This window comes from Suncus etruscus, chromosome 6 (genome assembly GCF_024139225.1).
Source record: "Suncus etruscus isolate mSunEtr1 chromosome 6, mSunEtr1.pri.cur, whole genome shotgun sequence".
NCBI lineage: Eukaryota > Metazoa > Chordata > Mammalia > Eulipotyphla > Soricidae > Suncus > Suncus etruscus.
The window spans coordinates 96,244,570-96,388,748 of record NC_064853.1 but is presented as its reverse complement, the minus strand read 5'-3'; the positions used below and the strand labels follow the sequence as shown (position 1 = coordinate 96,388,748).

The window sequence follows — 144,179 nt, the reverse complement described above, 5'->3', positions numbered from 1 at the left end:
ATTCTGGCCCTGTAGCATGATAGATTTTTTGGGGGGATGTTGGGGGGACACACTCGGTGGCACTCAAGGGTTACTCCTGGCTATGTGCTCAGAAATCACTTCTGGCTTGGAGGAGCATATTGAATGCTGGGGACCAAACCCAGGTCCGTCCTAGGTCAGCCACATGCAAGGCAAATGCCCTACCGCTGTGCTATCGCTCCGGCCCCCACATGATAGTTTTATTGAACAAAATTTACTTAGAATGATGTGGGGGATATCTATTCAAGAGAGAACATAAACTTGAAAGTGTAAGTAGAGAAACAAATATACAAGCACTAAGGCTTTATTAAATGCCTTCTTGTTTAATAAGAGATTCAATCAGGCAGCTTTTCCAAAAACTACCTTCAACATAGACCCATCTTCCAAAATCTCACAGTTCTAGTTGGTGAAAAACAAAACTTTCAAGTTGAATGCCCCACCTTGAAACATACAACTATTTGTATAATTCAAGTTGCCATACAAGTAGGTTCTCTGCCACTGAGCATACTACACTAGAAGAAAGCTTGATGATGAAATATAATTGTGAGAAAGTCTCAATGTGGGGCCAGAGCACAGAGCCAGAAGCAACTCTTGAGCACCACTGGGTGTGACAAAAAAAGAAGGAAGGAAGGAAGGAAGGAAGGAAGGAAGGAAGGAAGGAAGGAAGGAAGGAAGGAAGGAAGGAAGGAAGGAAGGAAGGAAGGAAGGAAGGAAGGAAGTCTTAATGTGGAAGTCAAATTATCACATATAACCTCTAACCTCTAACCAGCCCCTAACTTCTAACACCCTCACATACAGACATCATATGCTTCTGTCTTCATTGTCATTTGTTTCCAGGAATGTTCATATTTCCTCTTAGATTTTATCTCTGACCCACTGGTTGTTCAACAGTGTGTTGTTTAATTTCCAGGTTTTAAAAGTTTTTCTTCTGTGTCCCTCTGTAGTTCATTTCTAATTTTAGTGCCTTGTGATCTGAGAAGGTAGTCTGTACAATTTATATCTTCTTGTCTTTATGAAGATATGTTTTATGGGCCAGCCTGTAGTCTTATTGATATCTTCTTTCAGGTTTCTCAACAATTGTATTAAATATTTTGCTGTTCCCTCATTGGGTGCTTATATGTTTAGGAGAGTGATTTGTTCCTGTTGTATATATCCTTTGATTAGTACAAAATAACTATCTTTGCCCTTTATAACTTTTCTAAGTCTAAAGTTTGTGTCATTTGATATTAATATGGCTACTCCAGCTTTTATAAGGGAGTTGATAACTTGGATGATTTTCCTCCAGCCTTATATTTTGATTCTGTTTGTTTTGACTATTCAGATGTGTTTCTTGTAGGCAGCAGAATATTGAATTCAGCTTTTTGATCCACTTTGCCACTCTGTGTCTCTTAACAGGTGCATTTAGTCCATTGAAATTAAGAGAGACAATTATGATGGGATTAAGTGTCCTCTGTGTAGAAGTTTAGTATGTCTGTTGGTCTGTCTGTCTTAAAGTAGACCTTTCTATTTTTCTTTTAAGGCTGGTTTTGAGTCTATAAAGTTTCTGAGCTGCTGTTTATCCATGAAGCTATGTATACTTCCTTCAAATCTGAAAGTGAGTCTAGCTGGGTGCAGTATTCTAAGCAAAGACTTCATTTCATTGAGTTTTATCACTATATCCCACCACTGCCTTCTGGTCTTGAGGGTTTCTTGTGGCAGGTCTGCTGTAAATCTTTTTTTTTTTTTTTTTTTTTTTTTTTTTTTTTGGTTTTTGGGCCACACCCAGTAACGCTCAGGGGTTACTCCTGGCTATGTGCTCAGAAGTTGCTCCCGGCTTGGGGGACCATATGGGACACCGGGGGATCGAACCGCGGTCCGTCCAAGGCTAGCGCAGGCAAGGCAGGCACCTTACCTTTAGCGCCACCGCCCGGCCCAGGTCTGCTGTAAATCTTAAGTATGCTCCTTTGGGTGTCATTTCCTTTTTTAATCTTGCTGCTTTCAGTATTCTATCCCTATCTTTGGGATTTGTCATTATGACTCGGCTGTGTCTTGGGGTGCTTTTCTTCAGGCCTCTTTTAGCTGGTACTCTTCAGGCATCCAGGATTTGGTTGTATGCAATCTTTAGCTCTGGAAGTTTCTCTGTAATGTCCTTGACTGTTGATTCTACCTGGGATCTTCTTTCTGGGTCTCTGGGACTCCAATGATTCTTTTATTGTTTCTGTTGAATTTATCAAGGACTTCTATTTTCATTTGTTCACATTCTTTTTTTTTAATTTTTTATTATATCAATGTTCAGGGTGTAAGGTCCCATTTCACTACAAGATTTGTGTGTTCCAATTGCTATTAGATAAGAATTTATTTGTATGTATAGTATTTTCCCATTTTAATGTGCCTATGCAAACAAGGAACGATGCCACGTGGCGTTATCAGCACATATGGGGGCCTAAGTCGTTCACATTCTTTGAGTATTTTTTCATTGTCTGATTATTTGCTTTAAGGTTCTTTTTCAGTATCTTCTACTGTATGGAGTTGCTCTGCATCTCATCTTTCTGACTTCAGTTGCTGTTACTCTGTTGGAGAGGCTTTCCATTGAGTCTTTCATTTCATCTACTGAGTTTTTCAGTCATGTTATTTCAGTTTGGAGTTTTTTTTTTATTTCTATCCTTGTGGTCTATTCAGCTCAATCTTTGCTTTCTTTGAGTTCTCTGAACATCCTCCATATTAGTACTCTAAACTCCTTGTCTAAGAGGCTAACTATGTGGTTGGTACTTTCTGGGTCATCAGAGCTGTCATCTTTATTCTCTATGCATGCTGTTGTCCTGCATTGTTTCACCACTGACACACTTATAGTGTGGTTTTTACTGCATGTTGTGTTAGGATTCATGGCTAGAAGATGCACAGGGCCGTGCTCCTCTGGCTCCTCCCTCCTTGGTCATTTCTGGCTCACCTCCACTTACACAGCTTCAGCAAGGGCAGGATTGGTCTTCTGTAGCCCCATGGAATGGTGTTTGGTGGTGACCACCAGGTTCCTCCCTGCTTGGCATTTCTGGCTTACCACCATGTGCTTCTGGAGAGAACTCGACACAAGCTCCTTAATACAGGTGTTCCACCACCCGGGGATCTAGCTAAAAATGTTGTGAACAGGTAACTGTTCTCTTGACCAGTCTTATTTATAATAAGCCTTCTCACCCAGCTTCTAATACTGTGCCAGTTGGTTATAGTTGCATAGTCATCTTTGTTGAACAAATAAGGGGATGAACAAGGAAACAAAACTAAGAACATTCCTTACTTCCCATTCCTGTTTTAACTCTTCTTTTGTTAGGTCTTCCAAAGTCGTGTGTTCTTTTATCTTGGTTTATTCTCAATGAAAACCTCAGTTACACAATCTATGGAGAAGACGGTTTCCATTGGAATCTCATTGGAAGACTACACCGTAGTCCTGAAGTTCAAAGCACAGGACCTACCAGTAGCAAGCACATCCTCAATACTATCATGAAGTTCAGATCTCAAAAGAGGAAAGTTGAGCTTCCTCACTCTAGTGAAGCATTCTAAAGCCTCAATAGTCTATTTTGAGCCCATCAGAATACTAGGGGCTTTTTCCTATTCAAGAAAGGGTTTTCTTACTAAGCCTGAACAGTAGGTTCATTTCTAGAACCCTTTGTTCCACATCACTTTTACAAATGATAAAGTGCTCCCTCCCTAGAGGTAGAGACTCCGGAGATAGCATCTTCTATAAAGTTAACCAAGATTGATAAGATGCAAAAATTGCTCTAAAAAACTTTACATTAATCTTCTGATTTCTTTTTTTTTTTTTTTTTTGTGGTTTTTGGGTCACACCCGGCAGTGCTCAGGGGTTACTCCTGGCTCCATGCTCAGAAATTGCTCCTGGCAGGCACGGGGGACCATATGGGACGCTGGGATTCGAACCGATGACCTCTTGCATGAAAGGCAAACGCCTTACCTCCATGCTATCTCTCCAGCCCCAATCTTCTGATTTCTATAAGAGTACAAAATAAATGATGAAAACACACCACAGCAACAACTAATAACAGATTAACACCTTTTAGAATTAGGGAGGAAGAAGAAATGTCTTCTGATTATAGTTTTGATGGTGCTAATTTGAGAAAATATACCCAAATTTAACTGTCTCCTAAATCCCTAAAAAGCTGAAAAATGGGATGTGTCTCAGTGGCAGAACCTCTATCTTGCATGGCTGAGGACAGAAGTTCCCAGGAGTGCTCCCATCATCCAATGTTGTCTCTAAAGTGCCTTGTGATCCCTTGTGCCACAAGTGCAATGCTTTGCACATCACAACAAGTATGTGACACACTTGCATCCCAAATACCACCCAAAAACACTCCAACAACAAAAGGTAAGGGAAATGGAAAATAAATAAAATAATTTAAAGCTGGGTCCAGGGAGCTAGCTCAAAGGGGTTGGATTCATGCATTGCAAACAACCAAGCTAGATCTCTTGCACAGAATAATCCCTAAAGCAATATAGACATAACCCTGGTGGCCTGGTGGTACTACTGAAGAAGCCCTTATTTTTTTTTATTGGGAGTAAGTATATCTAGTGACGCTCAGGGCTTATTTCTGGCTCTATGCTCAGGGATCACTCCTGTAAAGGATCAGGAAACTGTATGGGTTGTCTGGGATGGAACATATCAGCCACATACAAAGTAAGCATCCTACCAACAATACTATTACTCTGAGGGCCAGAGACATAGCATGGAGGCAAGGCATTTTCCTTGCATGCAGAAGGATGGTGGTTTGAATCCTGGCATCCCATATGGTCCCCTGAGTCTGCCAGGAGCGATTTCTGAGTGTAGAGCCAGGAGTAAGCCCTGAACGGCACTGGGTGTGACCCAAAAACCAAAAAAAAAAAAAAAAAATACTATTACTTTAGTCCTATTTTTTTCTTTTCTAAAAAAAATTAAGGCTAAACTAAATCAAACCCTTCCCCACATGGTTCAGTGATATCTGATATTTGAATTGCCAATTCCTTAAATCCCATCTCTGGCTTCTGAAATAGCTATTAACTACCTTATCCACACTTTCACCCTTTCTCCAAAGCCACACTTCAGAGAATACAACTCACTGTGAAAAATTGTGTAACCTAAGGATTTTATTATGGCGCACAGTTCTCAGAAATCTCTATGTGAAAATGAGTTAGTCTACTCAGGTTGTCATAACAAAATAACACAGACCAGGTGACTTAAAGAACAGAAATCTGAAATAGCATGGAGGTAGTGTGTTTGCCTTGCATGCAGAAGGACAGTGGTTCAAATCCTGACATCCCATATGGTCCCCTGAACCTCCTAGGAGCAATTTCTGAGCATAGAGCCAGGAGTAACCCCTAAGCACTGCCAGGTATGACCCAAAAGCAAAAACAAATAAACAAAAAAGAACAGAAATCCGTTTTCCCATAGTGGAAATTGGAAGTTGAGATATTAGCAGACTTGGTTTCCAGTGAGATCTTCCTAATAGAGAGTGACTTTCCTCTCTCTTCTCAAAGACACCAACTCTCTTGTAGTACGGCTACCCCCTTATGATATCTTTTAACTTTAATTTCCTCCTCAAAAGACCCATCTCCAAATATAAGTACATTGGAGGGAAAAGTTTTAACATTTAAATCTGGAGGGGACACAGTTCGTAAGGGAATATAACAGGAAGTCACTCTTGCCAGAACTAAAACAAAACTACCCTTGTTGAAACATGTCCCTATTTTCCTATAAACACAAATGAACTGAAAAGTGATTCAAATTTAAGGTTCAGTAACATCAAGGACAAAATAATGTTTGGTAAAAATAAAAACCAGTTAGAGGCTGTAATGATAGTACAGTTGTACCTGCCATGAGTACTGATGGGTGTACCCCCTCCCCCACCCCCAAGTTGAAATTAGAATGACAACAAATGAGTTAAATACAGATATGCAAAACTATACAATAGCAAAAGTCACTCTGAAAGATAGGCTATATAATGTAAATATTAATTTGTACTCCAAAACTAAGATTATATTAACCAAGGCTTAAAGTAAATGGGAGATAAGATTAAAAGAATAGTGAAAAATAGGCTAAATTTTTTTATTGTCACTCTTCACTTTGACAATTTAAAAGCATAAGTCAGAAGAAGCTTTTAGGTGAATAATCACTAAGAAACTGAAAAACCTGGTACACACCTTTTAAACACATGGGAGAATTTTAAACTTATGAACCCTATCAATGTAACACAAGACAAAAAAGCAAATTAAAAAATTCTTAATTTTTGAAGCAAAATATAAAAATCAAGACTAAATATATCACTTTCTAATAAAAATACATTCTATTATGGAATATAGTGCTCATAACTTTTTAGATATCTAATAAAAGAAACAAAACATACTGTTAAGAACCTTATCGGGGCCAGAGAAATAGCAGGGAGGTAGGGCGTTTGTCTACCTTGCAAATGGTGGTTTGAATCCTGGCATTCCATATGGTCCCCTGAGCCTACCAGGAGTGATTTCTGAGCATAGAGCCAGGAGTAACCACTGAGCGCTGCCGGGTGTGACCCTCCCCCCCCAAAAAAAGAACATTATCAATATATTCTTTAAGCAAAAAGTTATTTAAGAAATTGCCAAAAACACAGGTGTCCAAAATCTTTAAAATAATTGTTTCTGTCTTTGTTGAAGTGGCAAAAAAAATAATGTAATAAGAATTGAAGGAAATAACTCTATATATATATATAAACAAAGTAAATATTGTATATTTTCTTGAATCCACAGAGTATTTACTAAAATAAATCAATTTCACAAAGAAGAGAAAAATGTATATATGGTTATGTATATTTCTCTTCTTTACATATATATTATCCAGGAATAGATTAAGCATGAATTCTAAAGATTATTTCATAAGATAAAAAAATAAATTAGAAATTAATAATGAAATTAAGTGAACAAACAATCCAATGAGATATTTCTAAAGAGTGAGACTTAAGAGATCAAATCATCATTATTAATTATTTAAAATAATAAAAAGGGAAGGTTCTCATTTAAAACTTTAGAGTATAGCCTAAACAATATCTAGAATTAAATAAACAATTTAGAATTAAATTTAAAGTCTCAACTATTTCCATCAGGTTTAAGAAAGAAAATCTAATGAATATTCCCCAAATTAGAAGAATGAAATAAAGTTAAATGAAATAGAGAAAGAAATTATGAGGCTAAAAATAGAAAGTAATTTAAAAACAGAAAAATCTAAAACTAATTCCTTAAATATGTCAACTGTTTGAAATCTTAGTTTTAAAAAGAGAAAAACAGGCCAGAGATATTGAAATGTATAATATAATAAATGTGGCAATGACTATGTTGATTATAGGATGATAGGATGTGTACAATTATATATAGTCATCTTGATTTTAATAAACTCGAAACCTTTAAGAAAATAAATAAAAATTCTAGGTAACCACTAATGGTTTTCATTAATGAAATGCAAAATGCCTTCAAATAATTGCATCAAGATGATCATAAAGCAGATGGTCTTACTGATGAGTAATGGTAATGAGATCATTTATTAGAAAATACTTATATAACTTTTTCATATTGTAAATTAAAATTGAAAACTACCCAATCAATGTTAGGAAATGTAAACATATGCAACTCCTAAAATATTATACTTAAAAATGGAAAATATAGATCAGTATCAAATATGAATATGAGACAAAAGTTCTAATTAAAGTTTTGGTAGATGGAATCGAGAAATATGTTAAAAGAAAAATTCACTCCTCAAGAAGTGTATATCAGGGCCCGGAGAAATAGCACAGCGGTGTTTGCCTTGCAAGCAGCTGATCCAGGACCTAAGGTGGTTGGTTCGAATCCCAGTGTCCCATATGGTCCCCCATGCCTGCCAGGAGCTATTTCTGAGCAGACAGCCAGGAGTAACCCTTGAGCACTGCCGGGTGTGGCCCAAAAACCAAAAAAAAAAAAGAAGTGTATATCAGAAGTGCCTGGTATCCACCCCACAACCCTGAAGAGAACAAACTGGAGGACTGTCCAGTGACTTGGTAAACTCCCCCAGTCTCTTGGAGGCTGCAAGCACCTGGAGCCTGTGCCAGGGCCCAGCCAAGAGAACCAGCAAGAGGACTAATCGACAGTGTCCTGCACACATATCTTCTAGTTAAGGAACCATAGTATAACACATAGAAGACACCAAACTGCAAAGGACACAATAGGGAAAAAAAAAAAAACACAGAACACCACCATGCTTAGAGAATGATGATGGTAGCTCGGCAGACACAGTACCAGCCACCTACCTAGCCTCTCTGATAAAGATTTTATAGAAGAAATGTGGAGAATATTCAAAGAACTCAAAGAAACCAAAACAACAATGAAGTACCATCTCACACCACAGAGCTCAGCACACATCACAAAGAACAAGAACAACCAGTGCTGTCATGGATACAGGGTGAAAGGAACTCTCATTCACTGCTGGTGAGACTGTCACTTAGTCCAGCCTTTCTGGAAAACAATACGGATATTCCTCAAAAAGCTGGAAATTGAGCTCCCATATGATCCAGCAATACCACTCCTAGGAATATACCTAGAAACACAAAAACACAATACAAAAATGCTCTCTGTGGGTCAGAGAGATAGCATGGAGGTAAGGCGTTTGCCTTGCATGCAGAAGGACGGTGGTTTGAATTCCGGCATTCCATATGGTTCCCTGAGCCTGCCGAGAGCGATTTCTGAGTATAGTGCCAGGAGTAAGCCCTGAGCAGCACTGGGTGTGACCCAAAAAACAAACAAACAAACAAACAAATGCTCTCTGCGAGCCTTTGTTAATTGCAGTTCTATTTACAATAGCCAGAATGTAGAAACAACCTTGATACCCAACAACAGATGAGTGGCTAAAGAAACTGTGGTGTGTGTACACACACACACACACACACACACACACACACACATACACACACACAGTGGAATACTATGCAGCTGTCAGGAAAAATGAAGTCATGAAATTTTTCAACACATGGATGGAAATAGAAACTATTATGCTGAGTGAAATCAGTCAGAGGGAGAGAGGTAGATACAATAGTCTCACTTATCTGTGGGATTTAAGAAAAATAAAAGACAGCATGGTAATAATACCCAGAGACAATAGAGATGAGGGCTGGAAGGACCAGTCCTTGATATGAAGCTTAGCACAAAGAGTGGTGAGCGCAGTTAGAGAAATAGCTGCACTGACAATTACCATGACAATGATATTGAAAGAGATAAATAGAATGCCTGTCCCAAAGACAGGCAGGGGTGTGAGAGGACGAAACTGGGGGACATTGGTGGCAAGAAAGTTGCACTGGTGACAGGGAATATACATTCTATGACTGAAACCCAACTATGAACATTTGTAACCAATATGTTTAAATATATTTTTTGTTTTTTGTGTTTTTTGGGGGGGGTCACACTCGGCAGCACTCAGGGGTTACTTCTGGCTCTATGCTCAGAAATCGCTCCTGGCAGGCTCGGGGGACCATATGGGATGCTGGGATTCGAACCAATGACCTTCAGCATGAAAGGCAAATGCCTTACCTTCATTCTATCTCTCCAGCCCTAAATATATTATTTTTAAAATAATAATAAAATTACAAAAAGAGTATCAAGGGAGAGCAAAGAAGTCCTCTAGTATTAGTTTAGATAGAAAATTATATAAAATATGAATAGATGACCTAATATACTTAATTAGGTTAAATTTTTCTTTTTTTTTTTTTTTTTTTTTTTTTTTTGTGGTTTTTGGGTCACACCCGGCAGTGCTCAGGGGTTATTCCTGGCTCCAGGCTCAGAAATTGCTCCTGGCAGGCACAGGGGACCATATGGGACGCTGGGATTCGAACCGATGACCTTCTGCATGAAAGGCAAACGCCTTACCTCCATGCTATCTCTCCAGCCCCAGGTTAAATTTTTCTTATTCTTTTTTGTTTGTTAGGTTTTTTGGGGGTTTTTGTTTTTTGTTTTTGTTTTGGTTTTTGGTTTTGGTTTTTGGTTTTTGGGTCACACCTGGTGGTGCTCAGAAGTTACTCCTGGCTCTGCACTCAGAAATCGCTCCTGGCAGGCTCAGGGGACCATATGGGATACTGGGGTTCGAACCGGGGGTCTGTCCTGTGTTGACCGTGTGCAAGGCAAACGCCTTACCTCTGTGCTATCACTCCGGCCCCATATTTTTCTTATTCTTAAAGATAAAACCTATTTAAAATTGTGATTAAACTGATCATTAAAAAATTAACTGGGGACCGGAGCAATAGCATGGCAATAGTAGAGAGTTTGCCTTACACGTTGCTGAACCAGGGCGGATATGTTTTACTTAATAATACTTTCAGAATTTTCATTAATTGTGATAAATATGCTAATATTGCTTGTTAGTTCTTGTCAATGGAATATATATGACACATAAAAGAAAGATCACCATTTAGCAAACTGTTATTGTTTGCCTGTACAGTTATGTATATAGGACTATATAGATAGCATACATTAGATGCAGCTGAGCCCAGTTCAAGTCCCCAGTCCCATATATGATCCCTAAGCACTGCCAGAGACCAACGCTGAGCACAGAGCTAGGAATAGCCGCTAAGTGCACAGCCAGGTACAGTCCCCAGAAGACAAAATATATAAAAGAGAAAATTAATTTAATAAAAAACAAAACATAGAATTGACAAAAGAAATCTTACAGTAATTATTTCAGTTAAGATCTGCAGATATGGGCCCGGAGAGATAGCACAGCGGTGTTTGCCTTGCAAGCAGCCGATCCAGGACCAAAGGTGGTTGGTTCGAATCCCAGTGTCCCATATGGTCCCCCGTGCCTGCCAGGAGCTATTTCTGAGCAGACAGCCAGGAGTAACCCCTGAGCACCGCCGGGTGTGGCCCAAAAACCAAAAAAAAAAAAAAAAAAGATCTGCAGATAGACCAATATAACTAGTTTTTTATATGTATCAGTCATAAGCAATAAAAAAATTAACAGAAAAAATTTAAACTATCCCAATAGCAACAACCAAAAGGCATAAAACACAAAACTGAATTGTGAAATATAGGTGAAAACTGCAATACTCAAACAATGTTATTTTTTAATAATTTGAATTTTAGGAACAGCCATGTATCTCAAAATTCCATTATAAATGGTTCTTGTTGTTCTTCACTTGACAAAACAATGCAATAACCCAGGAATTTCATAAAGAAATTCTGAATAAGGACCTCCCACAAGATATTTAAATAGTTATAAAACCATAGAATTGGCCCAAAATTGGATAGATAAATCAGTAGTATGGAAGAAAGCCCTTTAAAAAAATCTAGTGCACATTAAAGATAGTGAATAAGAAGGATAAATATTATAAACTAATTTGAAAGAAATGTGTTGTGTTACTTATGGTATATAAGTAATAGCCTTGTGAGGAAAAAAATTATTTAAACTATTTACTGCAAACTATACCACGAAAATAAGGTGACACATTTAATTATTAAATTTTTATTCTGCAAGTCAAGAATCAATCAGTGTTTTTAAAAGGCTGGCAAGATTTTTCAATAATCACTTGAAAGAGCAGATTAATAATCAGATTGTATAAAGAGTTCCTGGAAACTGTCAGGAGAAAAAGCTAATGATGCAGTAGTGAACAGAAAATTTATAGAATGCTACAGGCTAGTAAGGTTATGAAATCATATTTCTTATCAAAATTGAAAAAGATGAAGGGGAAGAATTTCAAATAAGAAATAGTGAAAAGTTTATATGTGGTATATAGAATAACTGGATGAGGGAATGCAATATTTGAAAGGAGGGGTGCGTAGACCACTCTTGAGCCTAGGAAGAAGAGACTCTTGGGTCAGAGTCTAGGGAGGAGAAGGGCAGAGAAGGAAAGAAATTGAGGGGAGGAGAGATAGACTAGAAGTAGCAGGTGCGGGGGGCCAGGGGATCCAAGCACATATGATCACACCCAGAGTCTCAAGAATAGAAGGTACGCTCTCTACTACTGAATCACATCCCTGGCATAGAACAACTTCCTTTCTTTTGCTGATAATATGTGTTGCTATCCAAAGTAAGATGAAGCCAGCTCATTCAATGAGGCAAATGTGTAAACTAGTCCAGCTGTTCTGGGAAGCACTTAGAACCATATATCAACACCTTTACAAATATTCATACACATTGATTCAGTTCATTTGCCATATCTCTTCAGATGGTTCATGTGGTCTTAGAAATTTATTCTTTAAGAACTAAATACCTAAGACAAAGTCAACAATAATAGAATCAAGAGACCTAAACTATTAACAATCTAAACTTAAAATGGACCTGTTACACTGTAGGCTAGGGGGCTAAGGGTAAAGATATGGGGTGCCTGCTGGCAACTTTGGTGGCAGGAAGTCAACACTGGTGGTGGGAATGACACTAATTCACTATCACTGTATGCCTGAAATCCAGCTATGAAGGATTTGTAATTTACAATTGTCTCAATAAAAAAAAAAATTTTAAAGAAAAAAATACTATTCTTAAAAAAAGAAAAGAAAAGAAAAGAAAGAAAGAAATTGGGACTGGAGTGATACCTGGTAGGTTATTTGTCTTGCACATGACTGGCCCAGGTTCCTTCCCTGGCATCCCATTTGGTCCTATAAGCCAGTCAGAAGTGATTTTTGAGTTCAGAGCCAAGAGTAACTCCTGAGCATCGCCAGGTATGGCCCCAAAACCAATATATAGTCTAAGAAAAATACAAGTTACTGAATACAAACTGTTACATAAGAATGCCATTATTTTTTTATCATTAATACAGCAAAAGCAAAAGGAAAATTACCTAAAAGCCCAATGTTTATAGAAAGAGTTTAAGATGTTCTCTGAACTCATCAAATATAAGTTTAAGTTATTGGAAATTATATCTAATGAATATTTAATAATACTGAAAATGCCTACAAAATAATGTCAAATGAAAAAGCACATTAGGAAGCCAATTTCAATTTTATTAAAAGCATATTTGCATAAAAACATATTGAAAAATACATATACATGAAAATTAATAGCAGTTACCTCTAGGTAATTTTTTTTGTTTGGTTTTTGGGTCACACCCGGCAGCGCTCAGGGGTTCTTCCTGGCTCTACGCTCAGAAATCGCTCCTGGCAGGCTTGGGGGACCATATGAGATGCCAGGATTTGAACCACCATCCTTCTGCATGCAAGGCAAATGCCTTACCTCCATACTATCTCTCTGGTCCACCTCTAGGTGATTTTTGTTTGTTTTCTTTTGGGGCAACCCCTGGCTGTGATCAGGGCTTATTCTTGGCTCTGCACTAAGGGTTCAATCTTGGTGCAGCTCTGGGAGACCATATGTAGTGCCAAAGGTTGACACCAGGGTAGATGCTGGAGTCCAGTCCCAGGTGAACAAGCCTGGAGCAGGGGCACCATGAGGATTACGAAAACATGACAGACATAATATAGAAAAGCATGGGGTAAGAAGGCTCTCAGTCCTGATTGTCCTTCTTGTACAATATTTATTGTTCAGTGTCAATCAACATGGGAGGAAGAGCAGATGTTGTTAATAGATAAGAATTTCCAACCATCACACAAGAGTCAGCAATATGAGTTCTCTCTGTTAAGAAGTACAAAACTAAAACTATGCAACTGCTTCCCTTAGTGCTCACCAGATGTTATAAATGTTAAGAAATGTTTTAAGCAAATCCTGGAGACTTAATTAATTGCCTGATCAATTATTTTAAAAAAGTGTGGGTTTTAACTATAGAAATGTGAAGTGCTCTCTTTACATTCATGGTTGAAAAGGCAAGTTTAAGCAAATCCAACAACCCACTAAAATGAGATCTCAACTATTAAATCCACTAGTCCCTCCTACTTGTGGGGTAAAGAGGTAAGAGACTGACATTTGTTTGTCTCAAAAGAAGGATATGACCTCATAACATAGTGCCTTTAGTTTATACATAGAGTGAGCTCTCAGTAATTGTGGTATTATAGTCCACAAACCACTTCAGAATCTCCACATTACCCAAGCTCTCTGAACTCCTACCCCACCAAAACTTTTGTCAGAATTGCAAAAAAAAAAAAAAAATGAGAGGGAGCTGTGTTTCGCTTCCTCTTCTTTACCATGAAGGCACTAACAAGCAAATAATTATCTCAGTTCTAGGCATAAAAAGAAGAAGCACAGGTCTTCTATTGTGCCAAGAAAATGGACTTCATCAGCAGGATATGCAGGCAGTGTACCAGCTGCCACTCTTCACCCAAATACAGCCATCCCCAAAGCCAAAGCAATAGTACAGTCAGTAGGGCACTTGCTTTGCATGTGGCCAACCCTGAGTGGATCCATGGCACTGCTAGGAGTATTCCCTGAGTGAAGAGCAGAAGTAAGCCCTGAGCACTGACAGCTTTCTCTCTCTCTCTCTCTCTCTCTCTCTCTCTCTCTCTCTCTCTCTCTCTCTCTCTCTCTCTCTCTCTCTCTCTCTCACACACACACACACACACACACACACACACACACACACACACAAATACATGATGTCAAGCAAATAAATTATTTGGGGCTAGAGTGATAATACAGCAGGAAGGGCACTTACCTTGCATGTGGCCAACTTGGATTTGATCCCTAGCATCCCATATGGTCCCCAAGCTTGCCATAAGTAATCCCTGAGCACAGAGCCAGGAATACCCTTGAGCATGGTCAGGTGTGTTCCCAAAACAACCACAGCTAGCCTACTGCAAGGACATCCCTCCTTGGTGGTACTGATAAATTGAAATTCCCACTCTGAGTGAGCACTGCTCTGGTTCAGGGAATACCAGAGTGAATAATAAAAAGCTCAAGTGCTCTCAGGATTGAGAGGCTTATCCCAAGGAAATGAAGCACCAATTACTGTGCTGATGTCACCATGCTTGATAACCTGGTAAAGATAAGTACTTTTAGGGACCCAGTCTGTGCTCCACTTCCATGAATTCTGAAAAAAACAGTAAAGCTATCAGAGACTTAATACAGAATGGCGCATGATACCCTCCTAGCTTGCTTCTCTGTGTTTACCACAGAACAGATTGGCTCTCTTCCTAGATCTCCAGGCTGGTGGAAACTAACATAATAGTTGTTTTCAGCTCCCACTCACTACACAGGCTACACTAATTCTCTATCAAGTCTTTTCTTTCCATATCCTGGGTCTTACGCATTTAAACCTGGCTTATAGTAGTGCCCTCTTAGTCAGCCTCTCCCCCCCCCTCCCCCCGATCCCATTCTAGCTTGCTTGACAAAGCTTTTGAATAATAAAACATTTTTTCTGAAACTCTTTCATCAGGTCATTTGCCGACTTATAAAGTTATCCTGGTTCTCCATTAACTCATATAAAACCTAGTCCAGCTGCCACCTGTATCCTTGACCTTGTTTCTTTTTTCCTTGCCATACAAACAACATGTTCAAATGTGACCCCTCTCCCCCAGACTTCTCTTTTTCTTTTCAGCAATATATTTCTTTCTGTCCTTTCAAATCTTAGAAGTCCTTCTTATAACTCCCATCAGATTTATCTCATCTTATATTACCTTATATATTTGTAGGGTTTTTTTTGTTTTGTTTTGTTTTGCGGTGATATCAAATCCTGGGCCTTTATATATATAAGGCTTGTACTTTCCCAACGTACCATATCCCTGATATCCTAATGGTTTTTTTAATAGCACTTGATATATACTAATGGTTTTCAACTACCAATTTCTTTTTGGTTTTGGGGTCACACCCAGTAGCACTCAGGGGTTTCTCCTAGCTCTATGCTCAGAAATTGCTCCTGGCAGGCTTGGGGGACCATTTGGAATGCCGGGATTTGAACCACCATCCTTCTGCATGCAAGGAAAATGCCCTGCTTCCATGCTATCTCTCCAGCCCCTCAATTACCAATTTCAAGATCAGTACTGTATTCCAGAAATGTTTGCCTATCCAGAAAAAAAGGCTTTGCCAGTACCTGTGTGATAATTAATGGCCAGTCCTCAGACTACTGCTGGTTCACAGAGAAGCAAAAGTTGAAATCACTGGCTTATTGATTAAGTTTTATTGACAGAGTTCTTCAAGGGTCACTTGTTCTCTGTCATTTCCAATGAGAAATGAATGCTTTCTCCTCCAATGTGAAATGATAATTACTTAGGAAGTATTACATTTTATTTGATAGCTTATACTGGGCTTTCATGGGCATGCTTTCATTTGCTCTTTACAACTTTGTGAAAAATATAGGACAACTGTTATCCTCTTCATTTTACAGTTAAACAAGCACTGGTTTTGAAGGTTAAATAGGGCCCGGAGAGATAGCACAGCGGCGTTTGCCTGGCAAGCAGTCGATCCAGAACCAAAGGTGGTTGGTTCGAATCCCGGTGTCCCATATGGTCCCCCATGCCTGCCAGGAGCTAGTTCTGAGCAGACAGCCAGGAGTAACCCCTGAGCACCACAGAGTGTGGCCCAAAAACAAAAACAAAAAAAAGATGTTGAAGGTTAAATAATTGTTAGGGGTTCACAGCAAAAAAGAAGTTATGAGTTATAAAATTCAACACAAGGTCCTTCAATCCTAATGGCTCTTATTTGATGCAGAGGAAAGTTTTCCAAACAGTGCTTAGAGTGCCTGCAATTCTTACATAGGCTTCTGGTAACATACTCTGGAGGTATAATGTCAGTGAGTTCCAGGGCCACACCCAGCTGGGCTGGAAGTGAGGGACCTCCAAGACTTCACCCAGTGATGATTGGGGCCCATGTGGTGTGAGAATCAAACCAGGTGGGCTGTATGGAAGGCATGTACTTTACCCTGTCTTGTCTCCTGGATCTGCTAAATGCCTCTTGTTCCACATCATCTTCCTTCTCTGAACATGTATCAGATTTGATAAATGTTGTTGAAAGACTGATAATGCAGATTATTAAAGTGAGTGTCATCAGGCCACATTCAACTAGAGATGAAGTAAACTGAAGCCAGAGCTGAAGAGATAGCATGGAGGCGGGGCATTTGCCTTGCATGCAGAAGGACTGTGGTTCGAATCCCTGCATCCCATATGGTCCCCCAAGCCTGCTAGGAGCAATTTCTGAGTGTAGAGCCAGGAGTAACCCCTGAGCGCTGCCGGGTGTGACTAAAAAAACATACAACAACAACAACAAAAACAACAACAACAAAAGTAAACTGAAGCCAAGCTCTAAGGATAAGGTTGAAAAAAATTATAATTGAGAGGATAGAGATGTAACACAAAATGCTTACTGACCTATTGTAAGTGTCTTTCATTCTAGTTAAAGTTTTCAGGAAAAAATCAGAAAACCAAACTTTTTTTAAAATCTGATTGGGGTGGGGGGTTGGGCCACACCTGATAACGCTCAGGAGTTACTCATGGCTGTGTGCTCAGAAATCACTTCTGGCTAGGGGGACCATATGAGACGCTGGAGATCGAACCAGGTCCGTCCTGGATCAGCCGCGTGCAAGGCAAACGCCCTATAGCTGTGCTATCGCTTCTGCCCCCTAAAATGTGATTTTAAAAGAAAATTAGTTTATTCTGGAAGGCTAAGCAAAGAGGAACCAACTAATGGACTCATTTGGAAATTCTTCACATAGTGTTGCTTGGGTCAGAGGTCATACTAAAGCCTCTAGGTCAACTTTGAGATCTGGTTGACATTTCTGTACTCTCTGGACAGGGATGGCTGGATGTACTCAAGCACAGGTCACTGAAAAACTGGACTCTAGTTGTTCTGCCCCTTTCCCTGTGACCTTGAGCTAATCTAAGGCCCCACAGAGCCCTGGGCCCCCATTCCTTTCTCCCACAGAGGAGCTGAATGGGATGGTCCCTGAGGTCTTCTCCGGGTGTGACATTCTGAAAGGCTATAAATAGCAAGGACACAAGACAGGTGCGAGCTGATCACCCTGTGGGAAGTTTACACCTGTCTCTCCCTAGTGTTTCCGCCCCTGACATCCAGTTGCCAAACTCCAGTCCCAGTCAGGATCCAGTTGCCAAGTTTAAAGCTGTTCAAGGTCAGTCATCCTTCTGCATAGGGATCTTTCCAAGCTGAAGCTGACCTCTCGTTCTCTCACTGAGATTTCCTCTCCCATGGGCTACTAGCATTTGCATCCCACTAATTCAATTCTGCCTCTTTCCTTTTAGATTAAAATTACGCATAAGAACCAAGCGCCCATGATGATGGGGCCTCCCCAGAAGAGCAGCTTCTTCTCTCTGAGAAGGAAGAGTCGTTCAAAAGACTAAGCAATATGCCAAGCAATGGAAAAGCCAAGAAAGAAGTTAAGAAACTGTCACAAACACACAAACACAAACACACACACGCGTGCATGCACACACACGCACGCATACACAAATGCACACACACACACACACACACACACACACACACACACACACAGACACACCATGTTTCTCTAGCCAGTGGGAGTAAACACACCATTTAGGAAGTAACCTTCACCTTGCCATATATTCTCTTTCAACAATGTGTACATCCCCAATGAACCAATGCCAACAGAACTTTGTAAATGGATATAGTACCCACCAGGGCCTGAAGGTCTTACAGCAATGTCTACATTCCCAGAAGGCCTTTGCAGAGTGGGATTTTCTGAGACTGAAGGAGAAATCCTCCTCTTTCCCCCAACTCTGCAAGTTGTGTCTTTTCTTCACGGACCCTCGCAAGGAACAGGCTTCAGGTTTCCTGCCAATGGTGAGATCGGATGTGGCTAAGGGAAAGAGCTCCTGTTCCAGTGAGCTTGCACAAAGCTCCCTCTGTGCTGTGACAAGACACCTTGGACACTCTTAGAGTGCTTGGTGGCACTTCTTGAGGACAAGATGTTGGTGTTTTGCTTGTCTTTCAAGTAGCTTGCTGAGAAGGCAGAAAGGCAGCAGAGAGCTGTGTTTCCCTTCTTGGTTCTCTTTGCTATCAGTGGGCACTACTGGTTCAGCTCCCAAAGCCTTCTCCCAAGGGCCATGTGTTTGTTTAGCAAAGGTTCCTGCAAGGCGCACTGTAGATAGAGTTCTGCAAAAATCTGGGAGGGAAAGCAATGACACTGGGATTTATTTTTCAAATTTATGTCATAATATTGTGTAAAAGGGGAAGAAAAAACCACACCCCGCTTCTTTCTTTTTCAAGCCAAAGTTTAAGTTCTATGTCCTAATGACAGACTATTCCTCTTGGCAGAGAAGATGGGAGAAAAGGGCCTTTCACTTAGGAGACAAGGAGGCAAATCTTCAGGTAGTTCTCACCTGCCCCTTTGTATCTCCCTTTCCCATAGTATGGCCTGCAGGCCCTTCTGGTGGTCTGTGTATATATATTTGTAGCATATATATTTATGTATATAAATATTTATTTACTGATAACTATTCCTTGTTGAAAAAAAAAAGTATATGTAGTCTAGGAACAGAAAGTGAAAAAAGGAAAAGAAAGTTCTTGGATTTCCTTACTCCCTTTCCACCATTTTAATGTCAGGACTCATTTCCTATAGCAATCATAAGATCGGGGGAAACAAACATGGTTCTTTATCTAAAGAGATTGAGAATTTCTATTCTGGATTTTAAAAGAAAAATAAACATGAAAGATGTTCTGGGCAAGATATCAGATCTGATGCTCCCATTTGTCAGAGAAGAAAACTATTTCAGCACAGTTAACAGACTTGTGCTTGGTATTTTGGCTAATATAGTTTGAGAATAGGTACCACTAAAAAGAAAATTGAGTGAGAAAGGAAACCACACATCTTGGAACAGATTTTCCAGTTCCTGATAAATGAGCCCACTTGGATTCTGGCTTTCAGGGAAAAAGAATGGACAGCATATGGATAGATAAGACAAATCCTCTTAAGAAAAACGAGGGCTCCCCAGTGCTTCCCAGAGGGTATCTTTGGCCTCAATGGGTGAGATGTTGCTCTGAGACTGAAGGTATTAGATAGATGATCAAATGTAACTCTCTACATGTTCTTCATGATCATCATAGTCTTAGCCTAAAACTATCCTGACTGTAAGGATAACCTCAGCGGAAGAGAAAGTTACCTTTGCAAGTCACTTCTAGTCAAGACTTAACAGTGGTCTGGACAAAGTTCAGAGGGCTTCAGTCAGCAGGGGGCAGCCAGCATGATCCTCTTGTCCCAGAGGTGTTTGCCTCTGTCTTTGCTCTCTTGGTCCTACATCCCCCTCTAAGATTTCTCAAGGAATCCTGGCTACACTGAGCTGTCTCTAATTTCATTGCACTGGGTCAAGAGCTATGAATTTGGAAGGGCAAATTCAGATTGCATGTACAAATTGATCCTAAGACTGAAGGAAGCAGTCACCAAGGACCATCTGGGATGAAAATCTAGAATATCCTATGGGCCTCACAGTGCAGCCCACCGGGCATGGGAAGAACCAGGCCACCTGAAGAACTTTCCTCAGTGATGTGATCCTTGGTGATGAGACCAGCGAGCTCCAGACTGGCAACAGGTACTGTCTTGGAAGCCATTTGATTCTCAAATTAAGACCGGTCCACATGTAGGGTCACTGATTCTAAGACATTTATTAGGAGTTCTTGACAAGTTTCTACCCTGATTACTCAAGATTGAGAATGTTGAGATATATCACTATCAATAGGTGAGACTGATTCTCAGAGATTTTCAAGCATCTCATCAGTACCAAGTGAAGAGACAGTTCTGCCTACTTTTGAGCATAGGACTTACAGGGTTGCTAAAGAGACCTGTCCAAAGCCCTCTTTAGGGTCTCAGAATGTAACAAACTTGAGCAGAATTGCACTCATAACTTAGTATCCGCTAGTTTTACTTAACTTGGCAAATTGTCACTTAACTACCAGGCCAGTGGTTTCTTCCTGCAAAGAACCTCATCATAAGGCTCCTACAGCAATTTCTAAAGCTGGCAGAGAAGCTCATACAATACCCCATAATGAGTCAAACAAGCCTTCATAATGGTTAGTGGTATCTCAAAGTCACACAAGTAAGCAGCCAAGGGAGTCTCTAGTCCCCAATTCCTTGCCTCTTTTTGACCCAGCACAGCCATGTTCTAACCTGCCCCTACACTTCTAGCATTAAAAGGAAGGAAACAGGAAGTTTTCAAATATGTTATATTGTCCTTGAACTAAAGGGCTAGGAGTTACATCTCATTAAGGAATGGGTTTTGTGGGTTTTCTCCACTGAATTGAGAATAAAGACAATCTTAGTAGGATGACTGAATATATTTCAGGTCAGAGACCAGCTCCTCTCAAGATAATTCTTTTCACAGATGGAAAAGATATGTTGAAATTGCCAAATAAATTAGGAAATACTTGGCAGGTCCTCGAAGAGCCTCCAGACTGGCATTACATAACATGCATATACATTATACATATGCACATTATATAAGGTGACATAGTACTTAATGTGCTGTATATATTATGTAAATTACATATTTGTGAGTAATCATGATAAATATAGAGACCCACTAATCACTTTTTTACACATACTCAGTGACAGATTAGGAAGTTACTTTGCCAGGGAGTCTTAAAACTTACTCTCTCCTGCTGCTTTGGTTCTAACTCCTGCCAAAAAATAATGACATCAACTTTTCCTATCTCTAAACTCCCCCCCCCCCCACCTCTTGGCCATATACTCTGTTACCTCCTGTCCCACTTAGGCTATACCTTCCTTAGAGCACTAATTACCACAGTTTTAATCCGTTAAAAAATAGAATCATGGAGAGGGAAAGGAACAGACACATAGATCCCCTTTGTCAAGGTCTGCACCTCAAACTCCAAACAGGAATGTGCCAGAGGCTAATGAAAAGGGAAGAGAAGGTGGAGAGAAGGAAGAAAGCTCTATCAAAACTCCAAGGAAGGAGACCTTGTAGTATTTGTGAACCAGCAGTTTTAAGACTCAACAATAATCAGCCTGAATATTGAGTTCCTTCAGCATATCTGATACACTTTCTAAAATTGGTTTCACAATATACTAGAATCCTTAAAATGTTCCATGACAAAAGAGTTCTGTGGCCATGTACTGGATCCCCATTTTGAGGATACCTAAAAAGTCTTAAAAATAAAAGACTATAGACACTTTTATTCACATGTCAACATTTATAAGCCAGGAATACTGCCTTGAACCCACCATTTCTTCTTTTTATTCTCGGTGAAAATGAGAATATGCAAGTAACCATCCTCTGTAATACTATAAGAAGTACTACAAATATTATAAAAAGTACTCCTTTTCTAGGACAAAGAGACTTTAGCCACTCCTTATAATATTCAACCATGTTATGTAGGACCAACATGCTGAGAGCTACCCATGGTGACCCTGGTGATGTTTAGGGATCCATAGGGTGCCAGAAGTTGAGGCCTTTGCATGTATTCATGTGCTCAAGTACTTTGTGCTGTCTTTCAGCAGAGCCCTGATTCCTAAGGTGCTCTTTCTAGCTGCTTCTGTATGATTGCTTTATTTCTTTTCTTTTTCCCTTCTACAAGTATTCAGGTAAGAATCAAGGACCTAGACTTCCATAAGAGGGGATGGGACTAGAGTTAGGGAAAACATAAGGTTAGACTGTATCTGTAAAGTTCCAGAGAACAGACATATGTGAAAAAGGCTTCCTTGTGGGAAAATTGAATGAACGACCACTTGCTCTCATAAAAAGAGCCTTGACTCTTTTATGTAGGAAAAAAACAGTGATTGACCAGTTTTATCCAAAAGGCCATTAAAGTGTTTTTTTAAGCATCCATGTTAAATCAGTGGTTCTGTAACATCCTTTAGTATAGCTTTTGCTTCTCTTTTGTTTTGAAAGGATAGAATATGTCCCAGAGAGATTTTTGGATGAGTAGGTACTGACCATTAAGACCACACTTATTTATAGCAGGATTGAGCAGATTCATCAGCGTCAAGTAGGAATCTATTCTTGGTTGCTTTAGAATAAAAGGAATGAGTTACGATATTAAAAATAGGAGATTTTTTGTTTCGATTGGATTCCATATTAGCAACGTAGAACTATTCTACTCATCACACTTACCAGACCTGCAAGGAGCAAGGAAAAAAAGACACTTGTCCATTTGGCAAATAAAAAACAAGTTTTAGTTCATTTTAGTGCAGAATTATATAAAATTTCACAAGTCTATTGTTGTTGGTTCTATTGTAGTGTATCTCTCAACATTATAATAAAAAGAAAGTAGGAGGAGGAGATAAGAAAGAGAAGATAAGAAATTCCCATTTATTTCTTACTTGTACAAGGAGCTGTCAAGGATTTTTCATGTACTATCTTTTTAATGCTCATAATAGCCCATGATGTGGGTGTTGTGTTTATTTTAAAATTGAAGGGGTTAGTGCATTAAATGGTGATATCCTTTGTCCAAGGCCAAACAACAAATGTTAGAGCAAAGACTTTTCCTGGATCAAAATTTATGCATTTTCTCCTATAACATTCTCATCAATTTTAAACCCTGTTATTATTCTGGGTAAGATTAAATGGCCTTGGTGAATTCATCTCATATCTGGTCAGTGTCAGTATAGCCATTTCATCACTCTACTTATACTGGAAATCCTCAATACTTGCTCATGTTTAAACTCAACAGCCTCCATGAACAGCTGCTGGAACTCAAGACTTCATGCTTGCAATCAATATTGGCAGTCATCCTTTCACCCCCCAATGTTTTAAATTCAACCTGTACAGGTTTCATTCCCCATGATCTATACACTAGATTTCCTGATCAACTTTGGACATGGAGGAAAAGCAGCAAGTATCCTTCTCAGATTTAAGTGCCATGATCAGGAGCCGGAGCGGTGGCACAAGCAGTAGGGCATTTGCCTTACTACTTGCTAACCTAGGATAGACCGTGGTTTAATCCACCAGTGTCCCATATGGTTCCCCAAGCCAGGAGCGATTTCTGAGTGCATAGCCAGGAGTAACCCCTGAGCATCACTGGGTGTGACCAAAAAAACAAACAAAAAAAATGCCATGGTCAACAGTGATTGGACTATGAAGGGAAGGGAAGGGAAGTGGGGGAAAGAAGGGAAAGGGAGGAAAGGAAATACAGAGAAGAGAAAGGAAGGTAAGGGAAAACATGAGAAGGGAAGAGGAAGAAAGGAAGGGAAGAGAAAGGATGGGAAGGGATAGGGTTGTGGAAGGGAACCTCCAATAAGAAGACATGTGATCCTCATTACTGGTAGACGTGGGCTGGTCCATCTGTTATTCAGGAGAACAGAATGGCATGCTGTTTTTCGGGTGCCAAGAGACACTATCTAATAGCAAGATCCAGAGAGCTCAAACAGCAAAAAAGCATCCTTCTGAGTATTTCTGAAAAATCAGGGACATAGAGAAAACCAAGGGGCTGGAGATTAGTCAATTGCTTTTAATAAGTGTGTACCACTGCTACAATCCAATACTTTATGTCCACGGTTCAGGACAGCATGTAGAACCTACAGTCTCATTTGCCAATGACATTTCCTTAGATGGAGACCTTGACAGTGCCTGAAATCTCTGGATGCAATGACAAGGGCATTATAGCAAGGCACCAGAGTTGGCTATTAAGCCTCCAAGTCTCTCAGAGGTTAAGAAACACAGATAGGGGGCCAGCGAGATAGCATGGAGGTAAGGTGTTTGTCTTCCATGCAGAAGGATGGTGGTTCGAATCCCGGCATCCCATATGGTCCTCCGTGCCTGCCAGGGGTGATTTCTGAGTGTAGAGCCAGGAGTAACCCCTGAGCACTGCCATGTGTGACCCAAAAACCAAAAAAAGAAAGAAAGAAAGAAAGAAAGAAAGAAAGAAAGAAAGAAAGAAAGAAAGAAAGAAAGAAAGAAAGAAAGAAAGAAAGAAAGAAAGAAAGAAAGAAAGAAAGAAAGAAAGAAAGAAAGAAAGAAAGAAAGAAAGAAAGAAAGAAAGAAAGAAAGAAAGAAAGAAAGAAAGAAAGAAAGAAAGAAAGAAAGAAAGAAAGAAAGAAAAGAAACAGATAGAAGAGCCCATTTGATTAGAGGCTCAATGCAGATTCTAAGAAAATAGAAAAAAAAAAAATAAAGCCAATGAGTTCAAATGGATTAAGTGATTAAGTTAGAAAAAAGTAATATGGAAGCAAAAACAGCAATATCTAATCCAGCAACAGACATGTAATAGGTAGATAATATGTTCAGTGAGTGAATAACTAGAGGGTATCTATTCTAGCCGGGAATAGGTAGGGGCACATTGAGGGTATGGGCAGTAGAGGGGATGAAAGCTTTTTAACTAACAACTCAGGAACTTGAAACCATAGGATGTAAAGGGAACTCATGGAGGCCTTTAAAGACAGACATCTGTTGAGTGATGGATATAGCTAAATATGGATCATCAAAGGGCTTTCTGGGTCACATGGAGGGCAGTTTTCATGACTTAGAAAATATGAAATTCAACTGGGACTGAAAGATAGGAATAATTGCAATCGACTGCTCAGATATTAGGTCAAAATTGACAACAAAGGTAAAAGCAGCACAAAAATAAAGTGACAAGTCAGAAAGAAATCAGCACAATCAGATACAGGTTCTTGAGCTAGAAAGAGACAAAGAACTAGAAATATTAGCAGATTGATTTGAGCAAGAGAGATGAGTGTGAAAATGGTAGTCTAAAACAGAAGAAAGGACTGAGAGATCTTTCTTTTTTTCTGAAAGTCATAATTGAGTACATGATAAAATAAGAATGTGTTCAAGTGTCCATGAAAGCTGATGCTCATATGACCACTTTTTTTGTTTTTGTTTTGTTTTTGTTTTTGGGTCATACCCGGCAGCGCTCAGGGGGTTACTCCTGGCTCTACGCTCAGAAATCACTCCTGGCAGGCTCGGGGCATCATATGGGATGCTGAGATTCGAACCACCATCCTTCTGCATGCAAGGCTTATATCCTACCTCCATGCTATCTCTCCGACCCTCGTATGATCACTTTTTTTTTTTTTTTTTGGTTTTTGGGCCACACCCAGCTGTGCTCAGGGGTTACTCCTGGCTGTCTGCTCAGAAATAGCTCCTGGCAGGCACGGGGTACCATATGGGACACCGGGATTCGAATCAACCACCTTTGGTCCTGGATCGGCTACTTGCAAGGCAAACGCCGCTGTGCTATCTCTCCGGGCCCTCGTATGATCACTTTTAAACTTCACAGGAGCCTTCTGAAGTTGGTGTTCTGGAACTCCCAGTCTGGAAAAGCAGGAAACTGAGAAGCAGTGTACCTTTTAGGGGCAAATCCAGGATTCATATGTGCCAGCAGCTGTCTTTAATGACTGTGTTTGCATTTATAGGGCTTGCACCAGTTCCTCTGAGCTGCAACCTGGTGATGAGATTTATTACCTCAAAGCCAATCAACTGTGCACAGTTTACTTTTTTCATAAACTGAAAATCTGAGTCTTTCTCCTCCTTCATCTATAGAGCTGGAGTAGAAGATGCCTTTGTCTTGCCTTGTCTGAGCACAGAGTATCCAGAGAGAGAGCAAATGTGGACATTCGACATCTGATCCACCTCCTTTCTTCTTAGGATCCTTCTCCAAGATACTTTTCCCCTAAGACACTCCTCAGAAAAATGATAGCCAGCAACCCAACCTGAATATTTAACATTTGTTAAAGATGGTAATAAAAAGATATACAGATCACAAGCGAATGAAAAAAATAGGATAGTCACCATCAGAATTTAATAATTGATAAGGTAAAAAGGAGTGTTGAAGAGTCTTTTTGAACATCTGTTGGAAGGAGCCTGGGATTAAGGCTCAAATTGAAGAGCAGGCCACCTGACAAGTGCAAGGTCTTCAGCTGTGTCCAGCATTAAAAACCCACTCTGAGCATGTCAATGTCTCTGCTGATTGCTAGTTCATCAGAACATTCCTCTATCACTTGTAGGAGTTTTGGGTAGAGTTCAAGAAAGATCTTAGCTGCTTTTGAAACATTCCTGAATGATTTAGAGGAAGGAAGGAAGGAAGGAAGGAAGGAAGGAAGGAAGGAAGGAAGGAAGGAAGGAAGGAAGGAAGGAAGGAAGGAAGGAAGGAAGGAAGGGAGGGAGGGAGGGAGGGAGGGAGGGAGGGAGGGAGGGAGGGAGGGAGGGAGGGAGGGAGGGAGGGAGGGAGGGGGAGACCAAGAGATAGTACAGCAGGTAGAGCTCTGGCCTTACACTCAGCTGACCTGCATTTGATCTCCAGGATTCCTAATGGGCCCCTAAGCACCACTAGAAATAATTTATGAGCACAGACCCAGGAATAATCTCTGAGCACTGGAAAATGTGGATCCTAAACAAACAAACAAAAAGTAAGAATAAGAAGATAAAAAGTACACAGTCTAAATACCCCAAAGAAACAAAATAGAGGCATGTTATAAACACAAATGATGCCACAAAGAAAAATAGAAAGTACTTGAACAAGCTAAAATTTTACTTGAGTAAAATTGAGAGCCAGTACAGTGAGTAGGTCACTTATCTTGCAGTCAGTTTATCTAGGTTTGATCCCCAGCATCCCATATTGTCTTCTGTCTGAACCTGATCAGGAGTAATCCCTGAGTTGAGAACCAGGAGTAAGTCCTGAGCACAGCTAGGTGGGACCCAAAGACAAACAAGCAAAATTTACTGGAACTGAGACCCAGTGAAAATAGTTCATTGGTCAGAGGGTTCAAACGCTTTGCTGAGTCTGAACCTTCTATTCTCCACCCCACAAACACCAGCATAGCCCTTGTGGCTCCTAGACCACAGGCTCCAGCAGCCTACACACTAACCTGCCTTATCGAATAACTATCACCAGGTATGGTTCCCGGGTCTCCTTTGGGACATTCCTTTCAGACTCCTACAAAGAATAATACATGTCCTTACATTGGAAATAAAAAAAAAAAATTGTGTAAAGCAAAAGTGGCTACAGAAAGACTGAACACAGTCTTGTTTTGGACAGGTGAAACATGGCAGAGTTATTCATTTATATAAAATCAGATTAATTATTGTCCCACCACATGAATTCTAGGAAGCTCACTAGGGAAGGGATCATCTGCTGAGACCCAACCCCCACCACCATTCACTAGGGTATCACTGAACTAAAAATGCATCAACCCCTTGAGAGTGTGCGAGGGAACGCTGGGAAGGTGCTTCTTACCTGAGCAGGATGCCTTGGCAAATTCTGCAGGCAGGAGTGTTGTGGTCATGGTGCCATTTTACTCTCTGTAGAGCTGGATTCTGGCAGGATGACCACAGAGAATCTAGACAATCTGTGGACGCACTGGTTGCTCGGCTTGCTTGAAAAATCTGCCAACTTTTAATAAAAGAGCAGATGTGAAACGAGTGGCGCAGGTACCAGAATATTCAGCCTGACTATTCGATTCATAAATAAATGGAGTTTCTTATTTAAGGACAGCCTCGGTTGGCAGTAAACACTAGAAGCCAAGGCCTCCTTCCCTATGTATAACCCAGGGTCCTACCTTAGGACCCAAATTTCCTTTTACTACATCAGGAGGACAAACTTCATTCTCTGTGTCCCCAACATACCACTAAATGCCTTTGACTTGTGGAAAGCATTTTCTAATCCCTCTCCCTTCCCCTACACACCAGGTTCGTCAAACTGCCTCACTGTCTCTATTCCTGGCATGGCCATCATGGGGCCTGCCAGTTGATGGAGCCTGCCTGGGAGATGGGAGTTGTTTTCATCATCCTGAGATCAGGAACATGTTTTCTTTCCAGAGCACCCCCTCTCTGGAAGAACACAATCTCTTCTGAGCTCCCTCCTCCAGCCTCACCCCTGGCCCTGAAGCCCAGGATCTGCTGATGATCGCATGAAAACACATGAGCTCACTGATGCTTATATAAGAGCTCTTGGCAGGCCTTCCTGGGAGACGGATGGCAGCCCAGGTCTCAGTACACTCACACTGGCTGTGTGATTTTCTTTCCTCTATCTCCTCTGAACAGAGAGGCCTATTTCTCCTGCTGTTCAGTTCTCATTTTGTAACAAGGAAAATGTGGCCAATGTTCCCTCCTAGAATCCAATGACTAACATGACACTAAAATGACTAAAATCTTGAGGTGGGACAACAATTATTCAGAAGACCAAGTTCACTTGCATGTAGGAAGCACCTTTTAGGGGGTACTGCTCCTTTCCTCTGCTCTCTTCCATGAGAAAGTATGTGTTCAGGATACCTGCAAAGGGAATTCAAACAGGACTTGAACACCAAAGCACCATCTCAGCCCAAATGTGCTTTCATCGATGTTTGGAGGGGGAGAAAGAGAAACAAAATAGATGCAATTTTCTGTCTTCCCCCCAAGAGGAAATCAAGGACATTTAGGGAGATCCATCAGTTTTTGAACGGCAGGTACAGACAGGAAATCAATCCTGCCTTCAATTGGTGAGAACTCCTTTCTCTGACTTAAGATGAGGGAGGAAGAAAAAATTGGGAATTACACTCAGGAACTTCAAAAAGAAATGGAATAGTATGTGGCTGATCTCAAAAAGCCAGAGAGAGGGGCCGAAGAGATAGCATGGAGGTAGGGCATTTGCCTTGCATGCAGAAGGACGGTGGTTCAAATCCCAGCATCCCATATGGTCCCCCAAGCCTGTCAGGAGCGATTTCTGAGCGTAGAGCCAGGAGTAACCCCTGAGTGCTGCCGGGTGTGACCCAAAAACCAAAATAATAATAATAATAATAAATAAAATAAAGGCCAGAGAGAAAGTTCAATGGACTGAGCTCATGATTTACATGCAAGAAATCTGGGTTTGATCCCTGGCACCACATGATTCTCCAAGCACCACCAGGAAAGACCACCAAGCACAAAATCAGGAGTTACCCTGAGAACCAAGGGTGTGTGGCCCCAAACCAAACAAGAACAAAAGAAGCAGCCTGCAAATTCTGTATATATATCTTACACAGCTCCCAAGTAGAAAAGGGATGATTTAGTGTGAGTTGAGGTTCTTGTCCTTCCACTGAAGAAAGACAAGAAAGGGAAGGTCTTTGAGACCCTTGGCAATGAAATATCACTGCTCATTCTGCATCTTGAGATCTTCAAGCCTGAACATACACTCTTCCTCCTTACAGGATATGGGGGTACAGGGAACACAATCTTCCCACTTCCCAGCACTCACAGATCTACTCTACCTTCTACCCTGGCACAACTGAACAATGGGAATTGTGCAAATTACAGTATATCTGACGCCTCCACTTCAGTGCTATTGGATAGGATGCTTTAGGCATTAAATAATTTAGATAATTAGATAATTTTCTAGGCCCTAGGTCCCTTACAAGTCTTCATGTGTTTCTCTTACTCTTTCCCAGTCTTCCCCATCACCTTCTGCTTTTCTTATTTCTTAATATCTTTATTTAAGCATTATGATTACAAACATGGTTGTAGTTAGGCTTTAGTTATTAAAAAAAAAACACACCCCCTTCATCAGTGCAACATTCCCACCACTAATGCTCCCCTCTTCCCTCCTCCCTTTTTAACTGCATCTCAACGAGAAAAAACACCTTTTTAGGTATTAAACTATTGGGAAGCTTAATCCAAAATGACACTGTTGACCATCCATGACGATAAGAATATTAGCTGAAGTTTGAAAACACCATCATCAAGAATAAAACAGGGGCCGGAGAGATAGCATGGAGGTAAGGCGTTTGCCTCTCATGCAGGAGGTCATCGGTTCGAATCCCGGCGTCCCATATATGGTCCTCCCGTGCCTGCCAGGAGCAATTTCTGAGCCTGGAGCCAGGAATAACCCCTGAGCACTGCCAGGTGTGACCCAAAAACCACAAAAAAAAAAAAAAAAAGAATAAAACAGGACCTACAGACCATGACAGTTACTAAGAAGGCTAGGTGTCTGTCAAAGCAACAAAACAGAACAAAGCAAAAATCCACAAGCCTACAAGACTTCTAATTTCCAATATGCTATCTTGATCAACAGAAAAGCCTATTGCACAGGGATAAGGTCTCTTTCATTCAAAAGGCATTTCTTTATATATCATCAATCTAACCTTTAATGCTGAATTGGTAACCAACCCAGCATAATGCTGGTCATTGTTGTCGATATATGAATAGTGCCATTCATCCTTGGTTCTTATACCAACATAGAATTTCTGCCCCAAACCACTGGCCTTAACTAAGCAAGAGACAAGATGAGTCTCACCTGAGCAGGCCTGACACTCCCGGCATTGTCCCCATTGAGTGGTATGACCTGTCTATGAGGTTTTAGGGTATTAACAGGCATTGGTCTATGATTAGGTCACCCAGCAAGAAGGTAGCTCCCAAAATCTGTAATCTTTGTGTTCTTTCTTTATTTCTTCTCCAGATGGCAAAAGGTAGGACATTCAACTCAAAGGAAGAGGAGCTTATGGTTGGTTGCTAATTCAGCTTAGAGGACAGTTGCCCTTTTCCTAGAATGGGAAGAAGTACCCATCTATGCCTCTTCACACATCATTCTCAGCAATAGGTAGGTAGATAGCTCAAAGAAAGGGTTATTATTAGCAGGTCACCATCTTCCCTGTGAAAAAGGGTCTAATCATATGGCTGTGTTTCTCTCTCTCTCTCTCTCTGCAGAAAACAAGTAAGACCCTTCCTTCCATCTTGGCACCATCTTGGCAAAGTGTTCCCTAGAGCTGCTGTGAAGGAAGCTGTTCCTCATCCCATAATGGTAGGAAGGATGCAAGCTACCTGGAAAACAAGTGGGAAGTGGACTACAGTCCTGTCTCAGCCTAGTAGCCTTGGACCTCTTTTTCCCCATCTTTCAAACAGGGAACTTGAAGGGCACGTCCCTCTATGACAATCTGGCTTTCTCTGGACCAATGCCATGGCCATAGAGTGGGGCTGGGATTTTTGTTGTGTCGTGGGTGTTCCACCAGGAAACCTTAGGCATCTTCCAGATCCACTAATCCAGGGGCTACCTCTAGTCCCTCTAGGCAGAGAATCTATCTTCCTTCCCCTTAAGGATTGCTCTTACTCAGAAATCAACTGGGGGTGGGAGGGAGAAAAGTGAAAAACCCAAACATCACAAAATAATTCTTTGATAAGCCCATCACCTTTCCATGCACACACAAACACACACACACACTCAATCTCTAACTTACTGTAAGCATTTCTCTTCTGTATTTTGAACCTATTTTCCCCTTTCCAACTGCCAGTGGACTGAGGAGAAACCTAAGACTCATCATAGAAAATCTCAGTGTTGGAAGCAGAGGTAAATACCTGAGCACAGGTCGAAGCTTAAAGTTCCAAATTTCACAGAGCCTGTGAAGTCAGATTATCCCAATCAAGTGTGATCTAGTCAGCACATGGCGGGATCCATACCCACCCCAGTCCATGCTCCTCCTCTGGCCTTCCCACTGGCGGTGTGTAGGTCTGTGACGGTAGTGGTCGCCTGAACCCGCTTGCCTATCTGCCTGCACCGTGTGCTGTGACCTCATTCCATATGTTCAGTGTCTGTGTGTGTCCTGACTCTGTGGTTAACTGTAAATAAAAATGGCAGTACATGACCTCTCACTACTGCTGCTTTCTTTTCCGGCCGTTATTTGAAGAATGAGAATTGTCTGGGCTGCCTCAGAACACAGGGCTAGGAACCCAGGACTTCACATTCTTGGGCCTGCATTCTGCCACTAAAAGCTACATGGCTGACCCCTTCTACATTATTTTCTGAACTTTCCACAGCTGATCACTGACAGGGAATACTACTGTGACACCAGCACTCAGAAGAAATTTTCCTAGTGTTAAAGGAAGGGGAAAGAAAGCCAAAAACCTCTTTAAAGGAGGAACCATCTGATTAAAATCTGGAAATTCCCCTGTGAAGTGATTAGCATTTTATTGACAAGAAACTGGGTTCTGAAAGGGTAATTAACTGGCTCTCCAAATAGCATAGAAATCACCAGACCTAGCTCTGTCTCTCACATATCCCAAATTCTTGCTTCTTCCTCTCAGATTGTGTTTCCCCCAATGTAGCTCAAGGATAGTTTATCTCAGAAACACCAGTGGCCCTGACTTTCTAATATTTGTCCTCTAAGAATGGGATACTGGATTCTGATCTTTCACAAGCTATAGATAGAGCCTTGTGACAATGAACCTATGTTTCCATACCCTACTGAGAGAGTAGGGGCCCTCGGGCACTCCAGAAAATGGAGCCTTGAGAAGAATAGCCTCACACGGAAAACACTCAGAGTGGGATCTGCCCTAAAATGTGAGCAGGTGGGAAACCAGAACAAGGTTGGAGTTCACTATGGAACTGGCTGCCCCCTCCTTATCACTTATCAAGAATGAGTCTGTCGACTTGCTGATCTCTAGGTTGAAGCAGTCCAGAGTCAGAGATTTAAGAACACAGATTTAAGAACACAAAGATTTAAGAGTTGGGGATCCAGCACACCAGCCTTAGAGGATGAAGTCTGCAAGGTGATGGCAGCCTTTGAAAAAGAGGCATTGGGTACTAGAGCTATTTGAGGGCTCCTGTGACTTTATCAGTTCCCACCTAGCCAGGCTAGTGTGGCTGGACAGTGCCTATGATCTGCTGTAACAGGTACAGTTTAAAAAGGCCGGAGCAGGGGCCGGAACGGTGGCACAAGCCATAAGGCGTCTGCCTTGCGTTCATTAGCCTAGGACGAAAGGCGGTTCCTCCGGCGTCTTTTATGGTCTCCCAAGCCAGGAGCGATTTCTGAGCACATAGCCAGGAGTAACCCCTGAGCATCACTGAGTGTGACCCCCCCCCCAAAATAAAAGCCAGAGGAGTTCCCAAAACTCACACCCTAAGAAGTCTTTTCCACATTCTTGTTACCCTCAGGGCTGGGCAGACACCAGCTTCAAGAAACCTCATGAAAATGCTACTCACTCTTAACCATTCTTTCTCCTCCACCTGAATCTGCCAAATGCTATTTGTGCCTCAGAGTCTAGATGTAGGTTTCTAGAGTGACGATGGTTGGATGTGTTTGAGGTGGGGCCCTCTGGGACAGATATATAATTGCTACTTCAGAAGAAAATACTGGAAACAGCTCACTGTCCATTGAATGAGAAGGTTCAGCTATCCTCCCCCTTCCCAGCTACACAACACGAAGTGTGCATAAAAAAATATTTTCCTCAAGAAAATGATTTTTGAAACCAGAATGATAGTATACTACATTATGGTGTTAGCCTCGTACCTGCCAGAAATGATCCCTGATTACAGATTCAGGAGTAAGCCCTGAAAACCACACCAAAAAAAAAAAAAAAGAGAGGAAAGGAAGGAGAAAAAAGGAAATGAAATAAGGAAATGAAATAAGGAAAAAGAATGGCCTGGAGAAATAGCACAGCGGCGTTTGCCTTGCAAGCAGCCGATCCAGGACCAAAGGTGGTTGGTTCAAATCCCGGTGTCCTATATGGTCCCCTGTGCCTGCCAAGAGCTATTTCTGAGCAGACAGCCAGGAGTAACCCCTGACCATCGCCGGGTGTGGCCCAAAAACAAAAACAAAAACAAAAAAGAAGGAGAAAGAAGAGAGAAATAAAGAGGGAAGCTATAATAGTCAAAAAAATCAAGAAAATGATTCCTATGCAGTTTGATATAACCAAATCAACAAAACACTTCTATGAAAATAGTTTATGATATAGTCCTTTATACTACAGCAGGATTTTTGTGAATCTCTATAGGGAACTGAAGCATTAGGTAAACAAGGAAAGTGTTGGTCTGTCCCAAAACAAAAAAGATCTTTCAACTATCATGTTTGCGTTTTAAGCAATGGTGAAGAATAGGTCTTTTTCTGTAGCATTTACAGGACCCTCGAACAGGTAGTTCTGTGTTCCCATTTCTTCTCATTCTTAGCAGATTACTGTGTGCCCTGATGAGTGACAACACTGCCTTGTTTATTAATGTTCTTCCTGCCTACTTTCCCTTAACCTGACTATTAAAAATTATAGAAATATTTCTGAATTGAAAATTCTGAAGCCATTTACTAAGGGATCAAAAGCATCCGAAATGATGATGGAAGTAGATCAAAAAGAATGATCAGAGATATTCTTTTTTTTTTTTTTTTTTGGTTTTTGGGCCACATCCGTTTGACGCTCAGGGGTTACTCCTGGCTATGAGCTCAGAAATCGCCCCTGGCTTGGGGAGACCATATGGGACGCCGGGGATCGAACCGCGGTCCGTCCTACGCTAGCGCTTGTAAGGCAGACACCTTACCTCTAGCGCCACCTTCCCGGCCCCGATCAGAGATATTCAAAGGTAATTGTGTTCCCAGAAATGGAGCAATGGATATTAGAAAGTACTTGGCCTGATGAACTCCAGCCAGATCAGGACCTTCCCAGCATAGCACCTGCCCTGTCACAGCTGCCTCCATCTGCTTATCGGCTCCCCAGAAACTTTCAACAAGTTTGGAAGCAGCTCTCAGAGCCTTGTCTTGGTCCCTACTGCTCCCCAACCTGCCTCCCACTATATCCATCATTCATTCTGGCTTGGTCCCCAGCAAATACAAAATAAATCTCACCTCTTTCCTACAGGACAACTTTAGATATTTGGAAACAGTTAACCTCATTCTAAATACTGTTGGTTTTTTTTTTTTTCCCCTCCAGACTAAACATCCTCTAAATCCTTAAATCATCCCTTACATGTCACAGCTCTGAGAGCCTTAGCTATTCTTGCAACTTTCTCTGAAAAAATAACAGTTTGTCAAAGGCCCTCCTCAAGTATAATTTCCAGAACTGAACACAGTACAGTGCCCCAACGACAGACAGTTGGTATACTCTGGATATCTTGTTGGCTTTCTTTGGCAATGGTCTCAGCTTGCTAATTTATCCTGTTCTCGGAGCTGACAAAATCTGCTCACCTCTAATAAAAGCTATTAACTGCCTAACCATCACTATAGTGCTTCACCCATCACAAATTCCTCCCAGAAACATGGTCTTATTTACCCCTCAAAACAACCTACTGAGTTGATCAGATGAAGAGACCAGGGCCAAAGAGATAGTATAGCAAATAGGGCACTTACTTCAGATGAGGCCAACCTGGGTTTAATCTCCTGTACCTCATATGGACTCCTGAGCTTCACTAGCATGATCCCTGAGCATAGTCAGTAGTAAGTCCTAAGCAACAATGGGTGTGGCACCAAAACAAACAAAAGTAGATGATGAGGCAAGGGTTTTTCCAGTGCCATTCGGCCTGACCTCAAACCTGAGTTTATTATTCCTATTTTATGATCCTCCAAATTCACCCATGTGTTTTTTTTTTCCCCTTGAACCTCTGTTAATTAAGGTCAAAAAGTCTCTCCACCTTCATCACTTAATGCCTGTCCCAAATCTTACTTTATTTTTCTGTTCTCGGCTTGTTGTTGTTATTGTTGTTATTTATAGTTTTAGGGGCCACACCCATCAATGTTCATGAGTTACTCCTGGCTCTGCACTCAGGAATCATCCTGGAGAGCTCAAGGAATCATATGAAATGCCAGCAATCAAACCTTGGCCAGCTGCGTGCAAGGCACACATTACCTGATGTACTATCACTTTGCTCCTTTCTTTTATTGTTTATCTTGCTAATTTCTATCCATTGTTTAAATGGCATATATCTTTTTGGACTCCAGTTTTGCTGCCTATAACTGAAAGTGAAGACGATTCAAGAAAGTGTCCGAGAAAGAAGGCAGAAGAAGAGAATTAAGTCCTAAATGGAACAGTGTTTCAGAGGAAGATCCTGGGAAAGAGACCTCAGAAAAGAACCTGCAGTGTAGGTGGGAAGATATGTGGAAAGAGGGCCAGGAAATTGAGTCCTATGTCTCATCCCTAACATGCTGGTCCTATTTCCCTGGACAAGTCCCCAGCCACAGAGTTCACTTTATCTGAAGGAACATCAGGGTAGAACATCAGTTCCCAAGACCTTTCTCAATTTCAAAAGTCTAATAGGTAAAAATGACCTTACTGATACTCCAGCGATTCTTCCTCTCTTTCAATCCAGTGGAGATACTGAAAATCATTTTTATGACTTTCTTTTTTTATTTTTTTATTTTCATTTAGTAATTTATTTTGTCAAAATAGGGATGTGTTCTAATGGAAATCAAATGGAGGATGGAGATATTAGTGCTGGCACTTTTCCACTACATATTTATTTAATGAGATCCAAGACTATTTCCAAAAATATTTCTTTGGTATATGCACATCATATATATGTGTAAGATTTGTATAACATTGTGCTAAAAAATTACATTAAAATGATGAAGCGGTGGGGCTGGAGAGATAGCATGGAGGTAAGGCATTTGCCTTTCATGCAGGAGGTCATTGGTTCGAATTCCAGCGTCCCATATGGTCCCCCCCTGCCAAGAAGCAATTTCTGAGCCTGGAGCCAGGAATAACCCTTGAGCACTGCCGGGTGTAACCCAAAAACCAAAAAAAAAAAAAAAAAAATGATGAAGCAGGACCGGAGAGATGGCATGGAGGTAAGGCGTTTGCCTTGCATGCAGAAGGACAGTGGTTTGAATCCCGGCATCCCATATGGTCCCCCAAGCCTGCTGGGAACCATTTCTGAGCATAGAGCCAAGAGTAATCCCTGAGCGCTGCTGGGTGTGACCCAAAAACCAAAATAAAATAAAATAAAATAAAATGATAAAGCATTATGCATGACTTTCTTTTTTTGCTAAAATAAAGAACTGCCTAAAACATCAGAGGTTATTGCAGTTGACATTCATTTAATCTGAGTACTTGTACTGGGCTTTGGTTTGGTTTGGTTTTAAGAGGGGGGTGAAAATTTAAGGAAGCTACATGCTGTGATACAGCCAATCAATCATTAGTTTGAGGCTAGGGCCTGAAAATGCAGCATTGCTGGTGCTTGGGGGCCTACCTTGGCCCTGAGTAGTTGGAGGTGAGGAGGGTGATTTTTCAGGATTCTACCCAACAGGAGGCCCTGAGGAACATGTAGATAGGAGAGAACCTAGGTTAGGTGCATAGGAAGTATGCACCCTTCACCCCTGTGCTGTCTTCCTGCATTATTCCATTTTTTTTTTAAAGTGGAAAGGGGGAGAGTTTACAACAGCTGCCTCTAGAGTTGTAGAATCCAAAGACTAAAGAATCCACATGGTAATAGAAAGTTCTGCGACTATAATCTGACATGTTCTTCGAGTTCTTTGAGGACCCTGTGCCCCAGTGAACAGGCCTTCCTACAGTGCTCACTGAAATCACATGAGAAGGTCCTTCTTGTTAAGGATCTCTTGCATACCATCCTAAAGAGGCTATAGGCTAAATTTTTGTGGCTCCTTGTGTTATGTTAGAAAATATCCCAAATTTCATTCTCTAGAGCAGAGCTATTCAACAGAAATAAGAGTTATTTATGTGACTCTTTTTTTTTTGTTTTTTTTGGTTTTTGGGCCACACCCATTTGATGCTCAGGGGTTACTCCTGGCTAAGCACTCAGAAATTGTCCCTGGCTTGGGGGGACCATGTGGGACGCCGGGGGATCAAACCGCAGTCCTTCCTTGGCTAGCGCTTGCAAGATAGACACCTTGCCTCTAGCGCCACCTCGCCGGCCCCTTATGTGACTCTTATAATTTTAAACTTATGTAAGTTTATGTAAGTTTTTTTTTTCATGTAGTCACATGAAAAGGATAAAGGGAAACATGAGATATTAACTTTAATAAAATACTTTATTTAGGAGTCAGAGAGACGTGTTGAGCACTTGCTTTGCATGCATTTGAGCCAGGTTCCAATCCCCTGTATTGCATCTGGCCCTCCAAACATCAATAGGGGTTGTGGTGCACAGAAAACTGAGTGAGCCTGTGAGTATTGCCAAGTATGGCACAAAAGCAAAATATTTTATTTAACTTAGCATATCCCAAGTACTGTCATTTATATATATATATATATAATATATATATATATATATATATAAACAATATAAAAATGATGACCAATATACTTAATGTTATTTTTTTGTTCTAAGCCTTTGGAATGCAGTCTTAGTTTTACATGACTGCACATGGCTGGGGTGAGATGCTCCTACCTGGTGCTCTCCCCCCCCCCTCTTTGTGAGCACTTCTCAAACCATATCAGAATAGTCTGCTTTTCATCTGCATTTTCACACTAGATTGGTGCTCTGAGAGAGCTGGAACTATAGCTTTAATGGATATGTTCCCAGCTGTCAGCATCGAGCTGGACAAGTATATAATAGGCCCTTGAAGGACATTTCACATGGAAACAAGAATGGAGAAATATCTAACTGGTACAGGAAAGAATTTGGGCTTCAGACTGTCTGACAATATTTCACTGTTTCATGCTGCCTCCATGTTTCAAAAACTATTTTCTAGTGTATAATAGAGTTGAGTTCAAATATCACCTGGGTGACCATTGAGGGCCAAATCAACAGTGAGGATTTCGAGTATTTTGCATTACTTCCCTTTCCTCTCTCAGTCTTGAATTCCTTATCTATAATGCAAGTTGATAAAATTTACCTCTCAGGTAACATGGACGATAAGATGCCCTTTGCAAGCATTAATTTCTGTAAAAGGTTAGAGGTTAGTTTCCTTTCCCTGTCTAATAAAATAAAAATATATCATTCTTATCTGGCCAACTTTCAATATGCAGTAGCTTTGACCCTAGCTACAGAGAGAAAGTAATGAAAGACAAACCAAAATTTGAGACAGGGAGCCAGTTCCTACCATCTGCCTCCCTGTTTGTCCTTTTAAAAACTCCATGCAGCTTAGAGAGATAGTACAAAGGTTAAGGCACTTGCTAGCATGTGACTGTGTCCATCACAACCCAGGTTTGAAGCCCAGCACCAAACATGTTCTTCTGAGTGCTGCTAGGAGTGATTCCTAAACACAGAGTAAGGTGTAATCCCTGAACACCACCAGATGTGCCTCCCCCATCAAAAATAAAACCTTCCCCAATATGAGATCTGGTCAGGGAAGCCCAGAAATGATGAGGAAACCTGTGGTCCCTTTGTGTTACCAGCAGGTAGCTAGCTACTACATTTTCCTTTGATATTTGCTTCAGAAATTCTAACTATAAGCCTTCACCTCACATCTAAGATCAGGGGAATCCTTTGCTATTGCTGAGAACACTAGAGACACCCAAAAATCATTTCCAGGAGACTGAGAGATGGAACAGCAAGGTAGGGCAGGGCCCCTGACTTGCACATGGTGACTTGGGTTCGATCCCAAGACACCACTTATGCTTCCCTGGGCCTCACAAAGAGTACTCCCTGACCTCAAAAGCAGAAGTAAACCATGAACACAGGTCCAAAAATCAAAACCAAATCAAACAAACAAACAAAAAACCAATTCTATGTTTCTTGCCCCTTTATCAAAGATTAATTGATTCTATATCTGGGGATCATTCTCTGAATATTCAAGTCTATTCCATTGATCTGAGGGTCTGTCTTTAGTCCAATACTATGCTGCTTTAATGACTTTGTTTTGTTGTACAATTTAAAGTTGGGGAAAGCGATGCCTCCCATCTTCTGTTTCCTAAGGGTTGCTTTAGCTATTCGTGGGTATTTATTATTCCAAATGAATTTCAGGAGTGTTTGAGCCACTTCTTTGAAGAATGTCATGGGTATCCTTAGAGGAATTGCATTAAATCTCTACAATGCTTTGGGGAGTATTGCCATTTTAATGATGTTAATCCTCCCAATCCATGAGCAGGGTATATGTTTCCATTTCTGTGTGTCCTCTCATTGCAGTGCTATTTACAATAGCCAGACTCTGGAAACAATCCAGATGCCCAGCAATAAGATGAGTGGCTAAAGAAACTGTGGTACATATACACAATGGAATGCTATGCAGCTATCAGAAAAAAATGAAGTCATGAAATTTTCCTACACATGGATGAACATGGAAACTATTATGCTGAGTGAAATGAGTCAGAGGGAGAGAGATAGATACAGAATATTCTAACTCATCTGTGGGATTTAAGAAAAATAAAAGACGGCACAGTAATAATACTCAGAGATAATAGAGATAAGGGCTGGAAGGACTGGCCCACAATGTGAAGCTTACCACAAAGAATGGTGACTGCCGGGGCCGGAGAGATAGCATGGAGGTAAGGCGTTTGCCTTTCATGCAGGAGGTCATCGGTTTGAATCCCGGCGTCCCATATGGTCCCCCGTGCCTGCCAGGAACAATTTCTGAGCCTGGAGCCAGGAATAATCCCAGGTGTGACCCAAAAACCACAAAAAAAAAAAAAAAAAAAAAAAAAAAGAATGGTGACTGCCATTAGAGAAATAACTACACTAACAACTATCATGACAATAGTAACGAGTGAAAGAAATAAATTGCCTGTCTCGAATACAGGCAGGGGGTGGGGAGAAGGAAGAATGGAGGGCATTGGTGGTGGGAAGGTTGCACTGGTGAACGGGGGGTGTTCCTTTTTATAACTGAAAGCCAACTACAAACATGTTTGTAATCACGGCACCTAAATAAAGATATTATTTTCAAAAATTCTAGAGCAATGGCCCTGTAAAAAGATGCTCCATAAACCCCACAGTTCACTGGGATTTGAATCAGAAAAGTAAGTCTTTTAATCTGAGATCTCACAAGGTTCTAGAAGGAGAGAAAGCTGAGGCAATGCAACCGCCACTGTCTTCATCAGAAGGTATTTTATCAAAATTAAGCACTCCCTCCTAGCTTATTTTCTGCCTCACTGTTTCCCCCTAGCACATACCTTCTGGGGAGTTCTCCATGCCTTTACCTGTCACAGGTGCCTCCTTCTACCCTGTCAATTCCAGTCTGACTCCTTCCTCCTCTCAGTTCTACCACCATCTTGACTAAAATATAAATGCATATACACATATGCACACCACCATTAAACATAGGTATGCCACCAATTCTACTCAAAGCCATCTTTTTGCCTGTCTTCCCTACATCCTATCATTACCAGGTTCCATACACACATATGAACATTCACACTACACAAACAGATATTGTCACTTACTACATACACAAAGCTGCCTATCATACAGGCACATGATGCCCCACACTACATACATGCTGCAGAAACACACATACCGTTTACACGTGCTCTGCACACATACACTTCTGACCTCCCCCCACATCCTCTCTAGAACCACTCACCCTTATACACATCCAAAACAATCAAAATAATTACCCACTTCAGAACATTTGATCTCCTGAGTTCTAAGGACTTATCGTTTTCACCAGGGTTAGCGTCATTCATATACAAACATCTCTTATCTCCCCTACTTGACTATGAGCCCCTGAAGGATAGAATCTCTTTTTATTTCTATAGCCTGCACAGTGCTTGGTACCAGGTTGAGGCTCAAAACCTCTTTCTGAAAGAATAAATGGCTCCCTTGGGCCCATCAATACAGGCCTAAAGGGCAGAATGAAGTGACAGAAAAGTCCTGTGCTGAGGGCCTGAGCCCTCAAGTGGGGACCCTTTGGTGTCTGCTCCAGCCTGTTCCTGTTCTATTGCTTCGGTTTCATTCCAAGGGAAATATTTGTTCTGTGAGCAAATAAAACGTGAATAAGTTCTAATCTGTTGCAAAGATACACAGAGCTGCCTTCAGCCTGATGCTTAGATCTCTGAGGGCACTTCAAAAGAACTGAAAGGAAGAAAAAGTCCATGGTGAGGGCAAGAAAGGCATTAACTCATTCCTTCCCAGAGAGCAAGGCAAGTGAAGAAAAACATGTCTCCCAGGGATATTTCTAAAGTAAACTTCCTATGGGACTGTATCTGTCATTCTGCAGATACACAAGAGACACCATGAGTCCGATTTCATGCCCCAAAGCCTTCCCTTAATGTCCAGGGTTAGGGAATGGCCAAGTCTCCTTCCTACCCACTGTGGTTACCTGCCTTCCCCCCCCCCCCCTTCTGTCTTGGCTGTTGCAGGTCTCCATTTTAACAAACAAACTGGAGAAGTCGTGAAGAAAAACAATTCCAGGTGGCAGAAAGCTAGGAAGAGATCTCCATAGTTTGCTTGTTTCCTACTAAGGAATTCTTAAGAGTTCAGAACCTTCCATAATGAGCTGTCATCGGATACAGTTGTTTCCGAATACAGCCTCAAGTTTGATTGCAGGGTTTTCAGGCGTCTGACTGAGGAAAGCAATGTTTGAGTTTTCTTGCCCTCCACTCAGTCCTGACCCTCCTCACAGGCGGGTGGAGGGGGGTGGGGGCCGAGGGCAGAGCAAGGAGCCATCTGTGATGAAACCTCAGTGACTCTCAGTCCTGCAAGCAGTCTTTTGGCCTGAGCTCTCCTGAGATGAGACACACTGAATGGGAACTGGAATCCAAGCCAAGGCTCCAATACGCTCAGGCACAATCCTTGCTGCCGTGGACTGGCTCTTATCTGTTGTCTGAATCCTTCCAAGAAGCTGCAGGAAAAAATAATGGTGCTATCTTCTGCCTCATTTTACAAGTGTGGAATCTGGGTCTCAGAGAGGCCAAGGTAGCCCTTGCTACAGGCAAGATTCTGATATACTGCTCCCAAAGTTTTCTCACCTCCAAAATGCTTGGCCAAAGAAGTCCATCTAAGCAAAAGCCTGTGCCTGCTCATTCCGACTGGGTTGTTGTTGTTGTTGTTGTTGTTGTTGTTGTTGTTGTTGTTGTTTTGGGCCACACTTGTTGATGCTCAGGGGTTACTCCTGGCTATGCACTCAGAAATCGCTCCTGGCTTGGGGGGACCATGGGGAGGGGGGTAATCGAACTGCTATCTGTCCTAGGCTAGCATTTCCAAGGCAGATGCTTTACCTCTAGCACCACCACTCCAGCCCCTTTCCTACTGCTTTTTACTGCAAAGTAACTGCTATTCTCTTAATTCTGCTTAATTAGATGTCCTTTTCTTTGTAGGGAGGAAAGGAATGAAGGAATATCACCACTATGATATAATCGTGTTGAAACCACACCTGGTGGTATTTACTTTTGGCTCTGTACTCAGGAATCACTCCTGGGGATGTTCAGGGGACCATATGCAGTGCCTAGGTTCAAACTGGGTTTGGCTGCATGCAAGGCAAGTTCCCTGCAGTTCTATCTCCAGTCTGAACCTCTAATTTTTCACACAGGTAATTTAATTAAAAGCTAACTAAAAATTAATTAATTAAAAGCTAAATAAATTTTCTTTTTTATGTGCTTCCCCCCCCCCCCCCCGCAAAGAAGTACAAGACTTCTCTGATGTAGGGAAATTTTCTCCACATTTTGAGTCTTACTGCCTTTTGCCAAAGCCAGTGGATGAATTGTTTGGGGGGCAGCCAATACCCATCAGAAATAGGTCCCATAGACTAAATCTCCAACAGTTGTACTATATTAAAACATACACACACGTGTGCGCTTATGTGAAATCCTGATTATAACCTCAAAAAAAAAAAAAAGTCTAATACCCAACAGCATGAAAACAATTAAGTAAATGATTTTTAGGCCATAAGAAGGCATATTAGAAAAACCTTGGAATGGAGTTTATCCAGTGTTCAGTGTCCTGAGGACATGCTTATGATATAATGGTATAAAAAAGCAAAGATATATTAAAAAAACACATCTCCATTATGTAAAACAGCAAAAAAAAAAAAAAAAGACAGGCAAAAATATGTTTAAATGTTAACAGCATTCATTTCTGGAATTGTGGGTGCCTGTTAACTTACTTTCAATCTTTATATACATATATATATATATATATATATATAAAGATTGAATATATATATACTAACTATACACAATGGATATATAATGATTTTGTCATTTGAAATGTTTCTAAATTTTTTTAAAGACCAAATTCTAAGGTTTGGGGAATTTCAAAGATACATTTTTTTGTTCTGTTTTTTGTTTTTGGGTCACACCCGACAGTGCTCAGGGGTTCCTCCTGGCTCTATGCTCAGAAATCACTCCTGGCAGGCTCAGGGGACCATATGGGATGCCGGGATTCGAACCATCGACCTTCTGCATGCAAGGCAAACAAACGCCTTACCTCTATGCTATCTCTCCAACCCCTCAAAGATAAATTTTTAATAATTAACAAAAATAAATAATTTTAAGGAAACTACATTTTTCAAGAAGACTATCAAATATCGAAAACCTCTATGGTTGGAATTAGGCCATAAATTTTATGTTTCATGATAGATATGTATGCCTGCCAGTTGAAAGAACAAATTCTACTTCCGACCCTACTCCCTTAATAATAATGAACCAAGTCTTTGAAAATAACAAATGTAACAGCCTCAGGATTCTGTTACTTATCAGCCCTACACAAGGGCTCAGAATGACTTGACCATTCATGGTCAGGCTCACTCAAGGGAACTCTGGTGTGAGGGGGAAGGAAAGCAGAGTGAGGAGGATGAGCAAATATTAACCTCCTCCCAAGGTTGGTGCGAGCTTCGTCACTCACTAGAGGAATTTAGAACTCTGCTCACTCATCTCTCTGTGCAGACTAGCAAGCAGGAGCAGAAGGCTAGGCTTGGCTGGCTCCAATCAATTTGAGAATTGATGCCAGAATGCCAGTTGTCCATAGGAAGACCCCACCCCCCACCCTTTCTTCCTAAGGAGCGGGTCCTTCATTTGCACTTTGGGGTGTTGTAAGCCAGGGCAGGGAGATATTTAAGAAGTCTTTTCGGGGCCGGAGAGATAGCATGGAGGTAAGGCGTTTGCCTTTCATGCAGAAGGTCATCAGTTCAAATCCCGGTGTCTCATATGGTCCCCCGTGCCTGCCAGGAGCAATTTCTGAGCATGAAGCCAGGAGTAACCCCTGAGCACTGCCGGGTGTGGCCCAAAAACCACACACACACACACACACACACACACACACACACACACACACACACAGAAATGTCTCTTCTGTCTGTTTTTTGTTTGTTGTTATTTGGATCACACCTGGCTGCGATCAGGGGTTACTCCAGGCTCTACACTCAGAAATCGTTCCTGGCAGGCTTGGGGGACCATATGGGGTGCTGGGAATCAAACCCAGATCCGTCCCAAGTTGGTCTCATGCAAGGCAAATGCCCTAAGGTTGTGCTATCTCTTTGACCCAAGAAATGCTTTTTCTGATCTCTCCCCTCTCAGCTCTGAGCCCTTCTCAGTTTTATATATTCACTAGGTTATCCTTCCCAAATATCCCTTTCCGACTTGTCACCCTCTACCTCCAGAACTTTCCTTGGGTAGTATCACTCAAGGCATTTGATGCACATTCCTCATGTTTCCAACACACAGTCCCTACCTTCTTCTCTCCAAATTTACTTTTTTCTGCCCTCCAGCCCACTCATATTCCTCCACTGCAAGCCCCCCATCCCACTTCTCACTCCATCCAATCCAGCTCTCTAGCCTACAGACTATTTCCATCTGTTGGAAAGAAACGTTCTTTCATCATAGTAGAATAATGGAGTCCTATCCAAATTATGCTCAAAGATACAATTTTGTCAATGTGAAGTTTTCTCCCATCAACTTTCTTTAAACCTTTGGCACCAGCAACTCTGCCTATCTCTAGTGAGAGCCCACAGATGGCAAAGCAGAACAAAACAAGTCCCTGGTGAAAAAGCATGGAGAAGACTCAGGAACAACCCATCACATGTCTTTGACAGCTTGTTTATTTCACAGACATGTGCTCATGTAGTCTTATATATTACACATAAAATAAATTCCCATTTTCTACTAATAAAATGGTTCTTGTTTTGTGTGACAAAATTATATATCATATTATTTTATCAGTCTTTTTTTTTTTTTTTTTTTGGTTTTTGGGTCACATCCAGTGATGCTCAGGGGTTACTCTTGGCTATGCACTCATAAATTGCTCCTGACCTATGGGACCATATGTAACTCTGGGGATTGAACCGCATCTGTCCTAGGTTGGCCACATGCAAGGCAAAAGCCCTACTGCTGCACTACCACTCCAGCCCCGTTTTATCAGTCTTTTATTTATTTTTGGTTTTGGATACACCCAACAATGCTCAGGGGTTACTCTTGGCTCTGCACTTAGGAATTACTCCTGGAAGTACTTAGAGGATCATATCGGATGCTGGGGTTTGAAACCAGATAGGTCGAGTCCATGCAGGACAAGCACCTTACCAATTGTACACATCTATAGCCCCATATGATAGTCTTTTTTGTTTTTTAACGTGGGGGTTGGGGACTGAAGAGACAGTATAGTATTTATGACTCTTGCCTTGCATATTACCAACTCAGGTGAATTGGCAATCCATTTGTTTCTCCAAGATCACGGCCAAGAGTGATTCCTGAGCACAGAGCCAGGAATAACCCCTGAGCATTGACAGGTGTGGCCCAAAATAAATAAATAATACAAATCAAAAATAGGGATCTACTGAGAGAATTAAGACTGTTATAAAATTTGGGTGACTTTCTAACCTTCACTTTCGACACATTATACTCATCTTCCCCAAACATGTCACATACTCATGACCATCTGTGTCTTCATCTTGTTGGCATGTCTGGATCTTCACACCTCCTCCTCTAGTAATAAATAATTTGGCATTTGGGGGCCAGAGAGATAGCATGGAGGTAGGGTGTTTGCCTTACATGCAGAAGAGCGGTGGTTCAAATCCCAGCATTCCATGTTGTCCCCCGAGCCTGCCAGAAGCGATTTCTGGGGCATAGAGCCATGAATAACCCCTGAGTGCTGCCGGGTGTGACCCAAAAACAAACAAACAAACAAAAGCCATTTGGCCAAGTTTTCATTCAAATGGCATATTCTACACAAAAGCTTTCTGCCTTTTGCCTTAGATCCAACAAAATACCTATAGCTTCTTTGGAGTCAATGGAGAAATAAACACCAAACAGAGAAAGTAGTTAAGAAGAAGTTGATGAAATTGATGAGAGAAAGCACTACACTGAGAGCTCTTTAATATAACTCCAGGTATGCAGAAAAGATAAGCAGAAGTCAGAGAAGGTTCTATGTAACACAGAGAGAGCATTATGTTCCTATTCTGGCCTATAGACTCTGGTAGATATTTTTCAACTTTTTCTATTTATTCTTCCTCATAAATTTAAAGAGCATTAGCATCTATGTACTATAACAAGACAGGCAGTTTAAATTTACTCAGATTCAACCACTTAGCAAGGGGTAAATCCTTATAAAGACCTTATTTCACTGTTCTCACTATAATCAAAGGACTCAGGAATTACTGAGTCCTTATACAATACTAATACACAGGTCTCATTCATTTTACAGTTAGGAGACTGAAGTGCAGAGAATCAAGTAATCTGTCACCCCAGTCGCATGGTAGTGATGGGGCTGAATGGTTGTCCTCCATACATAATAAAAGAAGATACAATAATAATTTGGTCCTTTCAGGATTCAGCAATGAATCTGAGAGCAAGAAGAGGAAGTAGTTTAACCTACTCAAGGTCTCCGATAAATAAAAAAAAATCTTCTAAATCTATAGATTTATTATCATAATCCATATGGATTTCCTTGCTACCATTTCCATTTTTAAAGCATACAGAGTTGTAAATGAGCGCGACCTCATTGCTACTTCTGTTTGCAAGACATATACAGAACTATAAACAAATACTACCTGCATTCCAGCCAGGACTGTGTAGGTTGGAGAGGATAAAAATGTGGACCCAGTAATGAAAAATTACATCTTACCTTTAAAATCTATTTAACACAGAGAGGAAGAGGAAGACCATATTTAGCTTTTCTGTTTTATTATAGTTTAGACGACCCTGTCAGAACAGGCTCTGAGGTCAGTTTCCAATGTTCAAGATGAACATTCCTAAGGGGAAAGGCCCAGATGAAACCCAGATAATATACAAAGCAATTAGGTGATGGAGAAATGAGCAACAAGAGTGAGGAAAGATTTCATAGGTATGTGAAATTCTACCAACCAAGATGCTACCTGTGGGGGGTGGGGGAATTTCCCAGTGATTAGACAAAAGGAAAGCCTTAAAATGCTCAGCTTTCTGGGCCCGGAGAGATAGCACAGCGGTGTTTGCCTGCAAGCAGCCGATCCAGGACCAAAGGTGGTTGGTTCGAGTCCCGTGTCCCATATGGCCCCCCCATGCCTGCCAGGAGCTATTTCTGAGCACACAGCCAGGAGTAACCCCTGAGCACTGCCGGGTGTGGCCCAAAAACCAAAAAAAAAAAAAAAATGATCAGCTTTCTGGGGCCAGAGTGATAGTACAGCGCATAGGGTGTTTGCCTTGAATATGGCCAATCTGGGTTCAATCCTTGGCATCCAAAACCCTGGAGCCTGCCAGGAGTAATTTCTGAGCACAGAGTCAGGAGTAACCCCTGTGTACTGCTGGGTGTGTCCCTGCTCAAAATTAAAAGCTGAGCTTTCTCTACTGCCCAAGAGAGACACACCTGTATGTATTAGAGAAACTGGCCACTAATTTAGGGGTAAATCACGCAAGCTCTGAGGAGAAAAGGAAATTGGTTCTTTCAACTTACTCAAGATAGAACCTATGGAAAAGGACCTTGACTGGAAGAACCAGTGAGGAAATAGCCTTTTGAACCAGGCTAAGATTTCAGAAGCAGAAAGGGGGGATTTGCTCACAAAATGAATCCCCCTGGTTGTGAAAGACTCAGATAAAGTGACAGGTTTCTACCACGTTCTATGGCGTCCAAAATCCTGTTGAGATGAAGACTCTGTGATCAAGGGCCCCTAAACACTTCCTTCAGCATGCACATAGCCTGAACTACACACAGAAACCCAATTACCAGCCCCTCATTCCTCTCCTACCACGTGGGCCCGCAGAACTACTCAGTGTATATAAACACAAATCCATAAAGAGAAACTCGCCAAGCCACTCCGTGTTTAAACCACATTGCTGGGCAGTACAGAAGAAATCACTTCCTCATTCACATATTCATGTATTCTTTAGTGACTTCTTACTGTGTATCTGGGTTGTGTTTGGAGACCACATAATTAGAAGAGATTGCTTCTTGAATATAGCAAACTCCTAAACAATATATATTTACTAAGGATATCATAAAAGATATGGTATTGGAAGAAGTCTTTTCATGGATGGTTTGAAGCGCCTATCCATATAGGCTACAATTCTAAAATGTGAATGAAGGGTCAGAAAGATAGTATAGGGGTTAAGGTACTTGCTTTGTATTCAGCCAACCTGGGTTCAAATTCTGGCACCATATCTGATGTCCTGAGTTTCACCAGCAGTGATCTCTGAGTACAGAGCATGGAGTAAGTTAGGAGCATTGCCAAATGAGACCCCAAAATAGCCCCTCCAAAAAGTAATTGATTGCTCCTCTAGTTATTCTAGAAAGCCCCTGATAACAAATTCTCTAAGTACTCTTTCCAGAGGCCTTTCTCTATTATCACCTCTAAGCTCTTCTGTACTCTACTTTAGACACATATACAAATCAGCTGGCATGGGAGTTTGCAAGTGCACACGCACTTTTCCCTCTGCCTGGGCGGTCGTTCCCCTTTTGTCTGCCCAGCAAAACTCTAGCTATGAATTATTAGAGGGCTGCCCCAAATGTCATCTCTCATTGGTGCCTTTCTTGACCCTAATAGGAAGTACTCACTGCTCCTTCATTTGTACTCCCAGAATCCATTTCCAGGCTCAGTTACCTGTAAACACTGTTTAACAGCTATTTGTTCCTGTGCTTTTCACCCACCTCTCACCAGCCTGGGAGCTCTTCTTGGACAAGTCCCACATGGAGGACACCAGCCACTTATCAATGTTTATGGAAGTAGAGCTGAGATTTACTGCTGTGTAAACTTCCATGCATCTTATTTTAGTCAGGATCTATTAAAGACGATAGCTCAGCCTCATTTAATGGGAGGAAAGGGTCATTCCCCTTCCATGGACTCTTTCATTCACTTACTGCAAGGACTCAACAGGGGAGAGTGGGAGCAGGGGAGAGGCATAAAATACACAATATAATAAAATCACAAGTCAAGAAAAGAATATAATAAAATTTGACCGTGGCTTCCATAAAAGCTATAATGCATACACTTAAATTTGAACATCTGCACAATAGAAACTACACTGATTTACAAAAACCTTGACTGGTGGTCATGATTCTGAAAAATGGGTACAGGCTGGGGGGAATGTAGGAGCTTTTATTTATTTTTCTGCACCTTTCTGTATGGTTGACATTTTTGTCAGGACTCTTCTTCCTTTTACAAAGAAATAAGACATCAAAATTTATCCTGTGACTACATCTTGAATGAATCAATTAAAATTAGATTTATGTTTACCTAAAGGCATAAACTAGAGTCTCCTTGGAATAGACATAGTAGAGTATTTAGGAATAACAGATAGTGGAAACTGTCCAAAGAGCCATTAATCACCGCTAGATTCATATCCCTTAATAAGTTTATAAATACACTAGCATCCTATAGAGAGCAAAGAGAAAAAACAAAATGCAATTACATGGGGCAGGAGAAATAGTAAAACGAGCAGGTGGCTATCTTAAGTTGGCCTAATTCAAGTTTGATCCCCAGTACTGTATATGGTCTCCTGAGCAGCAGCAGCATGATCTCTGCACAAAGAGCCAGGAGTAAGCCCAGAATGGAAGGAAGGAAGGAAGGAAGGAAGGAAGGAAGGAAGGAAGGAAGGAAGGAAGGAAGGAAGGAAGGAAGGAAGGAAGGAAGGAAGGAAGGAAGGAAGGAAGGAAGGAAGGAAGGAAGGAAGGAAGGAAGGAAGGAGAGAGGGAGGGAGGGAGGGAGGGAGGGAGGGAGGGAAGGAGAAAGGAGGGAAGGAAGAGAGGAAGGGAGGGAGGAAACAATCTCCTTCATAACATGAAGGAGTCTTCCAAACATCCCGTTGAAGAAAGAAGATAAGAAAGAATATGAGGGCCCGGAGAGATAGCACAGTGGCGTTTGCCTTGCAAGCAACCGATCCAGGACCAAAGGTGGTTGGTTCGAATCCCGGTGTCCCATATGGTCCCCCGTGCCTGCCAGGACCTATTTCTGAGCAGACAGCCAGGAGTAACCCCTGAGCACCGCCGGGTGTGGCCCAAAAACCAAAACCAAAAACAAACAAAAAAGAATATGAGCTATAAACTCAATCATATAAAGGAGAGAAAATCTCCATTTTAAAGTGTTAAAAGTCAGGATGACAGCAATCCTTGCAAGAGGGGTGAGTGGGGTAGGTAACAAGAGAAAAGGATTTGCAGCTGTAACCAACAGGGCTCTGGTCCTAGTCTAGAAGCACGAAAAAAATTGCTTTGTAAAAGTTCCTCCTAAGGATTAATAAAGGATTCATACATTTTTTATGAATATTGCACTCGAATAAAAGTAAACAAAGAAGCTACAGCCGAGATGTTGAACTTTCCCTCTATCAGATACTCTTTAGAGTCAGATACTGACCTTTGATGCTTTTAGAGAGCTAGAGAGAAGCAGGGAGCTGGGAGCTCATCTGTAGCCTCCAATCCTTTTCCAATGCTCTTCAGGGTCCCTGTGTTACACCCAAGGCCTCACTGCAGGAAGGAACTGAGTACCTGTGCACCCTCCTGACACATCCAGGTCAGGGCTGTCGGGATGAGACATGAAGCTCATACTTGGCTATTTTAGGGCTGGGGTTTGATATATCAGTGGGATGGAGGGAGCTGTCACTAAGAATGAGGATAGATTTTCTAGTCAACTATGGTACAATGACAGCTGTGTTAGGTCCCCAGGGGTAACAGAAACAGCAAAGGACTTTGAGAAGAATCACAGGGTTGTGAGAAGCAGCAGAAGGAAATGACATTGTTATTGCTTGGTTATTTTCAATAGTTTCTTTGTTTGGAAGAGAGGGGGCTACACCTAATAGTGTTCAGAGCTTATTCTGTGCTCAAAGATCTTAGATCTTTTCTTGGGGAATCACTGATGGCAATGTTCAGGGAATCATATATGACTCCAAGATCAAATCAGCTTTAGTGTTAGTTAAAAGCAAAGCAAATGCCTTAATATTCTACTCCATACTCAACCTCCATACTATTCCCCTGGCCTGTTTGCTTTATAATTGGAAAGTAGGATGGCAGGCATTGATCCCGGGCTGTATACATGCAAGGTATACACTCTACCACCAAACCCCAGCTCTTGGTCCCATCTACATGTGTTTAAGCACTCTGATCATCTTCAAGTGTTTTGAGATGGAAGAGAGTCCCTAAAAGAAAGCCCCCCCTGTAAACCAAACAATGGGATTCACTGATGGGGCATTTCCACAGGAGACTGTGTTTCCAGGTGGGCATGGGAATTTTCTCTTTGTCCAATTCAACATAAATACAACCCCCTCCACCACTGACAGAGGTGGGCACCCATAAATCAAGCCAAGGGTTGAACGAACACCCCTCTTATACCTGTTCTCCAGCTGCCATGTTGAAATAGGATGGAGTAAATTTTTGTGCCAGCCCCTTCCAACCATTTTACATGCTCTTCCATAGAAGCTGTGGGGGAGAAGTCGAGGTGAGCTCTTTCATAATGGAGGCCAGCCCATTGGGAAGAAGCCTTCTACTCAAACTTTGAGGATTATATTCTGAGGATGTCACAGTAACAGTTAACCGCTGGTTCCCTGAAACTTTCCACTAAAAGCATAAAAGGAAGCAAAAAGAGAACTCTGCTTGGTCAAATATATTTTTGCCAAGTCTACACATTTAAATGCACCCACTTCCTCCTGGGAGGGGCTCTGTTAGTGCTCCCTCAGAATCCAGAATTCTCTACGCCTGTTACAAACTCACGTGGTTTGCTAGTTTCCAAGACTATGGTGAATCAGAGGCAGAAAATGGAAGTATATAAAAGGGACTGCTGGAGAAGCATGAATCTATGTATGTATTATGCATGTGTTTAACCTGGGCCATACCAATAGGTACTTTAGGTGCCCAGGGGCCCACTCTGGCAAAGTTCAGGGGCAACAAGGGCTACTCCAGTGATACCTGGGGGGGGCTATGTGGTGCCAAGTATTGGACTACTGCAGGAGCTCTACTGCAGGAGCTATCTCCCCAACTCAAAAAAAAAAAACTGATCTTACTGCATTGAGAAGTTTTGATTGACAACCTAGCATGGAAATGAAGCAGGGAATCTCCAAAGATCAGATGCGGGATCTCCAAAAATGCACGTTTACTGGAGGCTTTTTCATGTGAGGACAGGAACACTTTTCATGAGCTGGCTTAACACTAGGTTGGGGAACAGGACATTCTATCTTGCATGAATTGGCTGAAGAGCCAGGAAGCTTAGGAGAGAAGCAGGGGCACTAACTTGGCCAAGGGACAGTCCCGCTGGGACTGGGACTTTTCAAGGCAGTGAGTGAGAAGTTCCTAAAGATTATAATTCCAATCAATAATGTCAGATTTGAAAACCAAGAAATAAATCAGAAATCTAGAACTGACGTATTTATTATGAGAGTGGATTTAGGAGGGCACAGAGGTTGGAGAGATAGCTCCAATGGTTGAGAACGGTCTTTGTGTTCAAGAGGCCTCACAGAGTTTTAGCCACCACACAGCATGGTTTCCCAAGCATTGCTGGCAACAATCTCTGAGCAGAGAGCTGCGATATAACCCCTAGAACTGTTGTATCTGACCTCCAAACCAAAGAGAGACAGAAACAGGAGAGAGAATATCTTCAAGCTCAGGAAATGTGTCTCGAATACAACTGTTCCCCACTCATTCATTAAGTTGGTAAGAAGGTCAAGAACATGCATTGGAGGGTCAGAGAAATAGCTCAGTGGGTGAAGCACATTCTTTCCAGACACAAGACTCCAAACTCAAAGATACCAGATGGTATCATAAGTCCCTCTGGATTTGGTTTTCTTGAGCCACAGCTCTACCAAGCTGAGTAGCACCTAATCACCAGACAGAGCACCAGACAGTAGCCCACAACTAACAAGTTACTGGAAATAGTACATAGGCCTCCTGCTAATTGGGAAACTTCAGATGTGGAAGTGTCATTATTGTTGTTTATTGTTGGGGGGACACTAGAGATGGAACACTAGGCCTCCTATAGGCGAGGCCTGTGCCTTATTTCTAAAGGATACCCATATACCATCAGAAGGCGGTTTCCTTCATTTCCACCCTCAATTTTTACATCTGCAAATCATTGCTACCTCTGAGAAGAATTCGGAGTGTCAAATAAGCCAATACATATGATAGGTTGAGAATGTGGCTCAGTGGCACAATGCCTTGTGTCCTGGAGCTGTAGGGAGAAATATAAAAAGACGTATGTGAAGGACCTAGTTCAGAGTCTGACATATCGGGCATGCGCAGCAAATACAGTGACTATTCTCTTGCTAAAGTGTTTTCTAATGAAGATTCATATAATGCTGGCCCAGCATAATAACTCGGAATTCTGGATGGAGTTTCTAGAACAATTCCCCAGAAAGCCCAGCACCTCTCTTTGGGAATGACAAGTAGACAGTTCGAGCCCCAAAGGTAAAATGGGGGGGGGGGGGCGAGAGGGCTGAGGACACTGTGTTTCTGAAATAGTTCTGTTTATGATTGATAACATACAGCCCCAAGTTCAATTCTAACAAGCCCTATGATCCTGGGAAAATGACTCAGTCTCCCTATGCCTCAGTTTCCTTCAATCAAATAGAGCTCATAATGGTCTCTCCCTTACAGGATTGTCAGAAGAATGAAATGGGTTCACTTAAGAAAAGTCTCTGATCCTCTGTGAACAGAGTTAAGTGCTCTCTGCGGCAATTGGCCTTAAGCACACACCTTCCCTGGGGCTGAGCCACGCAGGCAGAGTAGGTAAGTAAGAGTAGGAGAACCCACTGCAACTCTCTCTCTCCCTCCTCCAGTCTTGGCTATTTGACCCGGAGCAAGCAATTTATGTAACCTTTCTGTACCCAAGTCCTCAACTGTGAAAAGTGGAAGAGATAATAATAGTACCTCCCCCAGAGAGCTGTTGTTGGGACTGAATGTGCTAATACATATGAAGTGTTTGGGAAAGTGTCTGGCTCATAGTAAGCAGGCAGTAAATGTCAGCTATTATTATTCCCTGCCTATAAGGGATTTAGAAGACAATATGCCTCCCTGTCAAGAGACAGGGACTTGAAAGATTTTAATTTTTTTTTCTTCTTCCTTTCACTCTCTACACTTCATAGTATATATTGTTGAATTTTATCGAGTGTTCCAGCCAAATCAAATTTTCTTCTTTTTTTTTTTTAATGTTTATTTCAAAGCTTTCTTTGTGTGTGTGTGTGTGTGTGTGTGTGTGTGTGTGTGTGGATTTTGGGCCACACCCGGCGGTGCTCAGGGATTACTCCTGGCTGTCTGCTCAGAAATAGCTCCTGGCAGGCACGGGGGACCATATGGGACACCGGGATTCGAACCAACCACCTTTGGTCCTGAATTGGCTGCTTGCAAGGCAAACGCTGCTGTGCTATCTCTCCGGGCCCCAAATCAAATTTTCTATCTCTCCCTTGAAGATGAAGAAAATATTTCCATTTTTGACACCATACCTTCCTCTTTCCTAAACCAGACTGGGAAGGGTTCCCCAGAGTGCAGGGTCCCATACCTCAGCCTCCAGAAGAACTTAGTATTTTGTTTCTTAGTCCTTGGCCCACTTGTGCTTTTGGATTAGTAGACATGCTCATAGGAACATATGTGGTGGCAAGGATCAAACCTTGGTCAGAGATGTGCAAGAAAAGATCTTACATATTGGACAATATCTCCAATCTGTTTCTCAAGAATTTTTTGGGACGGTTTTGGGTTCTTGGGTCACACCGGCAGCACTCCTAGCTCTACGCTCAGAAGTCACTCCTGGCAGGCTCAGGGCACCATATGGGATGCCAGGATTTGAACCACCATTCGCATGCAAGGCAAACGCCCTACCTCCATGCTATCTCTCTGGCCCCTCAAGAATTTCTTTCTTTCTTTTCTTTTTTTTTTTTTTTGGTTTTTGGGTCACACCCGGCAGTGCTCAGGGGTAACTCCTGGCTGTCTGCTCAGAAATAGCTCCTGGCAGGCACGGGGGACCATATGGGACACCGGGATTCGAACCAACCACCTTTGGTCCTGGATCGGCTGCTTGCAAGGCAAATGCCGCTATGCTATCTCTCCGGGCCCCCCTCAAGAATTTCTAATCAGGTAGGGCATTTGCCTTGCATGAGGATGACGTAGCATCCCATAGTGTCCCCTAAGCACTGTCAGGAATAATTCTTGAGTACAGAGCAGAGCTCTGAGCATCACTGGATCTGGCTCGAAAACAAAACAAAACATAACAAGAATTTCTAAACTAGAAATAAGAGCACCACATCTTGCTTGAGATGGTGATTCATCCACATCTCTCACCACCTCAGTGATCCACTCTAGCAGATGACCTGCCTTACACGTTAACTTGATTTGGATACTTGAAGGGGAGACTGGTTTTTTTTTGGGGGGGTTGGTTTTGGGGTCACACCCAGCAGCGCTCAGGCATTACTCCTGGCTCTACGCTCAGAAATCACTTCTGGCAGGCTCAGGGGACCACATGGGATGCCAGGATTTGAACGACCGTCCTTCTGTATGCAAGGCAAACGCCTTACCTCCATGCTATCTCTCCGGCCCCGAGGGGAGACTTTAGAAGTGTTCCTCTCACACAGCATTTCCCAGCCTTTCTGACTATATCTCCTTTCCAAACTTGTATCTACTTATAACCCTTTATCTTACCAGACGGCCTCTTAGGCTTATGCCAAGGTCCCTGCGATCACGTGATTTTTACCTGCGAGCCCGCTGGAATATCCTGGAGACCCAGAAGGGTACCATAGGCTCTCCCCCCCCCCCAAGTTGAGAAATGCTGCTTGAGAGAGGAACAAGACTTTAGGCTTAAGACAGGGAACTAATTTTTCTGTTCTTCCATGCGGTTTATCAAAGAAATGCTGCAAATCTCAGAACAATGGGCTCTTTATGTATTGTTACAAAGGGAGTTTTGCTACCACCAGTAGACAAAGGCTAGGTGGGCACTAGACGTATGTTATAGGGGGCTGGTCTCTGGCTTTGTCATCTCTTGCTCTCCTGGAAGAGAGTGAAAGCTGTACTACAATACAAGCTAAACCCAATCTCTGACATAAAATTCTTAATGCACTAGATACTGACTCTTACTCATTTTGTTAGTTTTTACTGTTCTGGATTTTTTTTTTTTTTGTCTGTTTTTTGTTTTGTTTTGTTTTGTTTTTGGTGTTTGGGTCACACTCGGCAGTGCTCAGGGGTTCCTCCTGGCTCTACGCTCAGAAATCGCTCCTGGCAAGCTCGGGGGACCATATGGGATGCCGGGATCTGAACCACTGTCCTTCTGCATGCAAGGCAAACGCCGTACCTCCATGCCATCTCTCCGGCCCCAAGTGTTCTGTTTTGTGGAGAGGGAGACCCAGCAATGCTCGGGGCTTACTCCTGGCACTTTACTCAGGCATCACTCCTGGTGGGGCTCATGGGATTTTAGGTAGTGTCAGGGATTGGACAGAGTTGGCCACATGCAAGGCAAGTTCCTTACCATCTCTCTGGCCCTATGATCTTCAACACTTTTTTTGGAGGGGGAGGTTTGGGTTTTTGGGTCGCACCCAGCTGTGCTCAGGGGTCACACCTGGCTGTGTGCTCAGAAATCGTTCCTGGCAGGGGATTTGAACCACCATCTGTCCTGAATTGGCTGTGTGCAAGGCAAACACCCTGCCACTGTGCTATCTCTCCAGCCCCAGACCTTCAACACTTTTAAAGACAATTTGTAAGAGAAGATGGGCAATAGGAAGGGAGTTGGAGAGGTACTCACTAAGGAGAAACAGATGAAAAAGAAGAGATGGCTATAGGGGAAGACAGCATAAGTGCTTATCATGAAGGAACCAAGTCTAAGTTTAGAAGTTAGTCTTGCGGGCCCGGAGAGATAGCACAGCGGCGTTTGCCTTGCAAGCAGCCAATCCAGGACCAAAGGTGGTTGGTTCGAATCCCAGTGTCCCCCGTGTCTGCCAGGAGCTATTTCTGAGCAGACAGCCAGGAGTAACCCCTGAACACTGCCGGGTGTGGCCCAAAAACCAAAAAAAAAAAAAAAAAAAAGAAGTTAGTCTTGCAGGTTGGGTGCCCATGAGCGATAGTTTCACATTTCACACTAGGACTTGTCCTCTGTCCAACATAGCCTGCACATCCTCAGAACCATAAACCTTTAGAGCTAGAATAATCCTCTGAGGTCACCATTTCCATCCCCCAAATGGTCCTCTCAGGCATTATCCTTCAGACTTTTTTTGGGAGGGGTTCACACCCATTGGAGCTCAGAAGTTACACCTGACTTTGTGCTCAGGAGTCGATCCAGGCAGGCTCAGGGACCATATGGGATGCCAGGATTCAAATCGGGATCCGTCCTGTGTTGGCTGTGTGCAAGGCAAATGCCTTACCGCTGTGCTATCTCTCCGGCCCCTCAATCCTTCAGACTTTTGATGCAAGTACCTCCTGGTCCTGATAGTTCTCATGAACAGCATCCCTTTGTGGGGTCACTTCAAGCCCCAAAGTTCTTGCTAACAGTCACTGAAGTTCAAAATTACCTCTGGGACATCATCCAGCTCTGTCCTCGACCTGTGTCAGTACTCAAACAATATTTCTTGTAAAAAAAAATGTTGTGGTTTTCACAGAGGCATAGACTTAGGTCTCCCACAGATGAGCTCGGGAATCTGCCTCATTCATTAAAAAACAAATAAACAAAATGCAAATAGAACAGTAGGCAAGGAACTTGCCTTGCATGCAGATAACATTGGTTCAATCTCCAGCACAGCTCATGATCAGGCTACTCTTGAGCACAGAACCAGGGAAGGTCCCCCAGCACCACAGGAAGTGGTCTAATGTGCTGGAAAAAGTAAAAGTAAAATGCAGGTATAAATCCTGGTGTTATAAAGATCAAATGTGTTAATCTGCAGAGAATTATACATGGCATAAACAGGTACTCTAGTAAATGTTCGGCCAACTTCATGGCCTAAAATGATGCAGGACTCCTCCAAGACAGACAGGCTCTTTTTTATTTATTTGTAACCTTTTTTTTTTTTTTTTTTTTGGCCACCAAAGGTTCTGGCTGAGTGTCTGTTGCAAAATAAATGTTTAGAGAATGACTAAAATAATTCATTGTCTGTAAATCCAAATCTATGCTGGTATAAATATAGCAACACAGAAGTAGATATTGAGATAAATCCCTAAACAGAATCAAGCATTTGGGAGCCAGAGTGCAAGTATGGTGGGCAGGGGATTTGCATTGCGTGCAGCCAGCCTCCAGTGCCACACGAGGTTCCCCCATGCCCTGCCAGGAGGGAACCCCTCAGCACAGAGCCAAGTGTAATCACTGAGTACCACTGAGTATGGCACAAAACAACACACACACACACACACACACACACACACACACACACACACACAAATAAAGGGCTGGAATGATAGTACAGTGGATAAGGAGCTTGCCTTGCACACAGCCTACCTGGGTTTATTGTAGGACTCTCATATAAATGGTCCTTTTTTTTGTTTGTTTTTTGGGTCACGCCCGGCAGTGCTCAGGGGTTACTCCTGGCTGTCTGCTCAGAAATAGCTCCTGGCAGGCACGGGGGGGGGGGGGGGGGGGACACCATATGGGACTCCGGGATTCGAACCAACCACCTTTGGTCCTGGATCGGCTGCTTGCAAGGCAAACGCCGCCGCTGTGCTATCTCTCCCGGCCCATATAAATGGTCCTTTAAACTCCATTCAGCACAGAGCCGAGAGCAAGCCCTGATCATCACCTGGTGTGACCTAAATTTTTTTAATTAAAATAAAAAATAGGTAACAATAAAAGTATTTATGATAACCTTTTTTTTTTTTTTTTCTAAAAATCTACCTCAACTCCTTCCCTGCCCCCAAGGTATGGCTATTTCTATTTAGCCCAGAAACTTCTCTTTTCCAAGATGGAAAGAGCCTTGAGAGGAATGCCACAGGTGTCACATTCTAGGCACGGATTTCCACCCCAGGTCTCTAAATCATATACATCCACCATTGTTTTCCTGAAGTCAGGGACAAAAGTATGACTGATGTGCCCTGACTTGAAATGTAGCCCTGAGGCCTGCAGGCATTTCCAACTGCAGGAGCCAGAGAGCTACTCCCGGAAGGAAGAGGAAGAAAGCATTTAAATTAGAGAGCTGGAGGAGGTGGGATGAAGAGAGGTGTGATCAGGTGGGGGCCCACCAGCCACCAGCCACCGAACCACCACCAGTGGTTGGGGAACAAATCCTTTAGAAAACAATTGTAGTTCTGCCACCAAACCTGGGCAAAGAAGAGTGGACCTTAAGGCAAAACTTTTCTAGAGCTGGGATTGGAGTGAAATTCTATGAGGAAATGAAATACCACCGACTGCTTGTTCCAAATTTCCTCCCATGAACTCGTTTATATTCCAGTCTGAGTCCTGTCTGGTCAGTTCTGGACAAGATTCAACCCTGTCAACCATGTGACTCCAGGTTCCTCGAGTAAATAAATACCAACATTTCTGGGACAAGGGTCTGATCTATTTAATATCGCACCAAGCGTAAGCGGGGAGGGGAGGGGGAACATTATAGCTGAAGATATTATCTCTAAAAATTCATCTTGCATTCTGTTCGATAAGAATGGGGGACCATGAGCAGAGTAAGCTGCCTTGGGGTCCCTTAACGCCTGGGTTCTCTCCAAACGTGTCTGCTTGCTTTCCTCACTTTGGACTCACTGCATGATTGTTCGGGTGGACCAAACCTAGGACCACAGAAGAACTTAGCTTCTTGCAGGTTCTGGGGAAGAGCAGAGGCACCCTGAGGCCTTCAGAAGACCCTGGAGAGGGAGTTTGAAGAGGATTGCTCCCCCCCCTTTTTTTTTCTCTCTCTCTCTCTCTCTCTCTCTTTGGGCCACACCCGGCAGTGCTCTGGAGTTATTACTCTTCCTTGGCTCTGCACTCAGAAATTGCCCCTAGTAGGCAATATGGGGGGAACCCTATAGGATGCTGGGATTCGAACCACCGTCCGTCCTGCATGGGCTGCGTGCAAGGCCAAACGCCCTACCGCTGTGCCATCTCTCCGGCCCAGGATCGATCGCTTCTTTTCTTTGCTTCTTTATTGGGAAGGTCCCGAGACGAATCGCAGCCATTGATTGCAGTTAGTGTTCCATCGTTGGGCCCGCAGAGCCGCCCGCGCTTCCACGTTCCCGGCTGCACAAACACAGCGTCTTGCCTCCAGCACTTGCTTGCAAGCCAAAAACAATCCGCTCCGAGAGCGAGGCCGACGGTCTACCTCTGCAAACCCGATCCCCAAGAGTTTCTTCTGTTCCTAGGTCTTTTTTTTTTTTTTTTTCGGGTTGGCTTCTCGTTCCTTCCCCGTCTCCCCGCACCCTTCCCACCTCCGCCCGACCCTCTCGCGGCTCCTCCTGCCCAGAAGCCTACGAACTCTAAGGGGCTAAGAAGCTGCAGTTAAGCTTGAGCACAAAACGTTCTTGGGGGGCCGGAGAGATAGCATGGAGCTAGCGCGTTTGCCTTGAATTGCAGAAGGTCGCTAGTTCGAATCCCGGCATCCCATATGTCCCCCCGAGCCTGCCAAGGGAGATTTCTGAGCGCAGAGCCAGGAGGAACCCCTAATTGAGCGCTGCCGAGTGGGACCCAAAAAACAACAACAAAAAAGGGATTTGGCTGGCTCTTGGCTTGGCCAGTCTAAAATAGGAACTAAAAATGTGTTTCCGAGCTTGTAGAGTTTAGAGCGACGCTGCTGCTTCTCTCCTCCCTGCAACCTGGCTCGAGGAAACTTAGGCCCCTCGGAAAGGCAGCTCAGAGGAGAGGGTTCGGTTTCCGTTCTCTGGGTTTCTGTGGGCCGAACGCCCAGGGCGGTCAACGAGTTTCTTGGGGTGGCCTGACGAATGGCTTCTTCCCCTGGATTCTAAATGTGAACTTTGCTTGCTGCTGCCGCATGCATGCAGCTGCGGAGATCTGGGGAGACGTGGGCGCTGGAGAGGCCGAGTGGGGGAAATAAAAAGAGCCGCAGCTCGACCCAGAGTCGAGAGCTTCTGCGAGGCCCAAAAGTAACGGCGGCTCCTCGCGGGCCTCGGCCCCTTTAAGAGCTTCACTGACTCAGCTCCGCTTTCCCCCACCCTCGGGTCGCGTTTTTTATGAATGAAAAACGTCCTTACATTCATTATATAAACAGGCTGGCGCTGATTGGCGGAGAGCCCGCTGCGCCTACATTATGCAAAAGAACCCCTGAAGGGGCGGAGCGGGACGCTCCTCCGACCAATAGTCGGCGCAGCTGATGGGGCGGCTCGGCGGGATTCGCACGTAGACAGGGTAAACAAGAGGTGATTGACAGCCGCGGGGGCGAGCCCGGACCAATCAAAACGAAGCAGGGCTGGGCGCGCGGGCCAATGGCGGCCGGCGGAGCTGCGGGCCTCCGGGGGCGGGGCCAGGGCTGCAGCCCGGTTGGCAGCCGCCGCGCAGAGTCCAGCCGCTGGTGCGCGCTCCGGAGCGGTTCGGCGTCCTCGGAGCGAGCGAGCGAGCGAGCGGTTCGGTCGTGCCATTCGCTCAGGCACCTCCCGGGCCCGGTGCGCGTGCGTGAGCGCGCCTGCGCCTCGGGGCTGCTTTTTGCAAGCTCCGGGAGGAAAGCAGAGCGGCCAGGTGAGGATGTTGGGGTGCGTCGACGGGGATGGTTTGGTGGGGGCCGGGGAAGGGGTTTAAAAGGACCGACGTGGACAGGGCGCAGCCCACGAGCGGATCCAGGATTTTCATAATTGGGGGGGGTCGCACTTTGAATCTGGGCTGCGGCCCCCCGAGACTGACCATCCTTCCCCCCCCCCCCCGGCCGCGGCCCGGTCCGGTTCGGCTCTTGCAAAGGAGACGTCGGGCGGGGGCGGCTAACGGTTCCGGAGCGCGCTGGGGCTCAGAGCGGGTTTCCGAGCGCGAGGTGCGGGGGCTCCGGGCCGCGAAGCAAAGTGGGGGGGGGGGTTTGCGCGGAGTTGCGGGCCTTGCAATCCATCCCCGGAGATCGGAGGGAGAGAGCCGCGAGGGGCACTTGGAGGCGGCGAAGCAAGCGGCTTTGCAATTCCTTCTACGACAGTGGGGGGGAGAGAATGCTCGGGTGGGGGGAATAACCTACCTTTACTTCCCTTCCCCTCCTCTCCAGGCCTGCAAGGGTTAAGACAGCCCAGCGGGCGCAGTCGAGTCTGGAGGGCTTGGAGGGGTCGAGCCGAACTTCGGCTGGCCCGACAAGTTGAAGGTGGCGTCCAGACATCATCCCCCCCCCTCCCCAACACACACACATACCCCCAGAGAAGGAGGGCTTCGAAGCTAGCTAGCTAGCTAGCTGCACGGCGATTCTGAACCTTCAGGGACGGTGGAGGGGGGCCGGGGAAGAAAGAAAGAAAGAAAGAAAGAAAGAGGTACCCCCGGGGAGGTTGCAATGGAAAGAGATGCTGCCTTCAGCTCTGCCCGTCTTTTTCTGGGGGAAGGGACCTCCGAGGAGGGGAGCGCGAGTCCTGATTCCTGATGGCGGAGGGGGACAAGGATGAAGGAGGGAGGGAGGGAGAGAGAGAAAGAGAGAGAAAAGGGGGAGAGAGAGGAGAGAGAGAGAGAGAGAGAGAGAGAGAGAGAGAGAGAGAGAGAGAGAGAGAGAGAGAGATGAGAGAAAGAGAGGAGAGAGGAGAGAGAGAGAGAGAGAGAGAGAGAGAGAGAGAGAGAGAGAGAGAGAGAGGAGAAGCTGCGAGCCTCCGAGCTGGGTCGCCGCAGCTCCGTTTTTTATGAATGTGGGCGAGTTTATGAATGAAGCGGATCTCGCGTCGGCTCTGCGCGTTCCTTTCCCTGGGACTCTGTGTGTGTCTGTGTGTGTGTGTGTGTGTGTGTGTGTGTGTGTGTGTGCGTGTGTGTTGCACGGAGCGTTCTTTGTAAATTGCCGGCCCGAGGCCCCGGGCGTGCGGCGGCGGCGGCGGCCCAGTGGGGGCGGGGCGCCGAGCTGGGAAGGAGTTTGGTGAATGGAGCTGGCGGAGAGTCGGGGCTGGGAATGGGCGGCGGCGCGTCTTGTTTTGTGAATGGGGCCCCGCGCGAGGGATCCGGTTACAGCCTGTACCTGCGGTGGCGGCCGCGCGCGAGCTCGCTCTCCCATTCATAAAACCGGGCCCGCTGCGCGCCGCGGGGGAGGGGCCTGGTCGCATCGCGCCGCCGCCGCCTCTGCCGCCGCGGCCGCGTTGAAGTTTTTCCTGGGGGCACAAGCTCCGGGGAGGGGGGTTTGCACAAAGGAAGCGGTTGAAACTCCTGGATGAACTCGAGCTTTTTTTTTTTTTTTTCTTTTTTTTCCCCTTCAGGCTTCTTTTTTTATTTTTATTTTTTTCTAACTCTACTTTGAACTGCGTTTTCTTCTCTAAGCCCTTGACTTCGAAGAGCTGCTTAAAAAAAAAAAGAATAGATCCTCCATTTCTCCTTGTGTTTCTTGGGTTCTTTTACGTGATGCAAAAATAAAATAAAATAGCTACCACACCCCTCCTCCACCCTCCTTCCGCGCTGGGTATGAGTTTTTTTTTATTTTATTTTTTGCCAAGAGACTGAAAATAATAACTCTCAGCTCTTTCTACTGATTGTCTCTCTCCCCCTGTAGAATATTTACACGATTTTGTAAGGTCATGATTTAATCTGGTTTTTATTTTATTTTTTTTTATTTTTAAGGTACCAGAGAACTTTTCACCTCCCCCTCCTGGATCACCCGCTGGTCCTTAGATTTTTTTTTGCATTTGGAGTTGGTGATGTTTGTGAAAGAGGCTTTTTTTGGTGAACTTGTTCGCGCTGCTGCTAGTCGAGCTTGGGTGTTTTTCTAGGAAGTTTGAACTGTCTGCCTGCCGTTTTGCTTTTCTCCCTTTTTCCTCTTTGACTTTGAAAAGACGTTTCTTTAGGCCTTAGTTCTGAGGAGCCTTGGTGGTTAAGAGTTTGCTTGAAGCTTGCTTCACTTACTAAACCTTGCTCTGTTCCACCCTAGTGAGAAAAACAAATGGGCTAAAACTCTGCCCACTAAGGAGATATGACCCCTATTGAAACAAAAGAATTATCCTTGAGCGTTTTTTGCATTATTTGGCTGAGGTGTCCCGTCCCGCCCCCCCCCCCCCCCCCCTTGCATTTTGCCCAGTTCACCCGGTTTTATTTGTAAAATAAAAAAAGTTCTGGAATATGGTACTTTACTGAAACTAGCACTTGATTCCCCCCCCCCCCATCAGAAAAATTTCTTTCCTCTCTACTTTGATAACTCAATGTCTCCCCAGTTCTAACACTAAAGTGTTTTTTTTTACTGAAACAAGTCATTTTGTTATTTCCTGTTTGGGGAAAATAGATTTCACTAAAGGAATTAATTTTCTTTGCATGGCTTTTGCTTTTTTAATGGTCTTTAAAGCTGTATAGCTACTGTCATGCATTTAAAATAGGTGCAGTGATGTTTAATTTCTTTCCTCTGTTACCCTTTCTAGATATTTTTATTTCCTTAGAAATAAATATCTGACCTCATTTAAATTACCATGGAGATATATATGACATTACAGACGCTCCACCTTTTTGGATGGAAGGTTTTAGGGTTTTAATAAAGGGTTTTTTTGGCAGATAAATACACCTCTGATGTGTCTATTCCTGAAACTATATATAGTGTTTGAACACTGACCTACAAATACTTTTAGAAACACTATGTATGTCAGATTCTTAATTGCCAGTAATTTGGACTGTTTTAAACCCAGTTTCTCTACTAACTTACTGTATTACCTGAAATGAAATTATTTCAAAGAAAGAACAAGAAAAACCACCCTAATGCGTTTCCTTTCAGATCTTATTGGAGAGAAGCTTGAAATCACCCTTTTATAATGGCCATCATGTCTTTCAAAGAAAATTAGGGAACAGAGAAAAAGACCAGATTCGTTACTTTTGCCCTAAATCCATCACAAAACGTTGATGCCCTTCACCAACTCTGATGCCCTTCATCTGTAAAGGCCTTTACCCATTGGCCTTTCAGTGGAGTCGAGAAAAGTCATTTTGTGCAGGCTCTAGAGGAGAAAGCAGTCTGAAATGATGTCACTTCTCTGTTCTGCCTTCCCTTGAGTTCAAAAATCTCCCAAATTCCTGTTACAGGAGGACCCCCTTCCCCCCCAGAAATTACTCAATGCTGAAACCTTTCAAAGTGATATTAGAGACGTTGGAAGCACCATGGATGGGTTTTATGACCAGCAAGTCCCTTTTATGGTCCCAGGGGTAAGTCGAAACGGCTTTTGGTTTGTTCTGTCTTTCTTTCCCTCTTCTGGCAGTTGCCACAAGCCCCTTCTGGCCCCCATGCAGACCTCTCTACTTGAGTCTTCACACTTCTTTGGCCTCTTGCAGAAATCTCGAGCCGAGGAATGTCGAGGGCGGCCTGTGATTGACAGAAAGAGGAAGTTTTTGGACACAGATCTGGCTCATGATTCCGAAGGTAGCGGAGCTTTCTCTCTGGGTTCTGGCGGCTTCAAATGGCCCCCCAGGGAAGGGAGCCTATCTGTGGGCGCTGGCTCCCTGGCAGAAGAATTCTTACCCTGCTGTCTTCTGTTTTTAATTCCAGAGTTGTTTCAGGATCTCAGTCAACTTCAAGAGGCTTGGTTAGCTGAAGGCAAGTTTCTTGGCTGCCCTATTTTCCACATAAAACATTGGACTTTGCTTTTTCATAAAACTTCAAGTTCTGAGTTCTATTCTTAATCTCTTTTCCAGCACAAGTTCCTGATGATGAACAGTTTGTCCCAGATTTTCAGTCTGATAACTGTAAGTACCTTTCTCGGGGTGGCACATTTGTCCCGAAATGGTTTTTGCTCTTAGATCATCCGTGTCTTAGAAGATTCTTTCCAGCTGTATGGAGCCAGCATGTTTTAGACAACAGAATCCATTTTGTTGCTCTTAATTCATTTAAAACTCTTTGGAGTTTACGGTCATGAGAATGCGTGTCATTCCTTAATTGAAATGATTTCTTGAGTGTTATTATTCTTTTTTGTTGTTGTTGTTTGGTTGGTTTTGGGGCCACACCCGGCGGTGCTCAGGGGTTACTCCTGGCTGTCTGCTCAGAAGTAGCTCCTGGCAGGCACGGGGGACCATATGGGACACCGGGATTCGAACCAACCACCTTAGGTCCTGGATTGGCTGCTTGCAAGGCAAACATCACTGTGCTATCTCTCCGGGCCCGAGTGTTATTATTCTTTTTATTTTTTTATTTTTTTATTGTTTTTGGTTTTTGGGCCACACCCGGCGGTGCTCAGGGGTTACTCCTGGCTGTCTGCTCAGAAATAGCTCCTGGCAGGCACGGGGAACCATATGGGACACCGGGATTCGAACCAACCACCTTAGGTCCTGGATCGGCTGCTTGCAAGGCAAACGCCGCTATCTCTCCGGGCCCGAGTGTTATTATTCTTTCATAGATAAGATTTACTGAAGACAGAATTCTATTCAAATATTTTTTATGGCCTAAGACTTCAAACTCAAAATGATAAAACTAGACAAAGTGGATTCTCAGACCTTGGTTACCTCAGATTGTTTTTGTGTGTGTGTGTGTGTGTGTGTGTGCTTTATAAATGAAGTTCTTGAGGGAATCATGAATCGGCGACACTTTCTTTTAAAGGTACAGGATAATGGGAGTTTCCAGTTATTGGTGGTTTCATCATGTCCATTTTATTTTCTGTTATAAACTCATGAGGGGTGGTCGCCCTATTCTCTCCATATTTTTCCTGTCATTAGGATTTATTGAGATAACAAGGCTGTGTGTGTGGGGGGGGGAAGGAGGGCTCGAAAACTGGCTTACAGTGCTGATGGGTCTGGATAGCTTTGCACAGATATTTTGGGGCTATCCTCAACAGGTTCGGGAGCTTAGCTTTTTATGGTCCAGCCAGAGTTATCAAGGACAAGCTGGCTGATGAAATTTGAGCAGCGCAGGGCAGCTCCAGAGAACATTAGTCACTGGCGAATGAGCAGGTTTAAGAGAGGCCTGGAGAAAATATTGCCTCTCTTGAGAGTTGCATCATAGAGAAAAATGCATGTCTCTTAGTCATAGTTTATAATAGCAAGCACCTGAGCAGGCGAAGATTTGATTGCTTATTTTTGCACCAACAAATCCTTTCAGCTTTGTGGAGCTTCCCTCTGTGTTGCACACACGAGCGCCGCACCTTGAGGCGAGGGGGCATCTTTTGGTCTGAGTTCTTTAAACCCGGTTGTTTGAAAACGTGAAGCGAAAGAACAGAGGTCCCAGCTAACCCTTCTTTTAATGATAGGCCTCCTACCCAAGGCACAATGCCATGAAACTTTAAAAGGGAATGAGCACTAACGCGGATGCATCAGGTTTCCTTAGCTTTGTCGCAGCTTGTTGTGTGTGCGTGTTTGCTGTAGGAAAGTCAATGCGTGTTCATTATTTCCCTGTGATTGCTTTCAAGTGATTTGGAAACTGGCCATCGCAAGGCTAAATAAAGATAACCCAAATTGTAAAGAGAGTGTGTGTTTGTGTGTGTGTGTATGTGTGTGTGTGTGTGTGTGTATTTGTGTGTGCACACACATAGATTATTACATTGCAGTCTGTCTGGAAGGTGGCTTTTTGGACAGAAGTTCTTTGAAATGCTTTTATGACACTTGGGTTTGTTTCTCTGTAAACCCCCCCCCCCCCCAAAGAGTTAAAGGTGAGGTGAGATGACTGTATTCAAATGGATTGCCTGCGCTAAAGCCAAGATAGGTTTTTGCAAGAACCTTTAAAGAAAGATGTCGGCAGATGGGATTTCTAGTGGAAGAGAGATTTATCTGCAGGAATAGACCAAAGTGAAGCAATCAATAAGTGTCTTTTGGCTCCTTCGAAGTAATCCTACTCAGCGAATAGGATATACTATGATCTGTCATGAATGCCATCCTCCAAATGGAGGTGCTTTGGAAGATGTTTCTGCTTACTGAGTGTGATGTGTTGTTTTGTTTTTGTGTTTTACTTTGTCTGCCTTTTGCTCTGGCTTTTAAGGAGCCAATAAATGATTTGGGGTAGACTTGAGCCTTTTATTAATTGTCCCCCCTCCCCTTGCCCTTGCTTATTTTTATTTCTAGATTTGGAGTTTCACAAAATATAGATTCAAATAGAAAAATTATTCTTTCTGTATAGGAGATGGTTTCACTGACATTGCAGGCCAGAAACTGGTGGAGGCCAGGGCTGGGTGTAAACTCCTGGTTCTTTCTAAGTCCATCTCATATTCTGGGGGAGACCAAGTCCATCTCATATCCTGGGGGAGACCAGCTCTCCTCCAATCACCTTCTCTAGGACCGTAAGATTATTCTAGGGGAATATGGGGAGAGGAGAAATTCATGCAAATTTAGTAAAATCTTATGTGTTTATTTAAGCTAGCCAATCAATGATCTATAAATTACTGGAAGCAACAGTTTCCCTCTAATAGCAGAAACATGTTCTTCTGTGACCTGCTACTGACCATAATCTGCCTCTCTTAATGCTTGAATTAATTTTTCATGTGAATTTTCTATGATTTATGCTTGTGAGAGAAGAGGAAAAAAAAAGAAATACTAATGCAGATGAATGTTTTTATTTTAGAATGCCACTTGCAAATATTATGACTCACTGTTTTTTGCTTCTAAGAAGTTCAACTTCTAAAAGAGATTATAGTTTGTAAGGTTCCAGTCCTTCATCCGTGAGGATGATTTAAGTAAGAAAAACGTTGCTTTTCTAAGACTTAAGAGATGTGAAGTTTTTTTCTCATGGTGCAGTTTTCGCCTTACCTCACAAATACAGGCATTCATCAACAATCCACAGTCTGGAAACTCTTCAAGGTCAAATTCAGGGGAATAGAAATTGTAGCCCATAGATCCACGGACATTTTGGCAGTGCAATTCATTTCGCTGGTCCTGAAAGGTAGCCAGGAAAATACCAGATTGTTTGAGCTAGAAATCCTTACTAGAGTCGTTTCCAACCATTCATTTCACTGGGGGAATGATAGGAGGTCGAGATACTTGGAGACTTATCTTAGGAGGTATAGGCTTTCTGAAAAGGGTTGGTTAGATGGAAAAGGAAGGGAAAACATGTACAAGACAAAACTGTTAAAGATTACCTCACAAAGGTGCCAAGTGAGGAGACTGCTATTTAAGTGTGTTCAAGGCCCTCCCTCATTATTACAAATAACTAGACATAGCCTCAGTAGACTGCTCGCCACCTCGTTCAGGAAAAATAGCCTCTTCAATCTTTGAATTTGAGAAGCTTACCAAGTATCTTGGTGCATTGAGTTTTTTATTGAGGATTTTGAAAAGAGAAACTACGATTTTACAACATAGAGAAAGCTCGCAACTGACACATTTCTAGAATCCATAACTTGTGTGTACATATCTAACTTTATATATACATATGGCATATTTTAAATAAACACACAAAATATGCCTATATCTCTATAAGCATGTGTATGGGGGTGGGCTCTGGCCAAATACTTACCTTTAACACGTACAGCTACCTACCAATCTAAGGAATCAGGATGAAAAGAGAGATTTGTATGCCCTTTTACTAGCTATTTTCAAGAATGAATTACAAATCAGAACTCCTGAAAATAATGGCATGTTATCTTTATAAACTAACTGGATAGTTCAGGTTATTACTAGATTTAGTATATTAAAAGTTTTTTTTGGGGGGGGGCACACCTTACAGCGCTCAAGGGTTACTCCTGGCTCCATACACAGAAATTGCTCCTGACAAGCTCAGGGGACCATATGGGACGCCAGGAATCGAATCCAGGTCCATCCTGGGTCAGCCTTGTGCAAGGCAAATGCCCGATTGCTGTGCTATCTCTCTGGCCCCTTATTTTTTTTTTAAACAAATTTTAATTCTGATTTTTGAAATCTTTCATTGTAGTTGTGATTTTATAAGTAAAAACTTCAAGATGCTAGCATCTTGAATAACTAGAGTCATTTATGTTGGGTAGAGGTATGATAACATCTTACTTTTAACCCCTGACCTCCATACCAAATAAGTTAGGAGAATTGTTCTAAAATCCAAATGACCTTAGTTCCCCTTGAAATGTTCCTTTGAGATCTGCAGTTAGTTCAAAAAGAATGGACCAACTAAGGGAAGTAAGTAATTTCCTAAGAACTAGCTAATTAACTGATAACATCGACTTTTCATAACTACAGTGTAATACAAGGGCTGCGGAAATAGGATTAATTGTTAGAATAATCCTTGAGCCTCAAGTACATTGATCTTAATTCTGTATCAATATTAGATTATTTAACTGGCCTTTAAAAAAAATACACACCAGGCTGTTTGTTATTAGGGGCTGCACACTCCTTTTAGGGGAGGGCACATCCTTTTGACCTAGCAAAACTTGGTCTCTCTTCTGTTTGAAAAAGTATCCTAGTATCTTCTGTGTTACAGAAAGAAAGAAAAGGAGGGATTTTAAAAAGGAGAGACCAGAAGTCCAAGCTTCTCAGTTTCTTGTTTTCTAGAGTCAGTTGTTGGAAAAGAAAAAGGATGAGTGGTTTGAAGACTGGTTTTATGGGGGAAATTTTCAGGTCTTCCTTAAGCAGTTGACTACTTATGCTGCAAGAGTGCTAAAGATTTGAAGTCCTTCCTGATTTGAACTTTTTAGACTTACAGGACCTAGGTTTACCCATTCACGAAAGTGCCAGAAGCTGCTCTCATCTAACTTTGATTCAGTCCAGCCTATTCATAAACAGTGAATTGTTTTCTTCCTCTTTCTTTTCTGTCATTTGGGGCTTCATTCTCTGGTAAAAAAAACCCAGTAGCTTTTCCTGTCCTTTGTGTTTGGTGAAAAAGACTTGAGCTCAGAGATCACAGTTGTGTCATGCCAGGCAGATCAACTTGTGTAGCTTCCAGACAAAATCCTGGCATCAACCAAGAAATGGCCATGTCACCCACTTTGTTTTTGGCATTCTCCCCTTTGAGAAGGTTAAGACATAGGTAGTCTGAGAACGCTGTGAATTTGTCTTAACTGCTGTTTCTATCATCTAGTAGTATATTGTTTTAATTTCAATCCGGGGGGGGGGGGGGGAATACTTGACTGGTGGTAGGTAGGGTGGGGTGTTGTGATTCTTTACCACGAGACAGTTCCCTGGAACATGTTTTCTCGGATTTGAGTGGTGGGAAAGTACACCCAGCCGCAGAAGCTGAGCGCCCTCTGGGGTGGATGTCTGCCCTTGAGGCAGCTTGCTCCCCATCTGTGCCCTGGCACACCACGCTTCTCCACTTGGAATCCAAGAAGCTCAGAGTTTTGTCATGTTGCAGCTCCAAGCTCTTGGGCAAGGGCCAGGCGTGCTGATGCCAGTACCGGATTAGGTGGCATTTTTAAAAATTCATTTTGTGAACTCATCAAGCTCATTTAACAGCGGCTTTGGGCTTCCATTGCTATCATTCTTGAAGAGGGCCAGCTTATAAGAAGGGTAGAATATTTGTCCTCCAGTGGCCCTCAGCGTATCTGTATAGATGAACGAGCCTTTGTGAGTGTGGGGATACTTTTACATTTGACAGGTACAGTGAACTGGCAGCTTCCCGGATCACTTGAGCTTTTAGGTCTGTACTTGATGGAGTTCAGGGACTATGCAGTGGCCAGGCTCAAACTTGGAGGGGGGCAGTGGTTTGAGCTCTTCTGCAGCACCTGAGAGCAAAGTACCACAACTTGGATCTTAAGGGACTTCTATGGGAAGGGCCCTAAGGAGCAAAAAGAGGCTTTCTTGGTTAGTAGCATTTAAAGGATTAAGATAAAAACCAAACTATTAGAGGCCAGATCAATTGTACACTGGGTAAAGCAATTGCTTTGCACACACAGCTGACCTGGGTTCAATTCCTGGCACCCCATATGATCTCCCTAGTTTTCTGAGAGTGATCCGTGAGCACAGAGCCCTGGAGTAAGCCCTGAAAACCTCTGGTGTGGCCTCAAAACAAACAAACAAAAAAGCTATTAGATGACTAGGGGTTCCGGTCTTCTGCAGAGCAGCCAGGACCATTGAGCTCAAGATTTCTGTGGTCAGTTAGACTTCAGGGAGAGAAATGCTTTTCTTGTCATCTGAATTCATAGCGGACTGGTAGGGGGGGATGGGGTAAGGGATGATAACAAGATAAGATAAACTAAGTCTCTTAAAAATAGCCAAACCTTATGAAAGGGGCTGGAAAGAGTACAGCAGGCAAGGTATTTATTTACCTTGCATGTAGCCCCCTAAAAACATATTATGAAAAGTGAATGAGAAAAACTTGATTCTCCTGGATGTGATTTTTCTAATGCTTTAAAAAAAAAATCAACAACAAACCTCCCACCCCCAAACGTAAACAGGAAACTCGACTTAGAAAGTCTGGAAAAGCAGTTGGGGTCATATGGATGGTTATTGAAGGTTTGAGGGGGGGGGGGATTGCTTTTAAGAAACCAAAGTAGGTTTTGCATGGGGCAATGGTACCGTCTTTGCCTTACATGCCTGCAGTCCACCACAGAAGCACCAGGAGTGATTCTTGAATAGTAACCGCTGAGCATTGCTGAGTTTGCTCCAAACAAACAAACAAACAAACAACCAAAAACAGGACAAAAAAAAAATTACAGGACCCCTTCCTCATACACACACCTGGATTCATACTTCTCTTTTTGAAATTTTGTGGGTTTGAAGGGTGGGTGGGGGTGATACATATTCTGAAAATCTCAGGCCTGATGAGCAATCCAGGAAAAGAAATTGTAAAACTGTTTATAATAAGATAGTTTGCCCCTTCCCTCTTCCCTGTCTGGGAGACCTTCTCTCCCCTGGGCTGCAAGTGGCTCCCAGGATAGCTATGGACCATGATTGGAAAAGTGAGGTCCTGAAAAAACAGCTGTCCTCCAGTGTAGACCAGTTCGGTGGTCCAGCCCCCCTCCACCCCCTTGGAGAAATACTTGGGAAGTCTCTTCTCTCCTGGGTAGCTACAGATTGGAGCTGGATCGCACTGGAGATTTTGCTTTTCCCCTTTCCCCCTTTGCCCCAGGGAACTTGCCAGCCTCTTCTGGAGCTGACTTGCACACTTGCACATTTATTCAGCCAGGGTCTGGGCCTTCCGAGCCTCGCTCAGGGAGGGTGCGACCAGGCAGGCGCCTGCTGTGTCTGAATTTCTTACATAAACACAGCTCACTGGGCGAGCAAGCATCCCTGCAGCGACAGCTGGGCTCTGGCTGCTCCCGCCCCAGTCAGAGGAGCAGCAGAGTCCCCCTCTTGCCTGAATGGAGCATTCCAAATTGGTTGTGAATGGAGGGCGGGGCTCCCTTGCAGACTTTTTCAATGAATAACCAGACCCCATTGTGCAGCCTGTGGAAAAACAACCAACTCAAACAACACTAGGACTGTTAGAAATATGCTTGTGATTGGCAGCTTGGAGAACCTCCAAAATTAGTTTCCTTTGGCTTCCCTGCTGTTCCCTGTTCTTCAAGCCCGGGCTTAATGGGGTTCGAGTTTTTCTTTTAAAGGGCTGGCTTTAACCCTCCAGTTTCCAGGCCTGCGTTTAGGAGGACAGGCGGCTACTGACCACTGAGCTGCCTCCCCCCCTCTTCTTTGTCTCCCGTTTTAGACTAGCTGCCTAAAGAGAGAGAGAGCGATAATAGTGTGGTTTCATCTTCCTTGGAGAGAGAGTTGTTGAGACTTGATCTGAGGATATTACCCTTTTATCTCCTGGTTGTGGCTTTAGATTCTGGCTGCGCTGGCAGGCCAACCCCAAGTCCTTCCTCCAGTTTTGAAGAACTGTGTTTGCCTGCCATCGAGAGGATATTTCTTGCTGAGGCTGACATTTTGAACCTGAGGATGACATAGCTATCATTTCTCCACTCCTTTGCTTTCTGTCTCCTCTTAAACTCCTCACTGTTTGAAATGTCAAACACCAGCTTTGGGGGGTCGTATGTGGATCCCCCCCAAAAAAACAAATCAAACTAAAACAAGAAATACCAGCTGGGTGGAGGACGCCTTACCCTGTCATCAAGCTGCCATTTTCTCTGGACAACTGCTCCCTAAACATCCCACCCAAACATCCACCAACCTCTTAGCTAATAACAGACAACCCCATAAGGCAGTGCTTCTCAAATAGTGGGACACGTTCTGGGGGGAGGGGGCGAGGCTCCATAAAAGGGGGCACCTTTGACCTCGGCAAACACTGTCATAGCAAGCTAAGCCACGTGTTTATGTCTCTGCATGTCTGAGAGTTGCTGTGTCCTGCTTCAAACCCCGCCTCGAAAAGCTCTGCATTGCAAAACGTGCTCGTTGTAGCCATTCATCCAGACATAACCTCTGATTAAAAAGTCAGCTCACATTATTTTATGTATTTTTGTTTTGCAAGTTAAAGATTTTTTTAATATAGTATTTACAGTTGCACGGGGCGGGGGAGGCGAAAATGTTTTTTTCTTCTTCCTAGGGGGGCGTAACAGAAAAAAATTGAGAAGCACTGCCATAGGGCAACATGAGGATCAGGGCTGCAGGGTAAGCATGTAAAAGGGACAAGGACAGTCAAGAAAGCAAAGCAGGGGCCCGGAGAGATAGCACAGCGGCGTTTGCCTTGCAAGCAGCCGATCCAGGACCTAAGGTGGTTGGTTCGAATCCCGGTGTCCCATATGGTCCCCCGTGCCTGCCAGGAGCTATTTCTGAGCAGACAGCCAGGAGTAACCCCTGAGCACCGCCGGGTGTGGCCCAAAAACCAAAAAAAAAAAAAAAAAAAAAGAAAGAAAGAAAGCAAAGTAGCACTTAGTAAGATCCAGTTGTCATTTCCTAGTGTTTATAGAGCTCAGTGTTTCACTGTTGGATAGACTGCATTTATGTGCATTTGTGCCTTGCCATGAGGGTCCCCAATCCCTAAACTCTTTCCTTGCTGTAAATTGATCTTATAAAATATCTCCCTTTCCTTATTTTTTTTAAACAAAACTAGCTTATGGGTCAGAGTGACAAGAGTGGGTAGGGCGATTGCCTTGCACGCTGCTGACCCATGTTCAATCCTTGGCATCCCATTAAGGTCCCCCCAAGCCAGGTAGGAGTGACTCCTGAGTGTAGAGCCAGAAGTCTGGCTGCAAGCATTGCTGGGTGTGGCCCCAAATCCAAAATAAGAAAAAGAAGCTTAGGCAAATTGTTCCTCCTGTGGGGACTTAGAAACTTTGAAGAGGGACCTCCAGTTATCAGCTGTATGCACTGGGATTTGTGCTTCTATAGAGAGGCCTGGGAGGAACTTCAGCTTATATAAACACTTTTCCACTGAGTGCCTGGAAATGCTTTGTAATTGCCTGAAAAGGCACTTAATGAGGGGCTTTATTCTGCTGTACTCTTAGAAAATAGACAAGGGAGGGTATATCCTACCCGGATGCCCACAAGTTACAGACTAGATCCTGGAATGCCTCTCCTTGGCTTCCTAGTCTGAATTTTTATAGGAAATAATTCAGCATTGATCACTACTCAGGGACCTCATCTTCCCTTTTGTTGTTCTTTGGAGGCCATTCCTGGCAGCACTCAGGGGTTACCCTTGCTGTGTACTCAGAAGTTAATCCTGCAGGCTTGAGGGGTCCATTTGAGATGCCAGGAATCAAACCCAGGTCGGCCGCATAAAAGGCAGATGCCCTACTCACTTGACAATCGGTCTGGCCTCTCTAACTCACATTTTATTCCTCCCATGGAATTCTCTCTGAAATCTAAGGACACTACAGCATAGGGTTTGAAAGTATTCTGCATTTTGATGAATATTAAACACCGTTACTGCTTCATTGTTTTTGTGCCTGTTAGAACAGGGAACAGTTTCCTCTTTGGTACCAACAGTTCCCAGAGCAAAGAAAGCTCTCTTGGTTCTCTGATATATTTGGCTTGGGCCATATATGGCCCAAATATCTGCTCAGGGCTTACTCCTGGCTCAGCTATACACAAAGAGTTCATTCCTGGCAGTGCTGGGGAGCCATATGCTGTGCCAGGAATCAATTTGGGGTCTACTATATGCAAGGCAATTGCCTTACCTACTGGCTGTACTATTTCTCTGCCCCCCTCATGCTGCTTTATACCTGCCTTAGTGTGAATACCTGCTCACCACACACTCAGTACCTGGGAATAATTTGCACAGCACCGCAGGCTTTGGCATGTTCTTTACCTATCCTGTCTCTCAACAGACTCCCACCATCAGAGTTGAGGAGAGGTTTCAAAGGCTGACTCTGTGAGTCTTCAAAGAGATAATCAAGGAAAAACTAGTTAAGACGCATTTTCTGAGTGCACCAGGGACTAGCCAGGTCTTCTGAGGTTGTGTTGAGACGTTGGAGCTACTGCTGCGTTTCCTGGGAAGGTTCCGTAGTCTGTATAGACAAGGTCCCAGTTTAGGCCCTCTTGACGCACTTGCCGAGTTTCTGCTTTTAGGAGGAGCAGGGCTATAGATAGAAGGCTTCTAGGGTGGGGAGAGGGGAGAAGCTGATTTCCCTCCGGTTTGGATTCCTGTCAGATTTTTAAGAGTGAATTTTAAACTTGAAGTCAAAGATAAAATTTTCCACAGCGTTTGAATCCTACTTCAAGTCTGGTTAACACTTCTTGATGCCAGTTTAGATGAGGATTATATAAATTGGAAATCAATTCTAGAAAGACAGTTTAAAAAAGAAGCACTTGAGGGTCAGATCGATTGTACAGTGAGTAGGGTAATTTGCCTTGCATGTAACTGACCTGGATTCAATTCCCTGGATTCGATCACTCCACATGGTCCCTAACACTTCCAGGAGTGATCTCTGAGCATAGAGCCAGGAGTAAGATCTGAGCACTGGCCCAAAAGCAAAAACACCATTTTGTTTTGCATTTTCTTCTCCATACAAGGAAGATGTCCCATTTCCCCTTTCCTAGTGGTGTGTTCCTAGAAATAGCATTTTTCTGGTGAAATCTCCCCTCATGGTTGATGTAAGGAGCCTGCCTGTCATTGCTAGCAAAACTCCAATGTGAACACACAACTCTAGATTTCTCCCTTAGTCATGAGAATTTAATAGTGTCAGTCTGATAGTAATGGTTGGACATTAACTTCCTTTGAACAGGAAAGCAATTAGTGGCATAATAATCAGATCTGCCCACTGGTGTCTTTGGGACTGTTGATCACCCTTTTCTCAACAGCTCAAGTGAGAGCCATTGCTGGTAGTAAGGTGGTCAAAAGGGAGGGATGAGACGTTGGAAACCAGAAGAACCCCCTCATTTTTATTCTGACACTCCTTGGAGTCAGTCCTTCATACTTGGACCATTCTCTTTGATTATTAAAAGTAGTTCATGCTCTGGTTTCTCCGCACTCCCCACCAAATTTTGGAATTAACGCACTTAGAAATACTCAGTGTATTTTTGGGGGACTCTTGGTTTTGGTGTATTTTGGGGGGACTTTTGGTTTTGTGCTCAAGGATAATTCCTGGTAGGGATTGGGGGAACCAGTTGAAGTGCTGGGTGTTGAACTCAGGTCAGCTGTGTGCAAGGCAAGCGACTTACCCACGTATCTCCAGTACAAAATATTTTTTGTAGAAATGTATTTTTGTATGTCACTGCATTCTCTGGCACGTTCATTTCCTGCCCCATCTTTCTAGAGCCCCAAAGCCAGCCTTGCTAGGAGGGCAGGATTGGGAACTAGTCTCACTACTTGAGCCCTTTGGATGACCTTTGGTCTCTTCCAGCTGGACTTTGGCTGGATTTGAGTAGGTTCTCTTCTGAGTGTCTGCTTCTCCATTGAGTTTGAGCTTCTTATAATCAAAGCTTCTGAGTTTTCATTTCAGAACTTTTATTATTACTATTCATTATTATTTTTATTATATTATTAATATATATATATATATATATTTTTTTTTTTTGCTTTTGAGCCACACCTAACAGTGTCAAGGATCACTCTGGTGATGTTCAGGGAACCATATGCAGTTCTGGGGATCGATGCCATGTCACCTATATGCAAGGCAGGTGCTTTACCCACTATATTATCTGCCCCCCATTTCACCATTCAAAACAAACAATCCTAAATTGTTCAGATAAATGAGTCCTTTGATGAAAAGGAGCTGCACATTTCTAAACTATGTGAAGAATAATACTGAGGTATGAACTTAAATATTATTTAAAAAATAATTCTGAAACTAGTACATCTGGATCACAAACCACCAGAACTGGCCCTCTCTTCTATTGCAATTAAATTATCTCTCTTATTTGATAATTGGGGTGTTGTTTTTTTTTTTTCTGTTGGGAAATAACAGTTTGAAAGTGACAGACACTCTTTCTTACATGTCCCTCAACTCCCAGGACAGTTCTCTCCTTTCTAAAACCAGTATTTGAATTAAGCTCCTGTTATTGAAGTGAGCGTTTCTTTTTGAGGTGGGGATGATTGAAAGAAGAGGAACATACATATAAACAGTCCCATTCTTTCCATTTTAGCCAGTCTTAAAAATCACTTCTGTTGTCATTATTAGAACTAATGGAGGTGAAGAAAAGACAAGGCCAGTCTCCCAAATTCCATTTAGCAACTATTCTACTCATTGATTTCTAAGGACATGACAAGCCACTAGTTTTTGTGTGTCTTTTTACATTTAAGACACTGATTTATAGTGCTGTCTTGATGTCAATGATAGGGCTTTCTGCATACAACATTCCAACTTTACATACCCCCACTGGAGTATCTATTTCTTTTGTTTGGTTGGTTGGTTTTTGGGTCACACCGGCAGCGCTAAGGGATTACTCCTAGCTCTATGTTCAGAAATCAATCCTGGCAGGCTTGGGGGACCATATGGGATGCCGGGATTTGAACCAATGACCTCCATGCTATCTCTCTGACCCCCCGATTATCTATTTTTTTTTCATCATTATCTCTAGGTCCCCTTCTTAGATCCCTTCTGCCCCCATCTCTTCACCATGGTTAGCCCAGTTCTAGGGGACAATTCATGATTCTGTTGTTTTGGGGCCATTTGTTAGTCCCTTGCTCTCAAGCCAGCATTTTGCCTCATCATGCTTGTCCCTGAACTGTAGGCTGCTCGTGCTCTTTTATTACTCAAGCTTCTGTCTGCACCTGCCTGTCATTACTCTGAGCTCTTCCCAGAGTCCTTGCAGCCTTAAAAGAACCAGAGCTTCTATGGGCCGTTGTCACTGGGAAGCAAATGCCCTTGGGCACTCTTGCTTTTCCTAGCTGGCCTCTTGAGCTGCTTTTCTTTATCACCTTGTATCATTCATATTTTGATTGTATTAAGAGCTAAGGGTACCTTGATCATTTTCCATAGCCCCAGATGTAAGAATGCCCCTCCATTTTGATTGGTACTATCCTGCCTTTTATGTTGCAGTTATTCATTTTAGAAACCTCTGCAAAGAACTTATGACTGCTTGAGTCCAGCTCTGGATGAAATGGGCCTGAAGCAGGGATGCTATGAGGACTAAGAAAAGAAGACAGACATAATAGAGAAAAACTGAGGCCAGGGGACTCCCAGACTCATGTACTGAGCACCGATTGTCCTCCATGTATGATATTTATTGTTCAGTGTAAATCAGCACAGAAGGAGGGGCAGATGTTAACAGACAAACATACTTATCTAATGCTGACTAGTGGGTCTTTACATCTCAAAAGGGGTGTGTGAAGGATAGAGGAAGTTAGGCCAAAGTCTTACTCCTGAAGAGATGGCTGACAAAAATAGTGAGTACAGGACCCTCCTCAGCAAAGCATTTTTTGTGTTCAGGTAAGTCAAATTAAGAGTCCTTAAATATCCCTTTCCACCATGCTCCTCAGACTACCATCTCTAGCTAAACTTCTTTATGTCTTGGATGTCTTCACATGTAACAAATGTCCATGGCCAGAATTTAGTTTCTCATCTTCTCGCCAGTTATATTTTTATCAGTTAATGATTTCCTTTTGATGTACCGTGTAGCCACTGCTGGAATAAAAAATGAAAAAGAAAAGGGAAAGGAGGGGAGGGAAAATTGTGTAGATGGTTTTCTCATTGAGCTAGGAATAGCTGCTTGATATCTCCCTGACCTGTGGTAGAAAGCTCTAGATAATTTATGCAGCAATTTGCTCCTCAATAAGCCCCTTCTTTCTTTAGTATAATCCCTACTTCCCTTTCCTACAGGAAACTTAAAAATCTCTTTGTACAAGTGTGAAACCATCATTTTCATCGATTTTGTGGGGTGGGGGCACACCCGTTTGACGCTCGGGTTATTCCTGGCTATGTGCTCAGAAATCGCTCCTGGCTTGGGGGGGGGGGGGAACCATCCATATGGGGGTATAGAACTGCAGCTCATCCTAGGCTAGCGCTTGCAAGGCAGACGCCTTACCTCTAGTACCACTACTCCGGCCCCCATCTTAGTTTTTTAAACATGGGCCACACTTGGCTGTGCTCTGGGATCACCCATCACAGTTCTCAGGGGATGGGATAGAATCCTGGTGAGTTGTGTACAAGGAAAGTACCTTACCCCATGTATTGTTTGTCTAGTTCCTCATCTTTCTGTCTCTGTTCGTCTTTTGCTCTCTGTCTTGTCTGTTTCTCTCTCTCTCTACTTTTACTGTAATCGAGTTCAATGTAAGATGCAATGTGGGCATCTTTAAGCTAGACTTGCTGATGTGTTTTGAAATCTTCAAAAGTTTATTTTTCCATTGACATTTTTGGGGGGAAGAGGGTTCCCCCAAGCCTTGCTCATTGGCCCTAGAGCCACTTCCAGCAATACTTAGCCTAGTTGCACAGACTAGACCAGAGCAGGCCATAGTGTTTAGGGCAACCCAAACCACACACATATTTATGGTGCTTGGGGAGCATAAAATGCCGGGAATTGAACTCGAAGGCCTTTGAGCAAGATCTCCAACTCTCCATTGTTTTGGTTTGGTTTAGTTTTGGATCATGATCATCCAGTGATGCTCAGAACCTACTCCTGATTCTGCACCTAGAAATTTCTCCTGGCAGTACTTGGGGCACTGTATGAGATGCAAGGGGTTAAACCCAGGTCAGCTCCCATTTTATTGATTCACATTTATTTACTTCCCATTGATTGACAGTACTCTAGAACTTCCGTTTCACACCTCTATAAGCCTCACTGTTATCTACCACTTAAGTTCTCATGTTCTTGCACTAGCAATGTGATCCTTCTCTCCATCTCACTCCTTTCCCTAAGAAGCATCATATTTTTAGTCTAAAAGTTCTGTGTTGCTAGTGTTTTAGTTTTTGTGAAATTTTTTTTTTGCAAATTTTGTATGAGTACATTTTCTTTGGCTATTTATATTCCATATATGAATGAAGCCATTGGTAATTATCTTTTTCTTCCTGGTCTAAATCACTTAGTATCATTGCCTAGTCATCTTCAAAAACATAATTTTACATAGAATAGCCAAGTATTTTCCATTGAATATATATAACACCTGGGGATGAAGGAGGCACATGGAGGTGGCGGGGGTACACCACATCTGGCAATGCTCAAAGGAGCATGTGTTCAGCCTGTTGCGCTATCTATCACTCTTGTCCCATCATTTCCTTTTTTAAAATTACTTATTAAAGTATAATTTATCAAATGGTTTATTTTATTAGTAATCAATGTTTTATTAAAGTATTGTCATAAAATGTGTTGTACAGGAGAGGGCTCAGAGAGTAAATTACAAATGACCACTTCAATGAATTTGGGTAATAAATATCATTGTATACATGCATAGGATCTTTTACTAGAAAAATAGCATATGGGGGCCAAAGAGATAGCATGTAGGTAAGGCGTTTGCCTTGCATGCAGAAGGTCGGTGGTTTAAATCCCGGCATCTCGTATGGTCCCCTGAGCCTGCCAGGAGCGATTTCTGAGCTTAGAGCCAGGAGTAACACCTGAGCGCTGCCAGGTGTGACCCAAAAAACAAAAAAAAAAAGGCGGGGGGGAAATAGCATATAGAGTTTAATGGAGTATATCATTACACTCCTGGTTCTTATGTGAGGTGACTTGATATGTTTCTAAGTGTCTTTCCCGCTATTGAAATGTAATAAATAGTGAGTTTTAGTACATTCAGTATTATTATTTGTTTAAATTAATATTCATTTTCCTTTTAACCAGCATTTTAGCTGAAGTATTTTGGTTTACAGCAGTATTAGCATGATTATTCTTTATGTCCAATACTATTGCATCACACCCATCACCAGATTACCATTATTCTTCAATCACTGTATCTAGATTCTTTCTTGCATGCTCATCTTTAGTTCTCAGTTGTTATTGTTGTTGTTTTTTTGGTTCTCAGTTTTTTGTCCCCAAACTTATTTATCCAGACATCTGCCAGTGGATATACAGGTTGATTTCATGTTTTGGCTATTGTGAATAAAACTAGGAACATAAATGTGCAAATATTCTTTTAAATTAATGCTTTGATTTGATTGGGGAGAATTACTTGGTAAATAATAACAATTGAAGAGTGGAATTACTCTATTGTATGACCTTTTTACTTTTATAAGGACTCTGTACTATTTTCCATAGAAACACCAATTTAGGTTCCTACCTGAAATGAACAAAGGTTTTTATTATCTCCATACCTTCACTTTAATTCCTGTTTTTTTGTTTTTGGGGACACACCTGCCAGTACTCAGGGGTTACTCCTGGCTCTATGCTCAGAAATCGCTCCTGGCAGTCTGGGGGGACCATATGGAATGCCGGGATTCGAACCACTGTCCTTCTGCATGCAAGGCAAACACCCTACCTCCATGCTATATCTCCGGCCCCAATTCCTATCTTTTCTATGTAGTTATTCTCTTTTATTAGATGATATCGTTGTGGTTTTGATTTGCATTTCTTATTAGTAAGTGGTATTGGCATTTTTTCCCCTATATCTTTGGATCATTTTTGGGGTTGTTTCTATTTTTTTACACATTTTTACTGTGTAAAAAGCCTTTTAGTTTTACATACAGTTTGTTAATTTTTGTTTTTGTTTCCTTTTGAATTGTCTCCAAAAACATCGCTGAATTCACAATTACCTACAGTTTCTTCTATATGCCTTTGTTTTTTTTAATCTTAACATCAATCTCTTCCATTAATTTTAGTTAATTTTTGTATATAGTGTCAAATAATTATTGTTTTGTATTTTTGCATTTGACAGTTTAGTTTTCCCAATACAATTTGTTGAAGAGGCTTTTCTTTCTCTGTTAGGGAATCTTGTGTTTTTTAGTAATCATGTACTTGTAGATTTTTGGGCTTTATTATTCTATTGATATGGGTGACTTTTTCTTTTCTTTTTTTTTTTTGGGGGTTTTTGGGCCACACCCAGTGACACTCAAGGGTTACTCTTTGCAATACACTCAGAAATTGCTCCTGACTTGGGGGACCATATGGAACGTCTGGGGGTCGAACCCGGGTTCATCCTAGGTTAGTGCGCGCAAGGGAAATGCCCTACTGCTTGCGCCACCACTCCCCAAAGTGTTTTGATTCCAATTGCTTTTGCATGTAGTTTCAGACCTAAATGTACTGCTATTATTTTTCCTCGAGATTGTCTTCATCATTTGGGGTCTTTTGTATTTCCATACGAATTTGGAATGGTTCTGTTTCCTTGAAAAATGATGCTGGGACTCAATGACATTAAATCTGTCCCTATCATATACACCACCACATTCTAGAAAGGAGCAAGGCCATGAAATACCATGACACCGATTCTGAACAGATAGCAATGTTACCACTGTAACGGTATAATAAAAAGTAAAGTAAAAAGATTAAACTGAAAAGTAAAAATGTTTCTAGAGCCAGTCTGAATACTGCCACCTCTTGTCACTGGAGGACCCTCTATGCATTTCCCAAAAAGCAAATCTGATACATTTTCTGTGCCACAACCGAAGTGCATAGTGCTGTCATTTCATAGCAGAGATTTAGAATGAGAGATAAACAGAAAGTGGTATCGAAGTTTACAGAGCATACTCCAGTGGATTGAAATTCTCAGGGGGCAATACCTCTCGTCTAATTTAAACTCAGGTGGGGAAAATTCCATCAATAGCTGCTTCTGATGAAGATGCAGATGATGATGATGGGAAAATGCTATTGTCTTTGCTGGTTTTAGAGATGTTTTAAATACTACTCTACCAGATGCTCTTTATATTAGGCATTTTCAAAATTGTGCAGTTTTTTTTAAATTTTTTTTAATTATGAGAACAAAGATGCAAAGAAAGAGGACAAGGTAAAGTTACAGTGGAAGGACAATCACCCATAACATAATTCTCAGAAGTCCCCTTGCTGATATCTTAACTTTGAACTTTCAGCCAAAGAACATAAAGATAAATAAAACAAAATCCATGCACAATTACTTTGTCCCTCAAGTCCCCAGATTGTAACACATTATAATATTTCTTAACAGCACACAAGGCGATCTAAAGCCATAAAACTTATGTAACTCCTTAAACACATAGTATTTTTTACATTTCCATGTACATGCATATTAGCTTAAGTTAACTTCAAATTTTAAGTGGTTTTTTTTTAAGGATTAGAGTCAAAGGAGCACAGTAAAAACAGTGTTAGAGTGGCAATTGTTGTTTGCATAGGCCCACCAAAATATGAGGGGCATGGAAAGGAATGAACTTAGCCTAAATACAAAGAGACCCGATCCCTGAAGTTTTCTGGCATAAGACCAACTCTAGGCTCCAGGCAAGCTAGATCGTCCAATCCAAGACATTGTCTGTAGTGCCAACACACTTTCACAAAATTGTGCAGTTTTTTCCTAAGTTTCTTTTTCTACCTTTCATTGCTTTGTTTTTTGAACCATGCCCATCAGTACTCAGAAGTTACTACTCTTACCTCTGCACTCAAGAATCACTTCTAGAGGAGTTCAGGGGACTATGCCAGGGATGGAATCCAGTTTGGCTGTCTGTAAGCAAGTGCCTTACCCACTGTACTCTCTCTAGTTCCCCCCCCCCCCCATATCTATCTTTTTTTTTTTTTTTTTTTTTTTTTTTTGGTTTTTGGGCCACACCCGGCAGTGCTCAGGTGTTACTCCTGGCTGTCTGCTCAGAAATAGCTCCTGGCAGGCACGGGGGACCATATGGGACACCGGGATTCGAACCAACCACCTTTGGTCCTGGATCGGCTGCTTGCAAGGCAAACGCCGCTGTGCTATCTCTCCGGGCCCCATATCTATCATTTTTAATAAGTATTTACAACAGCATTCCTCGGCTTGGATCCAAAAAGGACCCCTTTTATTTTTCATTTCCACTTCATATAATCTATTATGGGCAGAAAGGTTATTCCCACTATAGCCAACCTAGACTCTAACATCATGGGTTATTATTTGACTCTGGTATTCTCCATTTTCATGCATAATCAAGACTTTGAATTTGGGGCAAGAGAGATAGTACAGTAGGTAGGGTGCGTGCCTTGAACTTGGCTGACCTGGGTTCAATCTCAAGCACCTCATATTGTCCCCTGAACACTGCCAGGAGTGAACCCAATGCACAGATTCAGGAGTGAACTCTTTACACATGGGTGTATGCCCCTCAACACCCCAGAGAAAATTTTTAATCTTCTCTTGATCTATTTCCTATAGCAGTGTAACTGAAACCCCAGCTTGTAATTGTAAGGCTTTACCTTTTCCTAGTTATGACATGTTCAAAAACTACTACTTGAGCTAAGTATATTATTCCAAGCTTTAAATCGTGAAAAACAGAAAAAAATTTTTTTGGTCTACACACCAATTCCCAAAGCTGCTTTACTGCTGACTGTAGGTTTTTCCTACTGCATAGGAGAAATCTGATTCCTGGAGCCAGATGTTCCAAGAACTAGCTCTCTCAGTTCCTATTTTGGTTCTTGTGTTCTTTATTGTTCAGATTATATTAACCATAGAGGCAGGGCTTCTGTCATTTTTAATTGGTGCATTATTTTCCCTCATGGTAGATCGATTGTATAGTCTAGGAACTCAAGTATATCACTAGGGTTATACTTTAGTTCTTTGGTTCTCATGAAGAAACAGGATGAGCAGGACATCTTTCCGACTTAGAACAGAGCAAAATTGGGCCAGAGAGATAGCACAGCAGTAGGGCATTTGCCTTGCATGCAGCCATTCCAGGACGGACAGTGGTTCAAATCTCGGCATTCCATGTGGTTCCCCCGAGTCTGCCAGGAGTAACCCGAGTGCCGCCTCCAGGTACGACGCAAAAACCAAAAGAAAAAAAAAGTGAATAGGGTGCTTTCAGTCGCGCAGCCCCGTAGGGCGCAGCAGCGGGTGCTCCCTGGTGGGTTCAGGGCCTGACCTGGGCTGCATTTGTAGCAAGATTGGGTTCTGGACCCACCTTGGGCCTGGGGAGTTTGTGGGGTTCTGCTGGGGTGCAGACCTGGTTGCAAGTGCAGGTAAGTGGACTGTCCTGGAGCGACACGAAATGGCCCAGGCCCAGAGCACATGGTCAATGGCGGCTGGAAGGGAGGGTTCCTGGGGTTGTGCAAGGCCCAATCTGGGCCCTCCTGGACTGTTCTTTGCATGAGATCCGCCCAACAGTGGCTTCTAAAGCGTTTCCAGAGTCTGCCCCGACCCTCTTTCCCATACCACTCTAGAAATGGGACTGCAGGGTCTTTGTGGGGAAACTGGTCCCATCACTCTTTCCAGTGCCCTTTTAAAGCTGACTCGGTGCTTTAAGAGGCTAACACAGAAGGGCAAAGCAAGTCTTCATAAAACTCAGAGAGTAGATTGTATAAACTCCTCCTTGGATCCTGTTTGGAGTTACAGCCCAAAAATAAAAAAACGAATAGGGTGAAATTGGTCTTCTGCACGTTAGAATGGATGATTTTTGTTCTTAGCGTGTCTACATTTGATTACTTCATCGGTCCTAAGTTTCTCAAAGTATCTTTGAGGAAATGGAATGCTTTATTTATTTTTTAAATGTAGTGCTACTTTTGCTTCATCTCTCTGTATGTATATGTGTCTGTTCATCCTGACCTATCCTAAAAGTTGTAGACTGTGACATTTGACTTTTCAAAACACTTCAGTATACCTCTCCAAAGATTAAGAACATGCAATTACATAACCTAAGCATATTAATTTTTTAGTGGTTTTGTTTTGGGCCATTCCTGGCAATGCGCAGGGTCATTATACTCAGGAATCAATCACTCCTGGGAGTGCTGGGGAACTGTATGTGAAGCTTAGAGTTGAACTGGGGTTGGCTGTGTGAAAGGCAAGCACCTTAATCCCTGTACTAGCTCACCAGCCCCACAAAAATTGAACTTTTATTGAGTAATTCAAGTCAAGATCCCATGATAGTCTTGCACGTGTCTTTCATAACAGATACAAATACCATTTTTATCTCAAATTCAATTAGACATTTATTATGTTTTTTCCTTCAATCAATAACAGCCTGCCCATCTACACTCTTAAGTTCCCCCCCATTACATTGACTTAAAATTCTCTGGCCAGTTTATTCTATAGTTGTTGGTTTGCGGAGGGTGGTTTTGGGCCACACCTGGCACTGTTCAGGGCTCTCTCCTGGCTCTGCATCGGAGTGAGGCTTGGAGGATGATATAAGGTGGCAGGGATGTACATGCCTGGGTTGGCATGTACAAGACAAGTGTCCTACCTGCTGTACTGTCTCTCCAGCCTCTAGGGATTTATCTTAAAGGATATGTAGAACTATAAACAATATAGAGAAATGCTGACTTTGGGACCCCAAGTCAGTATTATCAGTTCCCTCACTCCTCATGTCCATTTTACTATATGGATCCTAGTGGTAAAAGAGTTGATTTAGGACTGTGGATAAGCCGTTCTAAATGTTCTAAATGCATGTTTATGAAAAACTTTGGAGGACCATAATTTCTTAGCACAGCATACTAAACAGTTGGTTTTACTACTGATGGGTGAATTTTACACAGTATTCCATTTCACACAGCACTCAATTTATGTTTATAAATGCTAAATTTGTCAGGTATTAAAGAATATTGGTATATTCTCTAATACTAACTCCAATTCTGTCTTGAGAACTTGTGTTCCCTAACTAAATTTGATAGCATTTCACATTTTTATTTTTGGAAACTGTTGCCAGGCAAAATTCATGCTAACCCTTTCAACAGGTTTGAGCATGTCTCTTACTTGGTTTGGAAGCCCAAAAGGTATCTCTCTTTTTTTCCCACATACTCATTTCTAAGTGCCAGAACCTAATCCACTTACTTTATCTCCCTGGAGCCTCCTGGGTTCCCAGGACATATTATCTGTTGTCCTTGTAATTCACTAGTACTGCTAGAGCAGTTACTAAAAGCATTAAGATATTAGGAATGTAGTTTTTACTTAAAGCAAATGTCCTATCCACTCAGCCCTACAATGAAGAAATATTTCTGACCTCTTCTGGTAATATGATAACAGTTTAAAGGATGACAGTTATTCCTTATTTCTCACTTCTTTCCTACTAAAACTTGGTCTCGAAATTTGCACCCCCTCCCCCACCAAAAAAAAAAAGGCCAGAGCCAAAGAAAGGCAGAAATGTGTTGGAAAGTAAATCTTTGGACTTGGCAAGTAAAGGCAATTCAGGGGAAAAGATGTGCCTTCTCTTCCCTGTTGGTTTATTCATTTCTGTTTTCTAAGTGTCACTTTATTAATCACATGCCCTAATGTTTATAATCTTCCCTCTGCCATTTTTCCTCATATTCTACTCACTGGAAAAGATGGGATGGACAGATGAGTTGGGCTCACCTAATCCCAGTGACCCCATTCTTGAACTAGATTATACATAATCTTTCTCTGGAAGGAAAAAAGGGGGGTGATGGTCGTAATTTAGCTTCTAAACTGTTGGTCACAACCGCATATAGTGTTTTGACTGAATGTGTGGGGGATGGTGGAGGTCATAAAAGTATATGACAATAAAACGTTTCAGAATAAACATTGACCAAAATTAACTACAGAATGAGTCCAAAATGTTTCTGGCACCATTCTGCCTGTTTAATTTCTCAGGTAAAAAGGGAGAAAGTTTAAGAAGCCTTTATCTAAAAAACACAGGATAATCTCATTTATATGTAGAATATAGAAAGAATAGATGATAGAATACAATGTTTAAAAGGGGAAATGCCTTTTATTATCCTTGATCCCAGAGTATAGGGAAGAGAAGGGCAGAGAAGGAAAAATTGGGGGGAAGAAGAGATAAATGGGATGCAATGGAGGGAGCAGGGATCAAGGGGATCTCTATATTGGTGGTGGTATAAAGCAGTGGTATGACTAAATATCAAAGTTACAAAGTCAACAACACTGAAAACAAGAGACCTAAACTTTAACAACCAGACAAATAAAAATGTGCTTGTCAAGGTGAAAGACTAGGAGTGTGGAAAGTTGGAAGGTGGGAGAGAGGAAACCTAGGAACCCTGATGGATGGTGAAGACACTGGTGGTGGGATTGGTGCTGGGACATAATATGTCTGAAACACAACTATGAATAATTGTAAATCATGGTGCCTTAATGAAAAATAAAGTAGAGATCCTGGTCCTAGAGACATGTGGTGCCTGAAATTGCTGGCAATCAGCTGAGAAATAGTGCTTTAAGATTGACTCCAGAGTCTCGAGTCTCTGGCTCCATGTAGTAGCGTCACACCCTTCAAATGTAGGAAGGGCTTTGGTGATAGAGGCTTCAATCTGAAATGTAGCCTCAAGGACATGCCATTTTAGTGACAAGTTGTTCTTGCATATGATCAGTTTCTGTCAAGAGACAAATCTCCTTATGTCAAGTAAGAAGATCATAGCTTGAGTACAACCAAATAAGGTCCTCCCTGGAGTGAGTTCTGCACAATTGATTTGGGAATGATAAGAATATCCCCGATAAAGGTAATGAAACTGAAGAAGGGAGGAGAAAGTCCCCTCACAAAACTTGAACAGCAATCATTTGTGGGAGGCAGAAAAAGCTTGTGTATGAAGTGGAAGTAAGAAGGATGAGTGTAGGGGCCCAGAAAGATAGGACAGCAAGTAAGATAGATAGTGCTTGCCTTGCATACAACTGAACGGGGTTCAATTCCCAGTTTCCCAAGCCCTTAGAAGTGGTTCTGTGGGCCCGGAGAGATAGCACAGCGGTGTTTGCCTTGCAAGCAGCCTATCCAGGAGCAAAGGTGGTTGGTTCGAATCCCGGTGTCCCATATGGTCCCCCGTGCCTGCCAGGAGCTATTTCTGAGCAGACAGCCAGGAGTAACCCCTGAGCAACGCCGTGTGTGGCCAAAAAAAAAAAAAAAAAGTGGTTCTGAGTATAGAACGAGGCGCGCGCGCGCGCGCACACACACACACACACACACAAGTTTTGACTTTGTGTCCCCACTCAAATCAGTACCACTGGCAATTATTCCCTTTAACACTTAGCAGCTATGTAAATGCATATGATTCTAAGACAGCTAAGTCTGGCAAATTGAAACCTTGGTGGATCTAAAACACAAAAGGAGAGGCTTATTAATTAGGCCAGGTAATTTTTGTTCTTCTAAAAAGTCCTTTTGAGTGAAGCTGTCGTTCATCATAACATTCAACAAAAGTGTTTTCCTTTGTTTTACTTCTTGGTGCTGTAATAGTGAAGTTCACTGCCAGCCCTGGCACTGGGTAACTGCCTTGGACAGAGTCCACAGGCCTGTACTTGTGGGCAGGAAGCAGATTTTGTCAGCAGAAGGAATTCTTATTTCTCTTGAATGGGCTGGTTTGTCTCTTTTTTTTCTGTCCTTAAACAATAGTTTTTTTTCCCCTCTGGAAGCCTGCTTCCATGCCATCACAGAAGAAAGGTTTTCCAAAATTTGGAAATCTGAGTAAGAATAAGAAGTAAGTTAAGGTGCTGGATAGATAGTACAGTGATGGAGCGCTTGCCTTGTACAAGGCTGACCCTGTTTCAATCATTAGAACCCTATATGGTTCACCAAGAGCCCTGCCACAAGTGATCGCCTAATGTAGAGCCAAGAGTAATCTCTTAGCACCGCTGGATGTAGTCCAAAAGCCAAAAGAAAAATAATCAAGTTCATGATGCAATTTGACCAGTCAGGGCTCCTTTTTTAAAAACATCAACCCCACCACCAAAAAAAAAAAAAATCCAAATGCTAATACTAAACCAGAAATTTAATTGAAACACAAGGATGTTCTTTTGTGCCTGAGTAGGTTTTACCCCTAGATTCAAGAGGAGCTTTCATCCTGACTTTAAAGACCATAGTTGGAAGGGTCTTTTTGATCTTCGTAGAAAGAACTCATTAAGACAGTGCATTTTGTGTCTGGCTTCTTTTGATCGACATACTTTTGAGATTTACTCACTCTTTAAGTCTAGTTGTAATTTCTTCATTTTCCTTTTTTCTTTTCCAGTGCTCTACAGTTTTATATAGATATATAGATATTCTAGTCAGTTAGAAAGAAGTATAGATATTCTGGTCAGATACACTTGGAGGAAAATGATATTCTTATAAAATCACCCTTTCAAATATCTCTATTTATGGTGAATTTTTAAGTTTCCTAGTGGTTTGTGGTTTTTCAATTTGAGCATCTCCCAGGTCTTTTATTAAATGTATTGTTATTTGATTTTTATTGTTGCCATTAGAATTTGTTGTTGCCAGTGGGAATTTTTAAATTTCATGTTAAAACATAGTACCTGTCACTGTATTTAGAAATGGTTTATTTTAAAGCATTGATTTGTGTATATAATGATATCGCTAAAATAAATTGTTAATTATTTTTGTGTTCTCTCTTGAAAACATATTCCTTTCTTCTGCATTGCCCAGTCTAGAGAAACCCATGTTCTATCTTGAATATATATCTCTCTTTATCTTTCCTTACATTTCTCGTAAGTAATTTTTATTTAGTAAAAACTAGGTTGTATGTGGATATTTCAATATTTTCTGTGTACCCAATCAAACCACCTATAAACAATGTTATATTTTCCTTTTTGCCTTTTTTTCTTGACTTATTGCATTGGCTAGGATTATGCCTGGTGCTTTTTGTTTTGCTTTGATTTATTTTTTAAGCATTGGTCAGGTAAAATCTTTATAGAGTTCCTAAAAAGAAAAGCTATATTGGATGACTTCTGAATATCACAGATCAAAAATATGGTATTGGGACAATCTACAAACAATGCAGTGTACTTTGTTGTACATCCCCACAAATATGAACTGAAGTAAATCTTGTCATCAGCCACTCACATTTCTTCCTTGATAGACAAAAACATAATTATGTTATGCACCCATCTGTATATGTTTTTTTTTAGTCAGGTAGGGATCTAGACAACTCATTCAAAAACTTCTTGCAGCAGAAATAATGTCAAGAGAGTATCTAGAATCAACATCAGAAGAAGTAGGACATTTAGGGGAGAAACATGGTACCCATGACAGCAGTGGTTTTTGGCTAGTTATTGAGTATTGTAGAAGATACCAGGTCTTCCAGAGTGCTACCAGCTGCCTCCATAAATAAGTGATTTTGGTCAGCTGGAGTTAAGAAAGAGTGAAATGCTAGAATGGGAAGCAAGGATTATAAATAAGAGCTACTGAAATTAGTACTTTGGCCCGTAGTGAGAGAAGAGTTTTGGAAAAGTATTTTGGTTGTCTAGAGATGAGGAAGGTGTGCATCTTGGAGTAAGATCCAGGTGATAGCTCCAGCTAGAGTATATAAAGTCATCCCAAGAAAAGAAATTCACCTTGAGAGTTAGCAAAAAGAAAACGAAAGGAAAGAAGTTCTCTTCTCTGGAGTCTTCCTTCTCCATCTTTGTTTATTTTTGGTTATTTTTTTTCTCCCTTGGGCCACATCCAGCAGTGTTCAGGGATTACTCCTGGCTCTTTATTCAGAGATCACATTCCTGACAGGGTTCAGGGATTATATGGGGTGGCAGGGATTGAACCCAGGTTGGCCATATGCAAGGCAAACAAACACACTGTACTATCTCCTCAGTCCTTTAATGCATTTTTTTTTATTTACACGTTTATTCCTCTAAGTATCTTTGGGAAGGAATATCTCCAAGTGACTAAGAATTGCTTATGATGGACTCCTTGCCACTTATAATACTATGGCAGATTACTGTGACCTATTTGAGCCATGTTTTTCTCATTTCTAAAATTGAGTCAGTGGAAGTGGCTTTCTCGTGTTGAGAAGATCTAGTGAATCACATTTAAGAGCAATTTGGCATAAAGTAAATAATACAGGATTTGGTTGGCTGTTTTCTTGGGCTGAGTGCCTTGCTTCCCACCCCCCCCCCCACAGATATGTAACTTTTATTCAGTTTTTCTTTTGTTACAGAGCAGTTTCTCTTAGCCAATTGGAAGATAATATTTCTGGATTTTTTTTTGTATTGCAGGGAAAGGAAATTGTGTACATATGCACTTCTCGAGTTAAGACTACTGTAAGCATAGGACCCAAATGACAATATTTAAATTTTAAAATGTGGGTCAGAGTAGAGCAGGTAGGAGGATGTTTGCCTTGCAGGCACATGACCTGGGTTAGGTGCCTAGCATCTTATATAATCCTTATATAGGTGCCTAGCACCTTACATAATCCTGAGCACCGCGAGGTATAGCCTACCAAATTTTAATGTGTTTGTTAGAAAGAAAGCTAAGAGATGGAAGAGAACCAGAGTGAATTTGGTTGTGGGATTAGAATTGAAAATTGTAAGTCCCAAATTTTATTATAGAAAGCTTTGTAAAGGGGCCAAAGCGATAGTACAGTGGTAAGGCGTTTGCCTTGTACATAACCAACACAGGACGGACAGCAGTTCGAATCCCAGCATCTCATATGGTCCTCTGAGCCTGCCAGGGGTGATTTCTGAGCACAGAGCCAGGAGTTACCCCTGAGCGCTGCCAAGTGTGACCCAAAAACCAAAATAAAAAAAGGAAAACTTTGTAAATCTGTATTTAGGCACAAAACTGTATATTGATAACTTGAATTTATCAGTGTGCCTGAATGAGAAGTATTTTAATTAAGTTATTCATACAAACTTATAAAATTATGTACATAGTTGGGTTTTAGACAGTGTTCCAGCACCAATCCTCAGGGTCCCTCCCCTATGTCCTCAACCCTACCTGCCATCTTGACAGGCATATTTTTTTAATATATTGGATTTGGGGGGGGGGGTCACACCCGGTGGTGCTCAGGGTTTACGCTGTCTGCTCAGAAATAACCTCTGGCAGGCACGGAGGACCATATGGGACACCGGGATTCAAGCCAATCACCTTTGGTCTTGGATCGGCTGCTTGCAAGGCAAACGCTGCTGTGCTATCTCTCCGGGCCCCTATATTGGATATTTTTTTAGTTAAAAAATGTTTATGTCCTCTATATTAAAAGTACACAAAGTTAGTAAAATTGCCCTCATTTCATCAATGTGATTATGTATTGATGAGGAGAAGTTCTTACTTCTTCTCTTACAACAGCAGCATTACCTAGACCTTGAGCAGTTTCTTTAACTCCTTTGGATGTTAGGGTCCTTATAAAAATAAGGGCCCAAGTTAAGTGGACTTAGGTACTAACTAGCTAATTCTGTGAGAAAATGCTAAAAATCAAATTCTTTACCAGTGATGCATGCTATGAAGAAAGAGGACTATTGGGGGGGGGGGGTGTTGGGTCACATCCAGCAGCACTCAGGGGTTACTTCTGGCTCTGTGCTCAGTAATTGCTCCTGGCAGGCTCCAGGGACCATATGGGATGCTGGGATTTGAACCGCCATTCGTCCTGATGGGCTGTGTTCAAGGCAAACACCTTACTGCTATGCTATCTCTCGGCCCCCAGAGGACTATTTCTGTTCTACTTTTATGATCTTATCCTCGTACCTTCAGAAGGCCAAGCTCATAGAAAATTCTCAATGAATGAGTGAATAAAAGAGTGAAATCTTTGTGATGAATCAGGTGGTCCATACTAATCATAGTTTTGTCAGGCCCATTGGCTTCATACACCTGTCCTATAACTGAGTTTAAACTCCGAATTCTTGCTATGAAAGATGCTTATGAGCTCAAATAATCCTTTCTTTTTTTTAGCATTACTTTTCAGACAGCCTCAAGAGTTCATGATCCTTTTTCAATTTCATTTCATTGCCACATTTTATAGTTCTAGGTCTCTGTCATCGATTAGTGAGTCGGCTGTGTGAAGGTAAATACTCTATTTTTGAAAGCACGGTGTATAATTACACAGCAGCATAGCACCGTCTGCAAGGTGCTGTGCCGTTTTTCCTTCTTTCTCAAGGCAGTATCACATATCTCATTTTACAAATGAGGGAACAGACTGAAAGCAAGGAGCCTTTCTTAGATTTCTGCATTCTTGTTTGAGTGTCCCACTACCTCTGATGCAGACACTCATCCTCTTGACTCAGCAATCCCTTTAGAACGTTGTACACTCTGCCCCTGATTGCTTTTGCAACTTTCAGTTCTCCCTCCTGCTGCATCTCATTCTCTTAGCTCCTTAAAATGGCTTCTGGAAGTAAAGGTGAAAAAACCTATGTGTTCTTACCTTTAAAATTAAGAATGCATTGGAAATAAAATCCACTCAATTGTTCTTTATCTTAGCCCCTTTGGGGTTTTCTCTGACAGTATACCACAGACCAGTGTGTTTATAAACAACAGAAATTTATTTTTTACCTTTCTGGGGCCTGGAAGTCCACAATCAGGATATAACACCGTAGCTATGTAATTCAGGGTCTCTTTCAGGAATTCTTGAAGGGGGTAGAGGAAGTATTAGAATAATGTATAAATGTTCTGACTTGATGACCTAATCACATCCGAAAGGGCCTCACATAGAGCATGAAGATTTCATTTCAATATGTCGATTTGAGGAAGGAAGAGGAATATGAATATGAATATTCAAACCACAGAACTGAAGTCCTCCTTTGCCATGAGAATAAAAAAATGCCAGCTATAAGGTAAAGGAGGGGTGAGGGAAGAGGGTTAAATAAAATTTATAATACAGAGTCAAAGTAGGTGGTATATTAAAAGTGCCCTGCATAATTGAAGAAATCAAGACATTAGAATTAGCAGGCAGTTGAGGTTTCCTTTCAGAATGGGTATGTTATTCCTGAACCTATTGTAAGTATTTGCTGCCTGAGCATCTTTGGTTTATTCTTGTCAGCAGAACTCTTAACCTTGATGATAATCTTGTGAAAGGGTCAAGACATTCCTAAAACCGGAAATCAAAATATTGAATGTTTATTTTTTTAATTTAAATAAAAACATTTATTAAAAAAATTTTTTGTGGGGGCCACACCCTGTGATACTCAGGACTTACTCATGGCTCTGCACTCAGGGATCGTTCTTGATGGTGCCCATCCTCGGATGAGCGTCCCTGATATGCCAGGGTCAAAACTCGCTCTTCAGTCACTTGAAAGGCAAATGCCCTCTCGTACGCTGTGCTATATCACTCCAGCCCCTAAAAAATATTTTTATTTAAAGAACTGTCATTTGCAAAGTTACTGATAATTGAATTTTAGGTATATAATATTTCAACACCAATCCCACCACCATTGTCAATTCCATCACTAGTACTCCTATATTCTGTGATTCCCCCACCTCCGGCTTCTCACCCTGGCAGGCACATTACAAATTTCAGTACAGCTTAGTTTTTTCAGTGTTTTCAGTGTTGAGTCTGCTTTTGATGTATAGTTATACCATTTTCCCACATTACTAGTATAATTGAAGCCCCAACATTTCCCCCATTATTTCCCTTTCTCGTCATCTTCCTTCCAACTTGAATTTCTTTTCAGTCTTCCTCCCTAAACTCTGCCATCAAGGATGATCTAGGCAACCCCCTTTATTATATTTTCTCATCCAATTATTTTTGTATACCATAGATAAGTATTTATATTTCTACGTCTGGCTTACTGCACTCATCATGATTTCTTGCGGTTCCAATCAGGTTGCAGCAAATTGCATGATTCATTGTTCTTTGCAGCTGTGTATATGTATCACATCTTTATAATCCATTCTTCTGTTGGGACACCTAGTTAATTCCATTTTAGCTACTGTACTGAAGGCAGCTAGAGAATAATGGTTTGCATATGTCATTTTGAATGAGTGTTTTTATTTCCTTGGGCTAGATACCCAAAAGTAGGATTGCTGGATTATATGGCAGCTCAATTCTAAATTTACTGAGGACTCTCCATACCATTTTCTACATGGGTTGAATCAGAAAACATTACCACCACCTGTGGATAGGAGCTCCTTTTTCACCACATCCTGCCAGCACAGATTGTTCCTACTATTTTTGATATGTGAAATTCTCATGGTGTGAGATGATATCTCATTGTTTTGATTTGGATTCCCTTTATGATAAGTGATGCTGAGCACGTTAGCAGTGCCTGTTAGCAATGTGCTTGTCTCCCCCTAAGAAGTGTCTGTTTCATTTCTTCTTCCCATTTTTGATATGATTTTATTTTGTTTTTGTTGTTGTTGTTGTTGTTGATCTTTGTTAATACTTTATATATCCTGGATATTAAACTCTTATCTGAAGTTTTTGAATGTTTTAGTTTCAGCCTGTGTTTCGTTTGCTAGTCAGAAACTATACTTGATCCCATCTGTTTATTTTTTATTTTTGTTGCTTTTCCAATGGTACCAGATCATTGAAGATGCTTTTGAGGTCCAAATCTTGGAGCATTCTGCTTTTACTTTCCTCCATGTACTTGAGAGTTTGAAGTCAGATCTTCAAAAATTTTTGATCCTCTTTGAATTGATTTTGTGTAAGGAATGAGATGTGGATTGAGCTTTAATTTCTACACATAGTTATTCGGTATTCCCAGCAACATTTGTTGAAGAGACTATCTTTACTCCATTTCATGTTCTTAGCTTCTGAATCAAAATTTAACTGTAACATAACTTTTGTCTTGGGTTTTTGATTCTAATCTATTGATCAAAGTCTATCTTTTATTCTAGGACCAGGCAGTTTAGATCACCATAGCTTTTTAATTTTATTCCAAATTAGTATGAACTACCTCTATTTTTAGCATAGCTTTTGCTGTTTGTTATCTCTTTTAATTCCATACAAACATTATTACTGACTTTCCTAGGTCCTTGAACAATGGATTTGGATGGGATTCATTTCTGTTTACTTTTTAAACTTAGATTAAAGCCATGATTACATAAAGAAAGAAAAGCAGACTGCTTAGGAATGTGTAACTACTGTTTTAGTTGGGTCATCATCATCATCTTCCTCCAGTATTTTGCCAAGACTTTCTTGGCAGAAGAATTTAGTGGCATTTTCATGGTAAAATGTAGGACAATGACCAAAGACAGGGCCAAGAACCTCTAGTCTGTTCACCACTTTGGACACATGGTTTTCCAGTTCCCATATGAGTTGACTGATCTGCCTTCTTTCTAACTATGGTGTAGCAACAGGCTTGATTGTCTTCTGGCCTGAAAACATTTGATAACAATTGAGGGTTGACTGTCATGATGTCATCATCAAAAAAAAATCACAAGAGAAACTTTAATGACTGTTAAAAATAATCTGCCAATTCTGAACTTTGTTTATGTATTCAGAAAAAACAGTTGGCATGATATAGTAAAACTATTATTTAAAAAAACTTCCTTTCCCAGTCCATCACTGGTATGACTTTGCAAATTTACTAAAAAAAAAAAAAAAGAAAAAAAAACTTGTAGTCTCTACTTTAGTTATTATTATCCACTATTTGGAGACGCAGAAACGAATCTTGGAGTAGACATCTGAGAAACCAGGTGACCAGATGCTTTTGTTTGTTTGTTTGTTTGTTTGTTTTTATATTTAAACACCATGATTACAAACATGACTGTAGTTGGATTTTGGTCACAAAAAGAATACCCCCTCTTTCAATGCAACATTCCTATCACTAATTCACCCCACATCTCTCCATCCACACCCCTGCCTGTATTTGACACAGGCATTTACTTATCTCACTCATTAACATTGTCATGTTAGTTGTTAATGTTCTAACTACACTCACCTCTCCTTGAGGTGAGCTTCATATGGAGAGCCAGTCCTTCTTGTCCTATCTCTGTGCATTATTATAATAATGTCTTTTATTTCTCTTAAAACTCATAGATCAGTGAGACTATTCTGTGTCTCTCTCCCTCTGACTTATTTCACTCAGCATAATAGAGTCCATGAACATCCATGTATAGGAAAATTTCATGACTTCATCTCTCCTGACGGCTGCATAATATTCCATAGTGTATATGTACCACAGTTTCTTTAACCATTCATCTGTTGAAGGGCATCTTCGTTGTTTCTAGAGTCTGGCTATTGTAAATAGTGCTGTGATAAATATAGGTGTGAGGAATGGATTTTTGTATTTCGTTTTTGTGTTCCTAGGGTATATCCCTAAAAATGGTATAGCTGGATCATATGGGAGCTCAATTTCCAGTTTTTTGAGGAATCTCCATATTGTTTTCCATAAGGACTGGACTAGGTGGCAATCCCACCAGCAGTGAATGAGAGTTCCTTTCTCCCCACATCCTCGCCAGCACTTATTGTTCTTGTTGATCAGATTCTTGTTCAGATTTATCAGACAGAAAATGAATGGTCATTTAGCTACTTCTACCTCGTATAATCCCAAAGGATTAATCAGATTCCTTAAAGTGCTTTAGGAGTAATTATTGCGTCGAACAGAAAAATTGTAGTGGGTTACCAGCATGTTGCCTGTAGTTAAGGGTTTTGTTTTTGTTTGGCTTGGCTTGGCTTTTTGGCCCACACTCGGTGACACAAGGGTTACCCCTGGCTATTCGCTCAGTAATCATTCCTGGCTCAGGGGACCATATGGGGCATGGGGGGGGGGGGATCAAATCGCAGATCCATCCTGAGTTAGCACATGCAAGACAAACACCTTACCACTTGAGCCATCTTTCTGGCTCTGCAGTTAAGATTTTAACGAGACTTGATATAATAAAAAGACTAGCATATGAAGGTTTAAAGTCTTCTCTCTGCCCTCTAAGATACCTGGCAGAAAATAATAATTCTAACCTATAACTGGAAGACAGTGTTAAAATGCCTTCGCTAAATGAATTAACTCCTAGATAAGACAAAAATAGGCAATCCTCATTTGGCTTGATATGGTCAATAATTTGAATTCAATAATTTGAAAAACTTCATTGTTTTGCCCTTTTATGAATTATATAGGATATATATGGCTTGATATGGTCAATAATTTGAATTCAATAATTTGAATTCAATAATTTGAAAAACTTCATTGTTTTGCCCTTTTATGAATTATATAGGAAACATGTGATTGGCTTTTAAATATATATGTATATATATAAAAGCCAATCATACACACACACACACACACACAAGCAGCAGCTCTGTATTTTGCTTCATGAATGGCTGTATCTAAGAGAGGATAATTTATGAAAAGGTGTATTTTCTGGTGGGTCACTGGGTAAGACCTGAAGCAGATGTGACAAGCTCACAGGTTGCCAGGACTTTGACTGTCTGAGGTCAGCCCTTCCTTAGTTGTGGTTTAATCTGTATGGTTTGGTGTTCCTTTGCTTTGAAATTCCCCTAACCTGGAGTTTTTATGAAGGGCAGAACTGAAAGGCCGAGTTTCTAGAGGAAGAACTTTTAAAGTCATACTTATTTTGTAAACATGCCTTTGAATACTCTAGTTGCCAAAGCAGATTTCAGTTTTCAGTAAGCTAATGTCTATCAATATATTTTTTACAGTATTGTCCTTTTTGAAAGCAAAATTCTTCATGTCTGCCACCCTTGTCATCCTGTCACTATGTACATCTTTTCTCTTTTTTTTTTCACACATGCAAAACCAATTTAATATCTTTTAAATATATTAATTACAGAGCCAGGATATTTCCCTGGGTTAATGAGTGTGCTGTTTGCAATAGCTTTAATATACCTTTAAAAGAGATTATGGCTGGAACCTTTGGGCCTAAGGAGTGACCCCAGGATCAGGACCCCTTTATTGAGAAATAATGGAATAATGAAAATTTAACAATCTGAAAAGTAATGGAAATATTGGATAGAAATGGAGCTCACTTTGAGAGAAGCAAGTTGGTACAGAAAGTTGGTACATAAAGTTGACTTAGGTTGGTGGTCAGTGAGACCCAATGGACTGTGAAAAGTTTAGTGCAGGACCCCAAAAAGGATCTTTTTTAAAAATAATTCACTTAAGTACAATGATTACAAACCTGTTCATAATTGGGTTTCAGTCATAAAATGCACACCCCCACCTTCACCAGTGCAACCACCAATACCCCATTTCCTTCCTCCCCACTTCCCCTATGTACATCTTTCTTAAAGAACAATTCCTGCCTGATTGTCAAATGTTTCAGAATCATTGTGAAGTAGCCCAACACCATAGAAATTGAGGGAAAGCGAGGGGAGATTTGTCTGAAGTGATAGAATTGTCTTGTCCGAAATGGATAGAATTTTTCATTAATTAAATGTTTAAATGTTTGCCTTTCTCTAGCATGTCCTGACATGCATTCTAGCACGGGGCCTACAGTGATGGGGCCTGCAGATGTAACCATTGAGCTCCCTTTTAACCTACTGTCCTCTCTCTGTTGCTCCCATATCTTTTTTTTCCAGTGGTGCTTCATGCCCCACCTCCAACCAAGATCAAACGGGAGCTGCACAGCCCCTCTTCTGAGCTGTCATCCTGCAGCCATGAGCAAGCTCTTGGTGCTACCTATGGAGAAAAGTGCCTCTACAACTATTGGTAAGTGGAGTTAGGGAAAGGCTGGCCAGTAAAGTAGCCATTGAACTATGTCAGGTTTTTGCTACTGCCTTCCATTGGCAATATAATCCTCTTAAGTGTGGGCCCATCCACATGAGGCCTTTGTACTGCACACATAAAACACCAAACTCTGAAAGCCAGCTCTGCAGGGAACTGATTCCAAGGGGGCTGGAGCCCTCCTAAGGGGAAGGACCTTGAATACTGGGCTATTTGATCTTTGGCTTTGAGGGAGGGAATATATACCTCTGCATGTCTATCATATGTTAATGTGAACTTTAAGCACCAAAGAAGTAATCTTCCAATCAGAATATATGAAAAAAGTCCCAATGCCTGTTGCCCTTTACTTAAGACTATCCAAGCCCCAGGCATGAAGCTTTAATTTTAAATCATTCTTTGCTCTAGAAGATAAACATAGCTCTGCCTGAAAGGGGGAGGAGAAGAGTTGTTAATTCAAGTGATGTTACCAGCAGAAATGGATCCACCACAAAGATTCTGACTAATTCCTGGGAACCTTGAGATACTTGGGTGAGAGGGCCCCTGCCTCTCTTCCTTGACCAAGGCTTCTCTCCTCCCCCAGACCCTACCACACACATACACGTACACGGAGAATTCTTTTAGAAAAGGGGGAATAAAAGGAAACCGGAAACAGTGGCTAAAATTATCTTTGAGAAGAATCACTCCAAGTGTTAAAACAAGTCCCTGTGACGCAGCATGTTTGTCACTTCTCAGAGGTACAAATATTCCCTCAGGGCTGCCAGCACTTTAACTATGTTAATGCTGTCATTTCCTGGCAACCTGGGCAGCAGCCTAGAGGGTTACAGGACCTGGTGCCCAGGCTAGTGACTTCTTTGCAACTTAATGATGCCTTTTCTTTTTCTGTTTGCAGTGCCTATGATAGGAAGCCTCCCTCTGGGTTCAAGCCATTAACCCCACCCACCACCCCTCTGTCTCCCACCCATCAGAACTCCTTATTTCCCCCACCTCCCACAACTCTGCCCACCTCAGCACACGCCCCTGCAGCTGGCCCAGGCCAAGGTGTGGGCCCGGCCCCCACTGCTCATTCGCTTCCAGAACCTGGACCACAGCAGCAAACCTTCGCAGTCCCTCGGCCACCACATCAGCCCCTGCAGATGCCAAAGATGTTGCCTGAAAACCAGTATCCAACAGAACAGAGGTGAGTGCTACTTAGGGTTTCCTTTGCTGCACCTGCCCGCTCCTGTGTTCCTCACAAGGGGAGAAGAACTAAGTCAAATTGTATTCATGGGATGCCTCTAAAGTCCCATTCCACTGAGGTCTCCCATGAGGTAAGGCTCATAACAAAATGAAAGTGACCCTGTTGCTCAAAGCTATTCATAGCCATTATGATGGATGCCCTTCTCCAGTAGGTAATGTGTTCTCATTCTAGAGTAAAGGAAGAGTGACTGGCCCCCAAGAATACTATCTGCTGGAGGACAGGCAGGTTTGCTAACTTCTCTCTGGACACTGCCTACTAAAAATAAAATTTGATTCATGTTTTCCATAATCACTTTATTACCTTCTTAAATAATAGGGAAGATAGCTGAGCTACAGTTTGTATTATTACTCATCTGATTTTATTGTAGCTTAAGTGTAGGAGATTAACTCAGGACCTTGTTTATAATTCTTTACTTTTGAGATAGAACTCTCTTGGTTCTACATTCCTTGTAAGAAAATTGAGGTACTGGGAGTCCAGAGTTCTCATTCATCAAGCTGAAGGATAATGGGAACTTTTACTGCAAATACCAAACTTAGTTCCACAAAGAAGGTGTGGAGTTAAGAAACTTTGGTGACTTGTGGTCTGCCTTTTGATAGAATGTCCTAGGGACTGTTCTTTTTATTTCCAGTCTTTTGGGGGTTGAGAGCATGTAGACATGTCCTTAGTGATACTACTCAAGACTGCAGATGGTTGGTCCCTGTTGTCTTTCTTGTCGTGCTCTGCATTGGGTGAATGAAAAATTGGGGGTTAGAGAGAAGGGGGTATGAGTAGACCTTCCTCAAGCCTGAGTCAATCCAGACGCTCACCAGGATTTATTTAGAGATTTAGTTCTTTTATTTCTAAATAAATGCAGAAAAATAAATCTGATCTGGTTTCAGTCTTTACCTTTTTTTTTTTTTTTTTTTTTTTTTTACCTTATCCCCATTCCCCTTACTGAGAAGGTCATTGTTCTCCCAGGAGTGATTTATTTCCCCAGTGAGGCCCAGGTGCACATCGATGACATGGGGTTCCAGTGGGGATGAGGGCCCTGCTCAGGCGGAGGCCACTGTTTGTATAGGGATCTCATCTGAAGGACACCACTAAGCTCTTGCCAATGATTACCTTGTACTTCATTACCTTGCACTTCATTGGGAATTTTTGGAAATTAGGGGTTTTGTGTAAAAAAAAATTTGATTGGGCCCGGAGAGATAGCACAGCGGCGTTTGCCTTGCAAGCAGCCCATCCAGGACCAGAGGTGGTTGGTTCGAATTCCGGTGTCCCATATGGTCCCCCGTGCCTGCCAGGAGCTATTTCTGAGCAGACAGCCAGGAGTAACCCCTGAGCACCGCCGGGTGTGGCCCAAAAACCAAAAAAAAAAAATTTGATTGAGCTTTTTTTTTAAGTTGACGACTAGTTCAAGAGAAAGCAGCAGCAACACTTGAAGACTCTAAGAAAACATCTGGATATTTTTATCTAGAGAGATAGTGCAAGTACAATGTGTAGAGCACTGTATTGCTTGCTACTGACCCCAGTACGATTTGGCACCTCACGGTCCCTTAAGCATTGTATAGAGCTAGACATGTAACCCCTGCACACTTCCTGTTGGCAAAATCACTCTATAAAGTGTGAAGTTGGGCATAGGTGCCATTTTTGTAGATATTTGATGATGTAGGTTTTTGAGATTTTGTTTTGTGTTTGTTTGGGGCCTCCTAAGCAATTCTTAGGAGATTCTGGGGCCACTTCTTGTAAGTTTTGGCCTATCAGGTTGGAAGTTCAAGGCACAGGCCCAAGAATATGATACTGCTCAGGCACTGTGGAGCTGCTGGTGTCACCAGGACCACACCTGGTGCTATTCAGGAGGCTATTTCATGCTGCAGATCAAAACTCAGGTTATCAAAACTCATGTGCTCTAACCACTGGCCCTAGTAAATAGCCCTGGTTTTATTTTATACTCTGTTTTCTTGGCAGGAAATATTCACTGAGGATGAGGGATGAGAAGGTTCTAAATACGTATTTTGAAATACCCAGTGAACTTTATATACTCAGAAAAATTATTTTGTTTTAAGTTGCTTTTGTTCCGATGTTGTCATACACCTGTAAAATCACTTTGCTTTTTTCTATTTCCTACATTCCTATTCTAATCCCATAAACCCTATTTCTAATCCAGAGCGGCCTTGAGTAAACAGATTGTGTCAGTGGTAAACCGAGAAATATTCCCTAATTCTCCTGGAAGTTATTTGCTCCATGCTTCATAGCTACCTCCCACAAAGGGCCCTGAGACTTACAAGTGTCTCTCCTCAGGTTTCCAAAGAGAGCAAGGCAGGAACCAGAAAGTAGATCTTTCTTATGGTGTGAGATTTTCCTTTGAAATCTGCCTCTATTTTGGATTTACTTCCCTCACATTCTGCTTTTAGGAATGATGGGTCTAAAATAAAGAAGATGGCGCTGGAGAGATAGTTCAGTGGGTAAAGAACTTGCCTTGTACTCAGCCAACCAGGGTTTGATCCCAACTATCACATTTGTCCCCCAGGTATCTCTGAGAGATAGTTCAGTGGGTAAAGAACTTGCCTTGTACTCAGCCAACCAGGGTTTGATCCCAACTATCACATTTGTCCCCCAGGTATCTCTGAGAGTAAGCCCTGTGCACTGCTGGATATGACTCCCAAACCAAAAACAAATAAAGACCTTGCACAGGGTGCTACAGAGAATTTTGAGAGAATTAGGGGTGAAGAGCAAAGTCTTCCTTAGGCTCCTGATTTTAGAAAACAAAAGAACATAGGCATTCTTAGCAGCACTTGTAGTCTCAGCATTGGGCGTGCATAGGAGCCTCCTAGGAAGAATATTAAAAATGCAAACTCCTTATTCCATCTCAGAGTTTGTGTAGGTAGATCTGAGATAGGACTTGGATGTTTTTATGCTTTGAGAAATGATCCGGCTCCTCTTCTAGCCAACCTGACTCCAACACACCTGTTTGGAAAAGCACCAGGTTTTGTTGCTAGTGTCCTGGTATATTATTGATGAAGTTGTCCCTGTGATACCTCTGTGATAGAAAATCTAGCAAAACTCTGACAGTTGAGTTCTCTTGTAGATACTGGATAGCACACAGAAAATAAACTGAAACCCGGATGTGATTTTGTGAAAGCAGTAGTAATTGGTCATGTTTGGTAATCAGTTCAATAACCTGATAGTATTTATGCTTCCCAGAAGTGGGAAGGATTTTTTTTTATTAGTAAAATGGATTACTTTTATTAGTAACTGGTAGTTCATTGCCCATAGCTCTAGAAGGAATTTTACTTTAAATTAGCCTTCTGACAAAAATATCTGGTATTTTTCAGGGTAGAAAGATATACAGACTTATTTGAGTCCCTAAGCAACTCTGTGACCAAAACAAAATTAAAAAAAAAAAAAAAAAAAAAGAAAGAACGAAAGAAAAGCTAATGCTCTGATAAGAAAATGAGATCTAAGAACTTCTTAGGGATCAGATTGCTAAACACAGGATTCTCCAGTAGAAATCCAAACACTTAACTTGTTAACACAATTTGATTTGGTTTTCTTGGGGGTGAGAGGTTGCTAAACATTGCCTAATATCTCTAATCTCAGAGACACTAAGATTTCGACCTTGGATTTCTCCATCTCGGACTACTAGAACTTTATCCATAACTTAAACGACAAAACATTCTGCATTCCTCCATCACTTATCTCAACCCAGGTTGTAACATACCTTTTTGTTTTGCTCAGGGTGCCTTATCTCCTCAATTAAGTCAACCCTTAGAGGTTTAAAAACATAATTTAGACATCTTCCTTTTAAAAACCACAGTTAGCCTACTGACTTACATGTCTTCAGTATGTTTTCTGATAGTGATCATGGTTTTCAGATTCTACTAAAGTCAAAGTGTGCTTTTAATGTTTTATATAACCTTAGTAAAATAACTCCACAACTCAGGACTTATTTTTAGAAGATAAATACTGTTTGAAAGCCATGATTTATATTCAAGATTTCCTTCTCACAAGGAGGGGAAAGGAAAAATACCATATAATTTGGCCTGTTCAGACATGGCCCATTCATCCTTCAAGTCCAGCTGCTCCCTGAAGAGGATTGCTTTTCATTCAGCCAGCCCCATCTCCCAAGTTTTTCCATCATGCTGTTTATGATGTTTCCATGTGCTGGGTGAAGGAACTTAGCAAACATTCCTCTAAAAGAGGAATTCATACAACTGACCTGTTTTTGTGTTGTATTATACATTTTTCACTGCATTTCATTTGAGGGAGTTCCCAACAACTCAACTGAATTGGCTTCGCTAAGAAATTTTTTATCCAAGAAACGTTGGAATGCCCTGTTCTCTAATACATCAAGAGGTAAAAAAAAAAAAAAAAATAATGCAGGGGCCGGGCGGTGGCGCTGGAGGTAAGGTGCCTGCCTTGCCTGCGCTAGCCTAGGACGGACCGCGGTTCGATCCCCCGGCGTCCCATATGGTCCCCCAAGAAGCCAGGAGCAACTTCTGAGCGCATAGCCAGGAGTAACCCCTGAGCGTCACAGGGTGTGGCCCCCCCCAAAAAAAAAACAAAAACAAACAAAAAAAAATGCAGACAAAGGAGTTTTAAATGGCAAAATTAAAAAAAGGGTGGGCTGGCAGGTTGAAAATCCTCTTCTTGATGATGCTCCCTGAGGAGACTGATATTGTACCATGTTGTAAGATGGAATGTTCCAGAATTCTTCACAGAGATCCGTTATGTAGGCATCTCAAAAAGTGAAATCTCTTTGAGAATGTTCTCTCCCTTGGTGGGTGTGAACCAGATTTTAAAGGACAAGCTTATGTTTTCTGGAATTGAGATTTAAGAGTAAGTTACTCATTCCCTGAAGAGGTTAGATAAAAGAGACATAATAAACTCCAGTTTTTCGCTGATTCCCACTTCCTCTCGTAAAAGTCCATCCACTAAATTGCTGTTAATTTTTGTCTCCAGATTTTTTAGTTTGTGGAGAAGGAAGAACTCATCCATGAGTCACATTTGTAGCCAGGCCTGGAATGATGTGTATGTGGGTGACGCAGCCCCCTCTTTGCGCTCCTGTTAATAGCATGTTCTGTACAGCAGCACCAAGTCACTTTGGGATCCAAAACTATTTCATGAGATGCTTAATAAAACCTTTGACAGACTGAATAATGTACTTCTAATGTAAGGTTGTTATTTTTTTTTTAGTTTTAAGTCGTAAGAGGACTTTTTATTATTTAGCATTTCACCATGTTTACCAGCCCTTTACTTATTACATTGGCTCAAGCTAAAAAAGAAAATTTGCTTTTATCTCTGGTTAGATTTTTAATATGAGTCTATGTTGGATGTTATCAAATACTTTTTTCAGGGCTAGGGACATGATTCAAGTGGTGGATCACATGTGTGGCCCTGAGTTCCATCACTGGAAACTATTTAAAATACACAGAGAAATATAATTTTTTGCCTTGAGGTCAAAATTCCTCTTTTAATTTCTTATGTGGGGTGCTAACATTGATGTATATAAAACCAACCATGTGATAGCCCCTAAAATATAGATTTACATTACTGAACTGTGTTTCAGTATATATTATGACTTATCTGTTTTGATGATTAAGAACAATGTAATTTTTTGTCCTTTTGAAGAATTGAAGTTATATTTACCAAATGAGTAGAAAGTGTGCTTTTATCCATTCTAGAATAGTTCATGTGAAACTGAATTTTTTTTTCCTTGAAATTTTGGGAGTAAGATGAAGTAACACCATTTAATAAGCTTTTTCTTTATGGAAAGGTTTTAATTACTGAATCAACAGTTTTTCTTAGATAACCTTGCTGTAAATTTCTTTGTAGTTGAGTGAATATAATAATTTTTCTATGAATTTTTCCATTTTCTTAGTTTGAAAATTAGTTGGCATAAAATTATTCATAATATCCTTTATACAAACCTGTGGGATATGTAGATTTCTCCTTTTCATTTTTGATAGTAATGTACCTAGACCTTAATTTTTCTTGGCACAAAATGTCATTGTATTTTCAGTTAATCAACTTGGCCTTTGTTCATCTTTGTTGAATTTTTTTTTTTGTCACTGTCTTACTCAAATATTTTGGTCTGTTTTCTTTCAGTTTATTTTGTTTTTCTTTTTATAGCTTTTTCTTTTTTATAGCTTCTGTATATTAGCCTATTAATTTCTTAACTTTTTCTCTTCACAGTATAAGCGTATGACCAAATGACATCTAGCCTAAGGCTGGGGCCATTGTACATTTGGTTTGCCCAAGGTTATTTACTATTTACACACTTTTATGCCTTGTCTGGGATTAATTGTTATTATCCCCTCCCCTCATTTATTTGATCTTCCTGCCCAAGGTCTCCTTAATTCCATTCCCTATGTTCTGATTTATATTCTTTTTAAAATTCAGCTCCATGTGTTTTCTGTTCTTTTAATCGTGTAGTTCCTTAAAAATATGCATTTCATCATTTTTAAACATATGGGGTTTTCTAGCTGCTTGGTCTATATGATTTTTATTTCAATGTCATCAAGACAGTATTTTAAAAGTTATAGAAATGTCTGTAGAGGGGCCGGAGATATAGCACAGCGGTGTTTGCCCTGCAAACAGCCGATGCAGGACCTAAGGTGGTTAGTTCGAATCCCAGTGTCCCATATGGTCCCCCGTGCCTGCCAGGAGCTATTTCTCAGCAGACAGCCAGGAGTAACCCCTGAGCACAGCCGGGTGTGTCCCCCCCCCAAAAAAAAATGTCTGCTGAAAAATGCCTGTGGCTCTGGAGTTTGACAGACTTAACTGACCTGGGATGGAGCCTCTACCCTGCTGCTTCCTATCTGTGTGATCCTGGGCAGTTACTTAACTGCTCTGAACAGTGCTGTCTTCATCTGAGAATGGAGGGGAATGGTAGATACAGCATATAATTTCTGGATGAATTAAATGAAATCGTGTGGCCACAGAAAAGACCCTCAGTAAATGTTAGTGCCTATGACAGTTTTATTTCTCTAAAAATCATTTTTCACTTAATATCTAAAATGTTGATAGCACAGTTTGGAAGCTTTGATTGCTTCATTGTTTAAGTTTTTCCTTAGATTTTATCTCTAGTGCTTTTTCTCCATCATCAGGTTTATTAATGTTACAGGCACAGATCTAATAATTTTATTGTCTAATACCTGGGAAAGTCTATTTCCCAGGGAATGGGAAATGGGAATGGGAAAGTGTATTTACAACACCTTCCCATTTGACTTTAGTAAGTCAAATGAACATCTGGATCACTAAAGGATATGTTTGTTTCACAATTTTTCAACATTTTTAGATCGATTGACTTGAGCCTCGGCAACCTGATAAGGAACAAGAGAGCTGTTTGGAAGTTCTTTGATCTACTTCTAGAGGCAGCATTTGAGTTTTATTATATTATTGAGTCTGACTCTAGAGTTATGGCTGTAACATAGACATAAATGTGAAGTTGAACAAATAGGGCAGAATAAAAATCCAATTCTCCTTCTGAGAAAGGAGAGTGCTCACGGTCTATTTTATGTGGCTTCTGTGTGTGAGTTTTTTGTTTGCTTAAACTCTTACACTCACTCAGATTCTGAATTTGCTAGTTGGTGGTAGAAGTAGGAGAGAGAAGAGCAGTTGGTGGTGGTGTTTGAAGGAAATGTTATTTAAGAACTTAATAGTGTGTTGGGGCTTGGGGCCCTGTGTCAGACCTCAGCTTACTTACATCATTGTTCCCTAAGGTACCGTGGGACAGGTATCCTGCTGTCCTCAATCTACTGGGGACAAAACCAAGATTCAGAACAATTGTGTGATTCACCCAAGGTTACAAAATAGTAAGCGGGAAAGATTGGATGTCAGCCCAGGATGTTGTGACTTCACAGTCAGGGCCTCTTACCCAGCCTGCTGCTTCTCTAGTTTCTGTCTTCTCTTAGACTTTATAGAAATGTTAAGTATTATTGCTTTCTGGGCAAATTTTCTATATCTTCTATCTCTTAGATGGTCTTTACATTATCATGTCACCTAGCACCCAGAATTACTATTTAGCTTTTCTCCAATCCACACTTTTTCTCTTCCCAGCCCACCCCCCCTTGAGCATTGTGTTTACTCTGTGTGTTGGCAGCAGAAACCAAAAAGGAAATGCAGAAAAAGCATCTAACGGTTTTCATAACGTAAACCAAATGTTAGTAGCGTGGGTGAGCTCTTGGGAGGAGAGGCGCTATATAAATCTGACAAATAAATAAATAACTGGTTCTTTAAATAAACTGGCACAAAAAAAGCTTAAATCTGTAACCTATTGAATTTAGACTCTCTCAGTAGTGAGAAGTCTACTTCTGTGCCCCAACTGTGAGTTCACTAGACCCAGACTCTGCTGGGATAACTAATAGGTGGGTATGGAGGAACGTGGAAGGGCTAGGATTGTTAGTAACTAAGCTTCTCCATTGAAAATGATTGGCTGCCTCAATAAACAAAAGGCGTCTTTATCATAGCTGTATTGCGTGTACAGCATGTCCTTAAATACTTCAAAAGGATTGTTGAAAGGGGAATGGGGTTCAAATGACGGTCAGCAAGTAAAGTTCATGAACATATTTGGAAGATAAGAACGGAATTACTTTTACTAATCTCTGCAAGTAAAAGCCATTATTGGGAGCAAGCTCTAAGAGAATCTGTCAAATAATGTTGGTTTTGTGGCTTCCCCTTAGAGGTCCCTTTTGGCTTTTCCCATATGGTCCTTCAAAACAAGCCAGGACTGAACAGTCCGAAATAGAAGATACTTTTCTGTAGATTGTTCTTCTGAGTTTATGGGCCTTAACATTCATCACGGGGAGGTAGCAGGGGTTGCTGACTCGTGTCTATATGGAAGGACCTTTCCTGAAGAGACTATATCAATCCAACTCAAGTTTCATTCTGGAAGGCAAGATGAGTGCTAAGCGGAAGCGGAATGATTGGGTCTGCCAGCTGCAGGGTCTCTGGTTACAGAGCTGAGTGGCTCATGGCCATCACAGAGCCATCAAAGGAACCGTTTGGAGGTCACCTTTAAAGGGGCTAAGATAGAGGCAGAGGGGACAGGAGAACATTAAAGTGGGTGCCCTTGTTATCGTTCCTTCCTGCTATCATAAAGTTTGAGTGCTTTGCCAGAGTAAGGCTGTCATAATAGTTCTATCTTTCCCACCCACCTTTCAACATTGTTCAGAAATTCAGACTTAGGGAAAGGAAGAGACAGACAAGAATAGACACAAGGACACTTTGGACACTTAGATAGAGATGAAGGTGCAGTAATTACATCAAAGTAATTAGTATTAACACTGTAGTAACTATCGAAACCTACTATGGCGGGGAGGGTCACACCAAGTGATGCTCAGGGTTTCTTTACTCCTGGCTCTGTGCTCAGAAATTGCTCCCGGCAGGCACAGGAGACCATTTGGAATGCCGGGATTCGAACTGCCGTCCATCCTGGATTGGCTGCTTGTAAGGCAAATACCCTACCGCTGTGCTATCTCTTTGGCCCCTATTAAAATTAACTTTTAAAAAAAAGTTCTTTCTCTCCTTAAAAATTTAGATTTGCAGTGTCCTTCTAATACCTGTACTTAATGTTAAGCTTAAACCCATGTTTCAAATGTGCACCACTTCAAAAATTAATGAAGGATTTCCTTAAATAACAGCAACCTGGAAAATCTCATTCCTGATGAAGTTCCCCGGAATTGTATTCAGCTCCCTCAGGAAAATTTAGCTTCTTTGACTTAATGGCCAGATAGATTCTGCAACTGATGGTGTCTGAAATAGGAGAGTCCATGTTAACTTCTCGTGATTTTCATGCTATCACACGATCTTGTGGTGCTGCTTTTGCTAGAATAGTATAGACACAGAGAAGGCCATGCCAGTCCCAGATTTGAACAGTGTTATCTGTACCCAAATCTCTTTGATTCAAGATTTGACACCTTATTGTTCTAGAAATCTGTTGGCCACCTGTTGCCATAGATTAAGTCAAATCAAATTCAGATTCGTTGATTAGAACTATTAATAGCATTCAAGCTACAAGTAACATTAGGAACTGTATGTTTCAGGATTATGTGATTTGTCAAAACTCATATGAAATTCATAGTTCTGGGTCCTTCTGCAAATAAATACTAGCATCTAGTTTCTACAAAGGGCCATGTATTCATAAAAGCTTTTCCTGCAAAGCATTGTTTAGTGCCTGAAGCATATTTCATACTGAGGTCTCACATTGAGTGTTCTCATCTCTATTCATAGTAATCGGTCAATTAGCCTCCTTAATTTACTTTATAATAATTCTCCTAATTATGCCTATCACAAGCATAATTGAGAATCGGCTTTTAAAATGAAGGGTAAAGCCTTAGTAGTATAATCAATACACTGGGTTTTCTGAAGTCTGCTCCAGTCACTAAAGTGATAGTCAGCACAAAAGCCATGCGTGGCAGACATGATTTTTGTTTTTATAATTCCATTAACCTTTTTGTTTTGCTTTGTTTTTTTGTTTTGGGGCCACACTGGGTGACACTCAGGCGTTACCCTGGCTATGTGCTCATAAATCCCTCCTGGCTCAGGGGACCATATGGGTCACTGGAGATCAAACCCAGATTCGTCCTGGGTCAGCCTCTACAAGGCAGATGGCCTATTGCTGCGCCATTGCTTTGGCCCCAACTAAAGACATTTAAAATCAAAACAAAACAAAAACCTGTCTTACAGTGTACTTAGCTGGTTTCATTAGGCATGTACAGTGGTGATCTTCTTTGTAACTACATCTTTTTTTTGGTTTGGTTTGGTTTGGTTTGGTTTGGTTTGGGGATTTAGGCCACACCCAGTGACGCTCAGAGGTTACTCCTGACTATGCGCTCAGAAATCGCTCCTGGTTTGGGGGACTATATCAGATGCCTGGGGATCGAACCATGGTCTGTCCTAAGTTAGGGTGTGCAAGGCAAACGCCCTACCATTTGTGCCACCGCTCTGGCCCCCCTTTTTTTTTATGTTTTTCATTTTAGTTTTTTCTGATTTTATTTTTTACTTAGAGAAAGTTATACTATTATGCATTCTTATTTGTCATTATGGTTTCTGTTGTTGAAATGATCTAATAGAAAGATTTTTTCCTAGTTAAATATTATACAAGTTTACACATAAAAAGAATCTTTTTTTTTTGTTTGTTTTTGTTTTTGTTTTTTGGGCCACACCCATTTGATGCTCAGGGGTTACTCCTGGATAAGCGCTCAGAAATTGCTTCTGGCTTGGGGGGACCATATGGGACGCCGGGGGATCGAACCTCGATACTTTCTTGGCAAGCACTTGCAAGGCAGACAGACACCTTACCTCTAGCACCACCTCGCAGGCCCCATAAAAAGAACCATTTTAGTTTTACATTTTTTAGCCAGATGAAATTTATTTTGGCATATGCTATGATCCCACTCCATTATATTGCAGTGTCAACTGTAATAAGTAGTTTTTCTGAAGTATATTAAGCAGCTTTTGCCTTCCTTTTTTTGGCTTTGTTTTGTTTTCTACTTGTTTTTGGACCACATCTTGTAACGCTCAGAGTTTGCCCAGGCACTGTGCTCAGGGATTACTCTTGTTGGGACTCAGGATCTATGCAGTACCTGGAACCAAGCCCAGTTGAATGCATGCAAGGCAAACACCCTAACCTTTATAGAATCTCCCCAGTACCATACCTTCCTTTTCAATTATTTGGCTATGCCTATTTTTTATTCTCTGTACTACTTCATTATTATTGGGACCTTAAATATTTGTCAACCTTTAATAGCATTTCATTTTTCTTCAAAATATGATTTTGTGCATGTGTGTTCAAACCACTCAGATCTACTCAAAGTAAGTCAAGGTGTACTCCTGAATCTTCTCAGGGGACCATATACAGTGTCAAGGATTGAACTCGTGCTGGCTGTGCACAAGACACACATCTTACATACTGTATTCTCTAGCCCAAATTAGTTAACATTTTAAATAAAGTTTAGAATCACTTGCCTCATTGAATGCAAAGATACTACTTCTATAGAAAAACACTGGTGCAGCTTCAAAGTCCTAAATATTTTCTCTTTATTTAAATCCTTTCCTCAGAAAATAGTTTTATGATTTTGTCCTTTTTATGATTCTTCACACTATTTTAACTATTACTAAGACTTTGAGGCTTTGATTGCTATTCTGTGTATATTTTCTTAGTATATTTTCTGATTGATTCATACTATAGAAGTCACCAAGACAAAATAAAATCTAGGAGTACTGGTTCGTGGTAGGAAACTTGACACAAGGAAGGTGGGAGTGCAAAGAGGACAGAGAAAGAACCATGACAATAGTGGGAAATGACCACTATGGGCAACTACTGGGTTCTTAAAAAAGGTAAAATGATATGCATGACACCCTTTCAGAAACAGTATTGGGGGGGGGGGGAGAGAGAAGGCAAATGGGAGCACAGTGGGAGGTACACTGAGAACATTGGTAGCGAGAAATGTGCATTGATAGAAAGGATGAGTGTTAGAACATTGTATGACTGAAACTCGATCATGAGCAATGCTGTAGCTGTGTATCCCATGGTGATTAAATTTTTAAAAAGTTTGTGGGGTTTTTTTTTTTTTTTTTTTGGTGCGGGGCATACCTGGTGATGTCCAGGAGTTATTTGTAGCTCTGCGAACAGGAATTACTCCTGGCTGTGCCCAGGAGACCATATGGCATGTCAGAAATTGGACCCTGGTCAACTACATTTAAGGCAAGCTCCTTACCCGCTGCATTGTCTCTCCAGTCCCGTCCATCTAAATTTTTTTTAAATAAAATAAAAAGGGCTCTCAGAGAGAGTACAGCTAGCAGGGTGCTTGCTTTGCACACAGCCAACCAGGGTTTGAACCATGGCACTGCATATGAAAACTCTGAACCCTGCTATGAGTGAGTGGTCCCTGAGCCAGGAGGAATCTCTGATATTTAGTAATGTGACCTAGAAGCCAAAAAACAATTTTTTTATGTGCACATGAGAGAATAAACTATTGAATATGTGTATATTTGTGTATATCACTGCTACTTGTAATAGTTGGTTTTAATATTTTTAATAATTGACTCAATAGACTGTTTATGATATAAACATTCATGGAAAATATGAGGTCATGTGTCATTGCTCTGGTTGGGGTTTTTTTGTTTGTTTTTGTTTTGTTTTGTTTTTGGTCACACTCTTACTCAAGAGATTTAAACTACAATATAATTTCAGGAAATAATTATGAATAAGTTCTTTGCAAATCATTCCCTTAATCTAAATATCTAATCCTTGGTGCTTAATCATAATAGACATTAATTATGTTCTTAGTTAAACCTTATAACTACTTTTTCTTTTACAGATTTCAAAGACAGTTGTCTGAACCCTGCCACCCCTTCCCTCCTCAGTCTGGAGTTCCTGGAGATAACCGTCCCAATTACCACCGGCAAATGTCAGAGCCCATTGTCCCTGCAGCTCCCCCACCCCCTCAGGGATTCAAACAAGAGTATCATGACCCACTTTATGAACATGGGGTCCCAGGCATGCCTGGCCCCCCAGCACATGGATTCCAGTCACCAATGGGAATCAAGCAGGAGCCCCGAGACTACTGCGTTGATTCAGGTTAGCATGAAAATCGTGTCCCTTCATTTTTCCGTTCATCTGTCTGATTCTTGTTGGGAATAGGGCTTTGGGGAATACTTTTATAAACATTTCTCTTAAAAGTCTTTGGAGCTAGTCATCTTTATGCCTTTGGAAATGTGAAACAAGATGGAAAGATTCATGAAAATGGTAGGTATCAGAAGTGGTGAAAGGGGCCCGGAGAGATAGGACAGCGGCGTTTGCCTTGCAAGCAGCCCATCCAGGACCAAAGGTAGTTGGTTCAAATCCTGATGTCCCATATGGTCCCCTTTGCCTGCCAGGAGCTATTTCTGAGCAGGCAGCCAGGAGAAACCCCTGAGCACCGCCGGATGTGGCCCAAAAACCAAAAACCAAAAAAAAAAAAAAAAAAGAAAGAAAGAAGTGGTGAAAGGAGCACCTTTAAGAAAAGCCTGGAGCTTGCTGGGATCCAGTATTATGGATGCTCTTGGACAGATTTATTACCTCTTTGGACATAAAAAAAAGTACTCCTGTATTTCAGCCCTGTCTCTACTTTTGTTACTTTATTTTTTCTGTTTTTTTTTTTTAATTTATTTAAACACCTTAATTACATACATGATTGTGTTTGGGTTTCAGTCATGTAAAGAACACCACCCATCACCAGTGCAACATTCCCATCACCAATGTCCCAAGTCTCCCTTCACCCCACCCGACCCCCGCCTGTACTCTAGACAGGCTCTCCATTTTCCTCATACATTCTCGTTATTAGGACAGTTCAAAATGTAGTTATTTCCCTAACTAAACTCACCACTCTTTGTGGTGAGCTTTCTGAGGTGAGCTGGAACTTCCAGCTCTTTTCTCTTTTGTGTCTGAAAATTATTATTACAAGGGTGTCTTTAATTTTTCTTAAAACCCATAGATGAGTGAGACCATTCTGCGTTTTTCTCTCTTTCTCTCTCTGACTTATTTCACTCAGCATAATAGATTCCATGTACATCCATGTATAGGAAAATTTCATGACTTCATCTCTCCTGACAGCTGCATAATATTCCATTGTGTATATGTACCACAGTTTCTTTAGCCATTCGTCTGTTGAAGGGCATCTTGGTTGTTTCCAGAGTCTTGCTATGGTAAATAGTGCTGCAATGAATATAGGTGTAAGGAAGGGGTTTTTGTATTGTATTTTTGTGTTCCTAGGGTATATTCCTAGGAGTGGTATAGCTGGATCGTATGGGAGCTCGATTCCAGTTTTTGGAGGAATCTCCATATCTCTTTCCATAAAGGTTGAACTAGACGGCATTCCCACCAGCAGTGGATAAGAGTTCCTTTCTCTCCACATCCCTGCCAACACTGTTTATTCTCATTCTTTGTGATGTGTGCCATTCTCTGTGGTGTGAGGTGGTATCTCATCGTTGTTTTGATTTGCATCTCCCTGATGATTAGTGATGTGGAACATTTTTTCATGTGTCTTTTGGCCATGTGTATTTCTTCTTTGTCAAAGTGTCTGTTCATTTCTTCTCCCCATTTTTTGATGGGGTTAGATGTTTTTTTCTTGTAAAGTTCTGTCAGTGCCTTGTATATTTTGGAGATTAGCCCCTTATCTGATGGGTATTGGGTGAATAGTTTCTCCCACTCAGTGGGTGGCTCTTGTATCCTGGGCACTATTTCCTTTGAGGTGCAGAAGCTTCTCAGCTTAATATATTCCCATCTGTTAATCTCTGCTTTCACTTGCTTGGAGAGTGCAGTTTCCTCCTTGAAGATGCCTGTAATGTCCTGGAGTGTTTTGCCTATGTGCTGTTCTATATATCTTATGGTTTGGGGGCTGATATCGAGGTCTTTAATCCATTTGGATTTTACCTTCGTACATGATGTTAGCTGGGGGTCTAAGTTCAATTTTTTGCAAGTGGCTATCCAATTGTGCCAACACCACTTGTTGAAGAGGCTTTCCCTGCTCCATTTAGGATTTCCTGCTCCTTTATCAAAAATTAGGTGGTTGTATGTCTGGGGAACATTTTCTGAGTATTCAAGCCTATTCCACTGATCTGAGGACCTATCCTTATTCCAATACCATGCTGTTTTGATAACTGTTGCTTTGTAGTACAGTTTAAAGTTGGGGAAAGTAATTCCTCCCATATTCTTTTTCCCAATGATTGCTTTAGCTATTCGAGGGTGTTTATTGTTCCAAATGAATTTCAAAAGTGTCTGATCCACTTCTTTGAAGAATGTCATGGGTATCTTTAGAGGGATCGCATTAAATCTGTACAATGCTTTGGGGAGTATTGCCATTTTGATTATGTTAATCCTGCCAATCCATGAGCAGGGTATGTGTTTCCATTTCTGCATGTCCTCTCTTATTTCTTTTTTTTTTACTTTATATATATTACTTTTGTCTAGATTCTAAACATAACAAGTTTACTTTGGGGATCATCCCTCCAACTCCTCACACACTTAACTGATCACAAATCTAACAGATCAGGCTTATTAAACAAGATGATTAGGGAGAATTGGAAATTTGCAGCTCAAGCAGTGAGAAGTCACTACTTCTTCATTCTGCCCTCATTTTTTGTTTTTTTTTGGGCCACACCCAGCGGTGCTCAGGTTATTCCTGCGTCTGCACTCAGAAATCACTCCTGGCAAGCTCAGGGACCATATAGATATAGGGGATCAAACCTGAGTCGGCCGCATGCAAGGCAAATGCCCTTACTAGCTGTGCTATGGCCTCGGCCATCTTCATTTCCTTTTCTTAACTGGAAGAACTTTTCAACCCCTTCTTTGCTGTGGGTATCAAAGATATGTGAGACTGGATGTGGGTTTTTAACCTCTCGGTACTTTCTTGATGGGCAGAGCTGTGTGAACCTGAGTGACTTTTGTAAGTAGAATATGGAATTTGTTCTTGGTCTTATGTCAGAGTGATTGCTCAATTTAGGCAGGAAATAGTTATGGAAAAGGCTGAAGGTAGGCAGAAGGCAGACATCTTTTGCTTTACAATAGACAAATCCCTAAGTGTCAGGTATTGATAGCTTGAAAATTGCCACTGACATTCCTCCTGAAGATTTTATTTATTTTTCCTAGGTACTAGCATGACCAGCAACATTGGGATTGACATTTTAATCTATCTTGATGTATTTCCCACCTTGCTCTCTTAGAGCCAGACACTCAAGAGATTTTATCATGTCGGTGATTCTTTGATAGCAGTATTTGTGGGGTAAAGTCTTCCTCCCACCCCACCCAACCCCTGGTAGACAACTCAGCTCTCTGTCTTCTCTCTTAATGGACCCCTGGATAATGGAATGGTTGAAGGAGGTCAATTGTAGGGGGTTACAGTTCAACATTCCAACATGGTGATAATGTATTTGCCAAACTCTAGTCCCCCTGACTTCTGCCAGTTCTACTCCTAGATTAATGACTTCAAATCTCATAATCTCTTTAACCTAAAAATACTCCCACCTCTCAGAGTAAAACTGGATGTGACTAGCTGCTATGAGGGAGCATAACTTGAGGAAGATTGAAAGTGATCCTCCTTCCGTTCCAAGCCCCAACACCCATGAGTCAGTATAGGCAGGTGGCCAAACTTGACTTTGAAAGCCAATTTCTTTTTCTGTTATTAACTCTCCCCAGATTTGGTGTTAAATGATTTCTAAAACTGAACAAAGTACAGAAGTGAAGGATCACTTTTGCCTCCAAGATCTTGATTGGTCGTCAGAAGTCCTACTGTCTGGGTTGTTTGTTGTGGTGGTACCTCTTAAGGGAAAAAAAATCTAAAGGACTTGACCTTGAAGCCAAAGAAGGTTTAGGAACTTCATCAAAGGTGTTAGTTCCAGTGATGTGCCAGGTCAAGTGTATAAATTACTGACATGTATTTCTGTGTCTGTGCTTGTCTTTCAGAAGTGCCTAACTGCCAGTCGTCCTACATAAGAGGGGGCTATTTCTCCAACAGCCATGAAGGTATTTTCTCTCCCATTCTGCTTCTTTCCTCTCCATTCCTTTGCTCTCTCCCACTAATATTTAAAATGTTGAAAATTACCCGACCCCATTTGAGATCATAGGTTAATCTTTTCTTATCTCTTGGCTACTATTTTGCACACAGTAGGCATATTCCTACGCTGTGAGGGCTACCATCATTTTCAATGGCAATGACTCTTTTTAAGATTCATGGGATAATTGAATAATTATCCTAAATTGATAATTGAATAATTTCCTATTTGGAAAGGACATGAAGAAGCAGTAGGAAGGTACCCCAGAAAACAGCCAACCCCTTTAAAGATTATTAGAAGCTAGAGCCTCCCTCTATCCCCTCCCTATATAAACCAGCTTATGGCCTTGGCAGGGGTCATCTCCTCTGGAAGATGGCCCTGGCTGGCTAGTATGGGGCTTGTGGCTGAAAGAATAAAGTTTTGTTTAGCTTTAATTAAAAAAAAAGATACATGGGATAACATAAAGAAGAATGAAACAAAATTATTTCCATTTTTCCATCACTTTTTATTAACACCAATTAATCTAAGCTAGAGAATTTAGCAACTTGATCACAAGTTGTGATGCTAAACTCAGGACTGCCTATTTGGGGCCAGAGTGATAGCAACAGTCTACAGAGTGCTTGCCTTGCATGCGGCCAACCCAAATTCAATTTCAGGTACTGCAGATGGTCTCTGAGCACCACCAGAAGTGATCCCTTAGCCAGAGCCAGCAGTAAGCTCTTAAGTGCCACCAGCCGTTACCCTCCCTCCCCCAAGACTTCCCATTTGAATACCGAAATAAGGAGAATTAAATTTTTTCTTACAAGAAGTTCTAGGGGTAGGGGCAATAGCAGAGCAGGTAGGGCATTTGCCTTGCATGCGAATGACCCAGGTTCGATATCCTGCATCCCTTGAACCTGCTAGGAGTAACCTCGAGCACCACCAGGTGTGCCCCAAAACAAAACGAGTAAGTTATAAATATTACACGTACACATATGTATATACATATGTATGGGGAGACATATAAATATCTAAAGCATGACGATTCTATAAACACTTGGCATCAGCCTCATTTATGACTTAGCAGTGCAGATTCTCCTGGTTCGATTTAGATCTTCTGAACCAGAAATTCCAGGGTTGGGGCCGGGCAATCTTTTAACAAGATCTCCAGGAGATTTTAATATGAAATCTTTAGTTTAGAGAATGACTGTACGTAGGGATTCTCCTCTAAGCTCACTCATTGGTATCACCTAAAGCTCTTCGAACTCCTAATGAAAGGCATGCATATACCACCGAGCTATATTCCCAATCCCCAGTGAGCTCTTAGAACTTTTTTTTTTTTTTTTTATGATTTTGTTTGAGGGCCACGGTGTTCAAGGATTACACCTGGCTCTATGCTCAGAAACTATTCCTGGTAGTGCTCAGGGGGTGATGTGGGATATTGAGGACTGAACCCAGGTTAGCTACATGCAAGGCTAGCACACTACCCGTTGTACTCTCACTCTGGCCCCCTTAGAACTTTTTTTGTTTGTTTGTTTTGGGGCCACAACCGGTGATGTTCAGGGGTTGCTCCTGGCTATGCACTCAGAAATCGCTCCTGGCTTGGGGGCCATATGGGATGCCAGAGGATTGAACCGCTGTCCATCCTAGGCTAGCGCGGGCAAAGCATATACGCCTTACTGCCACTACTCCAGTCCCCCTCTTAAAGTTTTGATGTCCAGGGGCCAGAGAGAAAGCATGGAGGTAAGGTGTTTGCCTTTCATGCAGGAGGTCATCAGTTCGAATCCTGGCGTTCCATATGGTCCCCCGTGCCTGCCAGGAGCAATTTCTGAGCCTAGAGACAGGAATAACCCCTGAGCACTGCGGGTGTGACCTAAAAACCACACACAAAAAAAGTTTTCACCCAGAGTAATTAAATAAGCTGTTTGAGGGGCCAGAGCAATAGCACAGTGGTAGGGCATTTTCCTGGCACACAGCTGATGCAGGACAGACCTGGCTCAATCCCTGGCATCCCATATGGTCCACCTAGCCAGGAGCAATTTCCGAGCACCTAGCCAGGAGTAACCTCTGAGCGTCACTGGGTATGGCTCAAACACCACCCCCAAAATATTCAGCAACTTGAGGTTGAAATCTTCCCAAACTTGTGTAGTTTTAAAGCCTCCAGAGGGAATTCCAGTGTTTATCTAAGGTTGTCAGCTCCTGCCCTCTAAAGTCTTAGAGGACAGTCCCAGGAGCACTAGGAAGCATTGGATGGTTTTCCTACATGGCTAGGTCACAGGAGCTGGTCAGCTAATCCCCCACTGAATTGGTTGGAGTTGACACCTGTTTCTTGACTTCATCCCAGTGAAGCTCTTGGTGAGAGTGTAGACCTGAGAGTGAAAGCTGTCTGCTGGACCTCAGAGATCAACCCACACAGCTGTGTGCGGCTTGCTTCCAGGTCTCCAGTGTTTCCACAGCAGAAATTGATGTCTGCAGCCGGCAAACCACGAGTGAGAGGGGAAGAGAGGGAGCCCAATAGTTAGCGTAATTACAACATTTAGGAAAGGAGCATGCTCCTAAGGGATATATTTTTAGTCAGGCACAGGCTTGCTTACTACACACATTGTGGCAGGTTCGCATGATTTCCTTCTTCCACCCCAGTTCATTTCATCCCCTTTTTGACCCTACACACCCCAAAGAATTTTGTTTCAAAGAAATCAGCATTCATAATTGCTGTAAATTACCCTGACATGGTTCTTCTATCCTTGTAAGGCTTCTTGACCACAGATGCTGGTAAAACAGTGAAACAAACCTATCTGATTGGCATCTGTGATTACTAAGGTAGCCATCCTGCCTTGTGCATTCCCCTGGAATCTTTGCACGCTGTTCTAAGCCCTTCGTTTCCACCTTGCTCCTCAAACAGGTTCCTTCCTGCCACCCTTAACGTGAATGATTAAATGGTTGTGGCTACAACTGATAAAACCGCTAGTGCAGTTTCAACAGACTTCAGTCTGACTTAAGCCCACAGCATCTTCCAGATGTTTTCGAGAACCACATGCTGTAATGACTGGAAACCACAAAATATACCAGAACCGATAACTCACAGCCAGAACATCCTCTGATTACTTAGGAAAATAAAATCTAGACTTGACCCCAGATTTACATTGTTTTTCCTTGTTTGCTATGAAAGTCTTATCTTTGGACTCTAAAATAAACAATAGCACATTTGACAGGTATATAACTGAAGTAGTTCACTAATAATAAGAATAAGAGTAGTAAAACAACACTGGATTATACAAGTCTATATGGAAAGTGAGGACATAGTGTTTCCTGAATGCCAAAGCCAAAAACAAATTTATGGATTCATTCATTCTTATTGATGTGTATTATGACAATTTGTCATAAAAATCAAAGTTTCTAACAACTTGGCAATCCGTTTATCACTGAAGTCACTGAATATCTGACTGAAAGAAAGTTAGCATTGAATACTTAATATTTTGTGTTTAGTTTTAGTTTGGTTGGGAGAAAGGCAGGCTGTACTTGGTAGTGCTCAGAGACTTATGCCTCGTTGCTCTGTACTCAGGGCCTCAGACTGGAATGCCAAGATTGACACAGGTCAGCTACGTGCACAAGAGCCCTGCCTCACTGTACTCTCACTTGGGTGTCAGAATTTTAATGGCTTTTAAATAAAATAAAGGTTATAGATTCATAGTAAAAGTAATACTTAGCATTATCATATATAGAATGTTGTAAGGATGTTAAGATATTCAGGGCATGGTTATTCTCAAATAATTTGAAATTCAGAAGATACAAATTAAGAGTCTCACATTATCCATTTAATTCCTTCTTTTAAATTTTTTTTACTTAGAGGTGGTATTCTGGGACTCCTGCAGTGCTAGGGATTGAATCTGGGCCACCTCCATGCAATGTATGCACTTCAGCCTATCAAGCTACCTTGCCAGCTCCTGTCCAGTTAATTTCTTAAAAACACTGTGCAGTCACTATATTTACCTTTTCTTTTTTTTTTTTGGTTTTTGGGCCACACCCGGAATTGCTCAGGGGTTACTCCTGACTGTCTGCTCAGAAATAGCTCCTGGCAGGCACAGGGGACCATATGGGACACCGGGATTCAAACCAACCACCTTTGGTCCTGGAGTGGCTGCTTGCAAGGCAAACGCCGCTGTGCTATCTCTCTGGGTCCTATATTTACCTTTTTTAACTACCATTTTTATTGTACACTTATATACTGGGAGCTATTCCTGGCCCTTCATTGTAAAGATAAGAGACCAATGAAACAAGTTCTTAGAATAAATTTTAGAATAACCTTATAAAAAGTAGGAATTATCTATCCTACTTTTCACATTTGTGACCTGGAACAGAAACGTTGGTTCAGAAGTTAGTTCTCCTTAGGGCCCATCACTTTGGCTCTATCTACATTATACACTGTATCATATCTTGATCATTGTCCTATTTTATATTGTCTCTCTTCACTAGTTGGGATGCACTGTCAAAAGCAGAGACCAAATCTATTTTTGTTATGTATACCCTTTTAGCACATAGTCTGGCATAAATATGTATTGGATTAAGTTTAAATCGGTACCCATAAAAAAAAATTTCTTCCTTTGGATATAGTTATACAATAAAGAACTAAAGCTTAGGACAGATAAAAGAGAAAGAAACCCCAAAACCATCTCATGTTGTTCTCAGCTAAGCAGTATTTCCCTAGCTCTGGTCTCTTAAAAATTATGCTGGTTATGGGGTAGATAGTAGAGGGGTTTGCCTTGCACTGGCAAACATGGGTTCGATTCTCAACACTACAGTCACCTAAACATCACTAGGAGTGATCCTTTAGCACAGGCAAGTATGGCCTCAAAACAAAACAAAGATTTTAAATCCCACCAAAAGGCTGTTTGATCCAGGCTCTGAGAGCAGAGACAGAAACAGCAGGTCATTTCTTACCTACTTTTATCTGTGGATTTTTCAAGTCACTGCAAATCCTTTAGATACTCTAATGATTTAACTCTTTCATACCCACCTCTTTCTGTCTCTCTCCCTCTCTGTATGTCCAGTGCACACATTTATGCCACACGGCCCTCAGAATTAACCAGATAATGGAGGGCAGGGGCACTACAAACCACTTGGGTTTATCAGATGGCACCTCAGTACTTCTCCTGAGACATACACTAGTCAATAGCCAAATACAGGTATGTTCATATCCCTGCCACAAGCCAGACTGCATAGATGGAAGTGGGCTCCATCAAGTCTGCTTTTCCTCTTACTTTGATTTGTACTCTTGACTTTGTCAGGAGATTTGATGGCAGAATAGTCAGCCTTCATATTGCCCTGAGTTGTAGACTGAGAGGGCCAATTTACCCTTTCTTCTCCTTGACCCCACTTGACCTTTTTGCTTGCTTACTTTTCATTTCCTCTTAAGTTATGTGGTTGGGCCAGTCACACCCCTTTCTGGATCACTCGTTTTTGTTTTATGGGGTTTTTTGTTTGTTTGTTTTGGGGCCACACCCAGTGACGCTCGGGTTACTCCTGGCTATGCGCCCAGAAATCGCTCCTGGCTTGGAAGACCATATGGGACGCCAGGTGATCGAACCTTGTCCTAGGCTGGTGCACACAAGGCAAACACCTTATGGCTGTGCCACCGCTCCAGCCCCTGGATCACTCATTTTACCCTTCTAGGATGAGCAAGTTTTATTGCTAGAAAGTCTCTTCATATTCCTTCCACTGGATCAGAAGATAATGCCTTCTGTTTACTTTTAAATTATTGCTTATTGCAGTTATCTCCACCTATGTCCTTGCTCACAGAGGCAGTGTTCTCAACTCCCCAGGCTTTTCTCCTAATTAAACAAAGGGTGTGGGCAGTCAGGGAAAATTTTTGGAAAAGTTAAAATTAATATTTGCTAAGAGGAAAATGGCAAGACGATGTACAGTCCCACCAAATCCCCCCCCCCCCAGTGAGGCCTACTGAAATAGATGAGATACCTTTTTAGATAGGAAGGCTTAGTCACAGCACTGCTCTGTACAGCCGTCATAAGCATGATGTGAAGAAACTTAGCGATCCAGGGCCCCCCAACCTCCCAATCATCCTAGCTCTAAGAGCAGAAATGGCCATCGCCCTCACTGGTGATTGCCTCCAAACATGAGCACCTAAGTCCCTTTCGCCCTGACCCCAGGTTCAGTCTGCGTAGACACAACAGTGAGTAGAACTTTGCAGCTAAATGTAGAATCTCCTTTTAGTCCTTAAATCCAGAGTTTTAGTGAAAGATAGAATTTGTTAAGCTACATAGTTTTTCTTTTTCAATCCCCCTTCAGGTTTTTCCTATGAAAAAGATCCCCGGTTGTATTTCGATGACGCCTGTGTTGTTCCTGAGAGACTGGAGGGTAAGTTAACCCCTCCCTGGTTTTTGGTGGGCTAGAGGATTGGAGGAATCCGAGAACCTTGGTCAGTATGGGCCATAGCAACTTTTTTTTTCTCTTCTTTCCCAAATCACTTGAGAAACATAAAGCTTAACTGTTGCACATGGATCTTGGTTCCAAACAGGCAAAGTCAAACAGGAGCCAACGATGTATCGCGAGGGCCCCCCATACCAGAGGAGAGGTTCTCTTCAGCTGTGGCAGTTCCTGGTTACCCTTCTGGATGACCCAGCCAATGCCCACTTCATTGCCTGGACAGGCCGAGGCATGGAGTTCAAGCTGATAGAACCAGAGGAGGTAAGACGATGCTGGATTTGGATTTGCTCAGAACTTACTCCTGGCAGTGCTCAGGAGATCATCACATGTTCTATCAGGGATTGAACCAGGGTGTGGCCATATGTACGGTGCCTCCTCTACTTTGTCAGACCCTCTCACAAAACTATGACTCGTAATGAAGCTTGCTTGTGCTTAGAGCTTCACTGAGGCTTTTTGCTGTGTTACATATCTCTACCTTTCCATTCACACTCTGGCCTGACCAGAGAAACTTGGTGTAGTGCCTTTCCTGTTTAACCTTTTAAAATTCAAGGAAACGTAGGGTTCGCCACATAAACTTTACAAAAGATAGCAGTGACACTTCTCAAAATCTGAGGAATGCAGCTCTTGAGACCTAAATTCGAGGGCATCTATTTTCCTTTGTGGGTAGTCTATTGCAACAGTTGCTTCAGTGATATCCAACTGGTTTTAGTGTCATCTTTCATATTATCACACATCCTGTATCTGATATGAATATCATTTTCTGAAAGTTTGTTAGTATAATACAGGAAGCAGCTGTCCCACTGTGTATCTCAAGCTGCTTTAATAAATAAAATGATCAGAGGTGGGTCATTTTTATGAGCATAGATATTTTCTTAAGTATATCATGTGGCATCAAGGTAGTTTAGAGTTGACACACACCTTTATTGTCTTGTAATAGGGAAAGAAACATTGATATTTCTCAGAACTCTTGACAAAAGTCTTTCTACATATCACACAATGAATGAAGTCAGTCTCTTGGCTTAGTATGCTATACAGTGAAAAAAATCAGGACTGGTTTCTTCACTTCTATTTGACTTGGAATCTAGAGGGATTAGAAATAGAAAATTTGAGAGTGTACTCTGAATATCTAGAAAATAATACTAATTTTGGTGATAAAGTAACTTTAGCCATGTGTTGTGAGCCAGCAGAGCAGACAATAGCTTTGGGTTGTCACTGAAATGGAAACAGGATGCTTGGAGGGTACTCGCTACCATTTTAGATGTTCTGCTAGTATGGGGCACAACTGGACATACCAAAAGGGATTTTTGATGAGTGCAGTAATTAGCAACAGGGAAAGTCATCACCTGGCTCAGCTTAGAAGAAACTGGTCTGGGGCCAGAGAGATAGCACAGTGGTAGGGCATTTGCCTCGCACACAGCCAATTCAGGACTAACATGGTTTGAATCCCAGCATCCCATTTGGTCCCCCAAGCCTGCCAGGAGTAGCACCTGAGCACGGATGGTTGTAACCCAAAAGCAAAGGAAAAAAATAAAAAAGAGAAGAAACTGGGCCCGGAGAGATAGCACAGCAGCGTTTGCCTTGCAAGCAGCCAATCCAGGACCAAAGGTGGTTGGTTCGAATCCCGGTGTCCCATATGGTCCCATATGGTCCCGTGCCTGCCAGGAGCTATTTCTGAGCAGACAGCCAGGAGTAACCCCTGAGCAACACTGGGTGTGGCCCAAAAACCAAAAAAAAAAAAAAAAAGAGAGAGAGAGAGAGAGAAGAAACTGGTCTGAAAGAGAGTGTGTGTATTGGAAACTTAGGATGATTCCTGATGGGAAAGAAAATAAGAAAGGCTTCCCTCGGGGCAGTTATGAAGGAAGATGGCTGATGGTCTTCATGGCCTTGCTCCCTGTCATTCAGAAAACTGCACATGAGTTATCATGGCCTATCACTACTGTTTGCAGGAATCAGTACCTCAGGAGCAGCAGGTTTTTGTGCTGCTATGTCTCATATAGAAATGGAACCATATTTTAGGCCCCAACCACCCTAGAGAGCCACCTCCTCCACATTTGCTTTCCTCATAGCATGGCTGGGTTTATGTGTATTCTGAGGAAAACCTGTTTCCTAGATTCACTAAGGCCTCTTGAAAGTAAATCTGTCATGTGAGCAGCCCTTATTGATTTACCTCATTTCACAAACAGGAGCTTTTATTACTTTATTGCCACTGCCTCAGGCCTGAGCACAGACTGTCCAACTGCAGGTAAACCTGGTTATGACCCTTTAGTAAAGCTGTTATTGAATCTTCCACTCTCCTACTAGTGGTAAAGAAAATTATGAACAGATGGCAAAGGGCCCCAGCTTTCCTCCTTGATACAGACACTCAGATGAATCCAGAATGCTCATAACTGCCCAGCAGCCAAGTCACGAGAGAAGCCTGTGGTGCCCTTGAACCTCCCCCAGCTGTTGAGCAGCTTGGTCTCTTCAGGAAGTGCGCCCTTCCATCCCACCTAGAAATCCCCGAACTTTCCAGAAGCTCCCAGTGTTTCCTTTCTCCTCGTCAGGGCTGGTTCTGATCCACATATACACACGGGCCACAGGACCAACATTTGTGAGGTTTCTCCCACTTTTCTTCTCTGTGTAACTTGTTTCCATCAGGAAGATACCAACTCCTTGAAAAAGCTGTACGATGTTGTCATGATGGTGCTAGGGTGTAGGGGGTGGGTGGGGGGGTGTAGCTTGAAGGGTGAAGCGGAGGAGGAAGCTGTTTGGGACGTAATTGTAGGCAGCTGTGTGGCTGAGTAGTGCACTCTGGGTAATTATCCATAATATCCATTACACTGTGCATGGAAATTGTGGTTTTAGAACTGCGTTTTGGCAGGCCCCCTAATCAAATGTCTTTTGATAGTCATCCAGCTTAGCACCCTCTCAATTATGACTGACTCGGCTTTAATCTGGAGCCATTTTCCCTGTGAATCTGCATTAATGAATATTTTGGGGGGTAGGGTTGTTTGTTGAACATATGGCAGATAACTGATGCCATGGGGAGGGTTAAAAGGAGAGGCTATTAGAAGGAGCCACTCCCGGGATAGAGGCTGTTCTCTCTTGAAAAGGAAGATAGAGGTACACGAGTCCTTTTAACTCCTTCAGCCTCAGTCTTTAAAGATGTGTGCTATCAAAGTGCTGAATGGGAAACATGAAAGGAGAAGAGTGGGGAAACAAGCTACAGCATGCTCCCCTCGCCCCAGAAATGGGGCAGCCCTAATTTCCAGCTGCTCTGAAGTTGTGCAGCATCATGCATTACTGGAGTAGGAGCTGCCCGGCTGGCGACTACTGAATCACACAGGGCCCTGGCCCAAGAAGATGAGTCAGTAACTATGGCTACCAAAGCTGCTTGGAAACCTGTACAGACGAAAACCTCTTCCCCAGTGAAATCCTGCATGTACAAAGGGGTCCTCCTGGAAGTTGAAGAATATCCCTGGTTTGTTTTCTCCCACTGAACAGGGGTCAAAATGATCACCAGGGCTGCTTTAGGAGTCTTCTGTATCAATAGTGACTGATAGCAGCTGAAGCCTATTTTCTCAGCATCCTATGGTTAGAACAGGGCCAAGAAATAATGTATGTGTATTTGGTTAGGGTTTCTTTTCACCACAATTTCCACTGGCTTAAAATATTTGCCTTTTAAAAACCAGGGATGTAGTTTTGGATGAATTCTGCCCTTGGAGCTACAACAAAAGTGAAGATGAACAGGAGGAATGTTTCAGAGAAAGGATAGTAAGGGACAAGCAGTGTGCCTCTAGCAATGGAGAACAAATGAGTGAAGTTTCACCATTTCTTACGTAGTCAAATGAAGTCATAATGATTGATTTATATATAATTATGGATGGATGGATGGATGGATGGATGTATATTTACATAGATGTTTTCTTCCCTACTTACTACATAATTTCTGGTATTTATGAAAAGTCATTTTAGAATCTTGAATTTGTGTTTTACCTGGAATACTTTAAGGAAAAACTTAAAATACTGTTTCATGATTTACTTTTTTTTTGTAGGGGAAAGGGGGACTGAGGGTTAGTTTTGGGGCCACACCCAGGGCTTACTCCTGGCTTTGCACTCAGGGATCACTCCCAGTGGTGCTCAGGGATGCTAAGGATTGAACCCAGGTCAGCAATTGCAAGTCAAATTTCTTAGGTCCCTGTCTCCATGATTTACTTTTCTATTGCAGTCTCCCTGCTTCCCATTCCAAAGAATCTGCTTTTCACCCTCCATAGGGGGTCTCACCAAGTTGATCTTGGGGGATATTGGGCCACCAGGACTATACTCCACAATGTTTGTGGAAGAGAGTGGAAGGGGTCATGTAGTGCCACAGATGGAACTCCAGGCCTCTTACATGCTAGTCTTGTACTATATCAATTTGAGCTATCTTCGTAATCCTTTAGAGGTCAAAGGATTATGTTTATTTTGCCTTTTTAAGAAAAATTCCAACACTGACCAAAAATGTTAAAAACCTGCCTCCTTGTTTGCAAACATCTAAAATATCACTGAGAAGTTTCATATTTCCAAAGTTAAATCATCCTCAATCTGAATAGTATTTTGGCTACTGAAATATTCAAACAAATTGATTCGCTATTCTGATCATTGGAAATTTTCTTTTTTTTTTTTTTATCCAAAGCTCCCAATTTTCTCTTGCCCCTTCACTGTACCTCAGGTGGACTATGTTGGATCTTATGCACTCCAGAACAATTTGGGGAGCCCTGTTAATTTTTCATTAAGTGGATAAATGATGCTACATGCTTTAATGTCTGTTCTGCTAGTCTGCTGGGAGCAAGGGATCAGATAGCAGCAAGCAGAAAATGTCTGATTCCCTCTTATTCCACGAGCTGCAATAAGTAAATATCTCCCAGCCCCTCTCCAATCTTATTAGAATTGAACTTTTGCTCTGCTGGCCCATTAGCAACTCACTAGTGTGTTTCTAATGTTTCAGGAATGACCATTCTAATTATCCCTTATTGACTGCTACAGAAACCATAGCACTTAATGGCAACATGTTAATGGTCTATGGGTATTGGTCAATAATTCATATGTGGAGAAACGGTAGAGTGCCTGCTTCCTCTGGGACCTCCGCCAAGCTCATTGCAATCTTGCAGCGCTAGAATTCTTCCACCTCTAGATCTCACTTCTTAGCACTGTGACTGAATCATCATCTTGGTGGAATATTTGGTCTTGAAGGGATAAAATGCTTTTCCTGCCAGGTGAGGGAAATGGATCATTGATCAAAGCAGTCAGTTGATAGAGCTGACTCTCCTGGCATGGGGAACAAACTAGTAGGCTACTAGGAATAAGTTTCCATTGCTTTTTCTCTCAGGTTGCTCGCCGCTGGGGCATCCAGAAGAACCGGCCTGCCATGAACTATGACAAGCTCAGCCGCTCTCTCCGCTATTACTATGAAAAGGGCATCATGCAGAAGGTGAGCAGTTAGAATGATGTTTGGACTACATTGACTCTGTCAAAGACAATGCCAGTGTCAACTAAGACTGTTTACAGTATTCACGGGGAGGGTCCCCAAGCACTGCCAAGAGAGTTCCCTGAGCTTAGAGCTAGGAATAAGCCCCTGAGCTCAGGCAGGTATGTGCACGTGTCGCGCGCACACACACACACACACACACACACACACACACATATTAAAAGCACCTTTCAAGGTCTTGGCTGCATGAAGACCAGAGTTGGTATGGAGTGCACACAGTAAATTGGGCTCCTCCATTTTTCTTAAACTTCTGAAATAGGTAACTCTTGTTTTCCTAAAATAGGAAGTAAAGAAATCAACCTATTAGAAGCTGTAGATGTTATAACTTCATGACCTCCAAATCTCCTGTTTAATATTCTCAAGAATGCTAGGGGAGTAAGGAAAACTTTCTCCTTAAGAACCTATATAAGGGGCCGGGCGGTGGCGCTAAAGGTAAGGTGCCTGCCTTGCCTGCGCTAGCCTTGGACGGACCACAGGTTCGATCCCCCGGTGTCCCATATGGTCCCCCAAGCCAGGAGCAACTTCTGAGCGCATAGCCAGGAGTAACCCCTGAGCGTCACCGGGTGTGGCCCAAAAACCAAAAAAAAAAAAAAAGAACCTATATAAATGAACTTGTATCATAAACCAAAGGTTTATAAAATGGCAGGAAAAGTGCCTGGCTCTGTGGGTTGCTCTTTGCAGGATAAAGGATGAAGTGTCTTGAGGAAGCTGGTATCAAACCTATCATGGAATTAATAGGGAAGAACCCTGAAAAACCGTTTAGCCATCAGCTTCAAACTGTGCCATTCCTTGGATCCTATCCTTGGACAGCCTGCACGGGGGCAGCTGACAAAGATTCATTGGTACAAACATGAGTCAATGCCAAGAACTTGCCTATACTGAAGCCAGGTTTATACTTCTTTCTCGTAGGCAAGTTATGTGACCCTTTACACTCCTCTCCACTTCAAAAAACATTAAAAAATATTAAGTAACTTTCTATGCATGATCTTATGGTTATTTTGATCTTGTCATGCACTGTAGTACTCCAAGGCTGTACATTGGGTGAACAGCTTCTAGCTCCCATTTTCTCACTCATCCTTGACTGTATTTACTAAACAGTATAGAAAAACTGGGGCTAACATGTGGCCATCCTTTTTTTCCACAAAGGTAGTATTTGCATACTGCAGAATACATGCATGTAAGTGATGAAGGATACAGTCCAGTGTAGATTGTTACAAGGCCTGTGTTCTGACTCAGCAGTAAGAATATTTGCATGTATGAGGCCCAGGGGTCAATCTGCAAGACCTACCCCCTCACACATACAACTATTAAATTTAACTAAGGACCAGAACATTCCTAATGCCTTCATTACCTAGCCAGCCCCTACTTGTTTTGTCTCAATAATTACCTTTCGTGCCAAGAATCTAAAGTCTTCAGACTGGGTTACATGGTTTTCTTTTCTGCTTGTAATGACCTTCACTTATCTCTGTCACTGTCCTCCTCTCAATATTATAAACCACTTGTTAATTCTCAGAATTTATTCTCAATACCCCATGGAATTAAAAGTGTCTTTGGAGCAGGATTGGGGATTTGACAAAGTAAATTAAATACTCAACTCTCCTTACCTACCTCCCCCTCCTTTTTTTAAGAGTCAGCTCACATTTTTTTAATAATAAAGATAATATTTAATAAACACATACATATTGAAATCACAGAAATGTTACATACAAATAGCCCCTTTATGATGAAGCAAAGAGTTTGGTTGGAATAAAATTATAAAATAAAATTGTAGCTTCTAAAAGATAATTTCTGGGGCCCAGAGAGATAGCACAGCGGTGTTTGCCTTGCAAGCAGCCGATCCAGGACCAAAGGTGGTTGGTTCGAATCCCGGTGCCCCATATGGTCCCCCATACCTGCCAGGAGCTATTTCTGAGCAGACAGCCAGGAGTAACCCCTGAGCACCGCCGGGTGTGGCCCAAAAACAAAAGCAAAAAAAAAAGATAATTTCTGCATAATGCAAATTCTTTTATTTCACAGTTCTTAGGGATCACTCCTGTTAGTATTATGGTGATTGAACTGGGGTAGTGATATGCAAGGCAAATTCTTTAACCTATGCTAATTTGTAAAGACCCTATTTCTCCAGCCCACAAATTCATGAGTACTACACAAATTAAAATCTACAGGAAAACAATATGATAGGGAAAAGTGAACTTTTAGGACCAGAACAACAGTGCAATGGGAAGGCTGCTTCATTTGCATACAACCGAGCATTCATTTAGTCCACGGCATCCCTTTTGGTCCTCCAAACATAGCATAGGTGATTCCTGAGTGCAGAACCAGGAGTAACGCCCGAATACTGTTGAGTGTGACTCAGAAACAACCTTTCGCCTCTCCTCAAAAGTGGACATTAATTTTAGATTGCTATTTGAATGAAATATGCAATAAAATAGGAGTAACGTTTTAATTTAAAGACTATGAAGTAGGAGATATTTATACAATATAAAGTTGCACTTGTAGCAGAATTGAGTCTGCCCTTACTAAACCAAGTTTTCAACAATACTTGTGACTAGCTACTATTGAACTTTCAGAATATCTGAGGGTTATAACAACATTTTACAAAAATGTTCTTTCACTGAGTGACGTCTGTGTGTGTGTGTGTATGTGTGTATAAGTGACCTATGTATAAAATAAAAGATTGGCCACACATTAGCCACAGTTTTTTTATACTGTTTAGTAGAAAGAGTCAAGGATGAGTGAAAAAAGTGGGAGCTAGAAGCTGTTCATGCTATGCACAGCATTGGAGCACTACAATGCACTAAAAGGTCAAAATAACCACAAGATCATGCATGAAAGCTACTTGATATTTTTTTGAAGTAGGAAGGAGAGTAAAGATCACGTAACTTGCCTATGAGAAAGGATAGACCTGCCCGTATATATTATATAATATGTAAATATATAAAATGATCCAAAGTTATCCATTCTCTTTAACTTCAAGAAACAAAATAATGTTTAATTCTCTATATTTTTCATTAAGTGAAAATCAAATGTTTTACACATATTTAAAGGTAGTTTAGGTTATAACTAAAATTATTTTTGGTTGCCTATTTTATGAGTTAAGCTTTTTAAAAGATAGTTCTCTGAAGATTAACATTCTTTCATATGCCTTTTGTCCATTTGTATATCTTCTTCGAAGAAGTTTCTGTTCATCTTGTATCACCATTTCTTATATGGTTGGATGATTTTTTTCTTGCATATTTTTGTCAGTATTTTGAATATTCCCTTATTGGGTGAGAACTCACTGGTTTTATTGTATTTACAAAGCTATTCAGCTATCATCACAATCCATTTTAAAACATTTATCACCCCCTAAAGAGACATTATTCACAGCCACTTTCATTTTTCCCTAGACATTCCTAGTCTTTCCCTCATTTTACCCCCACTTTCTCTCCATTTTCTCTTTCTCTTCTCCTCAGAGGTATTATTAGGTGAATACTCAATTCAGACAGAGTCAGTATTTCTTTGTTATATTCAATTCTTTATTCAATCTGAAGGGATGTAGCCAACACAAATATTTGAACAGTTATTTTCCAGGGAGTTGTTTCTCTGACTGGTCCCTACATTTTCAAGGGGAATAAACTTTATTTCCAAGAGTAAAAACAAGCAAAAAAAAAAAAAAAAGTCATTTAACCTCTCAGAACCTCTATTTTCAACACAAAAAATGAGAATTCTAATCTCTATTCTTAAACTCACGGGGTTTAAAAACCTACAATTGTAGGTTTTTCAGAAATCATAATGAACCACACGATAGAAGGGTCTACTATTCTCTCCATTGTGTGATATTTGAGTAAATGAGAGCCGCAATAAAAGTGAATAATAATATGCAAGTATGGAAAGGGAGCATAAAAAAGATGTAGCCTCACATCTTCCAGTTCTGAAAGGGGAAATGGGTTTACAGACTTGTTAGTGGCTGAACCAGGACTGACTTCTGACCTAATATCATTTCCCTTCTCCCTTGCTGCCTCCATATTTTTGACTTGACTCTTAGTGTGAGGAACCGAGGATTGAACATAAGATGTGTTTTATGAAAACTGAGCAGGGACAATTGGTTGTCTGCTACCCTTTGGACTTATTTTAATGAAGATTCTAAATCCAATTCAAAGACAAAAACTAGCTCCCCCCCCCCCTCTACCCCCAATTTCTATTGTTATAATTCTAAGAACTAGTACAGAACTCATGTGCTTAGACTAGACATAGAATTTTTAAGGCTTGGGATAAAACAACCACTGTAGCAAGACATTTTTTGCGGGAGAATAGGATATAATATCTCTACTTTCAGAAATTATTCTTGGCGGTACTCAGAAACCATATGAGATGCCAGGGATTGAACCTGGTTTGACTGTATGCAAAGCAAGTGTCCTCCTACTTGTACTTTTGTTTTGATCCCTGTAGCAAGACTTCTTAAGCCCAAGAATTAGAGAAACAACACCCTAGTTCTGCAGTTAAAGAGAGATTTGAACATCACAACAAAATGAAGACCAGGATCCCATTCAATATTCAAAACTGTTGAATTTAAAGTGTTGTTGTTTTTTTTTTTTAGCAATATTAGCCACTGTCCCATGCCTACGTTCTCATTATCTGAGCAAAGCCAATAATTAGGTTTGATTATTAGATTTAATTGATTACTGGGTCTCATTCTTTTGCACTGCTGCTTAAATGATGAGAGAATGTTGTTGACCTTGATAGCTGTCAGTTATATCCTGAAACCTATGAATAATCAAGGCCTTTTGCTTCCAATAATAATATGATACATAAAATTCCTATAAAGGTAGATGTCAATTCCTTTAATGTAGCTTCTGCTACTCGTGGAATGAGTAATTTAAAACTTCCAGGAAGCCAAAAAACAATTCTATTTGGCTTTGGAACAAACTTAAAATTTCCACATAGGCTCTTAGATCAGATTCTTTCTTTTAATGGATAAATTCTTTAATTGGATTACTGTAAGATATACAGTTATAATTCTTACCTTTCAAAATAGCAAAACCAAATTGAATACAGCAAGTTTTGGAAGTAACTGAAATACCATCTGACTTTTTCTTATTTAATTATTTTATTTTATTTTTTGTCTTTTGGCCACATCCAGCAGTGCTCAAGGCTTAATCCTGGCTCTGCATTCAGGAATCACTCCTAATAATGTCAGGGAACCTATGGGGTACTAGATATAGAATCTAGGTCAACCGTTCCAAGCCCACTGCCTGATTTTTAAATTGTACTTTTAAACCTCCCCTACCTTCTCCCTATTCTCTTTTTCCTTCTCCTCCTCCTCCTTTTTCTTTCATCATCTTCCTCTTCTCCACCTCTTTTCTTCTTTTTAGTAACACATGAGCAACTTTCATGTGATACTCCCCCATTAGAATAACTATTTTTCTTATATGAAAATATAAGAATATTTCTAGGGTCCAAAAGGCTAGTACAGGGTTAAATGCATATAATCCACTTTGATTCATCCCTTGACAACATTTCATCACTCTCAAGCACCATCAGTTACAGCTCTGTAAGCCCCTGACACTACAGATCCCTTGTGGGATCTGGCCACCCCAGCTTGAGTGACCGAGAATTTCTAGGAATGACCCCCTGAGCACCACTTGGGAGATAAAAAAGGAAAGAACCTATCAAAGGGCATCATGTATAGCTGAGTGATTAAAAAAGCATCTGGCTTGTAGCTACAGGCACATAATTCAATCCCCAGCATTGGCCCATATACCAGAGTTGGATCCCCAGAACCACAGCTGTGTAATCCACAGTGAAAGGTGTAAACCTCTTGGTCATCACAGCATCAGCTAAGGGACAGACAGGGAGTTTTTTTGTTTTTTAGGAAAAGAAATAGGGAGGGAGGGAGGGAGGGAAGGAGAGAAGAAGGGGAGGAGAGGGGAGGAGGAGATGATGGAAGGAAGAAAGGAGCTTAAAAAGCTTTTGAACCAAAAAGAGTACTTTAAGGAACTTACCTTACATGCGGCTGACCTACCTTTAGTCCCTTCTACCACATGGTCCCCAGGAGTGATCCTGGTGTGCCCCCCCAATTTTTTAAATGAAAGAACCTATCTAGTGTGAATTTGAAATTCAAATACTATTTTCAGTTTCTGAGCTGTAAGGTTAATAGAACAGTTAGCATACTTAGGGTAATGACTTCTCAAAATTTTTCAGGAGAAAGGCCTGGATGACTTAGATAAGCAGCTGTTAATTGAGCTTCCTTTGTTCCATGGCTAATAAACACCGTGTATGTTTTGTAAGCTTCATGCCTTCCATATATCATATGTCTTGTTTCCTCAGTCCCTGTGTCCAGCCTTACCAGTTGTGTTTTCTCTCCTAGGTGGCTGGGGAGCGATATGTCTACAAATTTGTTTGTGACCCAGATGCCCTTTTCTCCATGGCCTTTCCTGACAATCAGCGTCCGTTCCTGAAGGCAGAGTCTGAGTGTCACCTCAGTGAGGAGGAGACTCTGCCACTGACCCACTTCGAAGACAATCCCGCTTACCTCCTGGACATGGATCGCTGTGGCAGCCTCCCCTATGCCGAGGGCTTTGCTTACTAAGTTTCTGAGTGGCCAAGCAGCCAAACCCTAGAGCTAGCAGTTCCCATTCAGGCAAATGAGGGCAGTGGTTTTGTTCGTGTTTTTGGCTGTTCCTAACGCTTGCCCTTTGAGTACGAGGTGGAGAGCCCAAGCTGTCTCTGGAGTGGCGCTGGTACCGACAGACCTTGGCTGGGGAGTGGGAACAGGGAGGGGCTTAAACTACCCCAGAGGCTCAGTTCTGATCCTGACAAGGTTTCTGGGAGGTGATTTAAACCGGACCTCCTTCCCAAGGACAATATATGCAAAGCAATACCTTGTTCAAGGTAGTCCCCACCCACAGGCAAAGAGTGCATGACAATCTGCTTTTGATCATGGACTACTAAATGCCTTTACATAGAAGGGCTCGGATTTTGCACAATTGAGGAAAAGATCCCAAACCTTTCCCCCCACTTGTATGTAGATAGACTAAGTAGTCTAGGTCCAAATCATGAAGGGTTAAAGGGGTCTCTAAAATGTGGAAACTCCTCTATCTTAGAAATGCTTCCCCTTGGTCTTGAAAAAAAGCTGGGGTCATCAGCCTAGCTGTCTCACACACCACATGGTTTAGGGATAAACCGTGGCAACTCTTGGTTGAGAACCTGGCCAGGTGGTCACCACATAGAACAAGCCCCCTTCTCTTTCCAGTCACAATGTAGATGGCTTTAATCATAGAAGGATATGAAACACTTTGGACAGTATTTTGTTTTGCTTTGATTCGGGGGATTGTTTTGGTGGTTGTTTTGGGGGGAAAACAGTTTATAAACTGATTTTTGTAGTTTTGGTATTTAAAGCAAAAAAATATATATATCTCACACACACACACACACACAAACCTTTTGGTAACTGCACTGCATCCTTTAGACAGGGCAGTGCTGACTTATGAAGACGCTGCAGCTTGCAAGGGGTTCTGCTGAGGGCTGCCCCTGGGCCATGAACAAGCCCACTTCATTGCCTGCTTTGTGCTTTCTGCACCCGACAGCCTGATGGCACATTTGCACCTGAGTTGTACATTTTTGAGGTGTGTAGGGCCTCCTACACACACCACTTAGATCCTGTGTATAGTTTTCCCCCCTCGTTCACTAACATGCCCTCTGGAAAGCATATGTACATAATACAAATCATGTCCATTTGCAACCTCTTACCTGGTGGAAACCTTGGGATCCTTTCCTGGGCATGATGGATGACAATTTCCATTTCATCTGATTTGTTTTATTTCCTTTTATTATTTCATCCTTGGACTTTAAACCCTGCATATGATTCAATAGGGTTTGAGACTTACATGTGACGCTGACAGGTAAAACAGTGCTAGCATTTTAGTTTCCTGCCACCTTAAAAAAAAAAAAGTTTATGTTGATTGCTGTATTATATTGGAAACGTTTTTAAACAACCAAGCTAGAGTTACGTGAAAGTTGAGATCCAAGTAGAGGAAAAGGTACTAGAGTATGGTAGAACCTTACCCTGCTCTGCTAACAGAATGCTGTGCTCCCCACCGCTCTTGGCACGCCCTGAACAGCTGTGTTGGCCTTCAGCTGCAAAGGCCAGAGCTGACTTGGTGAGGTTATGTGTAAGACAGTGCTCTAAATTATCTTTCTATTAAAGGAGCACTCCATAATCTCAAACAGTCTCCCTCAGGACCAGCAGCATATTTGCAAAGAGGTTAACAGGATAAGGGTTGCATTTTATAACTATGGAAACATGAAGTTTTCCTCTATTGGTTGCTAATTTGCCCACAAAGGTATTGAACCTAAAGCTTGGGCTTTAATTAGCTTTGTACTCTAATCAAAGGACTCTTTCCAAACTGCATTGATAGCTTCCTAAGCGATGCATACTCTATACATAGATGCATATTTTATCCCCAACTGGCTAGAAATTTATTTGTTGTAAATGCTGTATAGGATTTTTTTTTTTTGCCCTTATACTGGTTTGGGGTTTTTTGGGTTTTTTTTGGTTGATTGGTGGTTGTTTTGTTGTTTTTGATGGCTTTATGCTGTTTTAGCAAGTACGGAAATGAATCCTGTAGCCTGAGCCCTTCTTCCCCTACTGGAGCCATGTGGCCCAGGCATCACAGGACACAGGGTCATGACATCACCGTTGCATTCCCATTGGATTCACACCTCCTGGATGGTTTGGGGGTTTGGGTTTGGTTTGGTTTGGTTTGGTTTTGGTTTTGCTTCTTTTTTTCCAGAGTGTGGAAAGTCTACAGTGCAGAAAGGCTTTTAACCTGCCAGTTGATTTGAAGTATTTTCCCCTGCGCAGGGCTGTATGCATCCTGCCAAGCTGCGTTATATTCTGTACTGTGTACAATAAAGAAGTTTGCTTTCAGTTTAACAAGCTTCTGAACTCTGCCTCTTTTTTGTTCTCCGCCAGTTACTTTTAGAGCAAACAAGCCATTTGGTATGGACTTCTTTCTTTCTCTAGGTCTGTCTGTCTCCTCTCCCTATGGGAATACCTGTCTGAAAATGTGAATAACATAGCTGTTTTTTTGCCTCAGTTGAACCCTTTGAAAAAGTTTATATATAGCTAATGTTGGGTCATGAATTTGTGAAAGATTACTAAGGAGGCTAGACTTGGAGATATATTACGGTTATAGATTTATTTATTTTAGCTCTATACTTTGAAAAAACTAAATATATTTAAAGGGTCTGTTTTTCCCAAATGTCTCCTCCGATGTTGATTCAAACAAATCAACCTTTTTCCCAATAGCTGACCCCTCAAAAAATAACTGTCATGATCTCCTAAGCACAAAGCCACGAATAAATTTTGAGCACCACCAGGTGTGGCACAAAAACAAAGAAACCACATCTCAGTAAGTTCTTGCCTGTTTTTCAATTGCACACCAGTAAAAATCTTGCTTCCAAGTGTCTCTTTCTCCTGGGTATATGCCACTGGGGAAAAGCATGGAAGAAAAAGGTTGGCAGGGCTGTGTGTAGTCGGAAACTTCTTTGTGTTTTCGCTTCTCACTTTTACTGAGTCTTCCATTTGGGCTTTTCAAGACTACTATTACAGCAGAGAAATAAATAGCCCTTTTTTCAAGCCTATAACAGAAGACTTTCTGTAAATTTATCTACTATCTCCCTTGCCCTGTTTTACAAGCCCTTAAGTATTAAAACATCTGAGACTGGATTCATGCACAGTCATTGAATGAGAGCTCTGAGGAAAGAATGCCCATCACCTAAACCCATTAGCTGGTGGTAGATTAAGAAAAGATGCTTTGGCATAAGGCAGAGAGCGTAGGACAAAGCAAGCTCTGCCTTTCAGCTTCACCAAGATAAGGCTCTGACAATCAGCTCCCTCTTATCCACATGCTCACTGTTCAGCTTGGGCCCAGATCCAGCTCCTTAACCTATTGTAGGAGGTCACCAAACACTGGGCTGCCCTTCTCACATTGGACGCTAGAATAGGAAGCCCAGAAAATGTGAAATTTACTCTTCATCAAGATCTCCTTCCAGTGCCAAGCCAGAAAAACAATGCTTATTCAGTCATCAAATGACAAAGGGGTAGTGTGAGGGCAAAGGAATGTGGTTTGGAGAGCCAGAGTATGTGCAGAATCTAAATGTGAATGCAGCTGGGACAAATGTAAACTAATGTGCAAGAAAAACACTCATGTTCCCAGATGGTTGGAAACCCCAGAGAGATGGTCCATTGCCCAGTGGTGCAGGTGTTTGTGCTCAGCCTGGGGCCCCCAAAACCCAAGCAAAAGAGGAAAAGGGCCAGAAAATCATCTATCTTATATATTAAAATAAGCTTTGATTTTATTCAGCACAAGTCCAAATACTCCAAATAGGGCAGGAGTGGGAGAAGTCAGAGGCATGCCACTGTATCCTTCG

General features: G+C 41.8%; 2 protein-coding genes and 1 non-coding gene across 4 annotated transcripts in view; all 3 read left to right on the top strand.

Moving 5' to 3' along the window:
- Positions 1 to 19,536, top strand: part of DGKG (diacylglycerol kinase gamma) — a 241,428-nt gene extending 221,892 nt beyond the window's left edge. For both annotated transcript variants that reach the window (XM_049775830.1, XM_049775831.1), the window contains one exon: positions 18,091 to 19,536. In XM_049775830.1, the coding sequence (XP_049631787.1) occupies positions 18,091 to 18,189 (99 nt within the window). In that variant the 3' untranslated portion in view covers positions 18,190 to 19,536. The remainder of the gene's footprint in view (positions 1 to 18,090) is intronic.
- Positions 19,537 to 63,063: 43,527 nt separating this feature from the next.
- On the top strand, positions 63,064 to 141,418 carry ETV5 (ETS variant transcription factor 5). Its single transcript, XM_049775869.1, has 13 exons — positions 63,064 to 63,247; positions 66,717 to 66,833; positions 66,960 to 67,047; positions 67,174 to 67,221; positions 67,320 to 67,370; positions 102,945 to 103,074; positions 103,979 to 104,266; positions 117,631 to 117,890; positions 121,752 to 121,811; positions 128,123 to 128,191; positions 128,352 to 128,521; positions 133,608 to 133,709; positions 140,113 to 141,418. Exons 2-13 carry the CDS (start codon positions 66,789 to 66,791, stop codon positions 140,332 to 140,334), a joined length of 1,533 nt encoding a protein of 510 aa, XP_049631826.1. The 5' UTR covers positions 63,064 to 63,247; positions 66,717 to 66,788; the 3' UTR covers positions 140,335 to 141,418.
- On the top strand, positions 88,098 to 88,220 carry LOC126012676 (small nucleolar RNA SNORA26). Its single transcript, XR_007497102.1, has one exon. It is a non-coding gene; the product is annotated as a small nucleolar RNA SNORA26 (small nucleolar RNA).
- Positions 141,419 to 144,179: the final 2,761 nt, after the last annotated feature.

Excerpts from the sequence above, each read along its gene's own strand:
- ETV5 (XM_049775869.1), top strand. The coding sequence starts at position 66,789 with ATGGATGGGTTTTATGACCAGCAAGTCCCTTTTATGGTCCCAGGG. Across the intron at positions 67,048-67,173 it reads TCTGGCTCATGATTCCGAAG|AGTTGTTTCAGGATCTCAGT; the intron begins GTAGCGGAGCTT and ends TTTTAATTCCAG. Across the intron at positions 121,812-128,122 it reads TTTCTCCAACAGCCATGAAG|GTTTTTCCTATGAAAAAGAT; the intron begins GTATTTTCTCTC and ends ATCCCCCTTCAG.